The 135,947-nt window shown below is 43.9% G+C and overlaps 1 protein-coding gene and 1 non-coding gene across 2 annotated transcripts; both read right to left on the minus strand.

Annotated features, from left to right (window-relative positions):
- Positions 1-7,701: 7,701 nt before the first annotated feature.
- Positions 7,702-103,963, minus strand: Mypn (myopalladin). Its single transcript, XM_021174306.3, has 20 exons — positions 103,740-103,963; positions 92,796-93,692; positions 69,235-69,410; positions 67,185-67,236; positions 63,519-63,630; positions 62,228-62,299; positions 52,746-52,887; positions 49,799-49,822; positions 47,669-47,785; positions 45,187-45,559; positions 27,607-28,197; positions 26,828-26,966; positions 23,027-23,248; positions 20,905-21,054; positions 18,560-18,639; positions 16,057-16,183; positions 14,530-14,737; positions 11,715-11,880; positions 10,092-10,225; positions 7,702-9,000 (listed from the first exon to the last, which is right to left on the minus strand). The coding sequence occupies exons 2-20, from the start codon at positions 93,689-93,691 to the stop codon at positions 8,831-8,833; spliced, it is 3,951 nt and encodes a 1,316-aa protein (XP_021029965.1). The 5' UTR covers position 93,692; positions 103,740-103,963; the 3' UTR covers positions 7,702-8,830.
- Positions 94,629-94,702, minus strand: Trnak-cuu (transfer RNA lysine (anticodon CUU)). Its single transcript has one exon. It is a non-coding gene; the product is annotated as a tRNA-Lys (tRNA).
- Positions 103,964-135,947: the final 31,984 nt, after the last annotated feature.

Genomic DNA, 135,947 nt, shown 5'->3' on the forward strand with positions numbered 1-135,947 from the left:
GATAGCGTAAGACTTTTTTTTCCCCCTGGGGTCGAGGGTTGGGGAGCTGGTAGAGTACTTGGGCATGAGCGCTCTGTATTTTTTTAACTGTACACATTAAAATATAGATTTTGTAAAATACTAATGTGAGTGTGTTTTGAACTTACACATATTCTACTAGTTTCCTGGAGACACTCAAGAGCTATTGGGAGGGGCGATGTTGAATGCGTCCAGGGTATAGACAGGGAGTGATTTTATTCCCCCCAAGCCAGGGTGGTGGCTCACCTTACAATCTCAGCTTTCTCAAAAATAGGCAGGAGAATCACCCTGGGTAACATTAAGCTAAATTGAAATAACATGTAGCTTTCAGGTATGAAGATATTTAGTATTCAATATTTTAGTTTCTTTACTAAGCCAGTTACTAAATTATCTTATAAGTATCCAGATACATCCATTCTAACAAGTGTGCAGGAACATCCACACACATAATTGTACACATCTGCAAACGCTGACGCATAGCCACCCAGAAGAGTATTCCTGTTTCTATAACAACAGGGAAATTAATGTTGCTTGTGGAAGTGTTTTCCTTATAATTTACGATTTGAACAGTGAAGGCTTCACTACCATCATGGTCAAAAGAGAGTGTCTATACACACGGAATGGATTTAGATTGCTTTAACAAGTTTGCTGAGCCACGAACAGATGAAAGCCTTCATCTAGAGTGGCTATGCTCAACAGTACTGTGTGAATTGGGGGAATAGCCTGTTCACAGTTAGAAAAAGCAGGACACTGAAGTTATCAGTGCATTTGGAATCCGCCACAAGTCAACAAAAGCAACAGCTCCCACATCTTCTGAGTATGGATTCACCAAAGCCCAGCTACCAACACAGCCTGTATGTTAAATATATATAGGACATCTCCATCAGAATGGTTGCTTAACTTAGCATTTGCCAGGGATGTGGCGCAGGGGGTAGAGTGCTTGCCTAGCCTGGCCCTGGGTTCTATTAGAAATTCCGTATGAAGTGCCTGCAATCCCATCACTCAGGAGTCGGGGCAGGAGGGTCAGAAGTTCCCAGGCATCCTTAGCCACATGGTGAGTTTGAGACCAACCTGGGCTACACGAGATGATGTCTTAAAAAAATAATCCAAAGTCTAACTATTATGGGTCCCCTGGCAGGCTGTTGAGGGGTCTCCCCTTTCATCTTATGCTGTTAATAAGATAATAGTGATGGTTCAGGATTCTCCACTGCAGATTATAGAGACAAAGCTTAACCTCTTGACTCCACAGCCCTGGGAAATGCTAGGACAAAGAGTAAAGAAAAGAAAAGGAAAAAAGAAAAGAGGTGGTAGGAGGACTCCTGAGGGTGACCTCTGACCTCTCATGTACACATACACGCAGACACACACACACATTCACATACCATACACCATACAAATACACACACCACACATATACAAGCACACATACATATGCCACACACATACACCATATATACCCAAACATGCCACACATACACAAGCATACAAACACCACACATACACAACCACACACTACACATATTCACCATATATACACAAACACACACACCATACATACATACACAGCACACACACACACACCACACCACACATAAGCACATACCTGAGCACACACACACCACACATACATATACTATACACAGTGCACAACACACACCTACCACACACACAAGTACACACACACCCCACATACTTTTGTGAAGTCAGTACTCAGATATTCTCAATCTTCATTCTGTTGTTTCTGAAGACTTCCCGACCAGCTACAGTATTTTTTCCAATGTTCACATTTGAAATAGTTTTCTTTCTTTTTAAAAGATCTGTGACTTCTATGACAACATGGCATATGGGCTGTCCTTCCTCAGCTAAGCATGGATAGTAACAGGCACCCGTTTCTAGGCAGTCTTCGGGAGCTGGGAGGCCCATGCCTGTCATCACCGCAGGCCCCTGAACCCTACAGTAGTGCAGGATCAGTGCAGGATGGTGAGAGAGCTCCCGAGGGGCCCTGGACAATTAAAACAACAACTGGGGGTGGGGAGTGGAGTCTCTAAGCAATGCCCTCCCCCCCATGAGTAACACTTGCTTTGTTCCTGTCCCAGGAAAGCAGAAGCATCTTGTTTATTTTGTAGTTAAAAAAAAAAAAAGACTCCATAGTTATAGAAAAATGAGAGGGTTTGTGTGAAATCCATGCAAATTATTAAAATTCCCCTTATATTTCCCTTAATAATTCATAAACATAAGAAGGTTTCTTTTAATGCAGAGCTTTATATTGGAAATGAAGGGCTAAAGTAGGCCAGGAATTTTTTTTTTATGTGCATTTGGAGTTTTGACCTACATGTATGTCTGTGTGAGAGAGTTAGAACCAATGAAATTTGAATTACAGACAGTTATGAGTCACCATGTGGGTTCTGGGGATTGAACTCAGGACCACTGGAAGAGCAGCCAGTGCTCTTAACTGCCGAGCCATCTCTCTGTCCCCAAGGAAATTTAATGTTAAGATCTATAAAAATTAAATGAAATAGAATTTTTCATTTAGAAACAGAAACGGGGATAAGGTACAAACCTTCATTTATCAATGCTATATTAAAATATACAGTTACAGGGCCTGCGAAATGGCTCGGGGGTGGGGTGGAGGGTGAAGTGCTTGCTGATGACCCAAGTTAGAGCCACATAAGGTCTCTCTCTTTCTCTCTCTCACACACACACATACACACACACACGTGATAATATAATAATAAATAACGATCATCATCATCATAAAACAATCGCAGAAGCTGGACCTGCTGGCACATTTTTGTAATCCTACCACTATGAGGTGGAGGCAGAGAGTTAGTTCAAGGTCATCGTCTGCTACATAGCAAGCTGGTCAGTGAATAGCCTGGGCTACATGAAACCTCTCAAAAAAAATAATAATAAAAAACAACAAAAACACGTGTATGCGCATGCGCACTCGTAGCCAGGCATGGAGGCCCATAATCCCAGCACTTGGAGGGCTAGGCTGAGGCATGAGGATTCCGAGTTTGATGCCAGCCTTTTCTACTTAGTAAGAAATGAATCAGCCTGGGCTACAGAACGAGATTGGCTCCAAAATAAAACAAAATGTGCGTGTATCTCAGCCTTAAATGATTTATTGTCAGATGACATTCGGCAATTTTAATTTCTCTGTTCACTCGTGCGCTCAAATCTTCTAGCAAACCGGGCTTTAAAGACGGACAGCCGTTTATTTATGCCTCAGCATTTACTGCACAGTCCCCAGAGATTTGAAGCGGGAGTTCCTTGTCTATTTCTTGCAACTTTGAGGCTATTGCTCTTGAGAGTCTGAAGCGGCTATTACTTCCATATTAAAAGGCAGCGCGTTTGCAGTTCCCTAACGTCAAGGATGCTAACTAACATAATTAGGCAGAAATCAGAGGCGAACATGTTTTTAACTAATATGCAATTTTTTTTGCACTGTACGGATTTTTTTTTTAAAAAATGCATGATATTAGCAATTTTTAAAGCATACTGATAAGCCCTGCGTCGTCAAGTTTGTAGGATGCTTCTTCGGGCATTAACCGTCCGAAACACTAATCCACTTCAAACAGGAAAAGGCAACTTTGTGGTGGAAAGTGTACTCCCACAAATTCAGCTGGAGCCCAGGTGAGGTACCCCCACTAGTAAGGTACATTGACTTTCAACTCAGTCAACCAAATGAGTCACCTCCGGGTTACCTAAGGGCTCTGGAAGGACTTTTACAAGGTCAGTTATGAGTGAATTTGTCTATACTTTTGGTTTCTCAAGCAGCTTTGAGTTTATCACCAATTAATAACATTATTGGGACAGGGTGAGGGGTTTCTTACAGGGGCAGAAATGACTCAAAGACTGAAGCATCACCAACGCCTACGCCAGCATGGGTGACAGCTCACAAACGGTAGGAACCGGGAGCAACCGCACAGCCTGCCGGCAGCTCATCAGGTTGGGAAGTGTCCTTTCTAGGTGCCTCAGTTGGTCTAAACCTCATCCACCAGGCTGGTCTGCTCTTTGAAGCTTGGCTTGTGTGAGAGCCACTCTCAGAAGTCTGTACTGTTTAGTCTTGGGAAGGAGGGAACTAGTAAACCTGGTACGTTTCAGGCCCTCTCACCAAGCTATAGCCTTCATCCACTTTTGTGGTTAAAACAACCCATTCATAAGTAACCATTAATCTCAGTCCGGGGCCTCGACCCTGCCTTTGATCATAAAAGGCAGACAGGACCTTTATATTTATAATAAACCTTTATTAACACTAAACCTGGGAAGATACCTACCCTCTTTGCTATTAGAATCTACTTTCCTATTGATAACCCCAAGTTATTACTATGTTTCTTTTTTTTTAAAGATTTATTTATTTATTATATGTAAGTATGCTGTAGCTGTCTTCAGACACTCCAGAAAAGGGCATCAGATCTTGTTACAGGTGGTTGTGAGCCACCATGTGGTTGCTGGGATTTGAACTCAAGACCTTTGGAAGAGCAGTCGGTGCTCTTACCTGCTGAGCCATCTCACCAGCCCTATTACTATGTTTCATCTGGGCTGCTCTTAACTTCAATTGGCCAGCCCTCCAGGTCATGCTTTCTTGACTCCTAACCCATGCATCTTTCTCCCCCCTCTTCCTCCTCCTCTTCTCTCTCCCTGCCTACCTGCAACTTCCTCTCGAGCCTCCAGTCCCACAGTTCCCTTCCACTGCCCAATCACAGGCTCTAGCCCTTTATTGACCAGCTAAATTAGGGAGAAGGTTCACACTGTATTACCTCTGTACTGATGGTGGGCTAGTGTGTATAGGTGGAACCACCTCTTGAAGAACCAGTCTTAGCATTAGAACATAAGCAGCATCACACCAGGCCAACCCACTTCACATTTGCAGGGCAAACTTGAATCATTTGAGGAGTCTGCAAAGAACCTGTCGCTACAAAAGCCACCTGACTCCTAGGGGAACAAATCTCCATGAGAGGTTATCCAGAGCCCTGTCAGGGAACAGCCCGTTATGCATGAGATTGGGGTCACCACATCTTGGGGTAGGGTGACAGGTCAGGGGTGCCAAGTATCACACAACTGGACAGCTCTCTACAATGAATGATTACCCAGCAGTGGTGAGTCTTGGTGAAACCTTGATATAAAAATATAACCAGCCGGGCCTGGTGGCACACACCTTTAATCCCAGCACTCGGGAGGCAGAGGCAGGCGGATTTCTGAGTTCGAGGCCAGCCTGGTCTACAAAGTGAGTTCCAGAACAGCCAGGGCTACACAGAGAAACCCTGTCTCGAAAAACCAAAAAAAAAAAAAAAAAAAAAAAAAAATATATATAACCAACTCCGGAGCACAAACTGGAGTTGAGGCTTGTTGTATTTTGAGTGAGACAGCACCCCCTAGTGTCAAATATAATATTTATCTTAGTTTTTGAACAAAAGATTTAAAAAATACTTAGTGAGCTGCCATCGGCGATGAAGGATATTTGTGGCCTATGCTTTACAGGAGTAGACAGAATGGAAATGGTGGTGATATGAATATATATATATGTATATATATGTGTATATATATATATTCATACTTGAATATATATCCAAAGTTTAAATAGGAGTTAGAATACATAGGACTAGAGCCAGGCACAGTGGCGATCATATTACATATATCTATTTTAGAGGCATTCTCAGAATTTAGAAAGTGGGTTTGACTGTAAGGGATTTCATGACAAGTGCCACTATGAAAACAACGTATTACTACATTCTGTGTGAGACTGAAGTTGCCCCTAGGGCTGACAAGATGGCTCAGAGGGTAAAGGGGTCTTGCTGCTAAGCCTGACAACCTGGGTTTGATCCCTGGGACCTTGGTGGTTGAAGGAGAGAACAGACTCCCTCAGGTTGCCATCTGACACACATGTGTGCTGTAGCATTTCTTGCCCTATGTAAAAATAAAATTGCTTGTCATCGTATACATGAAATGGGAAGCAGGGGCCAACGACTGCCGTGTCACTGCCTGGAGTCTGTATTTCCTAAGGAGGTAAACTTCTATAGAAATCAAAACCGAAAACAGTGAGATTTTTGAGTGTGTTTAAAAGTGATGTGTGTCTGTGTGTGTGTGTGCGCGCGTGCATGTGCATCTGTGTAGGAAGGTCAGAGGTCAACACGAGTGACAGTTTGCTTGCCACCTTTTTTCTTGAGACAGGATGTCTCACTGAACCCAGAGCTCAATAACTGAGCCAGATTGTCTGGCTAGCAGGCTTCAGGGCCTTTCCTGTGTGTCTCTCCCCAGAGCTGGAATTACAGTTCTATACTGCCTCAATTTGCTGTGTGTGTGTGTGTGTGTGTGTGTGTGTGTGTGTGTGTAAATTCTGGAGTATGGAACTCAGTCTTCATCCTTACACAGTAAGTACCTGACCAACTGAGCCAGCTCCCTGGCCTGTTTTTATTTATTTATTTATTTATTTATTTATTTATTTATTTATTTGTAAAACCCTTTTTAAAAACTGGGTTGTCCTTTGTATTCCTGACTGACCTGAAATTCACTGCATAGATCAAGCTGTCCTAGAACTCTCAGGGATACCCCCTGCCTCTGCCTCCCGAGTGCTGGGATTATAGGTATGTGCCACTCTTCCTGGTTGGTTTTAATTTTTTGAAATGGGGTCTCATGTAGCCCAGGCTGGTTTCAAACTCACTGTGAAGTAGAAGCTGATTTTGTACTCTTAAACCTCCTGCCTCGACTTCCCAAGCGCTAGAGTTATGAACACGTACCACAAGCCTGGCTTGACAGGATTTTGTTATGAAAAAAAAAATAGGATGAAGAACACTGGAAACTTCCGTTTTCCAAAGACCAGATCTTTGACTCAAGAAGCAGTATTGCAGATGCCTTAAATACATGTCATCTCTCTGTTAATCACGCTGTGAGCTCTGGAGGGCAGAGCCTGTGTCTTACTCATTTGGGGTGGGTGGGTGCCATAGGGTGTGTGTGCAGCTTAGAGGACAACTTGCAGAAGTTCACCTTTCACCAAGAGAATGGTGGGTTCCTATGGGTTCCAGGACTCAAAAGTCAGGCTCCCAGACTTGGCGGCAAGCACCTTTTATCTGTTAAACCAATTCTCCTGCCCTTTCTTCATCTTTCTTTTTCTTTCTTTCTTTCTTTCTTTCTTTCTTTCTTTCTTTCTTTCTTTCTTTCTTTCTTTCTTTCTTTCTTTCTTTCTTTCTTTCTTTCTTTCTTTCTTTCTTCCTTCCTTCCTTCCTTCCTTCCTTCCTTCCTTCCTTTCTTTCTTTTTGTTTGTTTTTGTTTTTCAAGACAGGGTTTCTCTGTGTAGCCCTGGCTGTCCTGGAACTCGCTCTGTAGACCAGGCTGGCCTCAGAAATCCGCCTGACTCTGCCTCCCAAGTGCTGAGATTAAAGGCGTGTGCCACCACTGCCCGGCACTTTCTTTTTTTTAAGATTTATTTATTTATTTATTTATTTATTTATTTATTTATTTATTTATTATAAGTACACTGTAGCTGTCTTCAGACACACCAGAAGAGGGCATCAGATCTCATTATGGATGGTTGTGAGCCACCATGTGGTTGCTGGGATTTGAACTCAGGAACTTCTGAAGAGCAGTCAGTGCTCTTAACCACTGAGCCATCTCTCCAGCTCGCTTCTTCATATTTTCATGTCTCCCACAGTACCTAACATAGGATCTTACAGAGTAGACACACATGATTTTTTTTTTTTTTTGAGTAAATGAATTTATTTTTAAACTGGAAATCCTTGCCTTGAAGTAAAGAAAGTTTCACGCCTTTCTAAGCAATTACTATCTCCAGCTAAAATCACTTGAGAAGGATGCCAGTTGAGGGGGACCTGGCACAGAGAACATCCGAAATTTGAGCAAAGGGATTGACAACAGATGCCTCCAGTTCATAGCCCTGGCTTGCCTGCAGCAAGCCGCTGTGACAACCATTCCCGGGGCCGTGTTTGGACAGGCTAAGAACGGTAGACATCAAATGGTAGTTCAGTCTCGGAGTTATTACCCAGCAGATATATTTCAAAGGTGTCCACTAAGCTCGGTACCCATCCAGGCACTAGGGATGGAGGTGGGTGTGGCTTTCTGCCTAAAATGGCGCTGATAGGCTGGTGGAAGCCTTGCTTTGAGCATGTAACCAGCGGAGTGGGAAATCTGAGTGTCCTAGTAAACCCTCTCCCGTTTTGTTTTTTGTTTTCTCTTTAAATCTCAGGCACATTTTGGCTTCTTATTACGTGACTCCACAGGTAGGATAATGCAAAGTAAGTGTTTTGCCACTGGGGGTGGGGTGGGGCGTATGGCAAGATCCTCTAATGTTAAGCAGGGGCTCATTTAATGAATTCACCAGGGATCCTCTAATGTTAAGCAGGGGCTCATTTAATGAATTCACCAGGATGACGGTGATGGATGTAACCCATGAAAGGTGACAACGGGCTCTCCATCTTTCTCCGTTGTTTCTATCCTAAGGTTGCTAACTTCTCTCAGCCCTCACTATGGCTCCTAATTGCTCCTAGTTGGGTCTAGCATCCCTAACACACCGGGTGGGGGAGCATGCTAGCTCCCTATCTCCCACCAAAAGCTGTGGTGGTGGTGGTGCAGTGTCTTTGGTTTGGGTACATTGTCTACTGGCTGGCATCTTGAAGACGCACAGCCCTCAGCCAAGGCTCAAAAAGCCCCAGCCAATTTACTTAAAACACTTCTTGCCACGGGTCCCGCAGGATGGAAACTCACTCCAATCCAGTTGTTTGGAAACCACTGCATACGGTCAGTCGTCTTCCTACCCCTCCACAGTCCACCCTCTTACACAGCAGGCACCCAGGCAGCCTTAAAGTTCATCGCTCTCCACTACACTCCGAGAAGTACAGGAATACAGCATCGTGCTTTCCACGGAGGAGAAGGCAGAAAAGATGTCGAGGCCTTTGCTGGTGAGAGACCCGTAGCGGCTGCCGCTGGGCCGGATGGATATGGGTGTTGGGATTTGCTGGTGCCACTGAGCTGGAAAATGGACCAAATAATGTGTTATGATCAAAGGAACCAATGAAAGGAACATGGCTGAGCACATTTGACCTTTGTGCCAATATTTCCTGTGAATCCATGGTAAAGCATTTAAGCACAGGTGAGTCTGAGAGACCCCTTTTGTAAAAAGAAATATTAAAACTACACAGAGAAGCCCTGTCTTGAAAACCAAAAACCAAAAACCAAAAACCAAAACCAAAACCAAACCAAGAAAAACCAAACAACTTCCTGATGCCAAGTTGGCAGTACACTCCTGTAATCACAGCACTTGGGATGTGGATGCAGGAAGATCGGGAGTTCAAATCCAGCCTTGGCCACAAAGCAAGTTTGAGTCAATCTGGGCTTCATGAGACCCAGTCTAAAATTGAAGAAGCACAGAGACTGGGAGAGTTATGGAGACTTTAGAAGGGAAAGAAGCCTTTCTCACCAGCTGGCAAGTAACTATTCTAGCCTAAGGTCAGGCACAGTAGAGCATGCCTCTAATCCCAGCACTCGGGAAGCAAAAGCTTTTCCTTCCGGGCTGGAAATGACCAGTTTCAGCTCCAGGGATCTGGCTCCCTCTTCTGGCCTTGCCAGGTCCCTGCACTCACTGGGCATGGATGGACTCACACAGATACACATAAATAAAAGTAAACCTTAAAAATAAAAAAAAAAAAAACAACTCTACTCATGTCTTTTCCCTCTTGATACGTGAGGTTCTAGAAGGACTCTGGAGATGATGTCAGTGGAATTATAATCTGATAAGGTAAAACCTGTGAGTCACTGAGGTTGAACAAGGAATTCAATACATGTCCTTTTCTTTGTATATGGAGTTTCTGTCAGAATCCCTAGGAAAAGGAGGGACAGTAAAGGCATTTGATGTCAAGCAGTCTGACCACTTGATTCTCAAAACCAGAGAACAGCGGGGCGAGTCCATCTTCCAAGCTGCTGCAATCTATAATGCAATCTATCCAATGCAATAAGTATAATGCAATCTATCCAATGTATGCATGGGATTCTACGATATCTTTAAAATTATTTAAAAACTGATTTTCCACGCCCACATCTTTCTTTCATGAGGCCATACTTACCATATATATCCAACCTCGCTGTGCACGACACGATGCCGGCTTCGTTCTTGGCTGACAGTGTGTACCACCCAGCATCGGACTTCTTGGCTGGCTGGATGAGGAGGCAGACATAGCCCGTTGTATCCTGGTGCATGCTGGGGAAGAGGAAGGGCGGATTCACCTTTAACTCGGGAGCAGAAGCATCTCGCTTCATTTTAGGCTTGGGGAAACTCTTTGAGGAGGGACAGGAAATTTCGCTTTTCAACCACAGCCTAGAAAAGCCTCCATCTTGTTCTCCCTTGCTTTCTTCCTATTCCTCCCTCAGGCCCCTCCTTCTCTTCAAGGCAGAGTCTCCTGGCTGGTCTGGAACTCACTACGTAGACCAAGCTAGCCTCAACTCAGAGATCCTCCTGATTTTTGCTATTACATCCATCTCTCTCCTCCTCCCCGTCCTAAAGGCTGGTTTATTATATATGCACACCACATGCACACTGATACCCTCTTATGGCCCTCTCTACTATGCCTTTGTAAGACAGCATCTCATGTAGCCCAGAGAGACCAATGCCGGGGTATGATACCATATCCAGCCCCAATACAGCCTTTTACTTCTTGAAAAACTAAAACCAAAACCTTCCCCTGGTCCTAATATGATAGAGAATATGACACAAATATACAAGATCTTATGTGTTTCTGGTATAACTTTTATTTCATCTATGTGAATATGTGTGTGCCTCTGTAGGTTTATGTTCTCCATGTAGACGCAGGAGCCTATGGAGGCTTTAAGTGGGTGTTGGGTCCCCTAGGAGTGGAGTTACAGGCAGCTGTGAGTTACCCAGTGTGCCTGCTGGGAATTGAATTTGGGTCCTCTGCTGAGCCATTGTTTTTTGTTTTTGTTTTAGTTTGTTTTTTTTCCAGTTCCTTCCTGCATGTTTTTAAAAACACCTTTTCATTTTGGAGGCAGAGTCCAGGGCGGCCTCCAACTTGCTATGTAGCCAATTTGATGACTGTGAACTCCTGATCCTACCTCTGCATTCCTCCTGAGTATGGAGTGCAGGCATGGATGCCCTGGGCATTTGTCTTCAGTCTGTCTGTCTGTCTGTCTCTCCCTCTTTCTCCAACCCCTAGCGTGTGTGTGTGTGTGTGTGTGTGTATGTATGTATAAAACTTATTTACTTTGTTTATATGAGTACACTGTAGCTGTCTTCAGACACACTAGAAGAAGGCATTGGATCCCATTACAGGTGGTTGTGAACCACCATGTGGTTGCTGGGAATTGAACTCAGGACCTCTGGAAGAGCAGTCAGTGCTCTTAACCACTGAGCCATCTCTCCAGCCCTGGTAAACATATATTTTTTTTATCAAGGCAAAGTGAAGGAAACAAAACAAAACTTCTGAGGGGAAGACGGGTTCAAGGGAAAAATACTGCCCCCTACCCCCTTTGCGACTTGAGTCTCACTCTAGTCTAGGTTGATTTGGAACTCACAGGGTAGCCCAGGCTGACCTGGAACAGATACAATGTGGCTGAAACTCTGGAGCACTAAACACAATGAAAGCAGTCAGCTGCAAAAGGCAGCAGGCTTATCTGGATGGTCCCACCCGCCTTTCTGAACATGGAGGTGTCCACAGAGGTGGTGGCTGCTGTACCTGATCCTCTCTCTAGTGAATGGGATGGTCTCGTTGTCTTTCTTCCAGTAGAACACAGGTGGGGGCATGCCTATGACCCGGCCCTCCAGTCGCACCGGGTGGCCCTCAGGGACGCCGCTGTTCTGGAGTTTCTCCAGGATCACCGGCGCCTTCTTTACCTCTTTGGCTGAACAAGAGAAGTGACTTTTCGACTTGAATGGTAGCAAGTGCCTTGTGGCACTTATGCCTCAAACTTATTTCAGTCTTTTTATTTTAGTTTAGTTTTTGAGACAGGGTCCCATGGTGTAGCCTTGGCTGTCCAGGAACTTGCTTTATAGACCAGGCTAGCTTTGAACTCTGCCTCTGTCTCCCAAGTGCTGGTAATAAGGGCATGTACCACAATATCTAGCCTAAAATAGTGACTTTTTAGAAAAGGTTTTTCAAAAGTGCATTCATTTGGTTAATTTGTGTGTGTGTGTGTGTATATATATTGTGTGTGTGTATATATACACACTTTTTCAGTATACACACTGACTCCTGAAAAAAGTGTACACACAGTTCTTCTATTCCTCCATGTGGGGCCTGAGGATTGAACTCAGGTCGGCATGCTTGGTGGCAGGCAACTTCACGAACTGAACCATCTTGATAGTTTTGAGATTTCTCTCTCTCTCTCTTTCTTTCTTTCTTTCTTTCTTTCTTTCTTTCTTTCTTTCTTTCTTTCTTTCTTTCTTTCTTTCTTTCTTTCCTAAAGATTTACTTATTATATGTAAGTACACTGTAGCTGTCTTCAGACACCCCAGAAGAGGGAGTCAGATCTCATTACAGATGGTTGTGAGCCACCATGTGGTTGCTGGGATTTGAACTCAGGATGTTCGGAAGAGCAGTCAGTGCTCTTAACCTCTGAGCCATCTCTCCAGCCCTTAAGAATTTTTCATGCACTAAAACTGATTTTTTGAGGCATTTATATCATAGGAACTAAATTTTCACTTCCTAATTTTTGCTTATTTATTATTTATGTGCACGTATGTGAGCTGGAATGAGTTTATGTGCACTATGTACGTTCAGGAACCCCTGAAGGCTAGGCGAGGACGTACCCACTGGAACAGGAGTTAAAGGCTGTTGTCAGCTGCCACGTGGGTGCTGGGAACCAAACCCAGGTCCTCTGTGTGAGCAGCAAGGGCTCTAACCACTGAGCCACCTCTCCAGCCCCCAGCCAACCTGTTAAGTTTGGTCACATTGTCATTTTTCTTTCTCATAATGTATTGGGAACAAAAGTCTTTACAAAGGTGGTGGTGCACGCCCTTAAATCCCAACACTTGGTAGGCAGAGGCAGGTGGATTTCTGAGTTAAAGGCCAGCCTGGTGTATAGATTGAGTTCTAGGCGGCCAAGGTTACACAGAGAAACCCTGTCTCAAAATACAAAACAACTCCCCTCCCCCCCCAAAAAAATCCAAAAACAACAACCAACCAACCAACCCAAAACAAGAACACTTTACAAAATTATGCATTCCAAGAAGCAGCCTCATATTTCAAAGTCATTGTTTTAGAAATATGGGGAAACCGTGAAAGCCTGAAGCCCGTGCAAAATGAGTGCTTCCTATTATGTTGGCAAGACTAAATTAAGGGCAAAGGGAAAGACGTGCGAGTGGCCACTGGCCTAGAAGGAGGAGCAACAGTCCTGATTTGAATTGCTTTTCTTTTTTCTTCTTACCTTTTCTTTTCTTTTTGAGACATTTTCTCTGTGTCCCTGGCTGTCCTGGAACTCCCCCTGTAGACCAGGCTGGCCTTGAACTCTGAGACCCACCTGCCTCTGTCTCGAATGCTGGGACTAAAGGCATGCACCACCACTGCCTGGCTCAGGTTAGTTTTCTTAACAGGTCACCCACAGCTGGAGGAAGCCTAGCATTAGAATTCTTAAAGTTTCAAAATGTAATTCTGGCTGGATCACTGCTCTGCATCTGCATCTGACAGTATCTGACTTCCCTTTCTTAGGCCTTGCTGTGGTTGGTTCACATCATCTTATAAGGGTAAAGGCTCATTTGTTTAGCGACTCAGCGTTTGATGAGCACCTTCCACGGAGGCACACATCAGAGAAACCCAACAAACCAGGGTCTCGGGAAATGGCTCAGTGGGTAAAGGTGCTCACCACTGAGCCTGAAGACCTGCACTTGATCCCTCAGGCTGGCATGGTGGAAGGAGCCAGCCTGAGCCTGCAACCTGAACTCTGACTGCCACACACAGGCCATGGCTTTTTAATTTTATTCATCTCTACTTTTATTCTTGAGAGGAAGCCTGAGGTAACTAGGCTGGTCTCAGCCTCACTGGATAGGATGACTTCCTGCTCCATCTCTGCAGCCGGAGAATATCAGATATGTGCCGTTGTAGCTGGTATAAGTAGGCTAGCTATGCTCTCTGGCACCCTACCAGCTGAGCTGATAAACCCTTGGTCCTAAAGTTAGGCTTTACAAAAGGATGCTGGGTAAAGAACATTCCAGGTAGGAGGACCACAGAAGTGATGCAAGGGTATGTAACTTAGGCGACAGAGGAGCCTAGTGTGGTCAAGTCTGAAGGGCAAAAGGGTACCTGTAGCGCCTGCCAATTAAAGAACACATTGATTGCTTACTCAATTATTGCAATTGCTCCTATTGATTATATGATTACAATGAAGAAGCAGCCATATTACATTTCTAGATTACTACGTACCTCAGAAAGCGGTGTAGAAATTATGGTCTGCTACCGTGAAGGGGAAGAGATTGCTGGGGCAAGGGGCTCATCTGAGTATTTGGACAATCACTTTGAAGGGAGTTCTGCCCAGGAGTCCCATAGCAATCCTTACCTACCACAGTGAGCTCCAGACTAAAGGAATTCTGCCCGGTTTTGTTGGTAGCCACGCACGTGTAGGTCCCTGCGTCGCGTTGGGTGAGTGGGTCGATGAGCAGAGAGTGGACTCCCGTCTCTCTGACCAGCATCTTGTGGGAGGCGTCGGGTAGCACGGGTTGCCCATTGAGTAGCCATGTCAGCTCCGGGGGTGGTAAGCCACTCACCTAACAGATGATAGAACAGCCAACGTGGATGACACAGACAGGCAGATTCATCCGGTGATTCAATTCTTTATCCTTATTGACACCAAATATAGAGCAAAGGAAAACACGGAAGGGTGGGGGCTCTGCTGCAGCCTTGAAGAGGCTGAATGAATGGTACTGACTTTGAACTGTCTCAGCCCCATTTCAGTCATGATTGAGCTATGTGATTACATCCCAGAGTGATGATAGGGACAAATAGAAAAACACAGGCTTCGGCATCAGTAAAAGAGATGACTTCGGCTTAGATACCAGAGTCAGAAAAGGTTCTCAAATCAAAGGTTAAATCACCATTCTCAAATTTTGTTCATGGATTATCAAAAAAGACAAAAAACCCGCCGGGCGTGGTGGTGCACGCCTTTAATCCCAGCACTCGGGAGGCAGAGGCAGGTGGATTTCTGAGTTCGAGGCCAGCCTGGTCTACAGAGTGAGTTCCAGGACAGCCAGGACTATACAGAGAAACCCTGTCTCGAAAAACCAAAAACCAAAACCAAACAAACAAAAGACAAAAAAAAAAAAAAAAAAAACTTGAGAACTAATTATAATATTAAAACAGAATTTCCGGGAAGAGGAGCCAGGCGCTTATATTTTTTAAAGTCTAGAGAGGCATGGGAGCATACAACCGGAATATTATTTAGGCGGCAACTGAGGGATAAAGTCGCACACAGAAAGGGGCTCTCTGCACATGCCTGCTCTCCAGCCTGCACTGACTGCGCCTACATTTCCCATAACACCCTGCACGGTCGCCCGGCACAGATGTGATGACGTCAGAGTTCCATTACCCTGAGAGACCTTTGCCTTGCCAATGTGAAACCTCATTTCAGATTGGGAAATTAGAATGCAGAATGACAAAAGGTGACAGAGGTGGCTTAGTGTGAGGGAAAAAAAAAAAAAGTTTCTCCCTTCCCTGTGACCAAAGACACAAGATTCAAACTTCTGGCTTCATAGTAATAAAGGGTCCAGGGACCATATAGAAAAGTCCACAAATTAACCTTTGAGAATCAACTTGATATAATGCCCACATAAAATGGTTTTGCTTTAAAAATTTTATGCTTCCATACTTTTTATTATTAAGATATGGTGAGTTAAGATGCTAATGACACATTTGTGTATGGTATCAAAAAGATCCAGCGCTCTGAAAGAGCCTATAGAGAGGAGAATTTCCCTCCCTTCCCAAGTCCCCTTCATCTGAGAGAAAACCCCATAAAACAAATACAAACACAAATGAGTTCAAAGAAATAACCAGATGCAAAATCTGGAGAGACCTGGCGCTAAGGAAATACCTTACAGTCCAGCCGACAGAGGCGGCCCTCGTGAGCCACCATATCCCCAGGGGCCTGCAGGAAATGTGGTCGGAAAAAGCGTTCCTGTAGAGGCTCTTTGTCTCTTTCCTGCATTCTGGACCTTCCTCTACAAGAAACATTTACAATCATATAACAATGACTGTATGCATTTAGGCTATAGGGCTATAACAAGACAGAGTCTCCAATAGCCCAGTCTAGCCTTGAGCTCATTAGTAATCAAGGATGACCTTGAACTGACCCTCCTGATCTATAATGCCTCCCGAGCGCTGGCTTTAGAGGCATGCAGCGTTATACTGAGTTTATATGGTACTCGGGTAAACCTAGGACTTGGCGCATGTTAGGTAAGGACTCTAGCAAATGAACCATACCCCTAGAATACAGAAGAATTACTAGGCCATCAATCAGTCAATCAATCAATCAACCAATCACGGTTTAAAACTTATGCAAATACACACATACATAAGCCAAACCAAACCAAACCCAAAGCTTTTTTTTTTTTTTTTTGGCAAGTATCCCATACATTATAGTATTATTTCTAAAACTCTGAAATCGAGTAAATAGGCTCAGGGCTGGGTGCTTCCAGAGGACCCAAGTTCAATTCCCAGCCCCCACACTGGGTGGCTCACAACCACCCTTATGTTCAGCTTCAGAGGGTCCAATGCTCCTGTGCTAATGTGCGTATGACCTGGCCCATACACATATTTAAAAATAATAAAAAACAAAACAAGCAGTCCTTGGCCTCTTTCTCTCTGAAGTCATTCAGTGTTAATCAGCTTAGCTCCCTTCTCTGTGGCATTTGGCACTTGTTGAAAAGTCATCAAAATAAAGAAATAAATCCGTACTCGGTCTGAGAGCCCAAAGAAGAGGCCTGTGAGTCACTCAGAACAGGATGGCCGTGACTGCAAGAAAAGTCAGTCTGGTAATAAACGCTGGCCGAAATTAAAGATGACCACGAACTTGAACTAGTAAGAGTGATCAACGATAACAGCTGTGCTTGAAAACAAAACAGAACAGAACAGAACAGAACAGAACAGAACAGAACAGAACAGAACAGAACAGAACAGAACAAAACAAAACAAAACAGAGAAGATATAGGAGGGGCTGGAGAGGTATCTTCACAATGGCAGCGAGACACCGTATGAAACACGGGTCTTTATTTTTCCTTTGGTAAGCTATGTCTTTCATCAGCCTTAGCAACTACGGAAAGCTTTGCTAAGTCTTTGGGGCATCCCAAGACTCATGGAGAAAGCTGTTTTTTTTTGTTTTTGTTTTTGTTTTCCTCACTAGTGGTTTGTAAAAATTGGAGAGGAAAACAAGTTATAATCGAGACTACATTCAGAAACATTCAGCCCTCAAGTTTCTGTATAGTGACAGGAGAGCCAGTCCTTTCAAAGGGGCTCATTATGCGTTACGTGAGCAGGCACTGATGGGCACAATTTTTTGAACAGGCGTGATGGTGCCAAAGGGGCCAGGGATGTAGTTCAGTTGGTCCAATTGGTTTGGCATGCATGAAGCTCGGGTTCATTTCCCAGCAGCACATAAACTGGGAGTGGGTGGTGCATGCCTATAATCCCAACCCTTAGGAGGTGAAGGCAGAATTATCAGTTTAAGGTCATTCTCTGCTATACAGTGAGTTTAAGGGTCTGGGCTACATGGGAGCCTGTCTTTAAAAAAGGAGTTGGGGGGGCTGGAGAGATGGCACAGCTGTTAAGTGTACTACTGGCTGCTCTTCCAGAGGACCCCGGTTCAATGTCTTCAAAGCTCACAACTGTCTATAATTCCAGTGGGAATCTGGCACCCTCATATATATATATATGTATATATATACATACATACATATATATATATACATACACATACATACATATATACACACAAACATACACATATACATATATATACATACACACACATATATACATATACATGTGGGCAGAACACCAATGCATATATAATAATAGTAATAGTAATAATAATAATAATAATAATAATAAAGTGCCTAGGCTGGAGAGATGGCTCAGTGGTTAAGATCACTGTCTGCTCTTCCAGAAGTCCTGAGTTCAATTCCCAGCAACCACATGATGGCTCACAACCCTCTGTAATGGGATCAGAACATCTGTTCTGGTGTGTCTGAAGACAGCGACAGTGTATTCAGATACATAAAATAAAATAAATCTTAAGAAAAAGAATAATAATAAAGTGCCCAAGCCCAGAGCTCCTCAAGCATAAATGTGCCTGTGCATCCCTCTCCTGGGGTTTTGTGAAAGTGTGGATTCTGACTGGGATGCTTTGGACCAGGCTTGATGTCTGTTTTCTGAGGAGGTCCTGGTGGTGGCGCTGCAATGTGTGGTCCGTGTAAGTGATCCGTAGACCTGCAATGTGTGGTCCGTGTAAGCAGTGGTCCAAGACCTTACAACTTCTGTTCACTGTGGTGAGTGGGGTCACGGGAGGGCTCCAGAAAAGGGGGATCTCCTGTGTTTACCTGTGAGACTGAGCAGGGCTGAGTCGGCTTCGAATGGGCAAACCCTGTACCATCAAGTGGCCAGAACAGCTGATTCTCCCCTGAGAAGCAGAAAACAAACAAGATTAAAATAAGGAGAAAACCTTATTTTTCAATTTATATTAGTGCTATCTTCACCAAAATATTATACATTAGTATTATTTTTAAACAACGAAGAGACTTTCTGTGTTCCAAAGGAAAGAAAACACTGCAACTTTTTGTTTTGGTTTGGTTTTCAAGACAGGGTTCCTCTGTGTAACCCTGGCTGTCCTGAAACTTGCTCTGTAGACCAGGCTGGCCTTGAACTCAGAAATGCACTTTCGTCCTGAGTGCTGGGATTAAAGGTGTGCACCACCACTGCTTGGTTAAAAGCAATACAACTTTAAATGTGTGTGTGTGTGTGTGTGTGTGTGTGTGTGTGTGTGTGTGTGTTCAGGCACATTTACATGTGTGTATTGAGGCCTGGGGTAGATGTTGGGAGTCTTGCTAGATTAGAATGGCCCTCCACCTTAGTCACTGAGGAAGGATCTCTGAGATGAATCCAGTTTTTACAAGCTTGATGGGGTTCCCCTATCTGTTCCCTCAGGGCCTTGAACACCAGATGGGCCACATCACCCCCAGCACTCACAGGAGTGAGCGAGGGTCCTCATCCTTGAACAGTCAGTGCTTTACAAATCTGGCTTCTGGGGCTGGATAGATGTCTCAGAGGTTCAGAGAGCTTGCTGCTCTTGCAGAGGACTGCAGCTGCTCCCAGCACCCACATAACCACATAATTCCTGTTCTAGGGGATCTGACAACACCTTCTTCTGGCCTCTGAGGGCATATGCATATATATATATATATATTTAAATTTAACATTACTTGTAGCAACAATGCAAAGATCATGGCCAGATATTTTTATACTTTCTTCAATAGAAATTCATCAACACTGATATTTCAGGAGGGAAAGGCACAAAAATAGCCATGATGGCTATATGGATTTTCAGTTTGAGTGAAAATTGAAAATATTCTGTCCTGTCTTTTATGGGAATTTTAAAACACTATTGTTCAGAAAAGAAAAGCAAAAAGATTACAGCTCTCCAACTTTTACCCATAAAGAAAAAAGAAAAAGGGAAAAAAATCTGATATGAGTTTGAGAGATATTTCAAGCCTTTTTATTTTTTCTCTAGGTTTCTCTAGATGATGTCTAGCAACATCAACCACACGCTCCGGTGTCTAGGAGACCTGCAACCGACCTGGGGGTTGGCGGCCATGATGGTGTAGTTGCCGTCATCATTGCCGTGGGTGGACTCAATGTGTAGCGAGCAGGTCCCATCCCCTTCTCTTCTCATTTTACAGTGCTCATTTTCAAAAGATTTGTTTAAAGTATGAGTATTTTGCTCAAATATACATCTGTGTATGGTTTATGTCTGATTCCCTTGGAAGTCAGAAGAGGCCAGAACTCCTAGAAGCAGAGTTATGGATGGCTGTGATGGCTGTGATGGCTGTGATGATGGCTGTGATGGCTGTGATGGCTGTGATGGCTGTGATGGCTGTGATGGCTGTGATGGCTGTGATGATGGCTGTGATGATGGCTGTGATGATGGCTGTGATGATGGCTGTGATGGCTGTGATGGCTGTGATGATGGCTGTGATGGCTGTGATGGCTGTGATGATGGCTGTGATGGCTGTGATGGCTGTGATGATGGCTGTGATGATGGCTGTGATGGCTGTGATGGCTGTGATGATGGCTGTGATGGCTGTGATGGCTGTCCATTGCTGCTCGGGAGCTGGGAACTGAACCCAGGTCCTCTGCAAGAGCATCTCAGTGCTCTTAACGTGCGGATCCACACTAGCCCTCGTCTATTTAATTAGTTTGTATTTATTTGTATGTGTATGTGTTTGCCAGGTATGTGGGTGTCTTCAATGGCCAGAAGGAGGCATTAGAGTCCATCGTGAGCCATCTGATAAGGGTGCTGGGAACTGAACAGGGTCTTCTGGGAGAGCAGCAAACACTCTTAACTACTGAGGCCCTTGGTTTGTTTTCTGCCTTCAAACTGGATACATTGTGACCTTGAACTGATCCGGCTTGCCTTTGCTCGCTCCTTTCTCTGTGGCATTGAGGATCAACCGTAGGGCTTCAAGCATGCTAGACAAACACTCTAAATGCCAAGCTGTATCCTCCAGCCCCACCAATGTCTTCTCACCAGGGCAGCGAGTAGCAGACTAACCTAAATTCCACCCTGCGTTCTAGTTAGGCACAATCACGCCTCTCTCGTTTTCCTTAAGGTCTCATTCACAAGCAACATCAAACACACGCTCCGGTGTCTAGGAGACCTGCAACCGACCTGGGGGTTGGCGGCCATGATGGTGTAGTTGCCGTCATCATCGCCGTGGGTGGACTCGATGTGTAGCGAGCAGGTCCCATCCCCTTCTCTCCTCATTTTACAGTGCTCATTTCTCTTAGAAATCTGCTTCCCGTCTTTGAACCAATAAACCTGGCATGAGAGGGAAGCAATGCACCGCTGGTGAGGACGTTCTGAGAACATCTTCGGGGTAGAGATATTTAGAACTACGAGACAAAGGCCAAAGGCCATCTCTGTTGCAAGACACTCGTCTTTTGCAAACACCGAGAAAAGTCATAAAACATTTTCAAAAGGACAGTACACTGTGTACCTCCACCTGTACCTATACAATAACTAAGTAAAAAAAAATACAATATGGTTTAGCATTGTGATAAAGTTTTTGACTATCTTTATTGTACACCGTATTAGCTTAAGGATACTCAAGTAAATTCATATTGGACGGGAAAGAATACAGCTAGCATCAAGGTGCTAGATTTACCCTCTGGCCAAAATCCAAACTCTGAGACTGAAATATACAGATTTGCTGTGCATGTTTCTGTGGTTGGCCCTGCATGCGTGAGGACGAGTTCTTCAAGGCAGGGCAGATAACGTGCTGGTTGTAGGTATTCATCCTCCTTAGCCCCGGTTACCTAACCCTGTGTGGCACCACCACACTCGTATTTGTGAAAGTAGATCCCCAGTCATACCCACACCAGCTGCAAAGCCTTCTCTGACTGCCAAGGAATGCGGTGACTCAGAGCCAGTGACAAGCATGGGACATTCTTGGCGTTTGCTACCCTAACAGTAAGGATACCGATATAGCTCTCTTTGTATGACAAAAGGCACCCTGTGGGTGTTAAATAGAAAGGAAACACAATGAGAAATATTAAGTGGATGAGTTCAGTGGCTAAGAGGGCCAATAATCCAAAATAAGGCATCATCATGATTAAGAAATCTGTTTTAAACTTAAAATTCAAAGTTTGATGAGGTGGCACTTGCCTTTAATCCCTGCCCTACAGAGACAGAGGCAGGTGGATTTTGTGGCTTTGAGGCCAGCCTGGTCTACATAGTGAGTCCCAGGCCAGTTGGTACTACACGAGGCCTTGCCTAAAACTAAAAAAAAACGAACAAACAAAAATCCCTAACTTGTTCCTGGTACATTTTTAGTTAAATTCTGAGGACTTTGCTAATTTTTGAATATTGTTTTCCTTCCTTTCTTTCCCCTTCTCTTCTCTTCTCTTCTCTTCTCTTCTCTTCTCTTCTCTTCTCTTCTCTTCTCTTCTCTTCTCTCTCTCTCTTTCTCTCTCTCTCTTTTGGCTTTTTTGAGACAGGGTTTCTCTGTGTAGTCCTGGCTGTCCTGGAACTCACTCTGTAGACCAGGCTGGCCTAGAACTCAGAAATCTGCCTGCCTCTGCCTCCCGCCCCCCCCCCCCCCAAGTGCTGGGATTAAAGGCGTGTGCCACCACTGCCCGGCTGTTTTTCATTTTTATTCTGTAGACATTTCACTATGTTATGACAAGTTTGTGTGTGCATGTGCATATGTGAGTGTGCATGTGTGTTTGTGTGTGTTTTGTTTTGTTTTCCTGAATTAGGGTAGCTTAAGCTGGCCTCAAATACACTATGTAGCCAAGGGTGACCTTGAACTTCTGATTCACTTCCTAAGTGTTGGGATTACAGGCCTTCATCGCCATGTCCAGGTTTTATATGTTTTGGGGTATTGAACCCAGGGCTTCATGCTTGCTACATCGTGAGCTACACCCCAAGCGAGAGACTTTCCTTTCTAATGTGTCTCTGGTGGGTGTGTGAGTGGTGCAGGAAGAGGCCAGCAGGGGGCGTCCGATGCCCTGGTGCTGGAGTTACAGGGGTTTGTGAACCACCATAAGTGGGTGCTGGGAACTAAATTCCCACCCTGTAAAAACAGCAAGTGCCTTGGCTGTGAAACCATCTCTCTAGCCCTCTGAGATAGTTTTTGTTCTGGGGGTGAGGGACACGTGCTAGAGCCTGTCCACTGGAGGCAAGGCAACAACTCTGCCACCAAGCTACGGGCCAGCCCCGTGAGACATTCTGAAGACCTGGTATATAGTTTCATGCTATTGATGATCAACTGGCAGGTCATCTTCCCTACCTTTGGAACAGGTATCCCAACAATTTTGCAGGTGAAGGTGACTGGTGAGCCTTCAGTAACCCGGAAGTGCTTGAGCCTTTTGTCAAAGATGGGCGCGATACACTTGCCCGTGGGGATTTCATCGTGCTCTATCTCGTCATCAGATTCGTCAACAGGAGTCCGCTCCAGGCGGAACTCTATCTCGTTCATCAGCCTCTGCTCAAAGCTGGAAATTTTATATTCCTGTCAGAGAAGAAAGGTATGTTGAAACGTCTATGTAAAATAAACCTTATCACCATTTTCAATATAATTATATAAGGGGCTGTGTATGCATGCCAATGTCCTAGACAGCTCTCTGGAAACAGTTCTTGTCTTAGGGCGTTTTTTAAAAAAGATTTATTTTCACTTTATATGTCTGATGTTTTGCCTGCACAGGTCTGTGGGACATGGACGTGCCTATGAGCCACCATGTAGACCCATGTAGCACTGAGCCCAGGTTTCCGAAAGGACTTACAGTACTCTTGACCACTGAGCCGTCTCTCTGGCCCCTTAGATGAGGGTTTCTGTTGCTGTGATGAACACTATGACCAAAAGCAACTCTGGGAGGAAAGGGTTTCATCCAGAGAAGTCAGGGCAGGAACTCAAGGCAGGAGCTGAAGCAGAGGTCCTGGAGTATCGCTGCTTACTGGCTTGTGCCCCATGATTGTTTAATTTGCTTTCTTATACAGACCAGGACCCACCTGCCCAGGGGTGGCACCGCACACAATGGGCTGGGCCTTCTCACATCAGTCACTATTCAATGCAATACCACGCAGTCTTGCCTGTAGGCCAATCCAATGGAAGCATTTACTCCACTAAGATTCCCTCCTCCTAGATGTGTCTGGGTCTGTGTCAAGCTGAGAAAAACCAACCAGCCACAGCTCTGCTTCTAACTTGTTATGGGTTCTGGGGATGAACTCCAGTTGTCAGGCTCACAGAGGAGAAGTACCTAAAACTATATCCCATGCTGAAATGTAAAGTCCAGCTTCAAGAAAAGGCTGTTCAAGTGATAGAGAGCTTCACTGACATGGATAGTTTGGGTCTGGCTCACTTTGGTGTGTGATGGTTAAGTTTAGTTGCAAGCTTTTTAATAATAAGCGTTTATAAAATTAAAAAATATGAACAGAGTGCTGGAGAGATGGCTCAGTGGTTAAGAGCACTGACTGCTCTTCCAGGGGTCCTGAGTTCAGATCCCAGCAACCACATGATGGCTCACAACCATTCATAATGAGATCTGATTGCCCTCTTCTGGTGCATCTGAAGACAGCTATAGTGTACTCACATATAATAAATAAATAAATCTTTAGAAAAAATATGAACAGTATTTTTGTACCAACCATGTAATCCGATATATTAACTAAAGACAAGTGTTAAGGTAAGAATGTAAAGGCCAAGTCACTTCCATGACAGATTAAACATTTGGCAGGTGGAGCCTTAGGGACAAGGACACTGTGACAGAGAGTGCTGTGTGGCCTGTTACTAAATCCCTGAGCTGATGGGCAGTTTGAACAGCAGTTTGCTAGATCTCAAAGTCAAACGTGTCTGCCACACACAGATCCAACTGTAAAGTCACAACCTATGTCACAGGTCCTGATGCTCTGTGCAAATGGGAGTAGTGTGTCTATGTTACACCCACAGGTCCTTTCTGCATTGTCACTAGTGAAAAGGGCGCGACTGGTCCACCATCGATGGACGGGGTGCATGTTTCTGAATCCCCAAGATGGGTTTAGGTCACTTCTCACTTCTTCCTTATCTACTTTGAGAATAAAAATGCAAGTTTCCGTATCAGCTGCCTTCAGTGGTATCTGTAACCAAAGGAGAGAACACACACACACACACACACACACACACACACACACCCCTTCTGTGTAATATGGCCAGTATAGAACTCAAATAAATGATAAATGACCTGTTCTTTCTGGTTCCATAGAATTAAAGCTGCTGTGCACAAAAGAACGTGAAAATCTAAAAGTAAAATGGTCAGAAGATGCTATTTGAACTCTACCTCCTTTTTAAAGTCTAATCCTCTGAAGGGAGATGCGGTACTTTGAGTGAGGATGGCCCCATAAGCTTACCTATTTAAATGTTTGACCCCAGTTAGTGGAACTGTTTGGGAAGGACTAGAAGGTGTGACCTTGCTGGAGGAAGTATGTCACCTGGGGTGGTCCCCCTCCCCCTCCCCCTCCCCTCCCCCTCCCCCTCCTGCCTGTGAATCAGGATGTAAAGCTCTCAGCTACTGCTCTAACACCATGCTTGCCTGCTTCCCAACTTGATCATGATTAATCCTCTAAAACTGTAAGCCAGTCCCAGTTAAATGCTTTCCTTTATGAGAGTTGTCATGGTGTTTCTCCACAGCAATAGAATAGTGACTAAGTCAGGTGATAATTTGACAACTTGAAACATTGGATTGCCGGGGGGGGGTGGTTCATCTGCAGGACAGGAACTCAAGCAGGGCAGGAACCTGGAGACAGGAGCTGATGCAGAGGCCACGAAGGGTGCTGCTTACTGGCTTGCTCACCATGGCTTTATCAGCCTGATTTCTTATAGAACCCAGGACTACCAACACAGGGATCGTACCACCCACAATGGGCTGTGCCCTCCTCCATCAAACATTAATTAAGAAAATGCCCTATAGGCGTGCCTACAGCCTGATCTTATGGAGGAATTTCTCAGTTGAGGTTCCTTCCTCTCAGAAGACTCTAGCTTGTGTCAAGCTCACATAAACCAGCCAGCATCCAGCCTGACGTTGCCCTCTGCACTTTCCATTACCAATGGCCAACTCAGGTTCAAAGAAATTAAATAGAAAAACTTCAAAAATAAATTAATACAGGGATTTTAAATAGCTTTTGTAAAGAGTGTATGATTATAACAATAACTATAGTTGTTAATATCTAACTACATAGCATTGTTTTGAACTTATATTTATTTTTAGTGTATGATGCACATAGGAGTGTGCACCAAGGTCAGAAACTGCATTTGTAGAGTTCTCTATTTGTCTCTTTTCATTTTAACATGGGTTTCCAGTTTCAAAGTTGGATTGCTAGACTTGCACGGCAAATGCCTTTACCTGCTGGCTCCCACATCCTGTCCTGTTGGCACCCTACATCTCATCTCACTGGTCCCCCACATCCCATCCTGCTGGTCCCCCACATCCCATCCTGCTGGTCCCCCACATTCCATCCTGCTGGTTCCCACATCCCATCCTGCTGGTCCCCACATCCCATCCTGCTGGTCCCTACATTCCATCCTGCTGGTCCCCACATCCCACCCTGCTGGCCCCCACATCCCAAGGAATCAAAACAAGGTTTCATACATGTTAGGCGAGTGATCAATGTCCCACTTAACACTCCTTTTCCCTGTCTTTCCCATCTCCCTTTCTCTTCCTTCCTTTCTTTCTTGTACTGGGAGTTGAACTCTGGGCCTCAAGGCTGCTTCTGCAACTACAGCCTCAGCCCTTAAAATGTCTTGTCTAAACTAAGCTTTAATACAGACATGCATCTGTGTAGAGATACCATCTCAGGCATGTATTGAGAGTCTTGGAACTTGTCTCCGTGAGTAACAGGGGACCACCCTAGGCAATCACCTGTAAGCAAGTACCCCAAGTTGCCTGATGGGGTGTTTCAGGGCCACATTTTCCGTCAACAAGCTTCCTAGCTGGCTCTACAGTCGAAGCTGTGATCAACTTTCTGAGGCCAGATGACCTCCATACCCAAAGACTGTATAAACAGAGTTATATCTTTCCAACAAAATCCCATCCAACCATCTGACTTTGAACAGCCTTACCTGCTGGTGTGATCTGACATCACCGAAATTCACTTTCTTCCCCAAGTCTAGAATCACTGAGTTCTTCGTCTCTCGGATGTAGTCGTCACTCACTGCCTGAGGGGCCTTTGTGGTTTTCTTCATTAGACCCTGGGATGGTCTGCAAAATAAATTCCCATGCCTATGAAATGACTAGTCAGTTTATGAGAGTCTCCATGGTCTCCGTGGGTAAACGACAACCTGACTTCACCTACTGTATGTAGAAGCATTTTATTTTATAACTTACTCTTATTAGTTTGAGGCAAGATTTCATGCAGCCCAGGCTGGCCTTGAACTAGCTATGCAGTTGAGGATGATTTTGAACTTCTGCCCCTCCTGCCTTTTGCTTTTAGTGTTAGAATTACAGGTATGCAAACCACACCCAGTTTATAAGACGCTGGGCACAGAACCTAGGGCTTCATTCATGCTAGGCAAATGCTCTTCTGCATATTTTAAGTTGCCAAGGCATGGTGGCAATTCCTTTAATCCCAGCACTCCAGAGGCAGGTGGATCTCTGAATTCAAGGCCAGTCTGGTCTCCAGGATAGCCAGGGCTATTACAGAGAAACCCTGTCTCAAAAATCAAAATCAACACTACCACCACCACAAATCATGTCCCTTGTCTTGAGCCATTCAATGCCCATTTTGTATCTATTTGATAAGATTATCTCAGAATCGACTCACTAGGAGTCTTGACCAGACCAAGCTATTCTGTGCACAAGCCCCTCTTAATTGGCATCTCTGAACTTTTAAGACACTTACACAGATGGTGCACTTTTAGGCAGCCCCATGGCGTTGGTGGGTGGAATGGAAGGGAGAGAAGGCAGAACAGAGCTAAGAAAAGCCACGGGGTTCTGAATCCGACCGGTAGGGGAGACAGGAGTGGGGGATACGCAGTGAGGCTGAAACTGGTTTCCGCTAGGGATGGAATAGGTGGCTGTTGGTGGCACTGCTGGCTCTGCTGGGCTTGGAGGAGCTGGCTCATTTTGGATGGAGAGCCCGCTAGCAGATCTGCCTTGTGTGGAAGGGTGAGCCATTAAGAGGCTTTCTTTGCTGACTGTCCTCTGAATTGTTTGAGGAGTATTGCTCAAGGTGAACACCGGGGAGCTGGATGGGGACACGGTTGCTGTGGAAGTGCTTGAAGCGGGGAAGAAGTGCTTCGGCCGGGCCAGGTTGAACGTCTGAGGCGCAGGACCCTTCACCTGCTTGCTGGAAATGGTTACTGCTGGGGGAGCCGAGTTCAAGACACTCATGTGGAAAGGAGACTCCTTGGGTGACGAAGGAGATGTGTTTTGCAGTTGCTGCTGTTCCAGTAACACTTGGTTATGAAGCTGTTGTAACTGAGTGGAGTCACTGCAGAAAAAGAGAGCAGGGAGAGATGAGAGATATAATACCATCAGCCTCGCCCTTCAGAGAAACCTACAGCCTGGTCTGGGGGTGTAGCTCAGATGGGAGAGCGGCTTCCTGGTATGCATGGAACTCTGGGTTCGATCCCTGGCAATGAATTAACATGGCACATACCTGTAACCCTAGCACTCAAGGGTTAGAGGCACTGCATGATTACTTCAAGGCTGAGCCAATCTTACAACACCCAGAGGAAGATCCACTCCCAGGCTCTCTAACACTCTCAGGGTCATAAGATCAGAGGTGAGGAGGGCACAACATCTGCCCCAACACTGGGAGTAACTGGGACCAGTGGGACCTGGCCATCCAGGAACTCGGCCCAACCAGTGGCACTGGTTCCTTCCTGTCTGGGCTGGTGCCCTGAGCAGACCTTAGGGAGAACTCTGCAGCCAGTCCCACAACACCTAGAGGAAGCGCCACTCCCAGGTGCTCTAACATGCCCAGGACCACAGAATCTCAGGATCCCAGGATCCCAGGATCCCGGGATCCCAGGATCCCAGGATCCCAGGATCCCAGGAGCTTGGTCACACCAGGATCTCAGGGTCCCAGAGGCAGCTTGATTCCCAGGAGCTTTGATACACCCAGGATCTCAGGATCCCAGGATCCCAGAGACAGCTGAACTCTGAGGAGTTCTGACACAACCAGGATCACAGGAAGGACAGGCTCCAGTCAGATATAGCGAGGGCAGGTAGCACTAGAGATACTCAGATGGTGGGAGGCAAGCGTAAGAACATAGACAACACTTGGCATCATCAGAACTCAATTCTCCCACCATAACAAGTTCTGGATATACCATCACACCGGAAAAGCAAGATTCTGATCTAAAATCACTTCTCATGATGGTGATAGAAGACTTTAAGAAGGACATACATAAATAACTCCCTTAAAGAAATACAGGAGAACACAGGTAAATAGCTAGAAGCCCTTAAGGAGGAAACACAAAAATCCCTTAAAGAATTACAGGAAAATACGATCAAACAGGCAAAGGAAATGAACAAAACCATCCAAGACCTAAAAATGGAAATAGAAATAATAAAGAAATCACAAAGGGAGGCAATCCTGGAGTTAGAAGACCTAGGAAAGAGATCAGGAGTCATAGATGGTGAGCATTACCAAAAGAATACAAGAGATAGGAGAATCGCAGGTGCAGAAGATACCATAGAAAACATTGACACAACAGTCAAAGAAATGCAAAAAGTAAAAAGCTCCTAACCCAAAACATCCAGGAAATCCAGGACACAATGAAAAGACAAACCTAAGGATAATAGGTATAGAAAAGAGTGAAGATTCCCAACTTAAAGGGCCAGTAAATATTTTCAACAAAATTATAGAATAAAAGTTCTCTAACCTAAAGAAAAAGATGCCCATGAACATACAAGAAGCTTACAGAACTGCAAATAGACTGGATCAGAAAAGAAATTCCTTGTGCCACATAATAATCAAAACACCAAATGCACTAAACAAATAAAGAATATTAAAAGCAGTAAGGGAAAAAGGTCAAGTAACATATAAAAGCAGACCTATCAGAATTATACCAGACTTCTTACCATAGACTATGAAAGCTAGAAGATCCCAGGCAGATGTCATACAGACCCTAAGAGAACACAAATGCCAGCTCAGGCTACTATACCCAGCAAAACTCTCAATTACCATAGACGGAGAAACCAAGATATTCTATGACAAAACCAAATTTGCACAATATCTTTCCATAAATCCAGCCCTACAAAGGATAATAGATGGAAAACACCAACACAAGAAAGGAAACTACACCCGAGAAAAAGCAAGAAAGTAACCTTTCAGCAAACCCAAAAGAATAGAGCCACACAAACATAATTCCACCTCTAACAACAAAAGTAACAGGCAGTAACAATCACTTTTCCTTAATATCTCTTAACATCAATGGACTCAATTCCTCCCAGAAGACATAGACTAACAGACTGGATACTTAAACAGGACTCAGCATTTTCCTGCATACAGGAAACACACCTCAGTGGCAAAGGCAGACACTACCTCAGAGTAAAAGGTTGGAAAACAATTTTCCAAACAAATGGTCCCAAGAAACAAGCTGGAGTAACCATTTTAATATTGAATAAAATCAACTTTCAACCAAAAGTTATCAGAAAAGATAAGCAAGGACATTTCATACTCATCAAAGGAAAAATCTACCAAGATGAACTCTCAATTCTGAACATTTATACTCCAAATGCAAGGGCACCCACATTCATAAAAGAAACTTTACTTAAGCTCAAAGCACACATTGCACTGTACACAATAATAGTGGGAGACTTCAACACCCCATTCTGAGCAATGGACAGATCATGGAAACATAAACTAAACAGAGACACAGTGAAACTAACACAAGTTATGAACCAAATGGATCTTACAGATATTTTAGAAAATTTCATCCTAAAGCAAAAGAATATACCTTCTTCCCAGCACCTCATGGTACCTTCTCCAAAACTGACCATATATAATTGGTCACAGAACAGGCCTCAACAGATACAACAAGATTGAAATAATTCCATATACCCTTTCAGATCACCACAGACTAAGGCTGGTCTTAAATACTACCAAAAACAACAGAAAAACCACACACACATGGAAACTCTACTCAATGATAACTCGGTCAAGGAAGAAATAAAGAAAGAAATTAAAGGCTTTTTAGAATTTAATGAAAATGAAGACACATCATACCAAAACTTGTGGGACACAATGAAAGTAGTCCTAAGAGGAAAACTCATAGCTCCAAGTGCCTCCAAAAAGAAACTAAAGAGAGCTTACACTAGCAGCTTGACAGTACACCTGAAAGTTCTAGAACAAACCGGGCAGTGGTGGCACATGCCTTTAATCCCAGCACTTGGGAGGCAGAAGCAGGCAGATTTCTGAGTTCGAGGCCAGCCTGGTCTACAGAGTGAGTTCCAGGACAGCCAAGGCTACATAGAGAAACCCTGTCTTGGAAAAACCAAAACCAAACCAAACCAAACCATAAGAACTTTCTCACTATGTCAGTTGGTATCATATAAGGGCTTTTGAATATATTTCTTAGTGATTCATCTTTAATATTTTATGCTCTTTTGCTATGCTTAACTCCCAAAGAATATTTTGTATGTTTTGAATCAATTTAGTATTCAACATTAGATGTAGGATCCTCAGTTATGGATAGCATTAAATATTCATTAATGATATTTTTAGGGTATGAAATGATATGAATATAAAAGTTAAACAATTGTTTATGTATTATTTGATTCTCAAAATACTCAATATTCTTAATATGTTTGATGTATAAAATGCATTTAAATAATAAAACATTTTAAGAAAAAAAAAGAAGAATGTGGGAAGCCACATGTGCCGTTGCAAAGTGGCACAGGCTTCTGCTGGCCACCACGCATACATAGGCAGGAAAGTTTTTTGCCAAGATGAGTTTTTGAGAATTGACCAAAATTGACCAATCAGAAGAGAGAGAAATTGACCAATCAGAAGAGAGAGAAAGTAACCAATCAGATAAGAGAGAAAGTAACCAATCAGATGTAAGAATGCAAATGAGGTTGTAAGTATCAACCAAACACAACACAATCCGGGTGTGAGACACGCCTCTCCTAGGCCTATATAAAGCAGCACCAGGGCTGGGCTGAGGGTCTTTTCGCCTCTGCAATCAAGCTCTCCCAATAAACGCGTGCAGAAGGATCCTGTTGCAGCGTCATTCTTGCTGGTCGAGTCAGACACGCGCAAGAAGTGGTGCCGAGAACCCGGGACAAAACATCTTCAGGCACGAGCGAAGACCCCCTGCTACAGGGAGGATTCAGAACTGCATCGCGGGGAAGGAGCGGTTAATAAAGGTTCCCGTAAAACAGGCTGCTGAGAAGGATTCAACTGCACGGATTCAGAACTCTTCAGCTGAGGAACGGTGGTACCGGTAAGTATAAAGAAATTGATATGAGTCTCTGAGAGGTATGCTTTCCTATGGAATAGATCCAATAATTGTCGCTGGGGTTGTGCTGCTCACTTTTTTTCTTGCCTTGATAGTTTGCCTTTGCCTTAACTGTCACCACCCAGGGCACGAGTGTATCTGCTGGGAATAATTTCACACAGATAACGCTTTAGTCCAGGACGATCATGGGTACTGGCCAGTCTATTCCTTTAGTGGGGCCGGTGCAAGCCTTGCTTATAGAAAGAGGTTTAAAGATTTCAGAAAGTACAGTGAGTGGGTTTTTTAAAGAGATAGACAGACTTGCTCCTTGGTTTGCCCCCACTGGGTCGCTGACGCTACCTAGTTGGGAAAAGTTAGGGAGAGATATAGCAAGAGAGGAAGCAGAAGGGAAAGTGAAGGCAGGAACAAGGCCGTTATGGAAATTAATTAAGGCTTGTATTCAGGATAAGAAATGTGAGCTAGCTGTTAAGGAAGGGCAGCGACTTTTACAGGAGCAACAGGAAAGTATGTCAGAAACAGAGAGGTATGAAAAAGAAGGCGCGCGCAGAAAGATAAGTAAAGGGAAAGAAATAAAAGGAGAAAAGGAAAAGAAACCAAAAAGTAAAGATATAAAAGATAGTATAAAAAATAAAGAACAGAAAATTAAGTCAATTTACCCTCCTCTTGAGGACTTTGAGTCATTAGAATTATCTTGCTCAGAGGACTCGGAATTATCAGCAGGGGAGGAGGAAGATTTGGAGGAGGCTGCTGCAGAGTATGAAGTGGAAAGATATGGTACAATAGGGAGGAGTTTTGGTGCTCCCCCACCACCTCCACCTTATACAGATAAGAAAGCAATTGGCAATGGGCACTCCTTTTGCACTCCTAGGGGGTTGTGAAAAATATGTCAGGCTTTTCCTGTTTTTCAGGATCAAGCTCAACAGCGGTATTATGAGCCAATATCGCATAAACAATTGAAAGAGTTAGTAGAGTCAGTAAGGACCTATGGAGTTAATGCCTCATTTACTCAGTCCCAGATCGAAAGACTGGCTCACAATGCCATGACTCCCTCGGATTGGATGAGTGTGGTAAAGGCATGTCTTACGATGGGACAGTATCTAGATTGGAAGTCTATATGGCATGATCTGTGTTTGAGTCAGGCCCGTGCTAATGCTACTGCAGGGCAACCAGCATGGAGCTTTGAAATGCTTACAGGTCAGGGTATGTGGACAAACAATCAATTAGGATACCCAGTGCAGGTCTATGATCAAATCAATCAGGCAGCAGTGAAAGCTTGGAAAGCATTGCCTAATCGAGGAGAGGTATCTGGTAATTTGACAAAAATTATTCAGGGAATTAATGAGCCATTCTCTGAATTTGTGGCTCGCATGATGGAAGCAGCAGGGCGCATATTTGGTGATTCTGAGACCGCATTGCCGCTAATTGAACAATTATTTTATGAGCAATGTACCAAAGAATGCAGAAATGCTATCACGCCTTGGAAAGGGAAAGGATTACAGGCGTGGATGAAAGCATGTAGAGAGATAGGAGGACCACTTTCAAATGCAGGGCTGGCTGCCGCAGTTTTAATGGCAAAACCAAAAGAAATAACCTGCTATAATTGTGGACAAACAGGTCATATGCAAAAGCAGTGTACAAAGGGTAGGAAGAGTAGGTTTGAAAAGACAGGACCAGGTATTTCCCCAAAATGTGGGAAAGGAAAACATTGGGCAAATGAATGTAGATCAGTCAGAGATATAAAAGGAAGGCCAATACCTCAGTTTAAAGTACAACAGCCAAAAAACGGAGTAAGGGTTCCCCGTCCCCAGGGCCCCCAAATGTATGGGGCACTCCAGACCACAGTGTCTATGAGGCCACCCAGAGACCGAGGAGAGCCACTCCGGGTTCAGCAGGATTGGACATCTGTGCCACCTCCAGAGTAATTCTTACACCTCAAATGGGATGCCAACCTATTTCATCAGATTTTAGAGGTCCCTTACCAAAGGATACAGTGGGCCTACTGTTGGGTAGGTCCTCTTCTGCTTTGAAAGGATTAATGATACACCCTGGAGTTATAGATTCAGATTATGAGGGACAAGTTAAGATTATGTGTTCTGCACCCCGAGGTATCGTAGCAATTTCTCCTGGAGATCGCATTGCTCAATTGCTGATTCTTCCTAGTTTGCATAACATGTTCCCTAGTAGCCAGGATTCCCGAGGAGATAAGGGACTTGGTTCTACAGGAACTAATGTGGCATACATATCTTTAGATTTGGATAATCGTCCCACTTTACCATTACAAATAGAAGGAAAAACCTTTCAAGGTATAATGGATATAGGAGCAGATAAAAGCATTATATCTAGTAATTGGTGGCCTGCTTCTTGGCCTGTTAATCAATCATCACATAGCTTACAAGGATTAGGATATGAGGCTACCCCAACTATAAGTGCAAAATCCTTACAATGGAAAGATAAAGAAAATTTACAAGGTAGAATTTCACCAGTTAAAGCCACAGTAAAAGCAGATAAGAAAGGGCTGGGTTTTTTCTAGGGGCCGCTGAGGAGCCTTTGCCCATTCCATGGTGTACAGAGGACATGGTGTGGGTGCCTCAGTGGTCTTTATCCTCTGAGAAATTAAAAGCAGCTAAAGAATTAGTACAAGAACAATTAGACTTGGGACATGTAGAACCCACACAATCACCCTGGAACACCCCTATTTTTGTTGTAAAGAAAAAGTCAGGTAAATGGAGATTGTTACATGACCTCAGAGCCATTAATTCACAAATGCAAGTTATGGGTCCTGTACAAAGAGGACTCCCCCTACTTTCAGCTCTACCTAAGGATTGGAAAATTATAGTAGTAGATATTAAGGATTGTTTCTTTTCCATTCCGTTAAACGAGAAAGATAAACCTAGATTTGCATTTACCCTACCTTCTGTTAATCATATGGAGCCTGATAAAAGGTATCAATGGCGAGTGTTACCCCAAGGAATGGCAAATAGCCCTACCATATGTCAAATATATGTAGGAAAAGCTTTACAACCAGTCAGAGATGGTTTCCCCTCCTTAAAAATTTGTCATTATATGGACGACATTGTGATTTGTGGACCTGAAGAAGAAAGTATACAGCGAGCTTATGGCTTTCTTAATGAAACTTTAAAAAATAATGGCTTGATTATTGCACCAGAAAAGGTGCAGCAGTCTAATGTTAGTCAATTTTTAGGAGCCACTATTACTTTACAGTGTGTTACCCCACAAAAGATTAGTATAAGAAAAGATCATCTAAAGACATTAAATGATTTTCAAAAATTATTAGGAGATATAAATTGGATTCGACCTTATTTAAGGATCCCTACTTCGGAATTAAAACCTCTATTTCAAATTTTAGAAGGTGAATCACATATTACCTCATTGAGACAATTAACACCTGAGGCTTCTGATGTTCTTAGGAAGGTAGAAGAAGCAATCCAAACAGCACAGCTAAATCGTATAAATGAGCAAAAACCTTTTTGCCTATGCATATTACGAACCATAAATTTGCCAACTGCTGTATTATGGCAAGATGGTCCTCTAGTATGGATACATCCACATATATCCCCTAATAAGACTATAGAGCATTATCCCACCATGGTGGCAAATATGGCTCATAAAGGTATAAAAAGTTCAATTACTCACTTCGGAAAAATGCCAGATAGCATAATTGTTCCCTATACTGCTGCACAAATGCAAACATTGTGTGCGACTATAGATGAATGGGCTATTCTTAGATGCAGTTATTCTGGTTTAATTGATAATCATTATCCTAAACATCCTTTATTACATTTTCTGTTATTACATCCAGTGATATTTCCAAAGGTAACGGCTAACACTCCTATAAAGGGAGCCATTGATATTTATACAGATGGATCCAAAACAGGAATTGGAAGTTATGTGATTAATGAAAAGGCTGTAAGGTTGCAATTTACACCAGGAGCCCCTCAATTGGTAGAATGTTTGGTGGTTTTAGAAGTCTTTAAAAGATTTCTTATGCCCATAAATATTATCTCTGATTCTGTTTATGTGGTTAATGCTGTACTAATGTTAGAGACTGCTGGAAATTTTAAGCAGTCTAGTCCAGTAACTGAAACTTTGATGAAAATACAGATGCGTGAGCATCCCTTTTATATTCAACATATTAGAGCACATACATCATTACCTGGACCTATGGTTAAGGGTAATGCAATTGCTGATTCAGCCACCAGAGATATGGTTTTCCTATCACAAAATTCTATAGAAAGTGCAAAAAATTTTCATCAACTTTATCATGTCCCTGCTTCTACATTATGACAAAAGTTTAAGCTCACACGAACAGAAGCTCGAGATATTGTCCTACAGTGTGGTAGGTGTGTAGAATTCATTAATGCACCTTCCGTGGGCGTTAATCCTCGCGGAATGCGACCCCTAGATGTTTGGCAAATGGACGTCACGCATATCCCAGCTTTTGGGAAATTACAATATGTACATGTGTCCATTGATACCAGTTCTGGTGTCCTACATGCCTCTCCCTTGTCAGGGGAAAAAGCAGTTCATATCACATCTCACTGCTTAGAGGCTTGGGCTGCATGGGGTAAGCCCCTAGTGCTAAAGACAGATAATGGTCCTGCATATACTTCTTCTAAATTTAGCCAATTTTGCAAACAAATGCAAGTGAAACATATTACTGGACTGCCCTATAATCCACAGGGCCAAGGCATCATTGAGAGAGCTCATCGTACTTTGAAACAATATTTGCAAAAACAGAAAGGGGGAATAGAGGCTATGACGCCAAAGATGGCTCTATCCCTTACAATATTTACTCTTAATTTTTTAAAATTGGATGATGCTGGAAGATCACCAGCCGAAAGGCACGGACATTGGCCTCAATCGCCCAATGAAATGGTCAAATGGAAAAATGTCCTTGATAATAAATGGTATGGCCCGGATCCTATCTTAATCAGATCCCGGGGAGCTATTTGTGTTTTCCCACAGGGTGAAGAAAATCCACTTTGGGTCCCGACGCGACTGACAAGGACCGTGAAAGAGCAAGATGAATCCCAAGATGATCCTGCTATTCCTGCTCCTGATGATTGAGACCGGGATAAGTATACCTTTGTGGGCCATAGTAAGATCATGGCCAGTACCTTTACCGGTACATTCCAATTCTTCCACCTTGCCTTTGTTTTATGCAACAGAATGTTTTCTGGATGCACCTTGTGCACGACAAACTCCTCAAGAGCCACGGGTGTATAATAGTACGAGTTTTCATTTAAATTATACACTATGCTTTGTGCATGATGTGGATAGACCTTTTACACCCTGTATATTTTTAAAGAAAAAGGTTATCTCTAATTGGGCAGACCCCATTATCCAAAATAAAGTGAGCTCTGGAGTGTTACTTAATGCTTTAACGCAAGTCGTCCAAGGAGAGCAATTAGGCTCAGGTGATGTTGGAAATAATATAACTTCACCTATAAACATCACCACTATTATGATAAAGGGAAAGGTGACTATTCCCAAAAGATCACGATGGCCTGTTGGCAATGCTACTGCTAAACGCAGCGTGCCCTGGTGTCATCCGGACCTCACATTTCCTATAGTTTTTTCACCTTGTCAATCAAAAATTTTTCCTCGAAAAGAAATAGCAAAGGGTTTTGCTTTGTCACCTCCTTTAGATTTTTCTGTAATGAATGATAAGGAAGATGCTACAGGAAAAGAAAATATTTGGCCATATTACCAATGGATTTTAAGTAATGAGGCAGGTGCTAGTACCAGTCTGTCAGCCTTTGCACTGCTGACTGGCACCTTTCATGAGATACTGAATGTTTCTGCCCACTTTCCAATACCTCTGCTCATTTAGATAATGTGACAACTAATAGAGTTATCAGAAATATGACTACCTCTCCAGTAGAAGTTTGTGTTAGTCCTCCATTTTTCTTTATATTGGCTGAATTTCAAAATGATACAGAATGGTTAGATTGTACAAATATCACTTGTTTTTTGATGCAATGCTGGAATGGAACCAAATTCTTAGCCTTAGTGGTACAGCTACCAATCTTGGTCCCTGTACCTGTTGAGGCAGATCCAGAGAAATTCCCAATAATGAGTCTAGTTAGGCAGAAGAGAGATTTTGGAATCACAGCTGCCATTGTCACTGCCATTGTAGTGTCTGCAGCATCAGCGGTTACCGCAGGAATTGCTATGGCCAATCAAGTTAATAGTGCTGATACCATAAGTCAGCAGAAAAAACGTCTGAGGCATTGCTCACTCTGCAAAGGGTGGATTCTCATCTCGCCTCAGGATTAATGTTAGTGAATCAGAGAGTGGATATTTTACAGCATAACATGGAACAGATGATGGATGTCATTCAAATGAGTTGTGTGGCATCCACTCCGCATGTATGCATTACTCCCAATAGGTATATTAATAATTCTTTTATTAAAAGTACAGACCTATCGAATTATCTGAAGGGAAACTGGTCGCAGGAGCTGGACAGGCTGCAGAAGAGGCTGCAGATACAGATCCTGAACCTTAATGGAACCAGAGTGGAACCTGTGACCTTTGGAGACTTTACCTCTTGGCTTTTCTCTGCTTTCTCTTACTTTAAGGAATGGGTGGGAGTGATTTTGTTTGGTGCTGCCATATGCTGTGGACTGGCGCTCATGCTCTGGTCGGTATGCAAATTTAGAACACAACAAAAACGTGACAAGGTGATTATAACTCAGGCACTATTGGCTATTGAAAACGGCGCCTCCCCCAAAGTTTGGTTATCTATGCTCAAGAATTAGTCGGCATCTGAGTTCTCTGCTCTTGCGCATGAGAGAGACTCAACAATCATTGATCAGCCCTTGCACATTGATGCATACGACAGGGTGATCATGATTTCCCCACTAATTCATTTTTCGGCTGGCCTCTTTTGCAGAGTTCGCCCTAGGTCATTTAGCAGTTACTGTCACACAGCACTGGGGTATCCAGAGACGGGCAACTTTCCTTATGCACAGGCCAACCTAAGGCACGGGGCCCGGTGGCGATAGGGTTACCCTATGACGGGAAAGACTGTGACATTGGAGGAACGACCTAAAACAGGAGCCACAGCAGATGGACATAATTGCACAGGCCTAGTCCAGCCTCATTTTATTAAAACAGAAAGGGGGAGATGTAGGAAGCCACATGTGCCGTTGCAAAGTGGCACAGGCTTCTGCTGGCCACCACGCTTACATAGGCAGGAAAGTTTTTTGCCAAGATGAGGTTTTGAGAATTGACCAAAATTGACCAATCAGAAGAGAGAGAAATTGACCAATCAGAAGAGAGAGAAAGTAACCAATCAGATAAGAGAGAAAGTAACCAATCAGATGTAAGAATGCAAATGAGGTTGTAAGTATCAACCAAACACAACACAATCCGGGTGTGAGACACGCCTCTCCTAGGCCTATATAAAGCAGCACCAGGGCTGGGCTGAGGGTCTTTTCGCCTCTGCAATTAAGCTCTCCCAATAAACGCGTGCAGAAGGATCCTGTTGCAGCGTTGTTCTTGCTGGTCGAGTGGGACGCGCGCAAGAGAAGACGTTCAAGGCCATCCTCAGCTACACAGTAGCTGGCCAGCCTGAGCTACAGATGGTTGTTTTAGACTGGGGTGGTGGGTGGGGGGTTGGGGGGGAGGGATATGGGGTGGGTGCAGTGGCACAAAGGGAGTGACAGAGGGAGAGAGAGACAGAGAGACAGAAAGAGACAAAGAGGGCCAAAGTGGCAAGACATCACCTAATAGTTGCTACTGAGCTGTTATTTATATATGTTTTTTGTTTTTCCCTCTTCCCAAGAGAATCACAAACAGAATACATATTCTTTGTGCTATGACACTTCAGCTGTGTAACAGTGGATGTATATATACAAGTTGGCAAGTAAAAGAAATGGAGAACATGTTACTCTTGTTGATACTGTTTAAAAAGTTCTGATGGCCTTCACTAGTTCAGCTTGGACAGAAGGCATCTCCCTCCGCACAGGTGTGAGAAACTTAAGCTTAGAATCCTCCGAGTCTCTCCCACACTAAGATGGGGATGGAATCTAGTGCTTGGTGCATGCTAAGCAAATGCTCTACCACTCTCAGCCAAAACCAGCCTTATGGGAGGAGCTGAGTGTATCCAAACGTTTCCAGTCCACTCTAGCTAGGCAAGGCTTTGCTAAGAAGATTCATTCAAAACAGGCTTCCTTTAAACCTTTAGCAGTATAATTATTACAGATGGTAAGTTTTGCTCTCCAAAGGATCCTACAGTAATTCTCAGTGTGGTGGGGCACACCTCAATCCCTGTGCTTCACTGTTCAAGGAAGGAGGCTTAGGGGTTAAAGGCTAGCCTCAGCTATGTGTCAAGTTTCATGTTAGTCCAGGCCACAAAAGACATTGTTTAAAATACATATATACATACGCCTATAGATGTGTGTATATATATATATATATATATACATATATATACACATACATATACATACATATGTGTGTGTGTGTATATATATCCTGATAAACTTCACACTTATCTTGCTTATAAACATTGCCTTTGACTTTTCTTGTTTTTTTTTTTAATTTTATTTATTTATTTATTTATTTATTATTTATTTATTTATTTATTTATTTATTATGTGTGAGTACACTGTAGCTGTCTTTAAACACACCAGAAGAGGGCATCAGATCCCATTACAGGTGGTTGTGAGTCACCATGTGGTTGCTGGGAATTGAACTCAGGACCTCTGGAAGAGCAGTCAGTGCTCTTAACCACTGAGCCATCTCTCCAGCCCAACTTTTCTTGTTCTTAAACAGAGAAAGGAGGCTAGGGAGATGGCTCAGTGTGTAAGATTATTTGCAGTGCAAGTTTGAAGACATGAATTCAAATCCTTAGCACTCCTGTGAGAAAGATGGTGTGGCAGCCATACCTATCTATAATCCAGCACTGTCCCCCAGGCAGTAGGATCAGTGGTGCTTTCTGGGTGCCTGTCTAGATCCAAGTTGAGTGAGACTATGTCTCAAGGGAATAAACATAGGAATCCACTCTTACATGTGCCCACACTACACACGTAGATACCGCACAATTCACATCATGTGTGCACACAGCATGGAAAAAAAAAAAAAAAAAGGAAGACCGGAGATGTGGCTGCTCTTGTAGAGGACCCAGGTTCGGTTCCCAGCACCCACATAGAGGCTCACGCCTGTCTGTAACTCTCTGTTTCTACTGTGCAACAGTACCTACTAAGCAGTCCTCTGTCCAGCTGTAGGAAAGCTGTTGTCTGGAAATTACATGAATAATTCAGTACTTTTAGTGAGTTCCTCACTCATCCTCAACCCTACTTTAGAAGTGAAAGGATAAATGCAATTAAAATGTAATCAAACAATTAAATGTGAAAGAGCCTTAACCAGCACTTGGAAGGAGGAGGCAGGCAGATCTCAAAGTTCTAGGCCAGTCTGGTCTACAGAGCTACTTGCAGGACAGCCAGGGCTACACAGGGAAATCCTGTCTCAAAAACAAAACAAAACAAAACAAAACAAAACAAAACAAAACCCAACCAACCTAAAACAACCAACCAACCCACAATAGAAAGAAGAAGAATGCAAAATCTGTAATTTTTAGGTTTTTTGAGACATGTCTCCTATGCGTCCCCAGTTAACCTGAGCTCTCAATCCCCCTGCCTCAGTCCCCGGAATGCTGAGTGTACTGGCATCACACCCTGTGGATTTTGAATCTGTGAGATTAAAGTATTAGTCAAAATACAAGCCTGGCTATCAAGTTTGAAGGTTGGCTTTAGAAACAATTTTGGACACTGTGTGCCTGAGCCAACGCTCCCTGGCTCTGAAGGACAGGCTGATAAGCGCCAGGCCCCGCATCCCACTCAGCACACCCAGTTCTCTCCATGGCCTAAAATCACGTGGGAGAAGTTGGCAAAAACTAACTATGAGGGCTCTCTTAACCCGTCAGTTGTTAAACATTTCCCTGGCCGATCGGGACAACTAATTCCGAGCATGCATGCCCGGGCTTTTCCAGGTCCCCAGGTGTAGGCTGTTCATTACTGTCATGAAGTCTGTAAAACAAACAAAGCTGACTGACTCTTGCCTGACAGAGGCAGTGCGCACAGAGCTAATTGGACTAGGGAGGAATCTAAGCACAATGATTTCAAATATAGCTCAGCTCTTCTTCAATTTTAGCCAGCCTCGGAATCTGGTTAAAATACAGACTTCCAAGTTACTGAGAGTTTCAGGTTCTGTGGGTCTGGCTTAGGGGCTGAGAGCAACGCTCTTGGTCCACCTACCATTCCCTGGGTAACCCTCATATGCTTATCACTGCGCTAAAGATATGCTTGTCTGGGGTTTAGAGAAACAGAATGTTTACCTAGCGCCGAGTAAGTCCTAGTTTCAATCCCCAGCTCCCCCTATAAGTACTGGGTGTAGTTGTGTACATCTGCAATCCCAGCATGAAGGAAGTAGAAGCGGGCGAATCAGACAGGGTCTCATGAGGCCTAGGCTGGCCCTGAACTTGCTATGTAGCTGAGGACCACCTTGAACCCTGATCCTCCTGCTTCAACCTCCTGTGTGCTAAGATCACAGGTGTGTGCTTTTGTACACACCTAAAATATTTTTGGGGTTTTTTTTTTTTCATGATTGCAGTATGTGTAACTAAAGACTACATTTCCCAGACTCCTTTGCAGCTGCCATACCCACTGACTCAATTCTGGTCAAAGAGATGAAGTCAGAACAAACTGGCTGAGATCTCTAAGAAGGCATTTCAAAGGACTTCTAACGTCGAGACTGTGACTTTTGCCTGTTTGTTCTTCCTGCTCCTGAAGTGACCGTGTAATGGCTAGACAGTCAGACATCCTGCCCATGAGAGGCTGCAAGGGAACCAAATGCTGGCAATGGCGGAGTAGACAGTAACAGACTCATTCTTAAAATAAAGTCTTCTATATCTAACCTGTTACTTCAGGTTTTCGGTAACACAAATCTCCACGTCTTAAATGGCCCACTCTGACACAGTCCCTGGATGAGAAAACACCCGATAGAAAAGGCAGACCCTAAGGGAATTGTTTGGTTTACCCTCCCCCACCCCAACTCCCTTCTCTGAGAATCACACCCCAACATAAAAAAACAAGAGACAGAGTTGAAAACCGGAATTCCATGTGAGTCCTCTACATGGATGCCGGCCACATGCCACTGCCCACAAATAAATACATGGGTTTTGTCTGTTTAAAAAAATGAATGACACTGGGCATGGTGGCACACACCTTTAATCCCAGCACTCGGGAGGCAGAGGCAGGTGGATTTCTGAGTTCGAGGCCAGCCTGATCTACAAAGTGAGTTCCAGGACAGCCAGGGCTACACAGATAAACCCTGTCTCAGGAAAATCAACAAACAAACAAACAAACAAACAAAAAACCAAAAAAACGAAAAAAAAACAAACAAACCAAAAATCATGAATGACATCAACCTCTGGTCTCCACATGCACACACAAGTTCATGTGCACCTGTACACACACACACACACACTCTCTCTCTCTCTCTCTCTCTCTCTCTCTCACACACACACACACACACACACACACACACACACACTCTCTCTCACACACACACACACTCACACACTCTCTCTCACACACATACACACTCTCACACACACATACATTCTCACAAACACACACTCTCTCACACACACACTCTTTCTCTCTCTCTCTCTCTCTCTCTCTCTCTCTCTCTCTCTCTCTCTCTCTCTCTCACACACACACACACACACATGAACAAAGAGGAAAACTGGAGCACCATCCTTTCTCCATCCTTTCTCCACCTCCTTGCCCCACTCCCAGTTCCTGAGCCGATTTCGCCTGCTCCTGGCTCTTCATCTCTGGTTGCCTACCACTAACACCTCCAAAGACAGACAGGAGTTGAAGTTTGATCTGTTCACCTTTCCCAACCCCCTGCCTGTGCAGTTTCCCAAGCCACATCCTCGAGTGTGTCTTTGGGAGCTGGTCCTCCGTCTCCTGTGCACACAAGGCCAGAAGACTGGACTGTCAAGATTGTTGGGTACTAGAAAGATGGGATGGGGAACTCTAACATTAGAAAGGTGCTTTCGGAACTTACATGCTGTGTCGCTGGGGGGGGGGGGGCGGGGCGGGTTGAAAGTTAACACTAATAAAGAGGGTAGATGAGTGTCCGTGGTCATGCAGAGATGCACATTCTGCTTTACACTCGATGCATGTTTTCTCACTTGGAATTAGTTTTCTTTTTTTCTCTCTCTCTCTCTTGTTTGTTTTGTTTTTGCTTTGATTTGGTCTGAGGCAAGGTCTCATGTAGCCCAGGCTGGCCTCAAACTCCATGTGAAGCTGGAGTTGACCTTGAATTTCAGATCCTCCTCTTCCTACCTGGGAAATGTTGGGATCACAGGTGGACCCTACCTCGCCTACCGCAAGGCTGGATCAACCCCTTGGCCTTGTGCATCCCAGGCAAGCACTCTTTTGCATATATATATATATATATATATATTATATATATATATATAACGAGTACACTGTAGCTGTCTTCACACACGCTAGAAGAGAGCATCAGATCCCATTACAGATGGTTGTGAGCCACCATGTGATTGCTGGGAATTGAACTCAGTACCTTTGGAAGAGCAGTCAGTGCTCTTAACCACTGAGCCATTCCTCCAGCCCCCAGGCAAGCACTCTTAGAACTGAGTTATATCCCCAGCCCAACTCTACTATTAAAATTTTTAAATTTACTTTTGTATGTGTGTGTGTACATGTGCACATGTGCACATACATGTGGGTGTACACACATTATATGTGGAGGTCAAATGATGCTTGTGAGTGTTGCTTTTCTTCTATCACGTAGGTCCCAGGGATTGAACCTGGTTTTTCGGGCTTGTGTGGCAAGCCCCTTTACCCAGCTGAGGCATCTTACCAGCCCTGTCTCTGTAATATTCAGGGTCAGACTCACAGGAGGCTCACAGGCACTCACAGTTACTCACTCATTCTGTTCTTACTTACAGTTTGGGTTTGGCCAGGACCGGAGGGGGCTCCTTGATAGGTGAGGAAGGCTCTGGGATTCTGGCTTCCTGTCCATTGAACCTCTCGGGGAAGGAATTCGGTCTAGTCTGGCTGGTATTGGCTGTACCGCTCCCAGAGGATGCCTCCGTATCTTTGTCGTCTTCGGGCAGGTTGAAGTGCACCCGTAGCCCAATCCTGGAGCTGGATCGGGGCTCATTATGGTTCACCAGGACCCCTTCAAGTTTGGGTTTTGGGGGCTGCTCCTCTGAAAGAGGCTGTGGGTTGGGTGGGGAGGGCTGGTGCTCAGCCACAGCCGGGTTGGTGGTTGAGTTTGCTGAGTGAAGAGCTCCATTATCACTGATGTCTTCATTTCCTGAAAGGACAGTTAGAGAACCCGGGCTGCAGGCCACCAACAGGACTGGCATGGGACTGTCACCTCCAGCTGGGGGATGGAGTGGGGGGAGGGGACAGCAGGCAGGCAAGGGGAAAATATCAGACCTTGTAGATGCACACACAGAAAGATGCTTGCTAAAAATAGGCCAAATCTGGAGCATTCAAGAGTGGTGAGGATGTGTGTGTGTGTGTGTGTGTGTGTGTGTGTGTGAGAGAGAGAGAGAGAGAGAGAGAGAGAGAGAGAGAGAGAGAGAGAGAGAGATATTGAGAATTGAATATCCACATACACAGCTGTGTATGTAGCAGTATGGAATATATGCTTAGTTTATTCCAGGAAATCTAACTATTCTCTCTCTCTCTCTCTCTCTCTCTCTCTCTCTCTCTCTCTCTCTCTCTCTCTCTCTCTCTGTGTGTGTGTGTGTGTGTGTGTATGTGTCTACATGTGGAGGTTAAAGCACAACTTCAGGTATTCATGGCCAGTAAGTTCCAGGGATCCTCCTTGTGATGGTTTGAATATGTTTGGCCCACAGGCAGGAAGTGGCACTATCAGGAGAGGTGGCCTTGGGGAAAGTGTGTCACTGTGGGGGTGAGCTTTGAGGTCCTATGCTCAAGCTCCAACAAGTGTGGAAGAAAGAACCTTCTCCTGGGTGCCTGCAGAAGCCAGTCTCTTCCTAGCTGCCTTAGGATCAAGGTGTAGAACACTTGGTTCTCCTGCACCATGTCTGCCTGGATGCTGCCATGCTTCTGCCATGATAATAACAGACTGAACCTCTGAACTTGTAAGCCAGCTCCAATTAAATGTTGTTCTTTATAAGAGTTGCCTTGGTCTTGGTATCTCTTCACGGCAGTGGAAAACCTAGTCAAGGCACATCCTCCCCCCCCCCCCGCTCCCCCCCCAGCATGGGGATTATAAGCATAGACTACCATGCCTGCCTTTTATATGCAGATCCAGGGCAGTGAACTCAGGAACTTAAATTTGTGAAGCAAGCATCTTACCTACTGGACTATCTCCTGGCTCCTTGGAGTCCTCTGAAGAATTTGCGGAGTTTATGAAAGGCCAAAGAGATGCTCTTTGGGATGCATGAAGTGACAGCAGGGAGATTCTCCCTGGAGATTGTGGCTGTCAGTGTAATAAGACCTCGAAAACTGGACATTGTCCACCAACTGTTTTAGAGATAGGGTCTCGTGTATCAGAGGCTGACCTTGAACTCACTCAGGGCCCTGGAACTCCTTATCTCCCAGCCTTCAAGTTCCCAGTGCTGGGATTACAGGTGTGTGCTCATATACCTGGTCTATGCAGTGCTGGAGAAGGAGCCCAGGGCTACCAACAACTATAAACTCCACCCCCAAGACTGTTTTTGTATTATTATTATTATTATTATTATTATTATTATTATTATTATGCATGTGTATATACACTCATGCAATGCAGCAGGCCAACGGACGAGAGTGGAGGTCAGAGGTCAACTTGCTGGAACCAGTTTTATTCTTCTACTGTGTGGATTCAGTCAGCCAGGCTTGGTGGGAGGTATCTCTCCCTGCTAAGCCATCTTCTCACCAGCGTCAAGAACATTTTTCTTAATAATTAAGTTTTCCAAGATATTTTATCTTTATTCTATGTGTGTTTTGCCCATCTGTCTGTGTACGCATCATATGTAGGTGGTGCCCTTGGAGGCCAGAAGAGGGTGATGGAGCCCCTGGAAGTGGAGTTACAGATGGTTGTGAAGCCACCGTGTGTGAGTGTTGAACTTAGGTCCTCTGGAAGAACGAACAGCCAGTGGTTTTTGTTTTTGTGTTTTTGGTTTTTGGTTTTTGGTTTTTTGAGACAGGATTTCTCTGTATAGCCCTGGCTGTCCTGGAACTCACTCTGTAGACCAGGCTGGCCTTGAAATCAGAAATCTGCCTGCCTCTGCCTCCCAAGTGCTGGGATTAAAGGCATGTACCACCACTGCTCGGCATGGCCAGTGCTCTTAACCGCTGAGTCATTTCTCCAGCCCCTAAGTTAAACCTTTATGGTTCATACGTAAATTGGGAAGGAAAGATGACTCTGAAATTCACCCTCACCACCAAATGGCTAGGGAGCACTCACCTCTCACGTCCAACTGTGCGATGCTAGACACGGTGCCATATTTGTTGCTTGCGGTGCACGTGAAGCATCCCGAGTCTTCCGAAAACACCTCAGCAATGACTAACGTGCAGATCTCCTCTGTGTGCCAGCAAGGCAGAAAAGGTCACTGACTTAATCACGGAGACAGAATCCCGAGACTTACCGATGGCAAATGACACGTCCACAAAAGTTGATACAAGGAGCTGACTTAATTAGTTCTTCTAAAACGACAGCACCAAATAACTATTTGATTAAATTGGCTGGTTAGGAGGCTGAAGGAGCCCAAAGTTATAAAACCAACAGCTCTGGGCCGAAAGGCTGAGAACTGACAAGAGGGTTTTAGGATGCTGGGTTACATATCACACACTAAGGAAGCTCTCGAAGGATTGAGCTACATCCCAAAAGGTGCAGCTCGGGCCTGCCTCAAACTCCTGACTCCCCTGCAGTCCTCTCTCCAGCCTTGGGTGGACCAAGACCAGTGGTTACACATGATGCACGTTCTGTTCCTATGCCACTGATCCAAATGACAAAAATTAAACTAGCAATAAACTTGTCAAAAGTTACAAAAACAAACTAGGGGTCAAAGGTAGGAAAAGGAAGGGTGTGTGTGAAACAGAAAAACAAATAAAATAGGTTTCCAAAACCCAATCCCTTATTATCTTCAAGGGGAAATTCCACTGTGGAATATTTTAAACAGAGGCCACAGTTTAAAATTGGGCAGAAGGACTGGGGCTATATCTCAGCATGAGAGTTCATGCCAAACATGAGCGAGGTTACAGGTTTGATCGCCAGAAGCACAAAAAATTGGACAGATATTGATTGTCAGTAAATGCTTTGTTTAAGGAGCAGTTAGCTGATAGAGAATAGAGATCCCAGGTTAGGATTCCACAGCCGTTCCCATGGATTAGCCTGATACGGAACCTGAAGTCTTGTGACAGCACAGGTACTTCTCAGATATGACTAGAGCCTAAAATTAATACAGTTAGATATTCTTTGACAACTAAAGAAGAGCGGGGCCATGAAAACAAAATCACTAAAATAGTTGTGTTAGGGGAAGCTTGGCATCTCAGTAGTCTGTGATGGCTGAGTTAAGTGAACTAGATCATGCCAGCACAGCGTTCCCAACTGGTGAGTCGGGGTCGCCTATCAGATGTCCTGCATATCAGATATTTACATTATGATTTACAACAACAGCAAAATTGCAGTTATGAAGTAGCTAGGAAAATAATTTTATGGTTTGCAAGGGGTCACCAAAGAAGCGTGAGGAACTGTATTAAGGGATTGCGGCATTAGGAAGGTTGAGAAGCACTGATCTAGGACTTCCTAGAAGACCATGACAGACAATACGGGCTACTCCTTATGAGAAAGAGCCATTGTCTTTATTATGTGCCTGGTGGCCTAGTGTAGGTGTACCGTATGACGGTTCTGAGCTTACTTCTGGAATGCCTTTGTCCTGAGAAGAGAATTGTAATGAAACTGAACAGTTTCTTCACCCCAGTTACAGATACGGCCTGAGGCTCTGGTTTGTAAAGGATTCACATGGTCTACAGGTGAATGCTTCCTGGCTCCCACTTCTAGTTCAGTATTCTCCAATATATATATATTTTAAATATCTTTATACATTCCTGAATCTGATCCATAAATTATTTCTTTATTTATTTTGACTGGTACCCTAGTACCAGTCAAGCCTATGGATCAAACCTGTGGCTTTGAGTCAGGTAGGTACATGTTCTCGATTATCCATATTCCCAGCCTCTCATCCATTGAGACATAGAGGCTGTGGGGATTGGACTTGACCTGGCATCAAACAAATTCCAAGCCTGGTTTTGAGGAGGGCATGAAAAGGGTGGGTAGGAGGGAAAATATCTCCAAGGACAGGCTAAAAAAACCTTAACTGGATTCATATCAGATAATGAATTGATATGCAAATTTGAATGTGCTCCACCCACCACCCACCCCTGCCCACTTCTGCAATAACAGCTAGAGTTCATTCAGATCTTTCTGGAAATTTTTATTTTCACTTTGTCTCGACACTAGAGTAACTGCAACATATTCCCATGTATGTGTATCTCAAACCACATATGAACAAGTTAAAGGTGAGATGATCTTTACCTGGCTCGGCCATGGATCGAGGTTCTAAAGGAAGAAAAAAACAAACGGCTGTGAGCATTGGTTGGCTGAGAAGCTACATTTCCACCAGAAGCTTTCGGCAGAACCCCAGTGTCTTGCTCACTTGGGGGCAAAGTGATAAGGACAATCTGTCAAGGTTGTGAACTGACCCAGGTACCAGTGACCTCAAGAAGGTTACAGAGGGGCAGCTGGACAGGAGCACACCTGGGTTAACACAGTGAACAATAAGCTTCAGGCCCCCAGGCAAGGAAGAGTGCCAGAGGGAGGTGAGATTCAGAAGGACTAGCCTCTATCTATCTATCTATCTATCTATCTATCTATCTATCTATCCATCCATCTATCCATGTATCTATGAATCCATGTATGTATGTATGTATGTATGTATGTATGTATGTATGTATGTATCTATCCATCTATCTACCCACCCATGTATGTATATATGCATGTATCTATCTATCCATCTATCTACCCACCCATGTATGTATATATGTATGTATGTATGTATGTATCTATTCATGTATGTATGTATGTATCCATGTATGTATGTATGTATGTATGTATCCATGTATGTATGTATCTACCCACCTATGTATGTATGTATGTATGTATGTATGTATGTATCTATCTATCTATCTATCTATCTATCTATCTATCTATCTATTCATGTATGTGTATGTATGTATCCATCCATCCATGTATGTATGTATCCATCCATCCATCCATGTATCTATCCATCCATCCATGTATGTATCCATCCGTCCATGTATCCATCCATCCATCCTATCCATCCATTCATCCATCTATGTATTTATCTATCTATCTATCTTTCTATCTATCTATCTATCTATCTATCTATCTATCTATCTATCTATCTACCTATCTATCCATCCATGAATGTATGTATGTATGTATCCATCCAACCATCATCTGTTATGTGCATTCCACAGCACTCATGTGGCGGTCAGAGGACAATATGCAGGAGTCGGCTCTTTCCTTCCATCATGTGGATCTTGGAATCAAACTTGTGTTTTAAGGCTCGAAGGCAAGAGCCTCTCTACCTGCTGAGCCAGCTCACCAGCCCTTGACTTTCTTTACCTAGAAGAAAGCTCGTGACATTTGAGAAATATTTCTGCTCGGCTCTGGGCTCTCAAGTGCCTATAAAATGTAGCTTCTTCCTTCTATAAGTTTGTAAACGTAAGAGCCTTGGGACATTCAAAAGATTCCTTGAAGGCAGCAAGTTCATTATCCTAAAATCGTTTGGTTTTCCTCAAAGTGCCTACCACAAATTACAGGTGTTCCAGATACATTTATCCAATTTCAGGCATTCAATAAATAGCTGTACATATCCCACCCACCTTCTACACAATACACAGAACTCTGAAATATTTTTCCTTTCGCAGTTAGATGGTATTCAGAATTCTTGCTGTTGCTGCCACCATGCATGTGGAGACTGGAGGAAAGATTACCAGGAGTCAATGCTCTACTTGCTCTATTTGGGTCTAGGGATATAGGCAGGCACTCTTATCCACTGAGCCATCTCACTGGTCCATGACTTATACTAGTTTTAAAGATAACTATATAACTATATAACTATATAACTATATAACTATATATATATATATATATATATATATATAACTATATATATATATATATATATCTTAGTGGTAGAGCTCTTGTCTGGTATGCAGATCCTGGGTTCAATCTCTAGCACTGCAAGAAAGAAAAAAAATTATAATGGCTGGCAAAATGGCTCAGTGGGTAAAGGCACTTGTCACCAATTTCTATCAGCAGGAACCACACAGTGAAAGTGGAGAATCTGCAAGCTGTCCTCCAACCTCACAGGTGTGCTCTATACATGTATCCAAACATACAGACACAATAAATACGTGTAAAATTTATTTAAAATAATACATAAAACTAAGAACAATATAGCAATATGAAAAGATGTCTACAAATTGTGATGGTAAAAAAATCAATTATATTTGGGCGTGGTGGTACATGCTTTTAGTATTAACACTTGAGAGGAAGAGGCAGGGGAATCTTTTATGTTCTACACAATCCCAGGTCAGCCAGAGCTACACATTAAGACCTTGTCTCAAAATGCAAAATCAATTACGAAAAAAGACTGATTTTTTAAAAAGATTTATTTATTTATTATATATAAGTACACTATAGCTGTCTTCAGACACTCCAGAAGAGGGAGTCAGACATCATTACAGATGGTTGTGAGACACTATGTGGTTGCTGGGATTTGAACTCAGAACCTTTGGAAGAGCAGTTAGGGCTCTTAACCACTGAGCCATCTTTTCAGCCCCTGATCTTTTTTAAATTAAAAATATGTATGGAGAAATCTTGGAGAATATATACCAATATATTAATACAATTTATCTTAGGAGACATTCTTTAGTTTAGTTTTGTTTTTGAGAAAGGGCTTTTCTGTGTAGACCTGGCTGTCCTGGAACTCACTGTAGAGACCAGGCTGCCCTCAAACTCTAAGATCAACCTGACTGTGCCTCCCGAGTACTGGGATCAAAGGTGTGTGCCACCATGCCCAGCCTTAGGAGATATTCTTACAAGTGATTTTTATGTTAGTTTAAGAGAGTTGAACAGATCTTTTATACATATGGGCGTTTTTGCCTATATTTATGTCTGTGTACAACGTGCTTACAATACCCACAGAGACCAAAAGAGAGTGACAGATCTCCTGGAACTAGACTTATAGACAGTTGTGAGTTTCCAACTATGGCCTCTGGAGGAGCAGCCAATGCTCTTAACTGTTGAACCATTTCTCCAACCTCTTTATGTCAGCTTTTTTTTTTTTTAAAAAAAAAACATATATTTAATTTGTTTTTAAAAAACATAAGAGCAGACCTATATGAAACCCTTATTTTTAAAGAGTAAAACTATCAGAAAAGCATCAACTTACTCTTCTGTAAGATCCTGAAGTCAGGAGAGTCTTCTATTAATGTCCCTTCTCTGTACCACTCGACTTTCGGAGACGGGGCCCCTTTCACTCTGCACTCAAAGACAACCAGCTGCCCCTCAGAGGCTGACAAGTTCTGCAGCATCTGGGTGAGAAAGAAATACCGCTATAACCTATGCACTTGGGGACCACACCCCACTCCTGGTTGTTAGGGAGGCCCTCTCCACCCTTGGATTTCTTCCCACATCTTCTATGTTTCCAGCAGCTTTACCCCAAATATAACACCATCCAACCCTCCCAAGGTTCTTTCCTCATTATTATTCCTCTTTTAAAGATTTATTTAAATGTTTGTTTGTTTGTTTATGTATGAGTACATTGTTGCTCTCTTCAGACACACCAGAAGAGGGCATTGGATCCCATTACAGATGGTTATAAGCCATCATGTGGTTGCTGGGATTTGAACTCAGGACCTCTGGAAGAGCAGTCACTGCTCTTAACCTCTGAGCCATCTCTTCAGCCACCACCTCCTCATTGTTCTTCTTTATCTCCATTTTGGTGCTAATCAAATTTATTAACTATTAGGTAAGAGTAAAGGAGTTATTTTTTTAACTAATTTCTGTTATTATTTGTTAGTTTTCTTTATTTCTTTACTCATTCACTCTATAATTTGTGATTTTTTTTAAACATTTCTTGTCTAACTTATTGTATTTGTCATTGCTCTGACACATTCATAACCCTTGTCTAGTGATGGGGGAACCCCACCCCCCAATAGCTATGAGCAGTGCCTTACACACAAACCCCCCCCCCACAAACCTACTTAAAAATATTACAAAGTAAGGTGGTTTTGGTCACCTGAACAGTTTGCAAGCACGAGTTTTATAGGTGACAAGGTCTTGCCCCAGTGCCCAAAGGTTGAACTCTGGCTTAATGCATACTTCTGTTGACTCTTAATTCAGAGGTGTCTGTGAATTAGCATCATGACAGCCAGGGGGCACTGTAGTTCAATGTTAGTATTTTCTTCTTTATAGAGTCCCAAATTTATTTGCTGAAATCATTCATGACCCAAACAACAGAGTGGTTTCTGAATTAATAAAAGTGCTATTGGACTGAAAAGTCGAGTCATCCCTCATTTCCCCTAGGAAGCAGGCAACATCCATGAGTCACTGTATGCTCTGCTCTTCCCTGACCTCCGAGACAATGCTGTGCTCAAAGTCACCTTTGGGGCCTATGGAAACCTTTAGTGCCAGTCAGAAATCTCTCTGGAATTAATGGAGTTTTTATTACTTCTGAGGCAAACAGGTTAGAAAATAAATCAACTGTCCCCAGTAAAAAAAAGAGTAGTAGCAGAACGGATTGTATAATTGATATATGGCACGAATTAAAATGGATCTATACAGAATGAAGTCAATCTATACTATACATTCTAACGTGGCTTGTGGCTCAGTTCATTTGCTAAGCCGGTCTTCAGCAGAGGGTCTGTGAAGTCCTTTTGCAGAAGGACCCTCTCGAGAGGCTGTGTCACAGCTAAGAGAAGCCCTGTCTCATGGTTGTAATTTTTTTCATTTGACAATGAAAGCAGAGACCTGTGTTCTATTTGAGAGGTCAGCCAAGACACCTGCAGTGCTACTCTGTACAGAGTAGGCCTGCTAATGTCTATGGTAGGAGGTAGAAGTTCTTCCTAGCAGGGGTCAATACCCAGAAGGGAAGAGTCCAAGAGTCATCTCACAAGCCACTTAAAAATAGTTGCTGAGAGTCAAAGCCATTATTGTTTCAAATTGTAGGGATTTTTTTTTTTTGTCTTTTTCTTCCCCCCTCCCCGCTACCCCTTGTCTTTTTCTTAAAAGTTTATTGGCATCATTTTTTATTTTTAATTACGTGTATATGTGTATGCTTCTGTAAGTTTATGTGGGTGGTGTGGCTTCTGAGGCCAAAAGAAGGCACCAGGGCCCCCTTGGAGCTGGAGTTACAAGCTGTGGTGAGCTGCCTGTAGTCCTCTGAACTCTGGTCCTGTAAAGCAGTTCAGACTCTTTACTGCTGAGCCTTTCCTTCAGCCCCACAGTCGAGCCATCTTGCTGGTGCTGTTTTGATTTTGTTTTTTAGAATAAAGTGGCCTTGTTAGGTAGCTGAGGATGACCTTGAACTCTTGATTCTCCTGCCTCCATCTCCTGAGGGCTGAGAATCAGCGGCGTGCACCACTAGGCCTGGTAAATCCAAGGTCTTCTACAAAGTCTCATAAAGAGATGTGTCTACTCACACATACAGATTAATTAGGTAAGCCATTAGGGCATGGTGTGGATGATGCTGCATTAGTCAGGGCAGTAGACCTCAGGCATCCTCTGATGCTGTGATGCTGATGTGGATTATACAATGTGTCTCCCTAAACAGTTGATACAATGTGTCTCCCTAAACAGTCTATACAATGTATCTCCCTAAACATTCACATGTTAGAAGCTTGTTCCCTCATGTGACAGTGTTAAGAGGTAGTGAGACCATCAAGAGGTGAATTGAGAGGGGTTGTTAACTGGCTCCTTTTCTCTTCCTTTTTTTTTTTTTTTTTCCAAACTAACTTTTATGTATGGTGTTCGCCTGTGTGTATGTCTGGAGAGCACAGATCTATGCCTGGTGCTCAGGGAGGCCAGAGGAGGGTGCTGGATCCTCCTCAAGAGCTGGAGCTATGGATGGTTGGGAGCTGTTGTGTGGGAGCTGGAAACAGGGCACAGGTCCTCTGGAAAAGCAGCAAATGCTCTTAACCGCCGAGCCATCTCTCCAGTCCCTTCTTTTTCTTTTTAAAACCCTGATTCTCTGCATGATTCTCTTCCTATTCTCCACCACAAGAGCATCACCAGAGCTAAGGCAATACCACTGTTAGACCCTTGAAACGCCAAACCTCTAAGGTACACAAACCTCTTTCCTGTATAAAGGACCCAGCCTTTGGAATTCCATTGTAGAAGCAAAACCCAAACAAATACACACAAGGAGCACAGACTTGACTGCATTCATTTCATTTCAGTCAAGTTAAATGAGACAGTCCCCAACTGAGAAAGCCCAAGTTAATCTTTACTCGAAATTATGGATCTGAAAATAAAGTCACTATAGTCAAAGGTCCACATTCCTCTGAGGTCATAACAATGGCCAAAGTGCAAATCTGTGGTTTTTTGTCACCACAGAGTTTGAGTTCATTCATTACACACCCGGTAATCTGGAGAGTCTCTGTGACCAGGCAGCCCTGAGCCCTTTGTCCCTGCTCTTCTTGAAGATATTCCAAAAATGGAAGCATTTACTGCAGAAGAGATTTGAAAACATGCCTGCTTTGTCCCGCCCGGTAGCATCAGTGCTGTAAATGGGGGTTCCTGCTTAGTGGATCTTGCCTGGCAGGCTCAACGCAAAGATGCCTTCACAAACAGCTTTTCAGCCAGGCATAGTGGTGCCCTTTAACCCCAGCACTTGGGAGACAGAGGCAGGTGGATCTCTGTGAGTTTGAGGCCAGCCTGGTCTATGTAGTGAATTCTAGGGCCACCAGAGCTATATAGTGAGACCCTGTCTTAAAAAGCAATCAAACAAACAAGCACCCAGCCAACAAAACAAAACAGAAACAGTAATAGCATCTCTCTTATTGGTTAAAATACATTATCAGTTAGGAGCACTTGTTCTTGCAGAGAACTAAAGCTTGATTCCCAGTATCCACATTATGACTCACAATTGTCTCTAGCTCCAGTTCTAGGGAGTCTGATGCCCTCTTCTGGCCTCCTTGGATACAGGTATGGATGGAGTGCACATACATATATACAGACAAAATACAAAACACTCATCTGCATAAGATAAAATATTTTTAAGTATAGCTCCAAGGTTCATGTTATTATTTATCTTTTTAAATCCAGATGTTTCAGTCTCTTTAGGCATGAAGCACAGGAATGTGTGTAGTGCCTTAGGCTGTAGTTGGTCCAAAAAAACTTAGTGATATAAACCATTGGGAGATGTCTAGAGGGCTCAGCAGGCAAAGGTGCTTGCCACTAAGCCTGAGGATATGAGTTTGATTCCAGGACCTACATGGTGGGAGGAGAAAACAGATTCTCATAAGTTGTCCTCTGACTGCCACACTTGCGCTATGACAGTTTGGTTGTCATGGGTGCCCCGGGCTAAGGATGCAGAAAAGTCTCTGGAAATGGTGGGCTGGGAAGAGGGATGGTGAAGCCTTAAGAAATCTGGATCTGGCCACTGGCCCAGTTATTTCAGGGTTTCCTGCCTCTGCTGTTATATAATGTAGGGCTCTTCAAATTCTCCCTTCCCCTGCCCCCTTTCGATCTTCAAGTTACTGCTGAAGCCGCCAGAGCTAGGGCTGAGGCAGCCTTGAAAGCCAGCCAGGGCAGCTGCTGTTGAGTGGGAGGTGACAGGAGCAAGATTCTAATTTGGTCACCTCCCTCCCTCCACACTCAAGACGTGTGAGTGCTGTTCTCTTCCTAAGTAGAGTGAAATGTTTTTGATGTTGCAAAGAAGAGGAGGAAGGATGGTCTAGCTCCATATACAGAGTGTTTCAAAACACAGGAAGGGTGCTGAGATGGCTCAAAGGGAAAGGGTACTTGTTGCTGAGGCTCAGAACCTAAATCCCATCCCTGAAAGCTACAGGGTAGAGGGACAGTCCTGACGCCTGCAAGTTGCCTCTAATATTATGCATGCATCTTACCCACCCCCATGCCAAATAAGTGAATACATGTGAAAAATAGAAACAGGGCATAGAAGGTGGGCTGAGGATGTAACTCCGTTGGTAGAGAGGTTGCCTAGCAGGTACAAAGCCCTGGGTTGAATTCCCAGCAGCTGCATAAAAGCAGGTGTGCTCACGGATACATTGTAACCCTGGCACTCAGCAGGTGGAAGCAAGACCAGGAGTTCAAAGTCGTCCACTGCTACTTAGAGAGTTTGAGGTCAGCCTTAGGCTTTGCCTAAACCGACTACAAAGCAGGGGCTAGGGATGTAGCTCAGTGGCAGAGCACTTACCCAGCATTCACAAGCACATGGTCATCTCACAACAAGCCAACCAATGGCACCGGCACTCTGTATGAATAAGCATATAGGCACCCATGGTCTGCTCTTAACAATGCCACCATTTGGTAGGGCCATTCTCCTTTTCACTTAAACCTTCTATAAGAAGAATATACAGGCTGGGTGGTGGTGGCCCACATCTTTAATCCCGGCCCTCTGGAGGCAGAGGCAGGTGGAGTTCGAGGCCAGCCTGGTCTACAGAGCAAGTTCCCAGACAGCCAGGGCTACACAGAGAAACCTGGTCTTGAAAGCCAGCACTCTGCCCTCCCACAAACACCCCCAGATAAAATTTAAAAAATGAAGATAAGCATTTTCTATCACCAGGACAAAAAGGAGTTAAATAAAACTCCACTCTCTAATCACTGCTTTTAAAAATAAAATTGATGTCTTGCCATAATTGGCAAAGAAATGCTTTGTTAGGCTGTATAGAAAATGAGTCACAGGAGCTGTCCCGGCCAGAAGTCCCTAAAGAGGTAAACAGAGACCGAATAACCTGGACTGATGTATGCAAATCACCTGCTATCAGTGCTCAGTGGCGTAGTACCATCCTTGGTAACTGTGACTCAGATATTCGCTAATGACCCTGGCAGTGACGGTGACCTCAATCCTGCCCTCACTGACGGAAACTAACGCAAGCACACTGGGGCTGATAAGTCTCTCTGGAATCTGAACCTCAGCCTATCCTGGTGCCCCACGTCCCTGGGCAATCCTGATCCCATTTATGGAGGTAAAAGCCTACATGCAGCGGGCAGAAAAAGCCTCCTCATAGCTCCCATCTGTGTACCAAGAGCTGATTTCCTACCAGCAAGCTAACATTTTAGACTTCACCGTGTCTAGTGATCAATTAATTTCCCCATTTTTATGTCAAAGGCATTTGTGTCTGCCACCCAGATCATCTAATTAGAAAGAGGCAACCAGAGACACCTCAGTTAAAGCAGTTAGAATGGGTGCTATGAGTGACCTTGAGAGCTAAGTATAAAGAATTAGTATTAAAGGGTCCTATCTGACTCCCCCTGTGCGTCTCTGTCTGTGTCTTCTTCTCTCTCTTTCTTGCTCTCTCTCATGTTGAGGGAGAGCAAGAAAGGGCTTTGTGCTTCCTAGGCAAGTACCTAACCACTGATCTACACCCTGAACCCAGAGTTTTTAAAGGAAGGAAAGAAAGAAAGAAAGAAAGAAAGAAAGAAAGAAAGAAAGAAAGAAAGAAAGGAAGAAAGGAAGGAAGGAAGAAAGGAAGAAAGGAAGAAAAAGAGAAAGAAAACTAGCTGCTTTTGGAACTTAGCTTTTGAGAAAGAATCTTTCTATATAGCCCAGTCTGGCCTTGAACAGCCTCTCTCTGTCTCGGCCTCCTGACTGTTAGGAATATAGGCGTGCATCTTGTCCCAGATTGCCCCTTTGTAAACTTCAATCTGCATATTACACAGAGCTTTCAGGATGACTGGGAAATATAAACAGCTTTGTCTGTGTTGAATGTACAAGGCATGTGCTCTGAGCAGAGTGAATCTTAGTACACCTAAGCTTTGAAGTCGGGGGGTGGTGGTAGGTGCTGAGAATGGGAAGGCAGGAGACTTGATTGGGATCAGATGTGTATTTGGTGGTTTGGCTACTTTGGAAGAGTTAGCACTGTCTCTAACCTGTAATAAACGGACATGATATACTGCTTTATTTTTACGACACTTTTATGCCTTATCTTAAAGCTATATGACTTAGCAGTGCCAATAAGAGATGACAAAAATAGGTTTACTGACACACAGACATATATATATATATATATATATATATACATATGAATATATAAATATACACATTTATACACACCTGTACATATACATAAACACATACATATATATCACACACACATGCACACATATATACACAGAGACATATGCACAGCTGCACATACACACACATACACATACATCACACATATACACACAGATACAAATATGCACACACACACACACACACACACACACAGAGTCAATCCACAATTCCACTCCACAATTTCTCTTCAGAGTCTTGTATCTACTAAATCATGACATGTTGTTTTCCTACTTCCAGTCTTTCACAATCGTGAGGCTGAAACACCAGAGGCAGAATATTAAGTGAATCTTAAAAAAAAAAAAAGCTACTTTATTCACATAAGGAATTGTGTCTAATTGACATGGAAATCACTCTAGACTCCATGATGACAGAGATCCCTCTAGACTCCATGATGAGTTTGGGGAAGCCATCTTGAAAGATCTCATCCAATAACGCAGAGTTCCCCTTCTGGGACAGTTGTGGATCTAGCAAGGGTTATCGGTACTGCTAGAAAAGACCACATTTGCCATTTTTCTTAAAACTGGGCTTCCTCGTCTTGGGCATTCTAGACATTTGGGGATAGATAATTTTTTGCTGGAGGGCAGGGGCTGGCACCCTGTGCACTCACTGTAGGGTACTTAATATCTCTTCATACCATTACCAGGGCCTGCTCATGTGACAACCAAGTATTTCCAGATATTACTAATGACCCTCGGAGAACAAAATTAATCACAATTAATATCTGTGGCTCCAGCCATATTTCTTTTAGAAAAAAATCTCCTTGGAACTACATGCATTGTTCATACTAAGAAGAAAATCATGGACACATTTAGTTTTCAAAATATAAAAAATCCAATGTGATTTATTTCTCACCTTTGAACTCATTGTCTTGGGCAACGGTGTGTGCTGCACATAGACTCTCAGTGTTAGAAGTGGGAAACCTGTTCTGACTCCGAATCCGACCATTGATCAGGCTGCGACACTGGCTGAATTTTAGTTTCATCTCTCTGACCCTCCCTTAGCGTTTCCCTCCGTAAACAAAAACCTCTGACGGAATTTTCAAGTTCAAAACACAAAGACAGGGGGATTTGGAATTTGATGATTCCACAGTCGCTAATACCACAGAATAGAAGAGCAAGCTCTGTGTCCTAAGCCAGGCTTTATGTTAAATCTCTAAAGATCATTTAGCTCTGTTTCCTTGAGCACCAAAGCCAATCCCCTAACCAGATTCACCTGAAAGTCGGGATCCATTCAGAATCATGTCACGTGATCTCCCCGTCAAGAGATCTCCCTGTCACGTGATCTCCAGGAGTGCCAGTTTTACAGCCTTTAGACTGGTCAGAAAGGTCAGTGTGGTTAGCAGTGAGTGCATTTCCCTCATTATGGAAAGTGTCATTAGAAATCAGAGACTCGGATGATGTGGAGGTACATAGTCTATGGCCTGAGGAACAACCTGTGTAAGTTTTATGGTCATCTTACCAGTGATGCTCCGTCTGTGAGATTGCAGTAACAGGAAACACAAAGAGAACGTGAAAGACTATTACCCAGTCAGAGCAGGCCTGACTGACAAGACAACCGCGGCAGTTCAACGAGGAAAGATACCCCCCAGCTCCATTCCCTGCTCCCCCTCCTGCAGGGACCATGGCCCCACCTCTCCTCACTCTCCAGGGTCCTGGCCTGCTGCCTACATCCCACATGATAGACCCTCCCATGATGCCAATGAGGGGTCCTCCTCCTCTGGGATGATGCCCATGGGACCTGCTCTAAGAACAAGGCCATCCATGGGAGACTTCATCTCTGTGATGCCCGGGCCTCCCTCACCTGTCCTGTGAGGGTGGCCACTCTGCCTGGCGTGACTCACCAGACAGATAAGAGCAGACGGTTCTTTATCAGTTTTGTGTTTCTTGTTCTGTTTCACCAGGAGATTGCTGCTGTGCTGAGCCTGAGAGTTTTTTTTTCTAGCTGCCTGACGAGGAAAACTCCACCGCCATCACCACCCCTTCCTAACAAAATAGTTTTGGAAGGGAGAAGTGAGATTTAAAAAAAAAAAAAAAGTGCAGTTGACACTTGTAGTGTGAAAGTTGGAAATAAAATTGTCAGCTGTTTTAGTAAAAAGAAAAGAAGGAAGGAGAAAAGGAAGAAGGAAGAAGGGGAAGAAGAGGAGAAATAGGACAGAGGAGGAGGAGGAAGAGAGAAAGAAGAGGAGGAGGAGGAAGGAGAAGGAGAAGGAGAAGGAGAAAATCTGAGAGACTCAGACATGGGCTGGGGATGTAGCTTAGCTGATGGAGTCTTGCCTAGCACACACAAGGCCTTGAGCTCAGTTCCTAGCAATGAATAAATTGGGTGCAGCGGTATACACGTATCACCTCAGTACTCAAAATATTGAGGTAAAAAGAGACAGAAGTTCAAGGCCATCTTAAAATACATAGTAAGTTCAAGGCCTGTCTGGGATATATGTAATCCTAGCTCAAAAAAGTAAAATGAAACCAATAAACCTAGACCTAGCTGTAACACCATAGAAACTTCTGAAACACAAAGTTAGTCCTACACTGTAATCCCAAAAGACAAATCCTGAGATAAACTGCTGGTCGAAGGTCCTTTGTCTGGTGTTTAAAGCCCTGACAGAGAGAGGAGTCTTATTTGGTTACCTTCGTAAACACTGGCGCTGCAATGATGGGCTTCCCGTTCAGGCCTTGCAAATAGTTGGTAGGACTCTGACACTGTTAGAGAGAATCAGCAATACAGTCACCATTACCAATGTTACTGAACAGATAGACCTAAAGATAACACATCTACAGGCCTTGTCACCTCAAGTCAAAAACCTTGTTTTCTAAATGCATAAATCATAGACTTGAGATTGTAGACCAAATCTATTGCATTTCTTCCTAGGTCAGGCTGGCTGTAAAATACACTCTCCCAACCCCCTGTAGGTCTGTAAGTAGCCTTAACCTGAAGAGGGCTTATCAAGTCCCTGGGGCTACACAAATCACGATTTAAAGACCAATGTGTTTGGATTCAAAGCTGACTTCTACATTACTGAAGAGGTTAGATAAGTAATCCTGAATATTTTTTTAAGTTGTAAATCATACTTTAAAATATATTTATTTAGATCATCATTAACAGGCAGCAGATACACTTAGAAAGTATAATTTCATATTTTAAAGTATGTGCACAGATAAATATTTTAAAATATGAATAGAAGATGGTTGGAAGTCTCCCTAGCAATTATTACTGTGGACTGGAGAGATTTATCTGAGGAACAGGGGTTAGAGATAGAACCTTGACTATAGTTAATTTTTTTAAAAAAAGATTTTCTTTTAGTGTTAGCTATGTGCATAGGTCTATATCTCTGTTTGTGCACATGCCTGCCAGTATCCATGGAAGCCAAAAGAGGCAGCTGGATCCCCAGGAACTGGGATTACAGTTGGTTGTGAGTTCAAAGTAGGTGCTGGGGCCTGAGTCAGGTCCTCTGCAAGAGCAACACTCGATCTTAACCATTGAGCCATTTTCTCCAGCTCTGCTTAAAGTTTTTCCTTAATATGCTTCTATACATTGGGTGTTTTCTAATAAATATCATCACTAACTTGAAAGATGTCTTTATTATCTCTCTAAAACAACAAACCCACCAACTTCTGCTTGTGTTAGTAAGGAGAATCATTCCAAGTTCCATGAAAGAAAGGAAAGATGTAGGTCCATTGGTTCACATGTGATTAGCATTTTTTATAAAACCAGGGTATTGGGGATTAACCTGTCAAGTGTCTTTTTTTCTATGATGTTTTCCCAAGGAGTTGGGGACTAGGTTCCCAAAGCTGTCAGAAGCCACAAGCTCTTGCGGCAGAAGGACACAGTGATTATCTTAATGACAGATTACACATGAGGAGCATGACCCTGCCATGCAAGGTGGTCATGGTCACTTGTGCTCGACCTAGATTCTTGTACCTGCTGGACGGTGGACACTCTGGGCTGGGCCGCCAAAGGCTGGGCTTCTGCTGCTGGAGGAATGGCTGCAGAGGTGGTGGGAGGTGAGGACACCTCATTTGGCTTCTGGATTCTGAGGAATTATTAAAATATAGATTACAAAACCTAACTATATGCTCATGACAAGTCTCTTGGCAAAATCAGTGATGTCAGCACTGCTTACAGTTGGACATGGTCTTTGATACTATCCTATAAGTATTCACCCACATTCCATTGCTATATACTGGGCAATGCACACATGAAGACAACTTCATGAAGACCTGAGGCTCACACGTGATGGACACAGTGCAGGCTGCAGATGATTTATAAAGATTTATTTTGCTGTCACTGTCTCTATTTCTTTCTCACTTCTTTTCTTTCCTTTCCTTTCCTTTCCTTTCCTTTCCTTTCCTTTCCTTTCCTTTCCTTTCCTTTCCTTTCCTTTCCTTTCCTTTCCTTTTCTTTTCTTTTCTTTTCTTATTTTTCCCTTCCTCCCTCCCTCTCTCCATTCTTTGTTTTTTTTTTTTTTTCTTTCCTTTTTCCTTTTTAAAGACAGGGTTTCACTGTGTAAGCCAGGTTGGCCTTGAAGCTACAGAAATCCACTTGCCTCTGCCTCTCCAGTGCTGGGATTAAAGGTCTATACCACTAAATTTAGCTCTCTCTCTCTCTCTCTCTCTCTCTCTCTCTCTCTCTCTCTCGCTCTCTCGCTCTCTCGCTCTCTCGCTCTCTCGCTCTCTCGCTCTCCCCCTCCCCCTCCCTCTCCCTCTCCCTTCCCCCTCCCCCTCTTCCTCTGTCTTTCTGCTGGCTTTGAACTGGCTACATAGCTGAGGGGGACCTTGACCTTCTGGTCATTCTACATTTACCTTCTGAATGCTCTATGAATGCTCTAATTAGAGGCATGAGCCCCTATGCCTGTTTTATGTGGTGATGGGAATCAAATCCAGGGTTTTGTGCTAACTGGGCAAGCAAACCACCGATGGCTTCTTCTCTTCCCGTGTCAAGCAAGAAAAGAATTGGGGGGGGGGGAGCCCAGGCTTTATAAATCTTTATTTCTTGGATTTTCCCTGGCAAAAATAAAAATATTCTAAAGTCAACAAGCTCTTCAAATGTACACAAGTTAAAGAGATTTGAACCAGGAAGTACTCTTGAGAAGAAGGCTGAGGGGGAAGACAGAGGCCTGGGGATCTGGCCAGAGGACCGGACAAGAGAAAGAGCCTAAGGCAGAGAGGAAGGCTCTGGGTGAAAGATTCTTGTTTTTCAAAAGAGCCCTGGGAAACAGGAAGCATCGGGCTTAAAGGGCCCCTCGTGAACTTGAACATAGGCCTCTCACCTATGGCCATGAGGGCAAATAACCACTGACCACTGACAGTGGACTATTCTATTCTTTCTTTAGTCTGGATGCTGCTTCTCAGCTTCTTCATCTCTAAAATGGGTAAATAATCACTTGGCCAGTAAAGCTCTCAGTCGGGTTAAAGGGGGTAACTCCCATCAGATGCTTTGAGGATCCTCACTTTTGCTACGCTCAGTAGAGATGCCTGTGAAATCTCTGTACAACCAGGGAGGACATACGGACACAGAATGAATGTTTCTCCTAGACAGGCAGCATGTGTTCTAAGAAGCAAAATTGCATGCCTTCCCAGCACTTGATCAGCTCTGCAACAGGAAAGTCTCCTTTCTTCTTCTCACAGCTACTGCGTAGAAAGACTGCTTCCTAACCTTCACTGTAGCCAGACGTGACCCTAGGATGAATTTTTGGCCCATGAGGAAGAGGGGTATGTGCAGCTTAATTCCAGCACTCGGGGAGGTAGAGGCAGGCAGATCTCTGTGAGGTCCAGGCCATCCTGGTCTACAGAGTGACTTCCAAGACATCCAGGGATGTACAGAGAAACCTTGTTTTAAAAAAGCAAGGGGAGAGATTTCGGGTGTGGGATGAGGGGAGAGGGAACTCAAGAGGAAGGTTGGTATACCCCTCTCCTTCCTCTCATGCTGAAGAGATGGGGGCTATGTGTTAGCATGAGGTAAAGCAGAAAGCTGGATCTGGCCACCAGAGACTCAGGATGGCCCATGTTGGTACTGAGTACATGGAGAACTCTGTTTATCAGACAAATCCTGAGATGTATGTAAATAAGAAATAAATATCTTATTGTTTAAGTCACAGTTAGTTTGCTCTCTGTTATGTACAACTGAAGCTAAAATCTTTGCTATAACAAGTAAATTTAATGGATACATGTGATCTCTCTCACTTATTGAAACCTGCAGACCAAGACCCGTATCCACTAGTCTTTGTAGCAGGATCCAGGGGCTCCGAGAGAGGAAGGACGTGTGTGTAGCTGAGGACGAGTCTATTATGGATCCCGGAGAGAGAACCTTGAGACTGGGGGGTGGGCTGGGGGGTGTTAATGATGAGTCGGAATTTTCACAACGGGAAATTGAACAAGAGGCACTGTCTGAGGGAAAAGCTAAAAAACGAATGCCATGCTGTTTGAGTGAAATGCCAGCCAGGAGGAAAGACTGAGGCAGGCTCTCCTGTCTCAGCTGTCAATCAAAGTCGACCTTCTTTGTAATGGAGACCAAGTGAAGATTTTTTTTAATGTCATTTGTTTCCTGTTGGGTTTGGTTTTTCTACAGCACGATGATAAGACCAGAACGATTTATCTGAGAGCGACTGGTACTGCCTCAACGTATATAAAAGAGAGAGAAGGGCGGGGTCAGAGAGGAAGATCTTTAAGGAGGTGATGGCACTGTACATGCGTACAAGACCGGGACTGGGGACCAGGGCCTTGGGAATGATGGTAGGAAGGGGTGATAGGGTTAAAGCGGAATCCCTGACTTGCTAATGTTCACATGCACACAGAGCTGTGAGCAAGTTATCGCCAGGATCAATGCAAAGAGCATTTGAGCAACAAAACGTGATTTCTTCCCTCCCAGGGCTTAAAAGGGGCAGGACGAGCTGCCCAGCTCTGCGAAGCCTTTCTTGATCTTTCTCTCTCCCTGGACCAGCGGTCTATTGAGCCCAGTCCTGTTCCACTGTACTTCATTACACTTGGAATTTCTTACCCTACTTCCTGTACAAGTCCCTCTACTAGATCTTAAATCTCGTATAGGCAGAAAGCCCATGATTCTTCACTGAATCAGACACAGCGCCTGGGCCACAGCAGGGGATCAATCAAAGTTGTAGGAAAAACAATAACTAGATTGATAAAACTTTACGCAGTGCCACTGGTTAGCAAAAAAGGCTATGACTTGCCAAGACATTTATACTGTCTGAAACTCATGGCAATCCTCCCGCCTCAGCCTCCCAAATGCGAGATTACAGGTGTGCTCCACCACACCCAGCTTTATAATTACTATTTTTAAGTGTACTTTAAAAATTGGGAGATATATATCCTTTTTAATAGATAGATATAATGATACTTCATAAGGGACATTTCATTTTTTTAAATGAATTTGAATCAGAAAGGATTCAAATTAATCTGGTGGACAGGATATAAGCAAAAATAAATGGAATCTTCCCTAAATCCGCCCATATATATATATGTCTTCTTGAAATGTCAGGCTCTACCCTGGAAGCACCTCCTTCAAGTTCTAAGGCATTAAGTGGGGGTTCTCTTGGGGTCTGCGGACTAATGTTGAGGCTGTAAGAATTACCGATTCATCTCTTCTTTGTTAGGGTCCCCTTCTGAGTCAGAGGAAGAGACTCCTGGAGAAAGGGAAACAAAAGACCGATCATTTACTAAACAAACTCCAAAGACCTAAAAAAGAAACTTAGACTTAGGAAGGGGCCTAGTGGTTCCCCGTGAACATTCAATCTGGCAAGGGAGGAAAGTTCACCGGAAGAGGCCAAGGGAGCCCTTCAAGGCCATGAGCCTCGTGAGTATTACAAAGTTATACAGTTCAAAGGAACTGGGCCCTGTTCTGAATCCCGGTGGGTAAAACACCTGCTAAGGTTTTGGGATTGGCAGGGTGCTCTTTGCAGGCACCCCCTTGTGATCACAAATCCTCACAGAGTGGGTGAAAGGGGGGATTATTCCGGATTCCAAACATTGCAGGTGTAGGTGGGGGCTCTTCCGTCCTGTCCTAATATTAACAAGTTATCCTTCATCTCGGGGGTGGGAGTCTTCTAGGTGCAGATGCCAGAATGAAAAGACACACAAACAGCAATGCAATCTCAGTTCTCTTACCAGATGCCTGAGCCTAGATTGCCTTCTCAAGATAGCAAACTCCAGGAATATACAGTAGAGCTAAATCTGGAGGTATTTATTGTGCTCTTGTGCTCCAAAACCTTGAGGCTAAAAATGCTGAGCACATTCCTGCCGGTGTATTTATTCACTAAATGTTTGTCAAATATTCAATATGTGCTCCGTTCTGTGGAAATCATTAGGGGATGCGAATAAGGAGCAACGAGACCACTTTGGCCTTGCAATCTTCTTGGCAGATGAGTGTTTATTCCATGATCATATAACATGCAAGTGCAAGGTATTTGTAACAACACTTAAGGTATCAACTAGGCAAAAACAGGGACTAGAGGATTATGCCCTAGATCAAACCCAGAGGACGAAGCGAATAGGATCACAAGCTTGGTAGACACCCCAGGACTACAACTTGATTTCTCCTCTAAAACTACTTCTGTTGAAATCGCCTTCCTTCCCAAAGCTCTCAAGTGGTCACCTGGTTTCCACTCCTGGCTCCCGACAGTGTGTCTTCTCAACCAGCAGCTAGGGAACCCATCATGTTATGCCACACTGCCCCTCCTCAGAGCCTCCCAGGATTTCCTGTGTTACTCAAAAGCAAAGCCCTTGAGGTGACTGAAGAGGATTTAGGATCTGCTCACCTGCCACCCCACACCTCAGCCTCACCTCGGGCTTCAGGCTTCCTTTGCTTCGTTCTTGCTTGCTCTACTCTGGCCACATTAGCTCGACTCTTCCTATTTTGTTTAAATTGTCTTTATTATTATTACTATTTTTATTAGCGTACATGTGTGTATGTGTGTGTGTGCATGTGTGTGTATTATGTGTGTGCATGCGTGCGTGCGTGTGTGTGGTGTGTGTGGGTATGTGTGGGTGTGCATGTGTGGTATGTGTGGTATGTGTGTGTGTTGTATGTGTGTGTGTGGTATGTGTATGTCCCTGTGCGTGTGCATGGGCACGCTCGTGTGTGTGTGTGTGTGTGTGTGTGTGTGTGTGTGTATTGTATTGTATAGGTATGCATGAAGGTCAGAGGACAGCATTTCTGAGTTGGGTCTCTCCTCCACTGTGGGTACCAGTGTTCAACTCAGGTTCTGGGCTTTTAGTCACCAAGGCATCTCATTGGCCCCACACTGGCTCATTTCTACCTCGAGACTGGCACCTCTTACCTCTGAGCTACCACACTTGCTGATCTTTCTGCCTAGGTGATTTCCCTGGACTGTCCTGTGGCCACCAGCTTTTCCCTCAAATGTCACCTGGTGAATGAGCTCTTTATTGGTCATCTCTTTCCTATTTTTTCTGCAATGTTATGTATTTATCTTGGTTTATCTCATTTGTTTGGAGTTTCTCCCATTATAACGGGAACTCATTGGCACATCCGCTGAAGAGCTTTGTCTACTTGGTTCATGACAAGTGTCCCCAGTGTCTAGAGGGGTAGAAAAGGGCCCCCTACAAATGTATACGTAACTACAGATAGTTAGAACATGTCACACTCCAAAAGTATTTAGCTTTACCTTCTATGTAAATCTCAGCGGAAGTTGAATCTGTCCCATAAATGTTGGAAGCAAAGCATGAGTATCGTCCTGTGTCCTCTTCGAAGGCTTCGGCGATGGTCAGTGAGTGAAGGTTTCCTGCCTGCACAATGTGGATGTCTGGAGAGTTTTCAAGCTCCTTGCCTTCACAATACCACCTGCAAGGACGAGAATATCGCCATCAGACACAGCAGAAACCGGAGAGTTCTCAGGGATGGTGGGATTTACTAGGGAGGTGGAGGTAGCAGCGTCAGAGGTTCAAGGTCATCCTAGCCTACATAGTGGAGGTCAGCCTGAGCCATAGGAGGCCCTGCCTCAAAACAACTACAACAAACACCAAAACAAACACATGAAACTGAATAATATCAAGAGTAGAGATGGCTCCAGATGTTTCCCGAGGAGACCTACATCCAAGCTTTGAGTCAGAATGCGAAGTAAACCTTTGGTTTGGTATTGTTTGAGTGTAACAGCGAGATGCGTCGGCAGTATCCAAACCACACTGATATTTTACTCTGGGAATTGAGAAGTGACTCCTGCTGAAAAGGACAATGGTGAGCTGGCTCAGCGGTTAAGAGTTACTGCTAGCTGAGAAGCCTGAATCCCATTCCGAGCACGGAGCTCACAACCACTTGGGATCCCAGCTACTGGGGATTGGATGCTCTTCTGTCCTCCATGGACACTGTTTTGCAACACTGCACACAAATTCACACATATACACACATGCTTTTGTTGTTGTTGTTGTTTTTAAAGAATTATACAACTGAAAGATGTTGAGAAAACCAACACTGTCGATCACAAAGCTGAATCTGCGATACAGATGTTCATTTCCTCCCAAGTTTTTATAGCACACATCAAGTGCTGCTTCATCTCATCTAGAGAGCCTCAAAGAGGTGGGAAGTGCTTACGATGTCAGGTGCACTTGTGTATGGCACTATACGAAATTTAATTTATTCTGTTACTACTTCGCCTAGGACTGACCTAGCCCTGGTAGATAGCCCAAGTTAAAAGTTTCTATGCATGATGTATGGTTTGTTTGTTTATTTATTTGTTTGTTTAAGACAGGATCTTGCTATGGTAACTATGGTTCCATGGCCTGGAACTCACAAAGACCAGATTGGCCTCAAACTCCAAGATCCACCTGCCTCTGCTTCCTGAGGACTGGGATTTAAGGTGTAGACTACATACATGCCTTGCTGGTCTTTTATTTTAATTCTGTATATTTAGTTAGAACCTTTTACTATGTATAGCATACGGGGTATTTTTTCTAGCCAAAAGTTAATACAAAATAATCTATGGAATATTTAGGGGCTGGAGAGATGGGTCAGTGTTTAAGGGTGCTTTATTGCCTTACAGAGGACTGCAGTTTAGTTCCTGAATGCTTATAAGATGGTTCATAACAGCTTGTAACTACTCCATCTCCAGGGGATCCAGCATCCTTTTCTGGCCTCATGAATACCTGCATTCACATGCACAGACATATATATACTTTTTAAAAAAAAATGTATCTTAAAAAAAAGAAAGAATAAAATGTGAAAGGTGCCTAGTAAGAAGAACAAACATTGAAATATAATTTTTCACATAACAGTTTTGAAAGAAAAATCTATTGATCACTTCCATATATATTAGTGATAAGAAAAAATAATATATCATTCCAGTTGGGCCATGGTAGTGCACACCTTTAATCCCAGCACTCGGGAGGCAGAGGTAGGCACATTTCTGCGTTTGAGGCCAACCTGATCTACAGAGTGAGTTCCAGGACAGCCAGTGCTACACAGGGAAACCTTGTCTCAAAAAATAAACAAAAAAGTGGTATCATTCTTAGGAAAGGACTGTGGCAGTGATGTTAAAATCACAGATACACTTTGTTCTCGGAACCAACAATCTCACTGGGATGTGTACAGAGAGACTTGCAAATGTGCAAACTAGGAAATATACAGGTTACCCTGAGAAGAGCAAGCCATTAAAAACAAGCTAACTGTTCATCTTTAGGTCATTGTTCTCCAAGCTAAGATACAGCCACTATACAATGGAACATGGCAGCTCCCACAGGAGGATGGGAGGGAGCACTAAGTGTCAATGTAGATGGATCCCTAAGATATACTTAACCCTGAGTGGCTTAGTTCCCACCCCCCACTACCACTTGACCAAAGCAGGATTCTAACGCTCACTCTAGAAATTACATCTGTTCACCTACTTTCCACAGGCAAGCTGCTCGATTCTCTTGCATAAATACATCGAGGTCACCCCCGTGTCCAGTACATCACAGTCACCCCTGTGTCCAGGTTCTCCCTTCCTCTGCTTTCTACCGCTATAAACATAACTCATCCATGGATCTGTGGCTTAGATATCCCACATGAGGCTTCATTTACCACCAATGATTAGTGTGTTTTCTAACTCCATCTTTAAAAAAAAAAAAAAAAAGACAACTTACATCCTGAAAGTTCTGATTGACTGCAGTCTTTCACTGAGTCTCTGTTTTGAAGTTCTGTTTGTCTTGCACTGGGTTCCTAACCTTTGAATTTTATCTTCACAGGGATAGTCTGCCTCATCCAGGACAGTACCTTTGCACTCCTGAAGCATCTGCAGGGCCTAGCACAGCTCTGTCCCCTTTCTCCTTTGGCATCTTATGTCATCCCTTGGTATCAAGCACACCTCCACCTCTGATCTGCTTTCTCAGCCCGGACTGAGTCTCTCCTCTCCTCTCCCCCATCCCCTTCTGTTTCAGCCTTATGAGCACACTGAGCCCCTCTCTACCACGGATCTTTATGTAGACGGTGTTTTCATTGATAGGGGATCTTATTACATTTGTGAAAAGCTTTCCCATGGTGGAGCGTGCCTGCTGGAGCATGCTTGTGGAGGTCAGAGGACAGCCTGTGGGAGTCAGTTCTCTCCTTCCACTATTCGGGTCCCAGGAATTGAACTCGGGTCATCAGACCTGGTGACAGGTGCCTCTACCCTGAGTCATCTTCCTCCAGGCCCTTGACATAGGCTCTTACTAAGAATCCCAGTTTGGCTTGAAACTTGTTTATGTTGCCCAGGCCGACCTTGGCTTTTTGTCCTGCCTCCACCTTCTGAGTGCTGGGATTACATGCATGTCCTCCCACATCTGGCTCCACTGTGGGATTTTTGTGATCCCTAAAGTCATCTGCCCCAGATCTTCACAAAGATCTGTTGGGGCTTGGTCTGGTGCTGTGTATACACATGTTATATTCTGTTCTCCAAGATCCAGCTGCCCCCAGAGGAGAGAATTCTCACATATACCAGCCTTGGTTATGTAAACCTCGCTCCCAAGTTTAAAGTTAATTGGTTAATAAAATGCTAGAGCCTGCGATTGGGCGGTAGAGAGTGAAAGGAAGGACTTGAGGATCGAGTGAGGCATCTCAGGAGACCAGAAGAGGAAGGAGGAAGGAGCACGGGGAGAGGATAAGGTTACCATGAGGCCAGATGGATCATGATGGATCATTCATGGGAATGAATGACTCAGGCGAGACTGAAACAGCATGTAACAAGTCGCCTATGGCTGGAAAGTAAGTTACAAAAGCTCACAACCTGCCCAAGCTCGGCTTAAAAGCTTGTAAATTAAATACCAGGTACTGGTGCCTTTTATACAGGCTAGCTAGAATAATAACTAATTTTGACATGAGCTTCGCTAAATGAGACCACTGCTCAAATGTCACGTTCTGGGAGAAGCTTCCCAGACCCTTTTCCCAGGACGACCTCTTTCTATTCATTCTATCACGCTAATCCAAGCATTAGTTGCTTTTGGTAGCAATGACCAAGCAGTGACCTTGGCTAACAACACAAAGGAGGAAGGATTTTCCTTGGCTCAGTTTCAAGGGGTCTAGTCCTTGCTTGCTTGTCCCAACAGTCTACTTCCTCCAACTGGGCCTTCTTCCTAAAGTTTCTAATCTTCCAAACATGGCATCAGGAGCAAGATGACCATTCAATATATAAACCCATGGGGACATTTATATCCAAACCGTGGTACGTTCCTTTGTCATCCTCTCAGTATCCCTTACTATTTGAAATCATATAAACTTACCTGGTCACTGTCTGCCCCCCCCCCCACTCCTGCCTCCCCCCCCCCCAGTAAAGCCCACAGCAGACCTCACCTGTCATAATTACCATGACAATCCCATCATTCACAGCTGTGCCCTGGTCCATGCAGGTACTCAGAAGGAAAGGGTTGATGGACTTGTCGAATGAGCAAACAAAACGACCGAAAACATTCATGGTTGATGTTTTATGGGTGTGCGTTTGCCTCATCAGACTCATGGCCCATCTCTGAGCAGCAGATACAGGACCTGCGACTGCCAAGACAGTTTCACACAGCTCCCGGGGCACACAGCTAACCCAAACTGTGAGGAGTGGCCATGAATAAACCTGAAACACTGGGCTTTTGATCAAACACTGTGTATTAAGCATATTTATCATCATTATTTTCCATTTGAAATACCCAGAAAATACTACTAAAAAGATTTTCTTTCTTCCTTCCTTCCTTCCTTCCTTTCTTCCTTTCTTCCTTTCTTCCTTTCTTCCTTTCTTCCTTTCTTCCTTTCTTCCTTTCTTCCTTTCTTCCTTTCTTCCTTTCTTCCTTTCTTCCTTTCTTTCTTCCTTCCTTCCTTCCTTCCTTCCTTCCTTCCTTCCTTCCTTTCTTTCTTTCTTTCTTTCTTTCTTTCTTTCTTTCTTCCTTTCTTTCTTCTTCTTCCCTCTCCCTCTCCATATCTCTCTCTCTCTCTCTCTCTTACTTTCTTTTTTTTTTTTTTTTTTTTTTTGGTTTTTTCGAGACAGGGTTTCTCTGTTTAGCCCTGGCTGTCCTGGCACTCACTTTGTAGACCAGGCTGGCCTCGAACTCAGAAATCCGCCTGCCTCTGCCTCCCGAGTGCTGGGATTAAAGGCGTGCGCCACCACGCCCGGCTTCTCTCTTACTTTCTTGTTCCTGCCCAGGAGTCTTGGAACAGAGTCTCTTAAAGCCAACTCAAGTTTTTAAAACTTGGTAAGTGGACAAGGATGATCTTGAATTCCTCATGCTTCTGACCCCACATCCCGAATGCTGAGATGACAGAATAAAAGACCTTTCTAAAGGCACAGAGCCACAAAAACTAAAAGAACTCTGAAGGAAAACAAGAGCAGGCGCTCCCATCGGGTGCAGTGGGAAGATGGACAGAGAGATGCAAATCCAGCATTTCCTCGGGCTGTCAGTGAAAGATGCACTGAGCAGCCAGATCCCAGAAAACTGGGTCATGGAGACAGGAGATTGCTGACAGCAGGGGGGAACACATGGAATGTAAATTGGGGAAAGGTTACAAGTTTGGGAAATGAGCCTCCACTCCAGGTCACTGCCCCTCGGCTGAGCAGTCAGCCATTGTCCCAGGAGGGCTAGACTGCAGGGTGAGCAAGCAGAGGTCCCAGAGGCAAACAAGGGAAAGAAGGGCTTCAGGAGGGGTTTCTCTGGGGAAAACCCAAGGGCTTAACCTCACAGACCAGGCTGGTTTGAAGTTCATACACTGACAGAATCGAGTCAAATTTGTTTCATGTTCAAACACATACAGACAAAGAAGCCAGGTATATGCCACTGTGCCGAGCCTTTAAAATGAGCTTTCACGTTAACGACCAGAGTCATGAGTGTGGCTGTGGCCTCTCCGCACACATCGGACAATGAGACATGTTCTTCCTCTACCAGTGCTGCCCCTCATCTCCACCATAGGGCCTTCCCACCCCTGTTCTCACGTCACTTGTTACATGTCTCTTAGCCTCTCTTCCCCTTCCCCCTCCAACCCTAAACGCGTAAGTAATCTCTCCTACATTGTGTAGACACAATGTAAAGTGACAGTCTGGGGTCACAGATAAGTGACCAGGTAACTGCCTCCCACACAAGAGGCCTTGGGCTTAGCCCTAAGCACCAAGACAGGACAATATGCATTAATTATATGCAAATAACAAATAAAATACATGGCTTTACATAGGGGACTCAAGCGTTATAGATAGCCACAGGGGTCTTCTGGAATCGATCCACTGATAACAGTGGGTGCTATGTAAACAAAGAACCTTATCCCATAAGGCTGTAAAGTGACAGTTTTCCAGTCACAAGCAACTAACCATTACATATTTTTGATATAACAATATATTGAGGCAGCATGAAAGGAAAACATCGGGGTGCTGGTTTAATGCAGGGATGCTGTCTCGGCCAACAGACAGAAATCAACAGAGAATAGCTTACGCCAGCTTATGCTCAGTAACTGCTTCAGAGGCATCTCGCTGAACTAAGGTCTCTCACTTTCTGTGAGAACAAAAGGGAGATTATTTGCCCATTGTATTCACAGTTACCCTGATGCGGCAAAAGCCACAGAGAGCATGGAGTGTTTCAGCCACATTAATGGAAGCAATGTCACAGAGCAGACTGAGGTAGCGAGCCCAACACACCCACAAAGAACAGAGTTTGACAAAGCAGCAAAAAGCATTAGTTTTTATCAACCCCCCGCCCCCGGAGGCTGGGTCTCACTCTGTAGTCTGGGCTGGCCTGGAACGATGTAGCCCAGGTTACCTTCTTCCTCCCAGGTGCTGGAATGGAAGGGGTGTGCACCCAGCAGCTTTTTATTGAATCTTAACCCTGAGTCTATGTTTTTAAAGATGCTGGGTGATGGAGTGGGGTGTGACAGAAGGGATTGCTGCCTCTTGAGGAGGGTCCTTGTGCTGTGCTCAAACTGAAGGCTAAGCTCACTGTTTCATGCATGGTGTGATCTTTTAAGTGGAACTTTAACTTGGAACCTGATAGACGGGATATGGACACTCAGACCTGGGTCACGAACCAAAGGAAGCAAATGTGTCATCTCATGTAAGAACAACAGACGGTATTTGTTGCTGACAGGTTAAAAAATGTCTTTTCTGGGAGACACCAGAAAACTTTTATGTTCCCTACAGTGAGTTTAGGTTTTCCACTATCTTAAAGCTTTGATTACTTTTTAAAAAAGTGAAATCAATGATCTAACAAATGATTTTTTTTAATGCCACGTTTTGGGAGGTCTGCATTCTTCACTTCCCAAATGACAAATGGAAGATATTGTCCCTGTGGAGTTCAAAATGACCCGGTGGGTTTTAACACCAGGGGACAAAAGTTCTTTGGTAGGATTCAGGTTTCCCCCTGTGCACTAATCTTTAAGAAGCCATGAGCTGAAAGGCTGAGAAACACTAATGTTTCCAATCCCCCATCCGTACTGACATTACAATAGACTGAGTGCCGAAGCAAATTCGCATGTGTACATACAACATATATCACACATACCTATCATACAGACACTTACTAAAGCAATGCCACTCTTCTGGCTAAGTTTTTTGATTTGGAAAATACTCTTCATCAAATTATTTTAGAGTGACCTGTTTATTATTATTATTATTAAATGGATGAATACTTGGAACACTGTACTTTTCATTTCTAACATGATATGTAATTATAACTCATATAAACAAAATTTCTAGGCTGGAGACAGTAAGCTTGTTTCTGTACAGGGAGCGAGGAGGGAGGGAGGGAGGGAGGGAGGGAGGGAGGGAGGGAGGGAGGGAGGGAGGGAGGAGACAGGGAAGAAGAGGAGGTCATAACAAAAAGCCTTCTTTTGGGCCTCAGTGATCTTTAAGATTGTAAAGGGGAACTAAGAACAAAAATATTGAGCACTGTGAACTGTAAGAGACCTAGAGGGAAATAAACAGGAAACTGTAAGGAGAATCGAAAGTAGTCCGCTCTATAATAGTTGCTCTTTTTTTTTTTTTTTTTTTTGAGATAGTGTCCTGGCTAACATGGACCAAACTGACCTCAGACTTTATAAGAACCAAACTGGCCTCAGACTCTCAGGAAGCCACCCATCTCTGCCACTGGGGCGCTGGAATCAAGGCGTGTGCCACCACGCCCTGACCTGTATTTCAATTTTTGAATTTAGATTGTATGTGCGTTGGTGTTTGGGTTACATGGATGTCTGTCCATCTTGTGTGTATGTGTGTGTGTGTGTGTGTGTGTGTGTGTGTGTGCGCGTGTGCCTGGTGCTCATGGAGGGTGATGCATGCCCCGGGACTAGTGTTACAGAGGGTTTGTGAGCTGCTAGGTGGTCTCTGGGTTTTAGCACAGGTCGTGTAGAAGAGTATATAGCACTCTTAACCACTAAGCTATCTCTCTAGTGTCTGCATTTGAATTTTTAAGCAATGTATCAGGGTGGTTTTTTTTTCCTAAAACAAATGTAAGTAGTTGTTTTTAAACAAATAAATTTCTTCCTTTATGTAAACATTATAGGACTGTCTCAATTCCTTCCGTAAGCTTTCTCTTCCGGGAAATTGGATGCCCAGAGGGAGCTAAGTGGGTGGGGTGGGAGTGGGGGAGGGTGGGAAGGGGTGGGGTGAGTACGTGTGTAGGTTCAAGTGCTTGAGCCCTTAGTCAGAAGCATTGAAAATGCTTACTCAGCCCGTCCGACTGGCTTCCGCTAGGGCTGTTCCTCAGTCCTTTTTTTTTTTTTTTTTTTTTTTTTTTTTTTAAATCTCTTTCACACTGAGATCCAATCAGAACTAGAGTGCCTTCCGAAAGGCTCCTAACCCCACCCAGCACCCTGAAGCCTTCCGAGGGTGGGAGAGAGACACCTGACCACAGAGCTACCCTTGTTCGGGAAAGCTCTGAGAGAGATGACCTCACCTACGCCAGGTTTCCAGAGTGCCGATCCCTAGACACTCACAGGAGGGCAGGACATGCCCAGTGTGGTTTGTGGCTCAGAAGAAATGAGGCACCGGGCTGGGGAAATAGGGAAGATCCAAACCTCACTTTTACATGCCAGAGTCACGACCAACCGGCCAAGCCTGCTATCAAGCCTCAAAAGGAAGACGCTCAAGAAATCTGTTTTCCAGATTTTTTTTTTTTTTGGCAGCGTATCATTATATTTTACTGTTAATTACTAGTGCATCTAAAACTCGACTTGGATAAATATTGTGACTTGTCGTCTCAGCACGTTAACAAGTTCTAAGTATAATTTGATCATGTTCTTCTGACTCACCAGTAATAGTGCTTGTTAAGAGAGCGCTTGCATCGAGTCCTCCCTTAACCTTGCCCCAGGCCTTCCAAAGTCCCCTTCCGACCGAACTTTATGTTATTTTGGTAGGCCCTGTTCCCTTTCTTTCTAGAACCTACAGATGATGAATTGATTTGCAGGTTTATATGTTTAACGTCTCTTTCCCTAATTGGCTGTGAAGACCACAGGAGCTATCAAGAACAAGAAGCTATGCTGTGTTTTAAAAGTATTTATATTTTTCTTTTAAAAATGTTTATGTATGCTGGGCAGTGGTGGCACACCACACACACACACACACCTTTGATTCCAGCACTGCAGAGGCAGAGGCAGGCAGATCCCTGAGTTCAAGGCCAGCCTGGTCTACAGAGTGAGTTCCAGGATAGCCAGGGCTGGCCTGTATCACAAAACCAAAACCCTGTCTCAAAAACAAAAAGAAAAGAGAAAAAAATGTGTATGAGTTCTTTCAGGTGAGAGCGAGTTGATAACTTAAGAGAAGCACAAACAGGCTGCTGTCGCCGGGCGTGGTGGCGCACGCCTTTAATCCCAGCACTTGGGAGGCAGAGGCAGGCGGATTTCTGAGTTCGAGGCCAGCCTGGTCTACAAAGTGAGTTCCAGAACAGCCAAGGCTACACAGATAAACCCTGTCTCGAAAAACCAAAAAAAAAAAAAAAAAAACAGGCTGCTGTCACAGATGAAGACACTGGCCCGCCCTTACCACTTGGCTACATTTATGTAGAGCAAAGGAGACTTTTCTGGGCAACAAGAAGAAAGCAAAATCTAAGCCTGGGCTGACCCGGGATTCAGAATTCTCCATTCCCGGTCTCCTCCCAGGTGCTGGGATCAGGGGTTTATAGATCCCCAGGCTGGCCTCTAACTCTGCCTAGCTTAGGATGGCCTTGAACTTCTGACCTTCCTACCTCTACCTCCCGAATTCATCAAACCAGGGAATCAGACCAGGGCTTTGTGCCTATAAGGCAAACACTTTACCAGCTGAATTTCATCCCCTAAAATAATATGTTTTAAAGAGTAGATTATGTTGGTCAAGGTTCACTTGCCCCAAACTTTAACTGCTTCTACCTAGAAACTCTTCCCCTTCTTTAAGCCATTGCCTTTACGTCTAAATCATCACACAATCTGCTTATTTATTAAGGTTAGCCTTTATTATCTGTTCTCCTTCCAGAATGTAGTATTTTAGGAAACGTCATTTTCCTTAAAGGACTCCTGTGTCCCTGAAATATTTCCTGATACGTAGCAAGGGCCTTTAAGTGTTATCTGAGGAGCAGACAGACAGATTTTTCAGGTTTTGCCCTCATCAATTTGATGTATTGAAGTCTGTGTTACCTGTTTAAAAGTATAGTTTATTCTTTCCTTTGTCTGCTAGGTTGGTGAGAATGTATGTGCGCTTATGTGCTTGCACAGATGAAGGCCAGAGGTCAATGTTGGGTGTCTTCCTCAGTTACTTTCTACCTCCTACCTGTTTGTTTGTTTGTAGGACAGGGTTTCCCATTGGCCCAAAGCTCACAGACTTGATTTGGGTGGTCTGACTGGCTAGCATGCACCAGCGCTCCACCCTATTCATGCCACCAAAACATGCTCCGGTGGCTAGGCGAGGTTATTATGTGTGGACAGAGGAGCCAAACTCAAGCCCTCAGGTTTGTGCAACAAGCATTTTACCAAACGAGCCATGCCTGGACCCTGCTAACTTACATCTTCTAGAATGAACTCCTTTGTCTGCTCCCTAGGGAGCTGGGTGGGTGTTGATTTTCCTGAGTTGTTTGAAACCTTTGCCTGTTCAGGACAATCGGCTCTGATTACAGGAGACAATAGTTTCTGGTGATTGCTGGTGAAAGGCAGCCGCGATTTCAGCCCGGCAAACGCTGTGTACCAGAAGTGCCCCAACTATTGTTAGCTATCTGGGCCACTGCCTGGGCCACTACCCTGGCCCCTCCAGAACACACCTGCTGCATTGGCTCCTGTATTCAGGACTGTGCTGGGTGCTCAGCCCAAGCAAAGAAAGTGGGAAGCCCTGACCCACCCAGCTGCTTTAAATGTAGCCCGAGGTTGATCACGCTGACTGATAGTGTCCTCTTCTAGCCATTAGGTTTCTCCCCTCTGAGTCTGGAGCATGCCCAGAAGAGTTCCTAAGACCTATCCCATTTTTCTCTGGGATATGATTTGGATTTTGGTTTTCCTTGTCAATCAGGGTTCATATAATTTAAGATGTCAGTAAATCTTTAGATTTTACAGGACCCTTCCGAGGCCTTTATTATATAGTCTGTATACATTACTGTATATTCAGGAGGTTGGCTTATTTATCTTAAAGAGGATGTCTCTAGTTTATCGATGCATCAAGACTCACAGAACTGGTATCTGTCTTCCATGTGGAATCTCTACCTTTTAGGGGATTTCTAGAAGTCTCAGATTTGAGGCTGGTGATGTAGTTTGATTGGTGAAGTCTTGCCTGACGTGCATGAGGTTCTGGGTTGGGTCCCCAGCACCAAGAAACCAGATGTGGATGTCCACTGTGGTGAGCCCAAACTCTGGAGGTGGAGGTGGCAGAAACAGAAGCTCATCTGTAGCTGCAGAGTAAGTCTGAGGTGATCCTGAGATGGAAGAGATCCTGTCTCAGATCCCAAATGTTCTCTATGGTTTTTATTAGGTTTGGGTAGGGGTTGGAAGGGAAGGCAGACACTTGTCCCCAATCTTCCATTTTGGTATGACACCCCCTGCCCTTTCACCTCTTGTGGTGGTTTGAATATGCTTGGCCCAAGGAGTGGCACCATTAGGATGTTTGGCCTTGTTGGAGTAGGTGTGTCACTGTGGGTGTGGGCTTTTAAGACCCTCATCCTAGTTGCCAGGAACTCTGCTAGCAGCCTTCAGATGAAGACGTAGAACTTTCAGCTCCTCTTGCATCATGCCTGCCTGGATGCTGCCATGTTCCTGCCTTGATAATGGACTCAATCTCTGAACCTGTAAGCCAGCCCTAATTAAGTGTTGTCCTTATAAGAGTTGCCTTGGTCATGGTGTCTGTTCACAGCAGTAAAACCCTAACTAAGACACTTCTAATCTACCTGTTGTGCCTATTATCCTTTCAATTCTCCCGAGGTCACACTACTATTAAGTTAAATACCTATTTGCACTAATATTTATAAGTTAACAATAATATCAATAAGTTAGTAATATTTAACTCATGCTACCGAGGTTTTCACCTTATCTGCCTCTAATTTGCATTCAGTGTAGCCCACAATTTATTCCATCTTTTTCAAAAGAGTTTTACTTACCAAATTTCCAGACAGGGTCTATATGTAGCTCAGACTGGCTTCAAACTCTAAATCCTCCTGCCTCAGATTCCAGAGTGCCCTGCCCAGTTTGACCTATTCCTTCTTAGGGCAACTCCTCTTTAATATGTTGGTCCCTATTTTTTTTTTTTCTTACCATTTGGGATGCATTTTCTCAGTGTGCCCTGTAGAGAGAACATCTTGTGTATTGTATGGATGCATCAGTTGTCAGTAAAAAACAAACAAACAAACAAACAAACAAACAAACCCAAAACCCTATGGCCTATAGGAGAGACACCTGGTAGAGAGAAAGGATTCTGGGAGAGAGCCAGGCACAGAGAGATTGGCCCCAGAACATGAAGGAGGATAGATGCACTGAACTTGGGCAGAGGTAACCAGCCATGTGGCAAAACTTATATGGGAATAAATGGGTTATTAAGTTGTTATCTAATTGGGGAACCAGCTGAGGCTATCTGGCCAAGGTATTTGTTTATATATTTTGAGTCTCATGGTCATTATTCTGGGAGCTTGGGGCCAGGAGGAAAAACACTCATGAAGAGCTGGTTTTCTTATTGACCCAAAATTTGTATATTGGCGTTTCTTTACAACACTGACTAGATAGGGGTGATATGATAATAATGGTGATGAGAGTAACCCCTAACTTAGATTGGAGGCTCCTACCAGTCATAAGGAGGCAAACCACAGAGAGTTTCAAGGTTGACTCCCTGGCATGGATTAAGCATCACCCTTGGGGTTTGGGGCAATTCTTTTGTGACAGAAGTAAGAGAGGGAAAACTGAAGTTGATTTTGTACTTGAACAAAAAATGCAAAAGTTCTAAACCGAATGCCACTAAACCGGATCCAGAAACATATCAAAAAGATAATAGATTGTGACCAGGATATGTTTATCTCTTTTTTGTTTGTTTGTTTGGTTTTGAGACAGAGTTTCTCTGTATAGCCTTGGCTGGCCTGGAACTCACTCTGTAGACCAGGCTGGCCTCAAACTCAGAAATCCGCCTGCCTCTGTCTCCCAAGTGCTGGGATTAAAGGTGTGTGCCACTACTGCCTGGCCAGGATATGTTTATCTCAAAACAAAAACAAAAACAAAAAACCCTGAGTTTCCTTTAATATTATAAAGCCCATATTCTTTGCTATATTAACAGGATGATGCTGGAAGAAATCGATGATCTCCATAGGAGAAAAAAACTTTAAATTCTCTCTTACTATTTTTTTTAAGCTTTGGTTTGGACAATGATTCAGCAGATGAAGTGCTTTCTGTGTAAGTAGGAGAGACAGAGTCTAGCTCTCCAACAGTGATGTGGAGAGAACCCACTCCTGCTGTTCGTCCTTTGACCTTCATGTGCACACTGAGACACATACCGAAAAGATCAGCTTAGGGACTTTGGGCAGGTCATGAAACACTCACCCCTTGGGAACGGGGAGGCTAATTAGCATTTCTCAGACCGCTGGGTGGGAGGGGACATGCAGGTGGGGACACTTCATTGGGCTGATCATTGCTCACTTTCAGACAAGGGGAGTCCTTGTCACCTCATTCCCTAGAGACCAATCAGTTTAAAGGGCTCACTGTTCTGCCAATAGTATTGTGCCTAGTTGCTGATGCTCTGTTCTGCCCCTGGAAACCATATAAAAACTCACTGAACAGGTGTTAGGGGTCTGCCGCCTCTCTTTTGGGTCTCGGACTACCCCAGTGCACTGGAACAATAAATTCCTCTTGCTTTTTGCATAGATCCCGGCTCTCATGGTTCACTCACCTGGTCCCTGGTAAGCTAAGGCTCCCCGAGTCTTAAAATACCACACATGTGTGTGCATGTATGTGTGCACACATATGAGAGAAGAATACAAGCCAGGGTCAATGAAGCACACCTGCAACCCCAAACACTGTAGGAGGCTGGCAGTCAGAAGGCAGATTCCCAGAGGCTCTCTGGCCAGCCAGTCTAGGCAAGACAGTGAGTTCCAGGTCTGTCAGGACACCTTCCTTGTTTCAAAGAATAATGTGGAGAGCAGCTGAAGAAACAACGCTCTCCTCTACATGAGCATTCATGGATGAATGTCCCTGCACACACACACACACACACACACTCATACACACATACTCACACTCAAACACACACACACATAAACACACACACATACTCATACACACATACACTCAAACACACACACATAAACACACATAAACACATACACACACACACTCTACATCTCTCTCTTACCCATACACCCAAATTAAGTTTTTTTCTCTTTTTTAAACACAAGCTGTCCTAGTCCCCGTGCTGGCGTGAAACTCCTGCCTTTACCTCGAAAGCACTGGGATTATAGGCATGCGCCATGACGCCTGACTGGATTTTTAAATACGAAACTTCCTAGAGGAGAGGACGTTTAACAAAATCCCACATAATGTTAAAGGGTAGAAATCGATCTTGTTAAGGTCAGAAATAAGATCAGGAGCAGTGGGAACTGCAAAGCCTAAAGCCAAACCCAAACAAAACAAATTTGCTACAGGACGCCTTAGGAAATAGAAAAATCCACCATGTTTGTGGCTATTAACACCCCCTGCCCCCGCCTTTTTTCTTCTTCTTTTTGAGGCAGGGTTTAACTTAACAGCCCAGGCTGACCATGAACTAACTCTGGAGCTCAAGCAGGTCTTGAACTTATGAGCCTTCTGCTTCACCCTCTTGAGTAGCTGGTATTACAGGTCTGCTCCACCAAGCTCAGCTAATGTCCAGACTATTTTTTAAAATAGTCTTGCAAAAAGAAAAGAGCAAGCAATTCAATAGAAAAAGAAGAAGAGGGCTGGTGAGATGGCTCAGTAGGTAAGAGCACCCGACTGCTCTTCCGAAGGTCCAAAGTTCAAATCCCAGCAACCACCTGGTGGCTCACAACCACCCGTAATGAGATCTGATGCCCTATTCTGGTGCGTCTGAAGACAGCTACAGTGTACTTACATATAATAAATAAATAAATAAAAACAAAGCAAAAACTATTAAAAAAAAAAAGAAGAAAGAAAGAAAAAGAAGAACATCCAGAGTCAGCAAGATGGCTCCGGTAAAAGGGCTTGCTGCCAAGCCTGATGGCCCTGGTTCTATCCCAGGCACCCCCATGGAGGAAGGAGAGAGAGAACTGACTCTCGAAAGCTGTCCTCCAAACTCCATATTCACACCATGGCATGCATATACACTAAATAAATAAATAAATATAATTTTTAATACGATCAACTAGATAATATGCGGCAAAGCTTCATACCCACTCCATTAGTTAAACTGGTAATGTCAATATTGGCCATGATGCAGAGTCACCAGAACCCTTGCATTATCTCCGTGAGAACACAAGTCAGAACAATTCTTTGGGAAGACAATTTGCTACTGTTGTGAGGTTGATGTCACACAGACACTGCCTCTAATCTCATCCCTACCCACATTAAAGAAAGAAGTGAAAACACATTCACCAGGCTATATCGGAAGTATATATCATTATAAATGTCGGGGGGAAACACTGAAGAAGATCAGTCATACGGGGAAAAGCAACAGTGTAGCCATGTGCTGACATACCACACAACGTGCAAAAGGCTGAACAGGGACTTGGCTTAAGGAAGCGAAGTCATGTAGTGAAAGAATATAGACATTCTAATTCCAGTCACCTCACGTTTTTACATGACAGACTGACTAATCCACTTAATCTTTAAAAGGAAGAACCTCATACTTAAACACTGGGTATGGGGGTGTTCGGGTGCCATGGTGTGCACGCTGCAGCTGGAGGACAACCTGCTAGAGTCAGCATTCTGTCCACCATGTGGGCTCTGCAGATCAAGGTCAGGTTGTCAGCTTTAGTGGCAAGCATCTTCACCTGCCAAGAGCCATCTCCCTGGCCCTTACCTTTTTTTTTTTTAACTTTTACATCATCAACAAAATAGAGACGTAGGCATTGCTGAGCACCACCAATCATCAGCGAGTTGCCAGCAGCTTGTTAGAAGAGTGTCTGGCCTCATCTTAAGGCCTGGGTGTAGCCTATGACATTGCTTGCCTGTTCAGGTCTCCGGTAGTTCTCACGCTGCTAGCCCACAAGCTGCTCTGCCTGCCTCAGAAGCCATCTGAAGCTGCCTTGCTCTCTGTTACTTCAAAACCATGTCTGCCTCACCCCTCAGGTTCTGGCTACATCTGCTCTTTCAGTGCTGACTCCTAAGCAGTAGCACGGCTGTGCTCAAAGCTTTCTGGAGGTAGAGAATTTGTGAGTCTTGCTTGATGTTCTAACCTTAGACACGTGACACATAAATATGCTAAATACTCATTGAACAAATGGGAGAATGTGGGGTCTCCCAAAAGGTACAAGAAAAAGCCTTGAAATCACAGAATATGAATTGCCTCTGCATTATTTAAGATGGTCTTTCTTTTTTGTTCCTCCCCACTTCCCAACCCCCAGACAGGATTTTTCTGTGTAGAACTGACTGTCCTGGAACTCGCTGTGTAGACCAGGCTGGCCTAGAACTCAGAGATCACTTGCCTCTGCCTTCTGAATGCTGGGATTAAAGGCATGTGCCACCATTGCCCAACCCAATATATCTTTATTTTATTTTTAGACAGAGTCTCATGTAGCCCAGGCTGGCCTCCAACTTGCTAATTGGCCTAGAAAGACCTCAAACTTCTGGCCCTTCTGCCTCTACATCCCAAATGCTGGGCTTACATACACAAGCCACCATGGGCGCACAAGATCCTTTCTTCTGTTTTAAAACATCTCATTTCGTAGGCACGCTACTTTCAAGCAATTGTCCAGAAGTAGCAATAAGGAAACCGAATGACCACAGCAAGTGCCGATAGCTATAAAAAGCAAACTTGCATTGCCTTAGAAGTTTGTGTACAAGCAGAGGGTGACCCAGCTGTACATTCCTGGGCAGAGAATTTGGAGTCAGGACACAGAAAGGGATCAGGGCCATTTGCTGGGGATTCCTGTGGACCCTTTCATCTGGGGCCACTGCATCAGTAGATGTCATTTCCCAAGACACAGATAAAGCCCTGTCCAAGCCTGCTTGCCTTTCGGGAATGCTGATTTCAGTGAGCTAGCACTTCACTACTACTGAGCGATCGCACACAATTAACTTGGAAACCAAGAGTATACATACACATCTGTTGCCAGCTAAACTGAAGCTACACGCACATGGTAAAGTCTCGATCACACACACGGGCCCTGAGAGACAGTTGCCCAGCAGACATATTTTCTTACTAAAGTAGTAGAAAATGTCATTTTCTTCTTGACCCTATGTTACAAGCCAAAATTACGCATCGTTTTACTATCATTGTCATTATTATTTTTGAGATTAAGTCTCAGGTTGCCCTGGAACTTGTTATTTTGACCAGGATGAGGACCATATCTGGTCCTTCTAGCATCCAACTCCTGAGCTCCAGGGTCACAGCTGAGCACGCTGTGGCGCCTGATCTATGCTTTGCTATGGATTGAACTTGGAGCCTCGCACATGGTGGGCAAGCACCGTACCAGCTGAGATCCGTCTCTAGCTCAACTCTGATGTATTGTTAGGAGAATCCAATGGATTAAAATCTGTGCCACTGGGTCCTCTGACTGAGATACTGCAAGGGCTTTAGTCTGCAGCAAGCAGGCTTCAGGCTGTCGTTGCCTCAGCTCCTTTAAGTTTAACCATATTGCGCCTTTATCTTAAGCGTGTGTGTGTGTGTGTGTGTGTGTGTGTGTGTGTGTGTGTGTGTGAGAGAGAGAGAGAGAGAGAGAGAGAGAGAGATTTTGAGGATTCCCCCCTCCCTTCTGGGGGAGTTAGTTACTGTTGAAAGAAAGTTGGAAAATATTATCCATTGTAGCACTGGACTGAGTCAGGAGTCCCTGTTTGCTGTCACCTGTGTGACCAGTCCCTTTGTAAACAGTAGGGAAACGTGATCCCTCCCTCTGTCCTCTTAGATCAACTCAGCCTTATAAAAGGCACAAGCACGATGAGGCAGACTCTTCTCAGTGTCCGGAGACTTTTTGGATGTCCTAATTTCTTTGAGACAAGGTCTCGGGCTTCAACTCATGTGCAGCTAAGAATAATGTTGAATTCTTTTTTTTTTAATTAGGTATTTTCCTCATTTACATTTAATTTTTAATTCTTAATCCTCCTTACTCCTCCTTACTTAATACTGCTTACCCCTGAGTGTGGAACCCCTCCTGGTTCCGTCTGCTTTTCTGACTGAGAATTGCACTCTTTTTAGACCCTTGGACTCAGAGTTTGCCAGCATCTTTCACAAACCTACTGTTTCTTTTATTTAGCCAGCCCTGGCCTGTGAAGCCTTTTCCACTGCCCTCCCACCCCACCCCCGTGCACAGCTCCAAACTTGTGGAATAGTGTGTGTGTGTGCCTGTGTGTGTCTGTGTGAGAATATGTGTGTGTGTGTGTGTGTGTATGTGCATGCATGTGTGTCTGTGGGCACATGCATATACATGTGTGTGCATGTGTGTGTGCCTGTGTGTCGTTGTGTGTAGGTATGCACACACATGTTTGTACCAGCCAGAGGTTGACATCCAGTGTTATTGTTATTGTCTATCTCTCCCCCCCCTTTATTCTTTGTGAATTTCATACATGTATACAATGTGTTTTGATCATACTAAGCTTTCCACTCCCCCTATCAAACTCCTTCCAGACCACCCTCTCCGCCACACCCCCTCCCAGTTTCACGTCCTCTATTCACGGCTCACAGAGCCCGATCAGTGCTGACTTTATATGCTCAGGGCTGTCTTCTGGAGCATGAGCATCCTAATATCCATGAGGGTCTTTCACTGTCCTGGAGCCGGCAAGCCCTAAGAATCCGCTTGCTACCTCTCCAGCATGACAGGACACCCACCCTTGTCACGTGGAGTTGTTCCTTAAATCATCCACCTCGTCCAGTCAGTCACCAAGTTCAGCTTCATCTGAACCTGGCAGCCTTCCTTCTTCTCACGGCAAGAGTCCCACCCCACTGGAGTAGCTGATGCCCAGGGTGCCTTCCATTCCGTTCCCAGAAGCCTCGGCACTCCACCTTTTTCCGATCTAATCCATCCTTCTGGAATCACCCTCCTGAAATGTTCCCCTTCGCATCGCTCATATGACATGAGACTGCTTCTGGCTTGTTCTGGCTTTTGCTTTCCAGGTTCTTCAAAATCATCTGGCTCTACTCTCCTTTCTGCTTAGATCACTTTCCTCCCTGTCACAACCAAAATATTACAATGCCCTCTGCCCTCTGCCCCCTGTCCTATGTCCAGTAGACAAGGTCATGAGACTCCCTGGTCCATGGGTCTCGTGGAGCCTAGTCTAGCTTCAACCTTGCTATCATAGTTAAGGATGATGGATGACTTTGAACTTCTGACCCTCCTACCTCCACCTTTCAAGTCCTGATTATAGGCATGTGTCACCACGTCTGGTTTTATGTATGGCTGGGAACCAAACTCAGGCGTCCCCAGCCCTCCTCCTTGGACACCCCTTATTACACAATGCTGCAGCGTTCTGATTACACGTCTACTTTCTCTAGTAGATTATTGGCTGCTCTCTCGGTATGGTTTAGATGTGGTTTGAAAACAAGGTCGCTAACCTCCAATAGCTCGCTGCTTTGAACTCTGGCTTTGAACAACTTTAGTGACTCGGTGTGTGTTTGTTGAACAAGTGAGTTCATTTCTAACTAGCTCCAGTTTAGTCTTCAAAGCTCAACTAGAATACCTTATAGTTCTGCAGCCTTCCTCTACCTTCCCTATCTCTCAGCCTGAGAGCTTATGGTCTATTCCTATAGAAATTAAGAAGAAGCCGGGCGTGGTGGCGCATGCCTTTAATCCCAGCACTCGGGAGGCAGAGGCAGGCGGATTTCTGAGTTCGAGGCCAGCCTGGTCTACAAAGTGAGTTCCAGGACAGCCAGGGCTACACAGAGAAACCCTGTCTCGAAAAACAAAACAAAAAAAGGAAAAAAAAAAAGAAATTAAGAAGAAGCCAAGCATAGGGCACATGTAAAATTAGGGTGACTTTTTTCTCAACTTCCTGGAAGGCATTGGTATACATTTATATTATTTGTATAGTTGCATTGACAATGGTGCTGAGCAAAATAAAAACTAAGCAAAGACTGCTCTCTAAGTAGACTTGTATAAACCCCATGCTTAGAAAAACAGCGACAGCTGATAGCCGACCAGGAAAATTATAGTTTTCTTTATACGATTGTAGTCAGGAATTTCAGTACCAGTTCATTCCGAAATGAATATAATGGACCCCTATGAACTTCCTGGCCTCAGACCAACTGTTGCTATAGACCCGAGCTCTGTCAGCAGAGAAGTTCTTCCTAGGTAAAATTAGTACTGCTGCACAGAGTCCTCCTACATGACTTTCATTGTGTGTGTATGTGTGTATGTGCACGTGAATGTGTGCATGTGTGTGTACAGGTTTTGTGTGTGACCATGTGTGTGTATACATGCAGTTTGTATATGTGTGAGTTCATACTCCTGCATAGGGTCAGGGAGAATCTGAAGTCACATGGGAGGTCTTCCTCAATCACTCTCTACAATATTGACGGAGGCGAGGTCTCTTCTGACCCGGCAGCTCACCCATCCTGTCCAGTCTAGCTAATCAGTTTACCTGGGAATCTTGCACTGTATGGGTTGTGGAGATCTGAACTCTGGTCCTCATGTTTGTGCTTCAATCCACCGAGCCATTCCTTTGGCTTGAAAATGTGTAGATTTGTACATTTTTGCCTGGCTGATTGACCAGTTTTGGGTGACTATTGGATTACTTCTATTTGGGGAAGAAGTACTTTATAATTGTAGTTGTTTTTGTTTGTTTGTTTGTTTTTGGATGGTGTACTGAACTGATTCTTGTAGCTGAGACTGTCACCATTGAGAAATGTCAAGAATGAGTGATTTGGTCTTTTACTTAAAAAACAAAAACAAAACAAAATCCCAGTCTATCCAGAAACCCAAGAGTTAGATGGACCTCTCTAGGGTATGTGTGCTGTAAGCTGAAGGCTCAACAGCTTCCTTAGACTGACCTGAAGCCATGGAGGGGCATGTGTCACACTGCTGGAATGACAGCTCACAAGATTTCCTGACCATAGTTCCAGGAGGTGTCATCGGTTATATTTAAAGGAGAAGGTCGGACACCACTGTTACTACTCTTTCCTGTTGTCGTTGGCCAACTGCATAACTCAGATTTTAGACGTAAGATGAATCTCTTACTTTCCTGGTTTTGTTTGTTTGTTTTTAGCATTGCCCCACTCTCCCAAACGACGAGGACAATATCAGTTGTACACAACCAGTGAAGACAAGTGAAACTGGGAGCCAGATTCTCTCTGCAGTTTCTCCTTCTGGGTCTCAATGTTCCTCGTATCCCGAGGGACTTCTCCAGTGATTAACTACAAGAATTCTCCTGAATGTATAGTTTCCCCCGATCCTTATTGATTCATTGAGTCACTAGTGTGAGCCAAAAGTGGAACTTGGCGCTCAAGACTCAGAACCATCAAAACCCTGCTGTGAAGGTCAGCTGGGTAACCTGACCTGTCTATATCACTGTGAAAATAATATTGGGTATGCTTTATCTTAAAAGAAAAAATTTTTTTTGCAGATTGATGGTGGTGGTGGTGTGGGGGTGGTGTTTCAAGACAGGCTTTCTCTTTGTGTAGACCTAGCTGTCCTGAAATCAGCTCTGTAGACCAGGCTGGCCTCAAACTCACAGGTCTCTGTCTGCCTCTGCCTCCTGAGTGCTAGGATTAAAAGTGTGCCCTACCACCATCTGGCCCTTGAAAGCAAAATCTGATATATGAATGTGCCTTTGGGCCAGAATACTTTCAATTAGTATGCACATATAAAATACAATTATTCATATTACCGTGATTGTTTCATAGTGGGAATAGTTTGAAAGAAAAAGATGAAATACTATTGACTTACAGAGAATAAAGTTTATGTAGTAATGATGTCATATTCTAGCAGTAATTGGGTGATTAAAGAAGCATAGTAACTCTTACAGGACTCTGAACGCCAGTCATTCGCCATAAATGCAATGCATTTTATGTGTGTTATTCACATGTTACCATATGGTAAGAAGAGAGGTAGCAGATACCAGCAGGTTGGTTCCAGATTCGGTGGGACCACAAATATAGAAGGAAATCTTTCAAAGTCTAGAATAAAATTAGCACCTGAAGTTCGGAACAGCACATGTAAGTCAGGACGCCTGAAGCTCATGTGCCTTACATGGGTGTCTCTAGGGCTGGGGAAACCGTGCAGTGGGTCAAGCACCTGACTCAGAAGCGTGAGGATCTGGGTTAGGAGCATCCCAGAACATAGGTAAAAACAAGGGGACACACACACACACACACCCTCATGCCCATGCACATATACACACATACATGATGGACATCTCCTTTGCTCATTAGACATATTAGAGAAAGACTTTTACATATGTAGAGTGAATGTTTAAAATTGGTCTGATCCACAACTATAGTCTATCTTAAAATCTATCAGCCATTATCTTATCACTTGCCCCGCCCCCATTTGTTTTTAATTATTTGAGACAAGGTCTCAAGGGATCCAATCCGGCTTCCACTAACATCCATACATATAAGCACATACATAATTTTTAAAAAAATCTTAAAAATAGGTCAGGCGTGGTGGCGCACGCCTTTAATCCCAGCACTCAGGAGGCAGAGGCAGGCGGATTTTTGAGTTCGAGGCCAGCCTGATCTACAAAGTGAGTTCCAGGACAGCCAGGGCTATACAGAGAAACCCTGTCTCAAAAAACAAAACAAAACAAAACAAAACAAAACAAAACAAAACAAAACAAAACAAAAATCCTAAAAATATATGGCTCTTAGAAGAAGAAAAAAATGGAGGGAGACAGGGTTTTACGTTGGCCAGACTGCCTTACACTCTATATGTAGCCAAAGGTGACCTCGAACTACTGATCCCCTTGCCTCTCCCTCTAGAGTGCTAGAGTAAAGGTTTGTGCTGAGGGAATTCAGACATTTGTTGCAGTGCCAGGGTGAGGGAGTGAACTCAGGCCCTCGTACCTGCTGGGCAAGCAAGCGCTCTACCCGTAGTACCAAGACACAGCCTCAGCCCTAGAATAAATGGAGTTACTTATGTAGCCGGTGCTATGTTCCTGCCTTTCCTCCCAGCTCCTTTTCTCAAAGGAAGTATGGAATTTTTCTGGAGCAACGATCATGGCAGACAGAATTGCTAAACACTGCTCACTGGCCGTCTTTACCTTACTTGGGGCGGTGGAATTCCTACCACTATACAATCCAACTGGACTCGGCTGCCTTCCGGAACTTCTCGGCTCCGTAACTTTTGTGTGAAGCGGGGAGGCTGCCCCAGAGGCTCTTCGTAGTATAGGGATGAAGGCGAAGAGCCAGGGGTGCTGTCTCCAGCCGCAGCCTCTCCCGCAGCCAACTCAGCTTCCCTCCTCTTGGCTTCTCGCTGTTCAATAGCGTGGTTCAGCTCATTATCCCTGCTGTCCGCAGGGATAGGAATGGGGACTGATGCTCTCTCTCGCCTTTCTGTCAGATCTGAGAAAGTGGAGCTGTTTTCCTGCAGAACTTTGTTTTGGGATTCCGTCTTGCTCTTGTGGTTTTTGCAGGCCCGAGGTCTGATCCTCTTGGAGCTGTGAGCCTTGAAAAGGGAGGAAAGTTCTTCGATGAAATCGGCAGCCTTGTTCAGGAAAACTTTCTTGGACTGGGTTTCAGAACTGTACTGCGGCCTCTTGGTCTCTGGCGGGCTGTCTTTAGGACTGGCCGGACCTCGGGAGCTGTCCTGGTGGAAGGCAGGTTCGAAGCTTGGCTTGGACGCATGCTTCGTCTGGTCAGAAGACAGACGCTTCCTGGCTTGAGCTTCATCCACTCTCTCCAAGGGGTCGTGGTTGATGGCCAGCCTCGCCAAATTGACACTTTCATCTAACTCCTCTTGGCTCAGGAAGGCAGAAAGGTCCGGAAGGTCCTCCGGGCCTCCTCCTTCTGCAGCCCCAGGACCACTGAAATGGAAAGGGTTGGAGGAGGGCTCAGCTCGACTTCGCTCGTTGTCCCCACGATGTCTGGTTTCAGCCAGGTAGCTTTCTCTCAGGAGCTGAGAGATGGAAGTGGATGCCTCTATGCTGTCTTCTTGCATGCTGAAACAAAGTGAGGAGAATAGCCGAACAATTCAGATTATTGCCACGGAATAACAAGCCTGCCTTTACTTCAGCACAGAGACTTAAATTATGGGTTGTGTTTTTTTAAAAGCTCATATCACCTAATGTAGACATTTTCACAAAAGTGAAAGATGTAACGATGATTCCTAACTCAATAAAGCTTCTCTGAAATTAAAAATAAAATTTTGCAGAGTGCGGTGGCCATGACTTTAATCCCAGCATTTAGGAGGCAGAGGCCAGATGAATCTCTGTGAGTTCTGGGCCAGCCTGGTCTTCAAAGTGAGTTCCAAGATAACCAGGGCTATGTAGAGAAATCCTGTCTCAAAAATCCAAAACAAACAACACCTGGGGATTACTATTTAAGTAAAAAACAAACAAAGAAAACCAACTTTACATTAAATTCAATTGTGCAAGTTATGAGATAATCATGGTGATTTAATACAGTATCAGGGCGGGGAATGGAATTCAGGGGCAGAGTATTTGCCTAAAATGTGAAAAAAAATGTCTAAGCCTAATTTTTAAAATGCCACTTATGTATGTATGTATGTATGTATGTATGTATGTATGTATTATGTAGTGTGTGTGTGTGGCTTTCAGGTGCCATAAAGGTTCTTTCTTCCACCATGGGAATCTAAGGATCATACCAAGGCTTGGCTGCAAGCCCCTGGACCCTCTGAACCATCTCACTGGCCCTTCTAAGCCCGATTTTGGTAATGGTAGCAATTTTTTTAAATAATTAAGCTGTTTGTTTATTTGTTTGTTTGTTTCGAGGCAGGGTTTCTCTGTATAGCCCTGGCTGTCCTGGAGCTCACTTTGTAGATCAGGCTGGCCTCGAACTCAGAAATCTGCCTGCCTCTGCCTCTGGAATGCTGGGATTACAGGCGTGTGCCACCACTGCCAAGCAAAGTGTTAGTCAGGCCCCACTGGGATTTGAACCCAGGATCTCCTATTTAAGAGACAGGCACTTTAGCCAACTAAGCCATGGAGCCACCTGGAAGACCACCCCCCCATCTCCCCCCCCATCAGTTTTATGAACTCAATGATAATAGAATTCTAGAAAAACATAAAAGAAATTGGCAACATATTATTTTAGCTACTGAAGATGTTGCCTTGACATAGCTCATGAAAAACTAAGGGTATTTATGTTGTTTGGTAGGAGACACACTGTTTCAATTCAGTGTTGTTGCTGGACTCAGCCTGCTCTCAAAAGCTAGGGTCATCTTCCCTTCATGTTGAGTCTAAACTGTTGGGCCTTGGTGTTTGTTTGTTTGTTTGTTTGAGATTTAAAATTTAAACAGATAGTTATTTGTCTGTCTGTGTGTGGTGTGGCATGAGAGTCAGTGCCCCATGAGTCCAGAGGTGCGCTGAGAAAAAAATCGGAACAGTGTGTACTCTTAATGACCAAGCCATTTCTTCTGCCCCCAAACCTAGGTTTTTAAAATGGTCTCGCATTACCTTTGCTCAAAAGAAGCGATGAAAGGTTACAGAATTCAGTGCTTAGCAGGAGCTGTCACAGTCTTAGTTTTTAAATAGTAAATATTCGAATATATCACCTTTTTGGAAATATTTCTACAACCTTAAGAAAACAGTAACGTGTTTGGTGCTGGTGATATCTTTCTCATATTCCCTCTGCAGCTTGCTGAGGGATAGCTCACCTTTGACCCCCAGGCAGTTAATTCTCTTCTTTTTTGGGGGGGGGGTGTTTTGTTTTGTTTTGTTTTCGAGACAGGGTTTCTCTGTGTAGTCCTGGCTGTCCTGGAACTCACTCTGTAGACCAGGCTGGCCTCGAACTCAGAAATTCACCTGCCTCTGCCTCCCAAGTGCTGGGATTAAAGGCATTTGCCACCACGCCGGGCCAGTTAATTCTCTTCTATCCCAAACAGACACTCAGAGATGGCCATAATCTTCCCATTTACTGACTCCACCCACCCTCAGGGATGATAATGGAATGAAGACTACACGACATTCTTCGATATTAGGTATCTGTCTTCTCAATAAAATGGGGGAGAAAATAATACCCTAAATCTCTAAGATTCACAACAAAACCCGTTTCAGTCGATCTATCTCTTCTGCCTGACATGGTAGTCTCTCACTTATATCACACTGAAGGCTTCCTAGGAACTTCCCTTGCTCCTAGACTTCCACGGTGCTATCCCAAGCTAACCTCATGATTGGCAAAGTAGGCGGTCACCTTGAGAGGGCAGTTAGAGATGGCTAGATGGGTCACTCCCGGGGAATGTTTTCTCTGTGTGCTTGCCAGAGCCTGAGACAGTTCTGACTGGAGTTAATTCAGTGAAGTCTACGGTGCCTTCAAAAGGGATGAATTTAAAATTCAAAGGTGTTAGATGACGCAGAAAGACGGTCATTAGGGTACGAAGGAGAGTATAAAAACTGGAACTACGAACAATAAGAATCAGCCAAACAAATTATGTCATGCTCATTAACTAGGATGGTTTTACGTTTTGTAGAGTGATAATACATAAAATAGCACATGAAAACGGAACTAATATCCCAGTTGAGAATTTCCATTTGTGCATGGACCCTGTGGGAGAACAGATGTGTGGAAAGAGGCTCAGAATGCTTTTTGAAACCATAGTTAATATGCATGGATGAGTTATTGTAATTACCCATTCATTTACTTCTTTAGCTTGACTCTCTGGATACACTTATAAACCAGGAAGCTCCTCTGAGGGATGCTGCTGGTGTTTCACTCTGTTGTAACGTGACTTCGCCTTTATCTCTCTGTGTTGTATTGGCTTAGACTGAAGCCAACATAGAAATGAACACTGACCATAAAATTCGAGAGATTCGAATTAAAATTATGGCTTCATCTCTCAGCAGGTGAGGGACTGAGACGTTTGGCAATATCCTGAGCTTCAAGGCAAAGCCCTTCTAACACGGCCTGTGGCTACGGGGATGCAACTGGCATTATCATTATCTTTTTTTTTTTTTTTCCAAGAGAAAAAACAGTCAGAGAGCAGAAGGTGGTCAACAAATACTTGCTGGTTTCTTGTTCACTAGAACTTCCTATTCGATCTATTACTTCTTTTTTTTTTTTTTTAATTGCAGGGTTAAGTAGAAAAGACCAAATAACAAAAAGAAACTCATAGTCAAAAGAAAAACCATGTGGTATTGCAAAAATAAATGAATAAATAAATAAATGGCTCCATGCATGTTGGGCAAGTGTTCTATCCTGGGCTACAACCCTGCCATTTCACCTAATAAATTTAACTGAGAGTCTTCTATATGCCAGGTGCTATTCTAGGTACCGAGTGGCCAATAAAAGACATCACTTCTTTATGGAGTTGACTTGCTAATGGGGAGGAATGAGGATATCAATATTAAGAATAAAGTATGGCATGGCGGTCAAATGTAAAGCAGGAAGGGGTAGAGCTCAGGAGAGGTGTGTTAGCTGGGAAGGCCAAATTCATTAGACTTCAGCAACCTGCTCAGTCAGGGAGAAATGTCAGGTCAGAAAGGATGAGTGTTCAGTGTGTTGAGTCAAACCCTTTGTTTGAAAAGAATGTGAGTAAAAAGAACAGAAGATATGAGGTAAGAAATGTACACTGCTATAGACTGGGCATGGTGGCTTATGCCTTTAATCCCAGTGCTTGGAAGGCTAACACGGGTACAACGTCATGGGTTCCAGGCTAGCATGGACTACATAGTGAGTTCTGACATGACCTGAACTATAGAGTAAGACCCTGTCTCAAAATAACAACAACAACAAAAAGAAAAGGAGAAAAGGAAGAAGGCCGGATCATATTAGACCTGCAGATCTTGGGAAGGACTTCAAGTTTTCCTACATTCTGAATGGAGAGGATTCTCATAAGAGGCGGTCGTGACGACTGCCTATGTTCCTATGTTGGTGTGGGCCAGTGAGTGGCGGCAGCAGGAGGTGGTGAGGAATGGCTGGATCTGAGATCGCCTGTCAAGTCAGAGGCCAGTGATTTGATCGTAGGATAAGAATGAGAGATGAGAGAAAGACCAGAGTATTTACGGCCGGCGCAGCCGGGTGGCCCACGGGATCAGACTTGGGGAGTGGAAACTCTGAGCCCTCTTAAACATTTTATCTGGGCCGTTCTGTGCCATTTGACTCTAGTCTCATGTTTTGTTCCCTGTAAATTGAAATGCAGGTTTTATGCCACTTTCAGAACAAGATGACTGGTTGCTCTGGAGAAGACTTTTTGGTGTTTGTGAACTGTACCAAGCTGGAAATGAGGCGATCCTGTCAGTCATCCTGAGAGACTTGTCCTAAGACATCCTAAGACAGAGCAGCCACACAAAAAACTTACTGACTTGGCCAAATTTCTTTGTGTTTTCTTTTCCCTATGACTTTTCCTGAGGAGATTCTGCTCTGAGAACTCTTTTGTTTCATTTAAAACAAAATTTGTTAAAACCTTCTCTCTGTCTCTCTGTTTCTGTCTCTGTTTGTCTCTGTCTCTCTCGATCTCTCTCTGTCTCTCTGTCTCTGTCTCTCTCCCTCTCTCTCTCTCTCTCTCTGTCTCTCTGTCTCTGTCTCTGTCTCTGTCTCTGTCTCTGTCTCTGTCTCTGTCTCTCTCCCTCCCTCCCTCCCTCCCTCTCTCTCTCTCTGCAAGGCCTCATTGTGTAGCTCTAGCTGTACAGGAATTCACTACAAAGACCAGATGGACTCAGATTCATAGAGATCCATCTGTCTCTGCCTCCTGTGTGCTGGGATTAAAAGCATGTGCTGTTCTATTGGTCTTTTTTGCTTCTTCTCCAGTACTTGGAGTTGAACCCAGGGCCTCAGGGATGCTGGGCAGGTGCCATTATTAAGCTACATCCCCAACCCATTGGGAATATTTCTTGACTCATTATAACTCAGTATTATCCTTCATCAGGCTCTAAGAAAGTTCATGTACTATAAATTCATCTGTTGCTTATAAAGTGACTATGTAAACTGGGACTCTGGGGATTCATTTCAGTGGTAGAGCACTTGCCTCCTGTGCAGGAGGTCCTGCCTTGGGTCTCCAGCAAACAAACCAATAAACTGTGGTAGTGCCCAGAAAATTGGCAAAGCCCAGCATTAACAATCTCAAATTTAATTATAAGTGCTGGAAAATTATCAATAATTGTTAGTATTATTATTAATACTAACAATGCATGCATTAATGATCAGTAATTAACAATTAATAAACAATCATTATTGTTTCTGGTGCTAGGGACTGAACATAGAGTCTCGCACATGCTAAACATGTCAAGTATAATTATATATTTAATTGGAAAAAATAAACCAACCACAGTGGCTGGAGGTGAGAAGAGGTAGCTCAAGGGTCCACAATCAATGAGACAAAAGCACTATGTTCTGGAGATGCTCTGTATAGCATGTATAGCTAATGGAACAACATAAGCCAACACATAAGTATGTGAGCTATATATATATATATTAATTACTTTGACTAATCACTGTACAATGCATACATCTATCTAAACACTGTTATTTTCATCAGCAAGCACAACTTTTGTCAATTAGCCTTAGTAAAGCTGTAGAACAGGAAATGTCATATATTTATATTTATCTACAGCTCTTTAAACACTGCTGCACATTCAGCGCAGTGTGGGAAGTCCATTCATAAAACAAAACACACCCATAAAGTCCAAACCTAGTTTCCAGATTGACACAAAACACAGCCTCATACTTAATAGTCCTTTATGAAGAACACTGACATAGGAAAATTAGTCATCTTTAAGCAACTCACCTTCAAATGCAGACACAGAAAACAAAGCCCGCTCGCCCCCTGGTTTATCTGTGAGTCTTAAAAATAGAGTGCTGTGCACATGTGAGATAATTATTTCCCACTGATATATAATTACCAGGCCTAGAATTCTCATTAGGGTGATAATAAGGCTGTGTTCTCTGTGGGGCTTTGTTTACATTTTGGGGACAGGTTCTTTTGTAGTCCATGCTGCTCTCAGACCCAACTTGTAGTTGAGAGCGACTTTGAAGTTCTGATCCTCCTGCTTCTGCCTCCTGCGTGCTGTCGTTTTAAAAAATTACATTCATTTATAGTGTGTGTGTGTGTGTGAGAGAGAGAGAGAGAACACATGTGTGCATACATAAGTGTCCATTACATACATGTGGAGATCAGAGAGCAACCTGTGGGAGTTGGCTCTATCCTTCTACCATGTAGGTCCCAGGAATCATACTCAGCTCATTAGTTTTGGCAGTAGACACCTTTATCCACCGAGCCGTCTTACTGGCCCCATTCCCCCCACCCCCAGATAGAATTTTCCTATGTAGCTCAGACTAGCCTTTCAATTCTCCTGCCTCAATTTTCTGAGTGCTTGAGAAATATAAGCAGAATTTCCCAGAATCACCCAGGATATGGGAGTTCTTTGGAGAAAAAAACCCTTACTTGCCCAATAGGCAAATGTCAGTGCAGAGGGACCAGTTCTGGAGAGCTGTGCATGGAACACCTTTTCAACATTTGGCTGTAAGTGAGATGCACTTTATGCACCATTGTGGTGCCTGATCCCCATACTACACCGGTTACCCTCACCTCTGCGTTACTTGTAGTCTATTCATAATGCGAATGGCATTGGGCATTTATATCTGTCTAGATAGACCTGGGGAGTAGATACGTGAAAGTGCCAAAGGTCCAGAACTAATATGACATACTCTCTTAAAGAGCTTCCAGCCTGACGGAAGGAAAACGGTAGATAAAGATAAATCCAGACAACTGACTTGGTGAAAGTATACCCTGAGGCTGAGCCCAGAGGCACACATGTATAAGCCCAGCTCTTAGAAGGCTGAGGTAGGGGTTGGGGGTGTGAGACCAGCTTGGGATAGAGGGGCAAAGCTGAGGCCATGCCCAGGAGCATGGGAGAGGGTCTGTCTCTTTACGGACCCCTCCCTGAAGGCCAGAGGCTGGCAGCGTGAAAGGACTTTGAAATAACAGGGCAGAGGCAAGTGGAAGGAAGGGAGATTGGCTGTACAATGTAGAGGGTGTGATTGTACACAGAGGAGCCACCGACATGAGAGAGATGCTGGAAGAGATTATTGTAAGTGGTCCTGATACCAGAGGCCAGTTACCACTGGATCTGAAATACAGCAAGCAGTTGTATTTCAAACAGATATTCCCAGGATCCATCAATGGAAAGAATCTAGGATCTGAAGGGCCTGGCAGGTAGGAGTCGCTCTGAGGTGTACCATGTAGCATGTACAAAGCCCAGAGTTTGTACTCCAGCATATGAGAGAGAGAGACAGAGAGACAGAGACAGAAAGACAGAGAGACAGAGAGACAGACAGACAGACAGACAGACAGACACACACACACACACACAGAGAGAGAGAGAGAGAGAGAGAGAGAGAGAAGAGTATGAAGGGTTGATGGTAGTCCCAATGACAGGGATGGAAGCTGTCCAAAGCACTGAATAATTATATAGATCAGTGACTCTCAACCTCCCTAGTGCTTCAATCCTTTAATACAGGTCCTCACGTGTGTTGCTACTTCATAACTGCAATTCTGCAACTGTTATGAATTGTAATGCAAATATTTGATATGCGGGATATCTGGTATGTGACCAGTGTGGAAGGGTCGAGACCCACAGGTTGAGAACCACTGATGTAGGGTGTCAAACCCATAAATCTTCCATCAATCCTCCTAAACTCAAATTTTCTTTAAAAAAAAAAAAAAAGTAAAAAGAAAAGGGCCTACTCACATTCTTCAACCTCTGTTTATATCAGTTCTTTGTATGGTAGGTAATTAAGACCTTGAAGGCAGTTCCCTAATTAAACTGGCACATTGTGAGTACATGGTTGGGGGCGGTGAGTGTGGTCTGGAGGCTCTGCTGAGGTTGGGGGTGCAGGTGCCAGTGAAGGGCTATGAGCCAGGCAGCCTGTGCAGAGCGTGTCAAGGTGACTCACTCTGGGAACTCTCTAGTGTCCACAGGTACAGTCACACTGACGCGTATTGCCACCAACAGTATCTGTCTATTCAAAATATGCTTTGGGACTGGAAAGCTGGCCCCAGGGTCAAGAGCACTTGTTGCTCTGGCAGCAGATGCAGGTTCAACTTCCGGGGGCTCCACTTCCGGGGGCTCCAGTGCTCTCTGCTGACCTCTGAGGGCCCCAGACATGCATGTGGTCCACAGACACACAGGCAGGCTGTTCCCTTGAAGCAAACGTGTGACACTTTCAAAAGTGTTGTAAGCATTCTGTAGACAACCATAGGAACTTATGAAAACACGCGTGGAAGTACGTCATTAGCTTTCATTCTCTAGCAAAGGGGAAAAGCTGTTTAAAAAAACAAACAAAAACAAAAAACAAAACCCTTCCCCGGCAATTTCTTTTCAAAACTTATTTTGTAAAAGCTATCTTGGTGAAGTCCAAAACCAGCTCACATAATATTTATACCTATATATCTCTATTTAAATATGCCTCTAAATTTATCATGTTCATAAATTATAGTCCTAGGTGGATACCGTGTAAAACATTTGTTGTTGTTGTATTGTGCATGTATACCACCACATAGTGTGGAGGTCAGAGGATAACCCATGGGAGTCTGTTCTTTCTTTACACAATACGAGCCTTGGGAATGGACCTCAGGTTGGACTCTGGGCAGTATGTGTCTTTACCCATGACACCATCTTGCTGGCCTATATTGTTGCTGCTCATTAGAACAGAAACTTGTGTGGAGCCTATCTGTAAATTAAAGATGTATGAAGAGCTGGTGTTCACAGAATTGTGGCTATCATTAACCACACAGTGTCCGTGGGGATAGAGAACCTTCCAGAATTTGGATAGTTTTACAATGCTATTCCACGGTCCATTTTTATGCTCTCAACCTCTGGAAGTGTCATCTCCATGCATTTCAGATTTTGTGTGGTGGCCTTGATTTTAAATATTTTGCTTGTTGTTGAATAGAATATCAAGAGAGAGAGTATCTCTCTATTCTTGATTTCTTTTAAAAGCACTGCAGATTTTAAATGAAATCTGAGAGTATTATTAAGAAGAAATTGTGAAGTTATGACAAAATTTTAATTCATAGCCTATAAAATTCACTGTCTCATTACTAAATTATTATTAACATGAGAATGTTCATATTGCCTTAGTGATTTGAGAGGAGAAAATCTAGATAGCTGTTTCATCTCTCTCAAACTGCACTATGAACACAGAGTTGGAATTCGTGGGTGAGGTTATGCCATTTCTCCACACCTCTCACTGCTTATGACTGGAGACATGAATGATCTACCTTTCCTCTTAATATAGTCTTAAAAATATTCAAGATGTACATCTTATTACTGCTAAGGGCTAAGAGTGCAGTGTACCAGGCCAAACATTTGCAAGTGGCTGTCAAGTATCTCTAATAGAACTGGAGAGAGGGACGGGAGGAGGAGGGAGGGGAGAGGGTAGGGCAAGAGGAAAGAGAAGGAAAAAGAGAGGAGGAAGGGGAGAGAGAGGAGGGGGAGAGGAGAGGAGAGGGGAGAGAGAGACAGAGAGAGAGAGAGAGAGAGAGAGAGAGAGCAAGCAAGCGCTAGAGAGCGAAGTGTCTCTTGAGCAGGCTTTCTGCAGCTGTTGTGCACATTAATCCAGGGAGCAGATCTCCCAACACTAAATTTAGCAAGCAAGCAGATCCTTTTACAGGATAAAAAAAAAAAGTTTTAAATGAAAGCCTCCAACCATGGAGCCTCATTATTTTAGATTTGATTTCCTTTAAGAAGGAAACGGGCCTAGCACCCATGTTCTCCGTATAAACGACTTTAGTATAATCGACGAGTTCGTAGAAAATGTCAGTAACATTTGTCGGAGAGATCCCCTGTTCAGGTATCTCCCCTTAGAACTCCAGTAGGATACAGACTCTGTGAGTCTCAGCCCCTATTCCAAACGCTTTGGAATAGAAAGCCTCATTTCCCGTTTAATTGTGTACCTCGTGACACATAATTAGAAAGTTATCCTAGGTCTCACGGTAAGGAGCAGTAATCAGCTGCCTCAAATACCCTCTTTCTCTGTTGTCAGTAACCCTCTCTCAGAACACACTTTTCAGTCTTAAATCCAGATATTACCTTTCTTTTTTTAGGTGACCCAGATGACGATGTCCAAGCCAGGCAAGCTTCTGTGACGGCAGTTATCCAAGGAGCAGGTTTGGATGAAAACGCTGGAGAAAGGGAAAAGTCTTCACGCCCTTGGAGAGAGAGAGTGGCTGTCCATAGAGAGCGAGGAGTTAACCGTAGTTTTGGTGAGGGTGGCTGATAGAAGCTGGGCAACCGTTACCACTGCGGCCAGAGCATTTGTCAGCTCTCAGGTCCCAAGTTATTTTGAGCTGTATAAACCATGTGCCTGCGAAACATTCCACCTGATTGGACAGGAGAACACTGAGCAAAGGGATTCCATTGCGGGACAGCACCTACGGGAGCTGGGGTCAGTGGTATTTTTCTACCTACGGAATTTCATTTACCGCCAGAACGACAAGGTGTTTATTGATTGATATTTTGAATTAATAGTAAATGAAATACATCACACTCTGCCTGTCCAAAAAAAAAAAAATGCCATTACTTTAAATGCGAATTGGAATTTGTTACTTTTTTGTTAATTTTTAAAAATATATATTTATCTTTGTGAGTGTGAGTGTGTGTGTGTGGGGGGGTGCACAGGTACCATAGTGTGCATGTGGGATAGCTTTTGGGAGCTGGTTCTCCTCTTCCACCTCCACTGGAAGGAACACAGGGGTCAAATTCAGATCGCCAGTTAAGTACCTTTACCCTCTGAGCCATCCAACGGGTCCAATATCTTTCATTTTAATCAATGGAAAACTTAAACTCTCATTTAATGACTAAGATACTGAGGAAGTCTGCCTATGTAAAGGAAGTAAGAAGCTGAAGTTAATAGCTTAAAGCAAAGAGCCTTTTAAAACTGTCTGTCCACGGGGAACTGATTCCAAATTACAGACAAAGTAAAGGAAAAACCCATTAGCTTGGGAATAAATACAGGAACAACTGCATTTGAAAGATCTTCCTCCAAAGGTCCAAATTAAGCCAGATGTGGTGACACACGCCTTTAATCCCAGCACTCAGGAGGCAGAGGCAGGTGGATCTCTGTGAGTTCTAGGCCGACCTGGTCTACCTAGCAAGTTCCAGGCCAACTAGGGCGACACGGTGAGACACCCTGTCAAAAACCAAACCAAACCAAATAAAACCTCACAAGTTGGATAAGCTTAGAAGTTAAAATGGGGGCTAGCAAGATAGCTCAGGGGTAAAAGGTTTTTGTCCCCAAGCTGATGACCTGAATTCACTTCCTGGGAGCCAATGGTGAAAAGAAAGAATGAGCTGACCCATGTGCTTGGGTGTGTGCGTGTGAATACATACATACATTTATGCATGCATGCATACATACATACATACATACATACATACATATATACAATAAAAAATTTTGATTTTTAGAAAAGCTATGAAACTGGAAGGATGACGCCCAGGTGAGAGTGTTTACTGCTGTTATAGATGACACGAACGTGGTTTCCAGAACCTTTGTCAGGCGGCTCACAATTGCCCATAACTCCAGACCACGCACACAGATATCTCTGGCTTCCTCCAGCACTGCACTCACGTGCATGTGCACACTATGCACACACACACACACACACAACACATACCACACACATACACACACACCACACACACAACAGACACACATACCACATACACACCACACACAGATACCACACACACATACATACCACACACACATACACACAAACACCGCACACACACACACACACACAAACACCGCACACACACACACACACACACACACACACACATACATTCCCACACATCACACATGCACACACATACCACACTCACATACCACACACACATCACACATCCACACTCACATACCACACACACTCAAAACTGCTTAAGTTAAAATGACTACTAACACACACAATATAACTCTTATTAACATATTAGTACCTGGAGATAACTTCCTGTATATTATTTTGAAAAAATAATCAATGCTAGATGTCTTCTTTGGTAAGCATTACCAATCAACAAGAAAAAGAAAAAAAAAATCTGCTCAGAGAGTAGTCTTGTAAAAGTAGAGGTTCTTTAATGTTGATTTCATAGATTTTTTTTTGATTATGAGTTTAAAAAACATTAGCTCTATTAGTACAAATTAAGTGACAGTTTAATACTGCAATCTTAGAAAATTATATTTTCTTTCTCCCTTTCCTTCTTTCTCTTCCTTCCTTCCTTCCTTCCTTCCTTCCTTCCTTCCTTCCTTTCTTTTTCTTCCTTTCTCTCTCTCTTTCTCTCTTTCTCTTTTTCTTTCTGTCTTTCTCTCTTTCTGTCTTTCTCTCTCTCTTTCTCTCTCTCTCTCTCTTTCTTTCTTTCTTTCTTTCTTTCTTTCTTTTTCTTTGAAACAGGGTTTCTCTCTGTAGCCCTGGCTGTCCTGAAACTTTGTAGATCAGGCTGGCCTCTGTAGACCTGCCTCTGTCTCCCAAGTGCTATGACTAAAAGCAGAAATTATTTTCTCAAGGATTGTTCTTAAATTCTTGTGGCCTGAGATGGATTGTCTAAAAATTTAGCTTTGTTATTAAATCACATGACCACACAACTGTTAACAAGTTTGTTTCCTTCTTTTTTCCTTCCTTCCTTTCTTTCTTTTCCCCGCCTGCTCCCCCCCCCCTTTTTTTTTTTTTTTTTACTTTGAGACAGGGCTTTTCTATGTAGCCTTGGCTGTCCTGAAATTCACTTTGTAGACCTGGCCTCAAACTCACAGAGATCCACCTGCCTGTGCCTCCTGAATGTGCAAGTTTCTTTACATCCATTTGTCACTCTACATCCAAACATCATTGCATACATCAATAAATATTTACTTAGTTTTCACCGTGAGCCACGCAGTGTGCCCAAAGAGTGTGCCAGATGCTCACATCTCCTTGTGTGTGTGCATGAAGAGTGTGCCGGGTACTCACATCATCTCCCCGCCCTCATGAAGCTTACAAGAGGCCTTTCTCCTCTTCAGTCATCTCGAGACTCTCCATAGAGCGTTGGATAGAGATGATGTTTGCCTATTGTGGTCACAGCAGGGCTTCACCAGACTTTTAAAGTTACCAGAGCTTATGTTTATACTGGGGGAGAGAGAAAAGGCGCGCAGGAAGGGCTGGGTTATCTGGTTAGATTACTTTTAGAAATTTTAAATTAAATTTAATTTTAAAATTGGCATACAAAGTAACAGACTCCTGCGTGGCATTTTTTAATACACACTTCATTTTGGTTGATCCTCTCCCTCACACTGTTCCCCCCACCCCCATCTCTCTGTTGCCCTCATCCCTCCATAGCCCCTTCCATCCCCAGAGGTCCCATTCCACTTCTGTATCACATGTAGTTTATCATCCTCCACAATCTCCCTGAACATCAAGACTATTTAAGTTTGACATTTCGTGGTAGCTCTGCAGACTAGGCTGGCCTTGAACTCAGAAATCCACCTGCCTTGCCCACCCAGTGCTGGGATCAAAGGTGTGCACCACTCCCACCCTAAGGCAACACATTCTTGCAATCTTTGTACTTGGGAGGCTGAGGCAGGAGGACTGCTGTGAATTCAAGGCCAGCTTGCATGACTGGGCTACAGAGAGAGAGACCCTTTCTTAAAAAATAAAAAACAAAACAACAGCAATAAAGTGGGTCTTGGGTTGGGTACACAGTGTAGTGTCACAGCATTTACTCACCACTCACAAGGCCCTGGGTTCAGTCCCACCCTCCCAGCATCCCCAAAACAAATGAAGACCTTCTATCCCGACTAAGTCTTAAGTTGTAATCAGTATCAGGGGTGCAGACATGGAAAAGTGCAACTTCTTTTTTGAGGTGTGAATAGGTGTACCACAAATTGATCTTCCAAGGGGAAATATCGACTATGAGGCAACATGTTCACTTCCCTGAAAACTGCCATGACAGACTTGATGGATTACCTTTTTCCCCCCTTCCCTTCTCCCTCTTGCTCTGGTCATGCTGGATCAGGCCCCCACTCGCTCCAGGCTGTGCTTGCTCCAGCCCATAGGATTTTATTTATTTGTTTCTCATTATGGATGGTTGTGAGCCACAATGTCATTGCTGGGATTTGAACTCATGACCTCCGGAAGAGCAGTCATTGCTCTTAACTGCTGAGCCATCTCCCCAGCCTGGTAGCTTACCTTTTAATCTATAGATAAGACACTGAGTTTGGAGGAAACCCATACTCAAAGATTGACCAGAGTTGGTAAGACAGTGAAGCTAGGAATCCATACAAAGCATTAATATCTGTTTAAAATATAAAAGGATTACAGAAGGAACCAAGAATTTCTGTGTTCTGTCTGTCTGTCGGTCTATCTAGCTCTCTTTCTCGCTGTGACATTTTGAAAAACAAACACTGTATACATTCTTAGGCTCTTAATAAAGCTAAATATTAGGTGTCTAAGTCACTTAGGTATCTAGGTATTACTCAGCAATTATGAGGTGAGTGTTTTGCTTATAACGTCTCAAACTCTCATTCTAGATTTTAGCCTTAGTCTTTGCCTTGCTTATCAGGAATAATTAGGCAAATATTATACCACAAGCCTTCTAAGTCTCAGCAGTGTTTATTGGTACAGAGAAGAATTCTTAAAGTGCTTTAAAACCTAACCCAGTAGATTAACTTACTGGTGACAAGCAGGTACAAAGTTACACGGTTGCAAGCCTTCCCCTTAAAGCAGTGCAGCCCAGCTCATCTGTGTTACAGTGTCCCTCATGAGCCGGACCCTCTGCTTGTCTTCAGCTGTATCCGTAATTCACTTATGTGCTAGAGACAGAGCTTAGTCACCCTGGGACGAGCTATAGCCATGCCAAGGAATCTGGGCGTCTCCGACAGAGTTGTCTTCACTTGGAGGGGAGACACGAATTTCCATACTAGGGGATTCTAGGAGATTCGTATAACATTTTGATATGCTATTTTCTGTATTGATATAAACTCTAATGTCTAAAAGGGGCTGCTCTCACATACTGAAGTTTTAATAACCTTTGGCTTAAAGTTCATAATTTTATATTGTGGTCCCTTCCTCTAGTATTATATTTAAAGACCACCGATATAAATTCATCTCCCAGATTTTTATAACGAAAACAAGTTTCACCCTAGAGACAAGTTCTTGACCATTCTGAATAAGGAGGTAAGTGACAGGGCATAGACTGTGGTCCAACCCTCTGAGGTAACTGAGAAATACAATGAGATCCTTAAGAAGCGTCTCTTTTTGCCTTAAAAATTTTTTTACCTGGGAAAACTAAAACAAAACAAAACAAAAACCTAAAAATTGTCAGTTCAAAATGCGTCCAGTTATAAGAGCTTTCAACAATTCCCTTTCACAGCTAACTAGAACACCTCTTTATAAGCATGAGGCTAACAAGGTAAGCTGCCGTTACCTGTTTCAGGAGAGGCGCCATCCCTGGATCAATCAAGCAGGATCAACTAAAGCCCGGCCATCACTGCCTGACTGTGTCAGACACAAAAGCAGCGTGGAGGAAATGTGACCCGGCCCAGCCTGAGTAATGAAGGGTATTTACAGGGTTCCCTTGCAGATCCAGGGACAGTCACTTAGAACACATTGCTCTTTCAGATCGACTTTAATAGCCCAGCCTCTGCGACTAGCCTCCAGTGGTGGTGGGGGTGGATAATGACTGGGCTGGCTGAGGACACGGACAGGGTCGGTCTCTCAGATGAGTTAGAGAAGAAGGTGGGGAGAAAATTCTAAAGAACATCAGCCAAACTGAGTGTGTATGGCAACAACACTGGACAACATGACAGCAAGGAAAGTTGTTGCTTTCTATGTTAGCTAGAGAATAAATTAAAAACAAGAAATTCTGAAAAACAAAGTTTAAGGACATAGAAAGGCTTTATTTGGTACAACACAGAGGCTACGGGTGAAACGTTTAGTTCAGTAAATGAGGGGGAACAATCGGTTACCATTGCTAAACACTTTGAGTTTGTACCCCCAGTTTTAAGGTAAAGCAATACAGTGCTATATTTAGTAACACAGAGAAATGCTTATCTTACTGTGCTGTTGGTATGAATATTGAAAGTATAGCTGATTTCATATCAAAGTTTCATATCAAACACATCAAAGTTCATATTGCATAAAAAGTATTACTTCCAAGGGGGGGATTTTTTTTAAAGATTTTGTTTGGTTTTGAGACAGGGTTTCTCTACATAGTCCTGGCTGTCCTGGAACCCACTCTGTAGATCAGGCTGATCTAGAACTCAGAGACTCACCTACCTGCCTCTGCTTCCCAAGTGCTGGGATAAATGAGCGACCACTGCCCTGCCAAAAGATTTATTTTTAATTATGTGCCTGTGACAGTGTATGTCACTCATGTGGGGGCCAGAAGAGGGTGTCAGGTGCAGTAATAATGAATCTCCTAACACGGGTGCTGGAAAACAGAACTATGTGGGTGCTGGGATTTGAACCCAGGTCCTCTGCAAGAGCAGTAAGCATTCTTAACTTCTGAGACATCCCTTCTAGTCCCTGTTCCCAGAAGTTTGTGCAAGTGCTGCTCCCTGAGACTGGGTGTGTACTTTGATAGCAAAGTGTGAAAAGTGTATATATAGTGTGCATGAGCCCCTGGGCTGAATCTGCAGCACATGTGCACATGGGTGTATGCACACAAACATGCAAATACACATAAAGATGAATGATAAACATCCTGTTCATGAAGCATAGAACCATCTACAATGAGTATATACAGTGTGTGTGTGGGGGGGGGGAGTATCTATTTGGCAGATTACCTCAGGTATTCACATACTAGATGAGAATAAAGCACAAACTCAGCTGGTTGATTCTAGGATGTGTGTGTTCAGACTTTCACATTTCTGCACTCGGTATGTGGCCTACAATTGGCCAAACTTTCTGGTTAACAACAAACAAACAAACAAAATAGTGAAGGAAGAGTGGGTACTAGAGAAATGGGTCAGCAGTGAAGAGCACTTGCTGCTCTTATAGAGAACCTAGGCTCAATTTCCAGACCCCACAGGGTGGTTCACAACCATTTGTAATGCCAGCTCCAGAGGGTCTGCTGTACTCTTTCTTCTGGCTTCCACAAGCACCAGACATGCAAATGCTGTCCAGACCTACATTCAGGCCAAACGCCCACACACATAAAATAAAATAAGAACAACAAACAAAAATTGTGGTGGAGTTCAACTCAGGACTCCAGCTTAGGGCATCATCTTGTATCCCTCAAGAGCAAGGCTTCTTCTTGCAGTAGACGTCAGTTACCACAGAGACCCTCAACTGGCCAATAAGCACAGAATAAGAGCCTGGAATGGCAGGCCTGAACAGGATGTACACATCATATCCCTCCCCAAAAGCCTCAGGGATCTTTGTGAAAGAGGAGGCAGAAAGATTTTAAGAGTCAGAGGTAATAGATAGCATCAAGGAAATGGTGGGTTTTCTTGGGCGCAGAGGAGCCAGTATACATAGGACAGCAATTGTGACCACCCACATTCACAAGACCCATGCAAACCCACGCCACACAAAATCCCTCCAGGGAGCTGGGGAAGTGGGCACGGAATGCCACCCCTAGTTGGAGAGTGACTGGAATCTGTCACCAGGAGAGGAAGAGTTGGTTTTCTCTAGTGATGTGAGACCCCTGGTAGGCAGACCACATTCCAGGACAAGCCCGGCTCTTAAGAGTAGTTAAGCAATACAAACTGGACTCTCTGGGGGAAAGAAAAGAAGCCAACTCCAAGTTGGGTGGGTAGGGAGGTAAGACACGGGGTAGAGTATACCTAGGAGGAGCTAGACAAGGGAAACCAAAAATCAAACCACATTGTATGAAATTCTCAAGGAATAAAAAAAAAAATATTTTTAAAGTATTCTGTGACTAACACTGAGTTAAGAAAAATCCAAAACAATTAGTATCAGATAGACAATGATATTAATTTGTCATTTTGGTAAAAAAAGAAGAAGGAGGAGGAGGGGAAGGGGGTGGGGAGGAGGAGGGGAAGGGAGAGGGGGAGGAGAGGGGGAGGAGAAGGGGAAGGAAAGAAGAAGAAGAAGAAGAAGAAGAAGAAGAAGAAGAAGAAGAAGAAGAAGAAGAAGAAGAAGAAGAAGAAGAAGAAGAAGAAGAAGTAGTAGTAGTAGTAGTAGTTAGCGTTCCGGTGTTATGCACTAGAAACTTAGCTAGCTAAGAGGGTCATATAGGTTGTACTTGACATAATCCATTCTTTCAATATGTGACAATATGGGGGGGTCTCAAAAGAAGTTAAAAACATGTTCAAGCCCACACAAGTAAATGTTTGAGCCAAAATTAAATCTAGGCCCATAGCCATTGCAAAATAATTAAATGTTCCCACTTTCACAGTTTTGTTAAAAGAAAAAAGGCCCAGGGTTAAAACAAATATGAAACATGACTGTCCTTTTAGTGAATATCCTAAAGACATTCTATGTTCAACTTTAAGTTATGTTTCTGATGGACACACTGGAATCCTTCGGGATGAGTGGACAAATAGAATGAAGGAAAATTTTGGGGGGTGGGGAAAGGAGATGCTCTTGAATATTCCCTACTGCTGAAGTTTAGCTTGCAACATGGCTTGCTCTGCAGACAAGCAGGGCCCAGGTGCTCAGAGGTAGGGAACTAACGGGCAGAAAGAGGCTTTCCAGGGCTCCTTTGGGGTTTCTATTCAAGATAGCAATTTGCTGAAACAATTTAAGAGCATTGTTCATTTGAAACGAAGTTTAAATGCTATTTCTGAACACATTCCCACGAGTCAATACTTTTTCACTTTTGCAAGACAGAGCTGGGAAAATGGAATGGAGTTCACACTGCAGAATGTTAGTGTGGAACGTGCTAGCAAGCCAGGCTCTGGGTGATCCCACTCAGAGTCTATTTTTGAGCGACAAGGTCATCTCAGAATCGAAGTTCAGTGTTCTTCTTCATGATCTGAGTAACCACATTAGCACTACCAAAGGGAAACAATGGAGAAATGGGAAACAATGTTTCTTCTGTTTGTCCGTTTTTCAATAGAAGGTTTCTCTGTGTAGCTCTGGCTGTCCAGAGACTCCCTCTGTAGACTAGGCTGGTCTTGAATTCACAGCTTTGCCTGCCTTCCAAGTATGAGGATTGGCAGGAGCCAGGCTTTCTAACTTTGAGAGTTGGTGTTTTCTGGACATGGTAACTTCCTGACAAGTAAAGGCGACATACAAATGGAAGAAGGCTTTTTAAAAATCGCTTTATTATGCTTTTTTTTATTTTCCATTCTGCTCATCTCCCAACTGCTCTTCATTCCAAACCAAGGATGGGTTATTTAAGGCCTAGCCTAAACAAAGTCTCCTGGTCCAAGGTAATGAGCATGTGTGCTCATTTGGATCTCCTCCCCTTCATCTTCCGGCCTAGGCAGTAAGCTTCAATCCAAAATGTGGCCACTAACAGGACCATGGAAATAGACGGTGTTGCAGAGAAGCTTTAAGCACAAAAACTCTGTACGGTGAACAATGGACAGTAGATAAGTCTATTTGGTTGCCCACCTGGTCATAGGGTAGTGTTCTAATCAAGAGTAAGAAGAAACGACACATATTGAAATAAGCACACCACATCCGACATGCATGTGCAGTTGCTATATATTGGAAAGCCCTGGTCTAATTAGAAATATGATCACCATGTCCGGTGACAATAGGTCTCACCAACCATTCTTCTGCACGAATCCTGCCTTCAGGGAAAAGCTTCCCCAACACTCCCTTCTCTCCTATCTCTTTGCTGTTTCTTTTCCTGTAATTAAACAACTACTGGCTGCCTGTTTCTTTGAGTTCCTCATCCGTCTGCCTGAGCTCCTAAGCACTGGGATTACAGGCATGTGCTGCCTTGCTCCACTCCTCGTACATTGCTGAATTAAACTTTCATTGTATACCCAGGCAAATTCCTTGAAAATCAGAGCCATAAAAATGTTTTTTAATAGATTTATTTGTGTGTGCCTTGTGTGTGTATGTCCTGTATGTGTGTATACACACACACATATGCCTGAAAAGTCCAGAAGAGGGCACTGGATTCACCTGAAGCTGGAGTTACATGTGATTCTGAGTCACTTGCTCTGAGGCTGGGACAGTCCTTCCTCCCGTCCTCTGATAGAGCGGTAAACGCTCTTAACTGCTGAGCCATGTTTCCGCCCCTCTCCCCATAATTTTCCTTATTTATTTATTTAGAGACAGGGTCTCACTATGTAGTCCTAGCCAGGAATTCACTGTCTCATAGACCAGACTGGCCTCAAATTCAGAGATCTGCCTGACTCTGCCTCCCAAACTCTGGGCTTAAAGGCATGTGCCACTATGCCCAACTTCCCCATAAAACATTTTAACCACACAATTAAATTGTCAAGACAGCACAAAACAGCCAGGTAACAACTGTCTGCCTGTGACTTGCCATGAAGATTAAGTCTACAGTATTCAGTTGTCCTAAATTATTCTAATCCAATTCATACTTGCTCAGCACTTCCTATGTGTTACAAGAGACCAAATGGCCTAAAATCTCTTCAATGATGGCTAAGTTATTCCTAATGATATCTAACCCATGATAATAATGGGTTATGATATTTAACCAACCAAATGCTATGAGGAGAATGCTTGGATATTCACTGTGTACTGGTTACAAAGTGGAGAGCCCTGTGAGCTGTTGGCTCAGCGAACGCTCAGTTTCTGGCTTAGAGGAGGAGAATCCTTACATTTGGAATAGGCTTGGCGCTGTCAGGTGTTCATCTTCCCCAGGGAGACTTTCAAAGATGCCTCCTCTAGGGTCCTTCACACCTCTGCAGCATCTCCAGTGACCAGACGATCACTTTTCCTGATTGCCTCTCCAAAGCCTTTGTTTTATATTTGTCCTTGATTTCTATCTGCCCCATGAAGATAAGATGGTTTCCTATTGGTCTCTTGGTTTGTTTTTGTTTTTGTTTTTGTTTTTTCCTCTCTTGGGTTTTACAATTCCTGACCCTAAGAGGGCAACTCTGTCTACTCCCATGCCTTGATTTTGCGGAGTCCAGCTCGAGGTCTCAGCGAAGCTTTTCATTTTTCCTAGAAGTAAGGAATATATTGGAAACGCATTGTATCAAAATTTCAATTACTTGTTACTGTATCCTGATTGGATTTACTCTTTGAAACACAGATAAACAGGATGAGTCCCTTTGCTCCCTGAGCGATGCTCTGATCCTAGGCCAGCAGCCAAGCTTTGTTTTCATTGCTCTGGTTAACTTAAGGACAATGCAACTCGGGAAGTCTGGGTCATTGTCCCTATTTTATGGACGATGAACCTGAAAGCATAAATTATATGCCTTTATGGTTTTTGCAGATTCAAGGGCCTGAAAAAGATCACTTAAGGTGTACTATGTCATTATCTTCTGTTTATAGAGGAAGATACTAAAGATCAGAGAAGAAATTTGTACAAAGCCACTCCAGGCTGTGACTCACACCCGGGTCTGCTGGATGCCAAAGCCAAGCTTTTCCGTCTGCCAGCAAGCCCCGCTTCAGTGGCGTACCCACCTGTTAGTCATACACTTAGGAATCAGTTTGGGGTTGGGAGAACCTTGGCAGAGGTAGAATAGTGAGAAGACATGTGTTATTGTTAGATCCTGATGGCTACTAACTCCCTCCCAAGTTCTCCCAAGTCCTTTGCAATCCAGGTGCTTTACACTGTCTGGTGGGTCAAAGAAGCAACATAGTTCATCTAGGCAACAATAACAATTCTCTCTGTATCTGCAGACTAGAAGGCACCGGATAGTCAAGCAGTGAGGCTGTTTAGCTACAATCTTTTAAGTAGACACATCCTTAAGTCAACCAATCTCTCTCTCTCTCTCTCTCTCTCTCTCTCTCTCTCTCTCTCTCTCTCTCTCTCTCTCTTTGTTTTTTGAGACAGGGCCTCACTATGTAGCTCTGTCCCGAAACTCTGTAGACTCTGATCTGAAACTCAGAGATCCTCCTGCCTCTGCCTCCCAAGTGTTGGGATTAAAGGCTAGCACCACCAATGCTGTGCTAGCATTCCATCTTTTTAGAGTTATTTCCAGTTACAGTGCCAGTAAAAACAAGGAGCTGAGTGCCAGGGTTCGAACTTTTGTAGCCCTAGCTATTCGGGAGGCTGAGGTAGGAGGAATGCTTGGAGCCAGGACTGCAAAGCAGCCTGGACAATGTGGTACAGTCTATCCTATGAACAACTAAATAAAAACAAAAGTAACAGGACAGTACTGTCACCAAGGCTGGTCTTTACTGTGATTATTTAGTATGTAGAAAAGTTGTTTCACAGTGCTGTGCTGTGTGTGAGGACACACCAGCAGTAAAACCCACATCAGGAACAACACCGAGTAGAACAGGCAGCTGCAAGAAACCCTTGAAGATTGTTTTATATCTCTAGATAGTAGTTACTATAAACATTATCTTACAGAGTGATGATATCTGTTGAGAATCAGACTGATTTATTTATCTATCGAAATGTAAATCAAATTGCTTCATGAACTGTACTTTAAAGGTCATCTATCCTAGTAAACTGTATTCCCTAGTATAGTGAGAATTCTGGAATTTTGGTTCCAAAAAAAAAAAAAAAGCCACAGAGACACAAGAATGTGTTTTCATTTTAATCATAGGTGTAGGGATGTGGGGCTGCTATGGACTGTCCTCGGCAGCTGACTGTGATTTGCCTCCTGCTCTAGCAGAGGTGTGGTTTTGCTAGCTGTGTGTGAACTTTCCAGAGGGTATATAAATGCTAGCGCCCTATAGGAGGGTTGAGTTGTGGTTTGTTAGTGGTCATGCTCAAAGAAGAAACATGAAAAGAGAAATTAGTCCCTCTGGAATCATAAGTCCAAATAAACTTGATCTACAAGAAAAAAAAAAGAAAGAAAGAAAAGAGAAATTAGATTCAAGGATCTCTCTCTCTCTCTCTCTCTCTCTCTCTCTCTCTCTCTCTCTCTCTCTCTCTCTCCCTCTCTCCCTCCCTCCCTCCCTCCCTCTATCCTTTTTTCTCTCCTATCTTGTGATGGAGTAAAGCAAGGGGGATAAGGAGGATGAGACAGAGAAGAATCCACAAAGTAGCAAGGACTAGCTATACCCTAGCTACTATGAGGAAGTGCCATCTCATAAAATACAAACTCAGATTTTTTGTTGTTGTTGTTGTTCTGCTTTTTGAGACAGGTTTTTACTGTGTATCCCTGGCTGTCCTAGAACTCACTATGAAGACCAGGCTGGCCTCAAACTCACCGAGATCTGCCTGCTTCTGCCTCCAGAATGCTGGGATTAAAGGTGTGAGCCACCATGCCCAGCTCAGAAACCGTTTTTTTAAAAAAGATGAGCATGATCATGTGAGCTTGTAATCTCAGCACTGGGCAGCAGAGACAGGCCAATTCCTGGGACTCCCTGGTCAGCATAGGCTACTTGGCAAGTTCCAGGTCAGGGTGAGAGCCTGTCTCAAAAGTAAGGTGGACATTGCTTGAAGAACACAGTCTGAGGTTGTCTGCTGGCCTCCACTTGCATACACACGAACTCACACCTGCACACAGCTGTGCATCCCATATATACATACACAAAGGTGTCAGGTATATAGGAAGATGCAAAAGAGGAAGTCAAGCGTGTGCTATAATGGGCAGAATGTAATTGTATTTTAACCACCACTTACTGCCTGAGAAACTTCTAGCAGGCTATTGAATCTCCTTATGCTTCAGTTTATTCGTTTCTAATAAATGGAAAGCCAGGTACAGTGAGGTGCCCCTAAAGTCTCAGCATCCTGGAGGCTAAAGTGGGAAGATTATTTGAACCCAGAGTTTGAGACCAGTCTGGGCAACACCTTGAGATCCTGGGTAAACGAATAATAGAAAATGTTAATAAATAAATAAACTTTAAGGGGGGGATTGTGGGAACTATATACACAGGAATTCTTAATGTGAACATTATTAATACTCTTCCATCAGTGCCTGGATCCTTGCAAGTGAGCGACATAGTTAAGCACCACTCTTGTTACAAAATGTATCTTAAGCCGGGTGTTAGCACTGTGTAGCTGTAATCCCAGGACTCTGGAAGCAGAGGCAAGAGGATCACCACAACTTCTGGGGTGCTTTGGATCATGACTGGAGTGCCGGGCTAGCCATGACTATACAGCAAGACTCTGTCATTGAATTTGTTAAAGTAAGAAATAGAGACAGAAAGCAAGAGAACCATACTCTGGTCTGCTGTGTAAAGTCTCAGGCAGTGAAGTTCGTGCAGTTGTGCCGAGCCATAAACTTAAAGAAAGGCCAGTGGCTGAATGGGTCGCCTAACACTGATGACTCAAGCCCTGCTGCACGCAGTTCGGGTTTCCAGACTGATTCAGGCCTTGGCAGCTTTCCTGAGGCTGACAACAAGAATGCCAATCAGTGCCAGGGGTGCTGAGTTTCTGTACCATGGAGATGGGTGGGGAGTGGGGGAGCTGTCCACGAAAGATGTGAATCAGGTGACTTAAACCCATGGTGATCACCAGAGCTCAGACACATGCTGAAGATAAACGGGAAAATGCTCCTATCTAGTTACTGTGCTCTGGAGACATCTGCCTCTGAATTCTGGATTGCCAACTGAACCACCACCAAGGGGCTAAACATAGCTAAAGTCTGTAAATTATAATTTGATCTGTCAGGTCAGGTGTCAAACAAGACCTGTGCGGCCAAATAGAGTGGTGACAAACGTCAGAGCAGGTACATCAATCGGTGGTATGTGTTTATTATAAGGCAGTAATAATATTAGTGACAATATTAGTGAGTATTTTTTCTCATTTAATCTAAATAAAGGGTGTCTGTTTAAGCCTAGCAGTCAACACAGGCTCACAAAACTATTCTTCAATTTAAATGATGTATAGGGGAGAAACCTGGGGAAGTGGCTTGAGAATATCTTGATCTTTTCATGGTCCTGAATTGTCCAAAAGGCTAATGTTAATGCATATTAATGGCTCCTGAGGAACAAGATAAATCAACATAGATCTACTAAATAAATGCTCCAAAAGACAATGACAGTCAACTGGGACAGATATAAAATACAATACAGTAGTGTTTTAAGACTATAACTGAGGCTGGAGAGATGGCTCAGTGGTTTAGAGCACTGACTGCTCTTCCAGAGGTCCTGAGTTCCATTTCCAGCAACCACATAGTGGCTCACAACCATCTGTAATGGGATCTGATACCCTCTTCTGGTGTGTCTGAAGACAGCTACAGTGTACTCATAGACACAAAATAAATAAATAAATAAATCTAAAAGAAAGAAAGAAAGAAACAAAGAAAGAAAGAAACAAAGAAAGAAAGAAACAAAGAGAAGAATATAGCTAGAGCTGCAAGTGGGTGACAGGGTGGGGAGCACACACCTTTAATTCCAGTGCTCAGGAGGCAGAGGCAGGCCAGTCTCTGAGTTTAAGGTCAGCCTGGTCTACAAAGCTAGTTCTAGTGTAGCCAGGGCTACACAAAGAAACCTGTCTCAGAAAGCAAGACAAACAAAAGACTATTAAGAGATCAGCAAGATGGCACAGCAGGTAAACACTTGGTGTTGCAAGCCTGACCACCTGGTTCCATCCTGGGATTGCCAGAGTCCACTTAGAAAGATCAAGCACGCTGATGTAACCCTGCAATCCCAGCACTCCTATGGCAGAGTCGGAGGTGGAAACAGAACCATCTGCAAGTTCATGAGCTGGCTAGCCTGTGGTAAATATGCAGACCAGAAACAAGAGCAACCCTTGTAAAGTGCGAGAACCCTGATTCCTGAGAGCTGTCCTCTGATCTTTGCATGTGGGTGTGGGTACACACATATATGCACAGACTAGTAAAACAGAAAAAAAAAATGAATGTTTTTGCCTTCCATAAAGATGGATGGACACACACAATAATAATAAACAAAAAATAGCTGGGCACAGGGGTGGTACACACCTTTAATCCCAGCATTCAGTGAGTTCCAGGACAGCCAGAGAATCCGCCCTCCCCCTCTGTGTGTATGTGTGTGTGTGTGTGTATGTGTGTACATGTATTCAGGGGCCAGGCCAGAAGCCAATGTAGGGTGTCTTGTCTTTCCTTATTACTGTTGTCCTTATTCTCTCACTGAGACTGCAACTCACAGATCATCTAGGATGGCTGGCAGCAAGCCTCAGGAATCCTCCTGTCCCCCACACAGCATACACACAGGATATCAGGTACTATCTCAGGCCTAGCTTTTTAGGTAGTTGCCTTGTATCAGAACTCAGGTCTCCGTGCTTGTGCGACAAGTACCTTACCAAGCCATCTCGTCAACACCTAAGCTCTACCTTAAAAAGCTTCTAAGGCCAAGAGTGATGGCGATGGCCTATAATCTTAAAACTTGGGGGCCTGAGGCAGGAAGATTTTAGAGTTCAAGACCAGCCTGAGCTATACAGTGATACCCTATCATAAATAAGCTTTATATTGTTTATTAGAAAATACTTCTCATGTGGGTTTAGGGTTCTCATAGAATAAAAATAGTTAAAACAAACAAAAAATGAAGACACTTCCATAACCCCCTCCCCAAAGTCTCAAGGACGCAAGGAGGAAAAATTGACTTTTGGCTGTAGCCAGATGACCAGATCTATATCCATTCAGTCAGTGAGTGCGGATATCCTCTGCTCTGTGCAGCTAGACCCCAGGAGGTGACAAGGATGAGAGGTGCAAAAGGCATCAGGAGAAATGACTAGCATTGCTCACTCTGCCACTCCAGACAGTGGAGCCCAAAATCAACAGCCCGGCACCAAAGGCCGTGGAGGTCAGCTACTTGTTTTTGCCTGCACAGCAGCACTCTTGGCTTTGAGTTGCTGCACTTGATCTGAGCCAAGAGGTCAAGAATCGATGCTCTGAGTTTCTTTATGAGGGAAAAAGTAAGTTGGTAAACAAACAAACACCACGGCATTTTATTTACTTAGAGCCTTTTTGTCTCTGTAAATCAACAGATTGGGGGAATTGTGGCACATGCCTTTAATTCTAACATTCAGGAGGCAGAGGCAGGAGGATCTCTGTGAATTCAAGACTAGCCTGGTCTACAGAGTAAGTTAAGGCCAGCCAGGGCTACACAGTGAGATACTGTCTCTGAAACAAACAAATGTAAGAAACATAAATGGACACCTTGGAATTGTGGCTGGTGGAGTACCCAGGCAGAAGGCCAGGATTCGATCCTCAGCAATGAGAAAACAAACAAACAAACAAACAAACAAACAAACAGCTTTGGTCAGAATTTTGAGGGAAACAAAGTTTATGAGTCTGAGCTTGGAAGGCTGAAGGCCAGACAGTGGAACCTGTCAGTTTCATCAAGGTAAGCTACAAGGTCTTTGACAGTCAACCAAGTGGACTTGCCTAGACCTCAGCCCTGAAATTCAGTATGTCATATTTAGCATGAAATAAACACCTCCAAGGCAAGTGTGTCATAGCGATCTTGCCATAAAAAATTGCACGGTATAAGCAACGGACATGGAGTTTTACCTACATTCCTGTATTATTGTGCCCCAGCCCCTGTGTGTGTAACTATTTCTTTCCTTGTGCTTTCAGTGTTAGACATCTAATCATAACATGTACTCTGTGCCTTTCACATAAGGGCTGGGATCTAAGCCCATGGCTTCATTTGTATACAGTAAGCACTCTTACCCATGGAGACATGTCTCCAGCCCCTTCCTAATCAAGAACTGCAGATAAATTGACGACCCAAGATGGTACTTGATGTTAGTTCGAATTTGACTTAACAATTGATGCTTCCTGGTCCAGAACATGAAATTATTTCCATGGCTTTTATGAAACAATATCATAGCTGTACTATGTGCATATCCACAACTGCATCTCCCTTTCCAACTTTAATAAACACTTACTTATTGCTTAGTCTGTTTAAAGCCCTCTGCTGTGTTAAGACTATCTTCTAATCTACCTTGTAGGTGTTATGTTATGATTAGATGTCTAACATTGAAAGGAGAAGGAAAGAAATATTTACTAAGATGCTAATACTTAGCTTATAGTCTAGACATACTACCCTCTTCATGATTCACTTACAGAATGTATTACCATGCTGAGTGTGGTGCCTGCCTCATACATTTAATCCCAGCACTCTGGAGGCAGAGGCAGGCAGATCTTGGAGTTCTAGGCCAGCCTGGTCTATTGAGTGAGTTCCAAGACAGTCAGAGCTACACAGAGAAACCCTGTCTTGAGAAATAAACAAACAGAATGTATAACCTGAGAATCTATACCTATGTGCTCTCCAGTGATGGCCTAAACAGATATGTGTCATCATATCAGGTCTTCTCTGAGACTATCATTAAATACAAATCATCACTGGGGCTGGAAGGTGGCTCAGTAGTTAAGAGCACTGACTGTTCTTCCAAAGGACCTGGGTTTGACTCGCAGCAACCACATGGCAGCTCACAACCAGAACTGTAACTCTGGCTCTGAGGGATCTGGTACTCTTTCCTTCGGGTGCTACACAAATGTGCTGTACAGATAGACATGCTGGCAAAACACCCATACACATAGAAAAGAAAAAAAAAACCTAAAAGTCACTGTGACTACACAGTGTTGGTGGGAAACACTCAACATTGCCCTGCCTTCACAAGTGAACAAGCTTAAAGGAATGACTGTGGGTATTCACTGTGAGTGGAAAGTGGAGGTAATGGTGAAATCAATGGAGAAGGTTCTCCTTTTTCTTGCTACACATTTAAATATTGAAACACACTACTATTACTACTACTACTACAACATATCAGGATTCCACTTATATGGAAGGCCCAGAATAGAGAAGTCTACAGAAGCAGATATTAAGTCAGTGACTATGCCTGGGGCTGTAGAACCCAGGAAAGTGGAGGGAAAGAGGTGTGTGTGTGTGTGTGTTATTCCAAAACTGTTTAACAGTGGTTGCAATTTGCATAATCCTGTAAATATTTTCAAACTCACTGAAATGAATATTCTGAATATGTGATTGTACTGTGTCTTAGTGTTTCGCTGCTGTGAACAGATACCATGACCAAGGCAACTTTTATAAGGATAATATTTAACTGGGGCTGTCTTATAGGTTCAGAGGTTCAGTCCATTATCATCAAGATGGGAACATGGCAGCATCCAGGCAGGCATAGTGCAGGAGGAGCTGAGAGTTCTCCATCTTCAGAAGACTGCTAGTGGATGTCTGACTTCCAGGCAGCTAGGGTCTTATAGCTCACACCCACAGTGACACACCTGCTCCAACAGGGCCACAGTTTCTAATAGTGCCATTCCCTGGGCCAAGCATATACAGACCATCACATACATATGTGTATTATATCCCATTAAAGTTATTGTTTTAGTTCTGAATTTCTGTTATTCCTTTGTACAATCACTTCAGATTAAGCCTGGGAAGACCCTTTTTCTCTACGTCTGGAAAGTTTTAATGTCAATGAAGATTTGTAATTATTAAAAAAGAAAGAAGACATATGAAAATAGATTCCAGAAAGGCACAGAAAGTTATGGATGGATGGAGAGAAGCTAGCAGGGGAGGGTCCAGCTCACTGACAGACCATCTGTCTAGTGTGACTGAGGCCTGGGTTAGAGCTCCACCACCATCACCACAGCTGTAGTAAGAAGGACCAATGGAGGCCAGGTGAGGTGAACACATCTATTTCCAGGGCTTAGGAGGATGAAGCAGAAGAATCAAAAGTCTGAGGCCTTCCTGAGCCACACAGTGAGACCCTGTCTCAAAACCAACCAACCAACCAACCAGCCATCAGAGAGTGATAGGTTACTACTAACTTGACTGAGAATGGTTTGCTAATCTAATCTAGTCATTCATTCATTCATTCTTCTTTGACAGAGTCTCATGTAGCTCAGACTGTCTTCAAACTTGCTGTGTAGTCAAATCTGATCTGAACTCTTGTTCCTTCTGTGCTCATCTCCCAAGGGCTGGAGCTATCAGTTATAATAGCTATCAATCCCTGACTGCCAGTTCTTGATGAAATACCTCAGATAAAACTCTAGCTCACTCCAGGATTCTGTCCTCCGTTTTCCGTCAGCTCGACTACTCTGTATTTTAGCCACGGAGAAGGTCCCCTTTTGCCCCCACTGGCCTTGTCTGCATCTTGTCTGTTGAATCTTTCTGGTTCTGCATTTTCTTATCCCTCTCTCTAAATCATCAGTGGCACCTTCCCCGGGCCTCTTTCCATATGCTTCACAGATTTTCTCAGGCATTTTAACACTTGAAGATAGCACACGCTAGAGAGCCCCAGTTCAGAAATGTGGGAGAGGGTGGTTTGCATGGAGATTCCACTAAGGATGGATATGAGGTGTCTATTGTGGATCTCTTAGTAACTAGATTATTGAAAGCATCATTCATTGGTAATAGCAAACCTTTCAATTCTCTGGATACCCTCCTAAGAAATCTACCCAGCCCTCCCACCTCTCCTTTTCTCTCTCTGGCTATGCTAGCCCACACCTGTAATCCCACCACCTAAGAGGCTGAGACAAGCAGATAGTAAATTTGAGGTCAGCCTGGACGACAGGTGAGACCCTGTCTCAAAATCAAAACAAAAAAGCCACTACAGAAAGGAAGAATGGGGCAGTATGGGGGGGGGGGGGGAGGAGGGAGGGAGGGGGAGGGAGGAAGGGAGGTTGCTTTACCCCTAGAGGGGGCCTTACCTGTCACCAGCAGAGGCTGCAGAGGCTAAGGGGGGTTCCTCTGGGAACTCCTCACTTGCTGAGGGTGGAGGAGGCTGTCTGGCTTTCCCTCCTGGGCTTGCCCATCCTGCTAATTTTAGGCTGCTTCCTCATGCTGCTGCCATGAGTGTCAAAGCATGCGGCTCCCCTTGGAGGAGCTATTTTCTCCTGTGAGCCTCACTTGTTTGCTTCCAACTTGTCTCCCTTCTCCTCCCCCAAGGTGGGACTGAGCTAGCTCACTGTCATTCATATATATATATATATATATATATATATATATATATATAATAGATACACTTAATATACATCTTTCAGGGGCTTGTTAGCATACAAACCCCTGGGTTCAACCCCAGCACTAAAAGAAAGAATGAAAAAGAAAATGTGAAAAACCCTTTCAAAATTACACTTACTCTGATCTGAATTTAATCCTGCATCCAAGAGACTAAAGCAAACTTTTCACACTGGATTTTAGCTCTACCTGTCAGTAGCCAGGTTTCTAAGTCATGTTTGTCTAAACAGATATTTACTAAGCTGCCCAGGGTCACTGAAGCATACAGATGAATGAAGCAGACCCGTGTTTACTGGTGAAGTCTTGGTACCAGGACATTTATCAAACTTCTGCTGTGTCTGTGTCAGTAAGAGAAACTCCGTTCCTGAGAAGGCACAAAGATATTTCAAAGACCTGAAGGCAGAAGTCTAACAAATTCCGGCTTAGACTTGGATTCTAGACAAGGAAGAGACTAACTCAGTTTGTCAGTAACGAATGTGATACAGTACTCTGCCAGGCACTAGAGGTAATAGAGTTGTAGATGTCATTACTGTCCCCCGGTAGAAAGGTTGTAATCTAAACAGGAAGTGGCTAGCACTGCTTAGATGTCAAACACAAAATGTACTGATTGTGTTCACGGTCTTCTCTGAGGTCTATCTTTTCCGCTAGAGATACTGCATCAAAAACATTTTCATAGGCTTAATCAAGATTTCTAAGAACTTATTTCTCCTTTTTAAAGTAATAAATGGTTTGTGGGGTGGAGATGGCTCTGCAAATAAAGGTGTTTGCTGCCGTGCCTGACGACCCAAGTTTGGTCCTCAGAGGGACCAACTTCCCAAAGATGTCCTTAGACCTCCACATGCATGCTGTGGGCATGCGGACGCAGACGCAGACGTACACAGCCACCTACAGTAAATAAATAGACTTAGGAAGAGAAACAACCCATCAGTCACCAAGTTTCTGACCGTAACAATTTAGATTCATTCAATCTTGAGGATCCGTGGCTAAGGAGATCCAAGCTCACTGGCTGTGGTGGCCTAGGCTTATAGTCTCAGCACACGGGAGGCCGTGGCAGGAAGAGTCCAAGCAGCCTAGGCTATGGAGTGAGCTCTGTAGCTATAGGTCAGTAGCAGAACACTTGCCTAGCATGCAGAGGGCCCGTGTGGAGTCTTTTGAATCCCTCCTACCACACAAAGTAATAGCAGCAAATGGTAGCTCAACACTAAAACAAACAAACAAACAAACTTAGCATTTATTGTTCTGTGGGGTGTTCATTTTGTTACCAACACTGCCAAAACTTGTAAATGGGGGCAATTTGAAACTCTGCTTTGGGGTTTAGCCTGCTGGGGAAAGCTTCCTGTAACAGATGGAATGGAACACGCAGCTGAGCATGGCGGTACATGCTTTAAATCCCAGTACTCTGGAGGCAGAGGTAGGCAGATCTCTGTGAGTTGGAAGCCAGCCTGGTCTACCTGGTCTAGTTCCAGGTCAGCCAAGGCTACATGATATCTCGCCCCTCCAAAAAGGTTAAACAGATGAAACTGGCTTGTTGTGGCAGGGGCTTGGGGGTGGGGGGAGACACACAGCATCCTGATTTGCCTCATAACATCCCAAGTTTGCAGAGTAATTTTCCTTTGATTGAATATGTATATAGATTTTACAAGCAATGTGGACAGCATAGCATTTTTCTTGGTCTAACATTTTTGTTATTTTAGCATGGTGAAACTGTATTGGGCAAAGTGCAAGGGACCACTATAATTTATCTCCTAGAAGCCCCCAAGTCCTTCTGGTCTCTATTGCTCAATATCTTTAGGCTATCAGTTCCTGTGCTATGTTTATAAGAGTACAGATTCCAAACGCCAGTCTGGAAATATCTGCTTACAGAAACACCAATGCTGGGGTGCTCAGTGGGGAGAGACGCTGGCTGCTGCATCTGAAGATCTGAGTTCAATCTCCAGGTCCCACACCACAGAGAGAACCGGTTGCTTAAAGTTGTCCTCCATTACACACATCTTCCCACCACCCTGCCACTCCCAACACTAAATCAAGGTGTTTTAAAACTTAAAAGAATGTCAGTGATTTAACCTGTCTGCCTGCCTGCCTTCTTTCCTTTCTTCTCCCTTCCCTCCCCCTCCTCTGTTTTCCTCTGTCTCCTGAATATCAGGATTAAAAGCACATGCCACTATGCCCTTCTGGAACAATCGTCATTTTACTTTTCCAAAAGAGGATGACCTGGGTCTCTAGGAGGCTCTATATAGCAGGAGGCTCAGGACTTCAAGCTACCTAGCAAGTTTGAGGCTATACAAGACCTTGTCTCAAAAAAAAAATATTAAAAGATTAAATTAAGCAAAACAGAAATGTTGCCAACCAATCAACCACCTCCAACAACTACAACAACAAAAAACAAATATCTGGAGGCATTTAAAAAGAATTTCCAGGGCTCAGTGTTGGTGGCACATGCCATTAACCCTAACACTAGGGAGGTAGAGGCAGGCAGATCTCCTGGTCTGGTTTGAGGTCAACGTGGTCTTCAGAGTGAGTTCAAGGCTACACACCAAGCCCTGTGTTGGACTCCTCCTCCACCCCACCCCACCCCACCCAAATCCAAAGAAGTGTCTGTATCTCCTGTGTGTGTGTGTATGTGTGTGTGTGTAAATGCATACATGCTGCAGCCATGAATGTAGAGGTCTGATTCCCAGTTATGTCTCTCCTTTTACCACGTGGGTGGGTCCCAGATATTGAAATCAGTTCTTTAGGTTTGCCTAGAAGTACCTTTAGCCATTGGGCCATCTCATACCTACCCCATCTCCCACACTTGTACACCTTAGGTGATGTCCATTAATAAGAACTCACAGAACTTCTGTTTTGGGATTGTTGTGAGATAGAACTGATATTAAAATAATAATTTATGATGCAGTGAAGTCTTTGTTTTTTAACTGTTGTGAAAAAAAAAACAACCCCCCCAAAAAAAAAAAGTAAAAAAGCAAACCAATAAGGCAATTTGAGAGCATCTCTGATAAGGAAGTGTAGTAACAGCTGGAGCGATGCCTAATCTCTAGTGCACAGTCACATCCCCCCACACTGGTGGAGGGCCACACTACACGCCATTCTTTGGGGTTCCATCTGCTTGACTGTAGGTTGTATTTCCGCAATTAGCTAATGGGAAACAGAGAGTCACATGGCTATAAAAAGAGAATGTTTTTGAGACGGTTCCGGCTTTCACAACTCAAAGATCACTGCCATTTCACACAGAGACAGTGTGAAACAGAGAAGAAAATTGAAGTCAGAAAGTAAATTTGGACTGACAATGAAGGTTTGGCTAATTGTAAGGGTGAAAATTGAAAAGATGCAAGTATTATTTTCTTATGTTGTTGACTTAGTGGAGTATTTTATAACAATTCATCAATAAAATTACTTTTAATATGCTAGGAGTTATTTCTCTCTTTCTCTCTCTTTCTTGAGAATAAGACCAGACCCCTCCCCCACTACAACTAAAGGGTTTTTTGTTTATTTTTGAGGTATGTTGAAGTGGAAACCTAAGGGTTCTTTGGAAAGATGGTTAGATGGTGTTTTGCTGGGGCAAACACGTGAAGGAAATGTTTCATTAAAGTGGACACAGGTGTGAAAGGCTTAGGCAGACTCGGGAAGGAGCAGTTCGCTGAAGCAGACAGAGAGAGGGTGTTCTGCTTAAGCAGGCCTGTGAAAGGACACATGATGAAGGATTCTTCGCTAACAACATGCATGTATTGGTTTGCCTTTCATTGCATATTTGAGCTGCATTTGTCAGGATTCCATAGAGAGAATCGCACCAAAAAACTTCTGGTGGTGTGCTGCAGTTTCTTGCTGCTTCTAAGGACTGATTTGATGCACCTGCTGAGGCTAGATCTGTGCTGAGGCAAGGCATGTGGAGGACACTTGATGCTTGATGTTTGGAGGGTATAAATAGGACTCCACAGAATGACAGAGAACTTGGCTTGCTGGTACAGCTATCTGTGCAATGCTTGTGGGTCTCAAGTCTTCATTGATCTTCGCTTCCTTGAGAGAGGCACAGCTGAGAACTCCTGGTGTCCCTCCAGGCCCCTCCTGCCTACTTGAGCTGAGGTTGAGGCCTGGCTGTCTCTGCTAGGCCGTGTCACCACTGTTGCTAACCCGACTCTACCAAACTGGACTGCTGGTGTATCCATGAGGTGTTTGAAAGTGAATCAAGCTGCTTGCTAACCTGTGAAGTGAACTGCAGGTTTCCAGACAACACAGATGGGAGTTGTTCCAAAGAACCTTTCTACACTGGTCCACTTCCCCTGTATCCTTTCTTTCCCACTACCTCTGGTGGGTGGTGGGTTGCAAGAAAGGTTAAAGCACTTTATAATCATCATTAAAAATAGGGTGTGAGGCCTGGCGGTGGTGGCAGCCTGGTCTACAAAGTGAGTTCTAGGACAGCCAGGGCTACACAGAGAAACCCTGTCTCGAAAAAAACAAACAAAACACACACACACACACAAAAAAAAAAAAAAAAAAAAAAACCCAAAGAATAGGGTGTGAGGGCTGGAGAGATGGCTCAACGGTTAAGAGCACTGACTGCCGTTTCGAAGTCCCTGAGTTCAAATCCCAGCAACCACATGGTGGCTCACAACCATCTGTAATGAGATCTGACACCCTCTTCTTGTGTGTCTGAAGACAGCTACAGTGTACTTACATATATATGATAATAAATCTTAAAAAAATAGGGTTTGAAAAAATTAAAGGTACAGTATGTTCTTATGTCGCTCAGGCTAACCATGAACATAGTAGGTAGCCAAAGACAACCTTGAACTCATTCTCCTGCCTCTATTTCCCAAGTCCTGGGGATGTCTGCATATGACAGCATATCTGGTTTATTTAATTATGAATGCTAGGCAGGCACTCTATCGACTGCACTACATTTCTCAGCTCAACAGGCTTTTTAAGAATAATTCAAAAGAAAGAAATACTATCATGGGCGGGGTGTGACTCCTAACCCCTGTAGAGCCAGCACTTGGAGGTTGAACCGGGTCCATGGCCAGGAAGAGGATGATGACCTAGGCTACACAGTCTGTTTCAGGGAAGCTAGGGTTATAGAGTTAAAGACTGTGTGACTAAGAATGGCCCCGCAGGCTCATCATAGTCCAATGCTTGGTCATCAGGGAGTGGCTCTATTTGCAAAGAATTAGGAGGTGTGGCCTGGTTGGAGAAAGTGTGTCACTACAGGCGGTCTCTCTGCTCTCTAGCTGCAGACTCTGGGTCAGGAAGAGCTCTGGGTGGGGGGGTCCTGCTCCAGTACCACAGAGTTGACTTCATCATGGTATCTCTTCTCAGCAATAGAACAGTGTCCGGGACACTGTCTCAGAAAAAAAAAAAAAAAAGAAACAAGGGGCTGGCCGCTTGAGCAGAGGACCTCAGTTGGTTCCCAGCACCCACGTGGTGGCTCACATTCATCTGTAAATTAATCTTAAAGGGATCAGACACCGTATCCGGCCTCTATAGACACCACACAACCATATGGTAGACATAGGTGTAGGCAAAACACCTATATACATAAAATAAAAATTACTAAACAAACAAAAAAACCCAAAAGGAGCATTTACTGTGGGTCCACAGATCACTCTGCTTACAAATTCGTCTTTAGAAGTGTTCTCGCTCACTGCTGGGAGTGTCTACAGGTTCTTGGAGGAGGTAATGGGTTAGGATTGACCTAACCCATTATGATTCATGGCTTTACAAGGACAAAGTCGAGACTAGGAGACAGAATGCAGACAGAAGACCTCAGAGCAAGGAGGTGGCTATTTGCAAGCTGAAGAAGGAGGACTTTTTTTTTCATTCCTAGAAAACCAAAACAATAACCCCCCACCCCCCCACCCCCCAAAAAACCCAAGAAACCAAAACCAAAACAAAACAAAACAAAAAAACAGCCTACATCTTCATCATGGACTTCCAGCTTTCAGAACTGTGAGATAATAAATTATTTAGGTTATGTTTCTTTCTTTTGTGGTAATGGGGATGAAACCCAAATTCTTGTGCTTGCTATATAGCAACCCTAAATTAAGTAACTTATGCTAGTGAATGAATTGTTACTTAAGACACCCCACTTGTGGTATTATGGTAGTTTTCAAAACTTAATATAAAAACATCAAGACTAGTGATGGGGAGCTGGCTCAGTGGCTAAGAGCACTGACTGCTCTTCCAGAGGACCTGGGGTTGATTCCCAGCAACCACATGGTGGCTCACAACCATCCGTAATGGGCTCTGATGCCCTCTTTCCGTGTGTCTGAAGACAGTGACAGTGTACTCATATACATAAAATAAATCTTTTTTTTTTTTTAAATCAAGATTTTCTTTTGCCAAAACTTATCTTCCATCAGGACGTTGTAGCATACACCTATAATCCCAGAACACCCAAAATGGAAGCTGAAGGATTGGTGCAGATTCAAGGCTAGGTGTGTCTACACGGCAAGGTCCAGGCTAGCCAAGGTTACATAGTGAGGACCTGTCTCATAAAATGCTAACGCTGCCAGGCCATTGCAACACACGCCTTTAACCCCAGCACTCAGAGGCAGAGGAAGGTAGATCTTTGAGTATGAGGCCAGTCTGGTCAACAAAGCGAGTTCTAGGACAGCCAGGGCTACACAGAGAAACCCTGTCTCAAAAAACCAAAACCAAACAACAAAACTAAAGCAAAACCTCGTGTTAGGTGAACTTCAATCTTTGTAAATGGTATTACTCAGCCAGTTGCTGAGTGATAAAGCGTCGAGTGGACTCGACAGTCTCTTATAAACCACCTAGTGCAGCCCTGGTAAACCTATCCACTAAGCAAGTTTTTTTTATGTTGTTGCTGTTTGTTTGTTTGTTTTTTGAGACAGGGCTTCTCTGTGTAGCCCTGGCTGTCCTGGAACTCATTCTGTAGACCAGGTTGGTCTTGAACTCAGAAATCCACCTGCCTCTGCCTCCCAAGTGCTGGGATTAAAGGCATGCGCCATCACTGCCCAGCAAAGCAAGTTTTTAACGTGTTTGCTTTTGTTTTTGATATCCATTTTATTTTATGAAGAAATACTTTCAGGGATTCAAAAAAAAAGTAAAAAGTCAAGAGGTGAAGTCAGTAAGCTGGATGTCTTGACTTCAGGGGGCCCTCAGTTTTATTGTTAAGTCTTATTTTATTAGTGTGTCTGTGAGTGTGTGTCATGTGCCTAACACGGGTTCTGGGAGTCGAACTCCAGTCCTCTCTGGAAGCATAAACACACTCTTCTTAGCTGCTAATACCGTCGACGTCTAGTGCATCTGAAAACCCAATGTCTTGGCCTCAGCTTCTCCTCCTGTAATATTCCATGAACTGGAATGAAACCTACTTCCAAAATATTTTCTTGGTCTGAATTCTGAATCTGCTGTCTGTTTGGCATCTTTCAGAAAGCTGAAGGTAGCTGGTCTCATCTGTAGTGAAGGATGCAGAAGTTCCTAGAATGTACACATAGTTGCCTCTAGGTCTAGGGCAGAGGTTGAATCTTGGTCCATGGCTACCTCTAGACTTGTGGCTAAGACCACCTTATCACAAATGCCTGGATCCACCGTCAACTCTAGACCACTGATTCTAATGGCTTACTAGTTGATTCCAATGGGCTACTGGTTGGTTCTCATAGATCATCAGAGGTTCATTTTAGCAAGACACTAGCAGATTCTAGTCAGTCACTGAGGAAAGCCAGCACCACATCAAACAGGTGTCAGGGACCTTGCAGGGTGTGCTTCTTCAGTGAGGACAGGGGCAGCAGGTGAGCAGGCAGAAGACAGAAAGCAAATTGACTTCAACCTTCTTCACACAATCTCTGTTCCTGCTGTTTTGGCCTCCACCATTACTAATGTCCATTTGGATCCCTGCAAAAGGGTGACAACTTAATCTCCTTTGCCTCTCCCTATCTCAGCAACTGTTCTGTTCCACACCAGTTGTTCCCTTTTTTCCCCTTAGCTCCTCCGGTTGCTACATTCCTCTTTCCTTGGCATGAATTTCTTGCTCATGCCCTACTTGATTGACTTTCTGTCTGAATTATGCCTTCTACCTACTTCCAAACATGTCTACTGTTGCTGTGCTTGACCTACAACAACCTTCTTTCAGTTCCTCAGAAACATCAAGTTCTTTCCTACCTCAGTGGCTTCATTCAAGGTTAGGAGACCATTTTGGTTTTCTCATTTCTTCCTAGGGATGGATTTCTACCTATCTATTTCCTGACCCTGAGACTCATGTATGTCCGTGAGACTCATGTACGCCACTGAGACTCAGGTACACCACTGAGTGTAGCTGAGGATGACAGTGAAGTCCTTATTCTATTGCTTCTACCTCACAAGTCTTTCCTATTCCTTCATTTTCCTTTTTTTTTCTCCAGATTTATTTTATGGGTATGTTTTGGCTGCACCTCGTGTTCAAGAAAGTAAAAAAAAAAAGACACCAGACACCCTAGAAATTGAGTTATAGATGCTGTGAGCCACCATCTGGGTGGTGGGAACTGAACTCAGGTCTCTGCAAGAGCAGCCAGTGGTCTTAACCATGGGAACCACCTCTCTGGCCCCTTAGTTTTCATCTTTAAAGACAACTCCTCCATGGAGACTTTCACTGTCCATCCCATATCAAGGATTCTAAGTTCTCTCCTTTATTATGGCTTGCAATGTACTTCTGTTTGATGGTAGTCCTGACAGAAAAATTAGATCTTGTCTCAAAAAAACCAAAATGACTACGAAAGAATTAAGCAATGAGAAAGTATGTGAGTGCTCTCACTGTGCTTTCTTTTTTTTTGTTTTGGTTTTTCGAGACAGGGTTTCTCTGTGTAGCTCTGGCTGTCCTGGAACTCACTCTGTAGACCAGGCTGGCCTTGAACTCAGAAATCTGCCTGCCTCTGCCTCCCGAGTGCTGGGATTAAAGGCATGAGCTACCACGCCCGGCCGACACTATGCTTTCTTGTCTTAAGTATTTTACCATTTTATACTGTAGTGCCAGGGAAGGGTTGAATTTCGCCCCCCCCCCCACCACCACCCAGCTCCCCAGACAGGAGCCGTTCTGATGTAACTCACAGCATCACAGCAGGGTTTTTTAAATTCTATTTCAGCTAGCTTGGGTCCCTCCAATGCAGGAAAGTTTTGGTGGTGGGGAAGCCCCAAATATCTATTGGGGCAAGACTTTATAGTAAGCAGCAAGTGGTGGTGGTGGTGGGGGGCGGTAAGTGTTTAAGTATCTAATTGGGAAGTTCCTGTGGCCTTTAACATAATTGGTTGGTGCTGGGAGTCATATCATAAACTCAGTTTCTGCTCCCCTCTGCAGTGGTGGTTGTTAGGCAAGGGGTGGGATTGTAACCTGGGGGCACAGGTTTGTTGTGGGAATAACCTAGAGACACTGGTCTTGTTGAGGGTTAGGCTAGAAACTGGACCTAGGCTCAGGTTTTGTTGGGGGAGGAGGCAACTTGGAAACTAATGTTAGGTATCAGCCTGTTAGTTTACCTAAGTTCAAACTTAGGTAGGTTCTCCAAAATGGAGTTGCAATACTTCTTTTACATACTGTGGTAGTCTGCAATCTGAACCCCAGGAAGCCTGTGTGATCTTACTGGGAAATAAGATCTTTGTAGATACAATCCCGTTAAGACAATGAGTTCATATTGCATTAATGTGGGCCCTGATCCAGTCGCTGGCATCCTTAGAGAAGGAAAAACTTGAATTTAGACATTCAGGGGAAAACATCAAGTGTAAGGTGGAAGAAGGAATCAGGGTGATCTACTTCCACAAGGCTTGCCAAGGACCTATGGCAGTCACCAGAAGCCAGGAGAGAAACACAGGAAAAAATTCTCCCCTTAAAACCAGAGGGAATCAGCCCGTGGCCGCCTTTTAGACTCTGACTGCTAGAATGGAAGACAACAATTTTCTATTGTTTTAAGAGACTTGATTTGGGGTAATTTGTTGTAGTCCAGGAAATTAATTTACATAGAATAATCTGTAACTGTTAGCATTCTGTCTAAACTCCACCCCACAGCTACCTGGCAATAGCCATATAGGCTCCACCCCACAGTTACCTGGCAATAGCCAGGTAGGTCTGGCCCACTATAAAAGAGGCTGTTTGCCCCCTCTGCTCTCTCTGGCCTCTCTCTCTCTCTTGCCCTCTTTCTCCCTCTCTCTCCCCATTCCCTTCCTTTCTCTCTCCATGAAGTTATAGCCGGCCTCTTCTCCTCTTCCTCTTCCTCTCTCTCTCTCTCTCTCTCCCTCTCTCTCCCTTCTCTGCCTCTACAACCCTCTAACTCCCCTCCCCATGCCCTGAATTAGCTTTATTCTATAGTATACCCTTGTGCGGCTGGTCTCTCAGGGGAAAGGGATGCCTTGGCATGGGCCTGCTGAGGCACCCCCTTCCCCCACACCTCACCTCACCCCCATTGAACATATATTAATACTTCTTTATCTTTTAATAAACACACCAGTAACCATCTCCTAATCTGAAACATACTTTTCAATTAAAAACAACCAACCTGTGTACTGTGGTTGACTACACAGATTGTTAACATTCATTCAAAAATACCAGGCTCAGCCCGGAGTGGTGGCACAGCCTTTAATCCCAGCACTCGGGAGGCAGAGGCAGGCGGATTTCTGAGTTCGAGGACAGCCTGGTCTACAAAATGAGTTCCAGGGCAGCCAGAGCTATACAGAGAAACCCTGTCTCAAAAAACCACAAACAAACAAACAAACAAACAAACAAAAACCAAACCAAACCAAAAAACCCCCAGGCTCTAGTATGGTTGGTATAAGCCAGGTGCTATGGCCTACACCTGCAATTTTAACCATTCTGAAGGGAGGGTCCACAAGTTTGAAGACAGCCAAACTTAGCTTTAGTGCCATGCTTAGCTGGCTAAAGCACCCAGTAAAGCCATAACGCTGTGTAAAACTAGCTACTATACAGTTTCAAAACTGCGTTTCGAGGTCTCTTGTTTTTAAATGAGGCTGTCATTTTATTTACACCTCTCCTCGACTGGAAAGGTCTTGAGCTTCCTTCACTCTAAGCCTGCAGTACCATTGTTTAGCATGAGACTACCCTCCCGCCCCTTCACGATTGACACACACTCAGAGATTGATAGCTACGGGGTTTCCTCCTAAGGATAAAGAGAGCATGGAACCTCTGTTTAAAAGGTTAAAATGTCAGCAAGCTACTCCATGCTCTTGGTCTTGGCAGCTTACCGAGCAAATCTCTTTTTCTTGTTCCAACAAATTGTCCTCCATTCATTCACTGGGTTCTTTTTTGAGACCACAACACACACAGATTTAGTATCAAGATGATGTTAAAATTGGCCTGTGAAATCTGGATTTCGTTTACATGAAGCAGGAAGTGAAGCTGTAAGCCCTG

Source organism: Mus caroli, unplaced genomic scaffold (assembly GCF_978045245.1).
Source record: "Mus caroli unplaced genomic scaffold, Mus_caroli_1 scaffold_9, whole genome shotgun sequence".
Classification (NCBI taxonomy): domain Eukaryota; kingdom Metazoa; phylum Chordata; class Mammalia; order Rodentia; family Muridae; genus Mus; species Mus caroli.

Coding starts and splice junctions, on each gene's coding strand:
- Mypn (XM_021174306.3), bottom strand. CDS start 93,691: ATGCAAGAAGACAGCATAGAGGCATCCACTTCCATCTCTCAGCTCCTG. Junction 63,631..67,184: donor AACAAAGAAGAGATGAATCG/GTAATTCTTACA, acceptor ATAATTCCTCAG/AATCCAGAAGCCAAATGAGG. Junction 11,881..14,529: donor TCTGGAGCTCACTGTGGTAG/GTAAGGATTGCT, acceptor TCTCTTGTTCAG/CCAAAGAGGTAAAGAAGGCG.